General features: G+C 38.1%; 1 protein-coding gene, 1 non-coding gene and 1 pseudogene across 3 annotated transcripts; all 3 read left to right on the top strand.

Moving 5' to 3' along the window:
* Window positions 1-7,032: 7,032 nt before the first annotated feature.
* LOC140598212 (small ribosomal subunit protein uS2-like) lies at window positions 7,033-12,389 on the top strand (annotated as a pseudogene).
* Window positions 12,390-23,841: 11,452 nt separating this feature from the next.
* On the top strand, window positions 23,842-87,333 carry NMD3 (NMD3 ribosome export adaptor). 2 transcript variants are annotated; one of them, XM_072752319.1, is made up of 18 exons: window positions 48,633-48,691; window positions 49,291-49,344; window positions 55,343-55,718; window positions 55,970-56,129; window positions 57,661-57,795; window positions 59,507-59,603; window positions 66,337-66,417; window positions 67,159-67,287; window positions 67,564-67,654; window positions 74,971-75,049; window positions 75,738-75,834; window positions 77,778-77,895; window positions 79,193-79,338; window positions 82,056-82,168; window positions 82,881-82,953; window positions 84,168-84,274; window positions 85,422-85,492; window positions 85,930-87,333. In XM_072752319.1, exons 4-18 carry the CDS (start codon window positions 56,086-56,088, stop codon window positions 86,061-86,063), a joined length of 1,515 nt encoding a protein of 504 aa, XP_072608420.1. In that variant the 5' UTR covers window positions 48,633-48,691; window positions 49,291-49,344; window positions 55,343-55,718; window positions 55,970-56,085; the 3' UTR covers window positions 86,064-87,333. The 2 variants fall into 2 exon arrangements, with proteins under 2 accessions (XP_072608421.1, XP_072608420.1); XM_072752320.1 differs by lacking the exons at window positions 48,633-48,691; window positions 49,291-49,344 and adding an exon at window positions 23,842-23,918.
* Window positions 87,334-99,872: 12,539 nt separating this feature from the next.
* LOC140598412 (small nucleolar RNA U85) lies at window positions 99,873-100,008 on the top strand. The gene has a single exon (XR_012000844.1). It is a non-coding gene; the product is annotated as a small nucleolar RNA U85 (small nucleolar RNA).
* Window positions 100,009-144,179: the final 44,171 nt, after the last annotated feature.

The following is a 144,179-nucleotide window of genomic DNA, read 5'->3' as shown; positions in this document are numbered from 1 at the left end:
TCACACCTAGCATGGAGCCTGACACAGGGCTTCTTCTCAGGACCCTGAGATTATGACCTGAGATGAAATCAAGAGTTGAAAGCTTAACCAATTTAGCTACCCAAGCACGCCTCAACTGATCTTTTAATACCTATTATATTCCTTTAAAAAAAGAGGAAAAAGTAAAAATATATCTGTGAGATGTACATTAAAAAGAATAATTTTAATTACTTCTTATCCTATGTGTGATCTTTTCCCTGAATATATCTTGGCTTATTATGAATCAAGTTCAAATATTGGTCCAAAGCACTAATCTCTAAAAGTAAAGTGTCACATGTGTTAACAATGTAGAACTTGTCCTGCCAACCAGTTTTGACACAGATCAAATGGGGAAGCAAGAGTTAGCTGGTAAATGTGGGCAGTGTCTGTTCCCAGCTCACATCACCATGGATTTTTCTACCCTAGATTTGGTACCTTCTGAGTGAGAAAGCTGGATTTTTGCTCTGCTTTGGCTGTGCAAACCTGGCCAATTCTGTACTATAACCTTCCAGACTAACAAGCTCACAGGAACAGGAAATGTGTGAAAAGACTCAAGAACGCTGGAACACTGTCATTTTATTTCTTCTTTGTCATTTTAATGTACATGCAATCTACCCAAATTGCTTTTCAATGAATTTCATTGGAAATATGTATGCATACAGTTCCAAAGTATATGTATTTCCTTTTTTTAAAAGATTTTATTTATTCATGAGAGACACAGAGAGAGAGAGAGAGAGAGAGAGGCAGAGCATAGGTAGAGGGAGAAGCAGGCTCCATGCAGGGAGCCTGATGTGGGACTCAATCCCGGGATTCTGGGGTCACACCCTGAGCTGAAGGCTAACGCTCAACCGCTCAACCGCTGAGCCACCCAGAGAATCCCTAAAGTATATGTATTCCCAATATGAGTAGCATTTCTTAATTTCTTACTCAGTAGCACCTCCTTCAGTCTGCACTAGCATCAAATTTCCTGGCTGACTACTTTTCTCCTCCAGAGGTGAAGCCAAGTCAAAAAACAGTCAATTTTCCATTTCTTTGGCCCAAATGACCAGGATCCTGTGTTTTGCTCTATTCTGCATAACTAGCTACACAAATGAACATCTAAAAATAATATTGAATGAGGTAAGAGTAGGAACATACAAAACACGTCTTTCCTTTTACTTGATGAAGCAATCATATTATTCTCTAAATATTTCTCATTGTGGTGAAAAGAACCCATTATTGCATAGGCATTGTGGTATACTTCTGGTCCCACGTGTACATTTAACTGCACACACAAAAGGTAACAGTTACAAGGTGCAATAACATGTAAAATATATTCTTAAAATGTGTTCTAACAACATAGCCTCTATGTTGTATGCAAGCTAAATTTCATGTTTAAAGTGTTTCTTGTTTAAGCACTGACTAGTATATAATTCATTTATTCCAATTTAGGAAGGGATTTCAGAATAGAAATGTTTAAATAATGATTGAATTTTACCATAGGTCAATTCTGACCTAGTATGCAGGGTCCAATTATAGTGGAAGCTGTACTTTGGCTCTCTTATTAAGGTCAGCAAAGATAGAATTCTATACATCTTAATCATATCTCCTATGACTAATTCAGTCCATAGGATTATGCTTATGAATATTTTATATGTAGCTTCCAGTAATAGTGCTCATTCTATCAATCAATATCAAGTTAACCCCAAGATTACTGAAAATCTGGAATAAAATATAAAATATTGAATCATTCATTTTTAATAGCATAGGTCATAAATGTGTATTTCTCTGGAGAAATCACTCTTGATTTTTTAATGTAAAATTTATGAGACCATTTGGAACAGTGGAGAAAGTTCTTCCTTCTTTCCTCCATGTTGGAGGATCTACTCAGTGGGAATGACTAGCAGCCATCATACGTAAGATGTTGGTCGTCTTGTGTCTTATATTCCTGAAGCTGCCCAGAGCCGATTCAACTTGAGAAAATTCTATTTAATGCAATGTTGTCTAACACTTCAATTTAATAAACACTTAATAAGCAAAGCACAATGCTAGGTTGTATTAATAAGGTATCCCCTAGTTGTAAGGGAAGACCGTTTTAATTGAGGTTTGTTTACATAAAGGGTAAGGGTTCAGTTTCATAGAGCCCATGCTAGCAGGACAGGCTGGCCTCACTGAATCTAGAAAGCTGCCCAGACATCTTCTTCCCTTCCCCTGACTTCCACACCCTTTTCCTTTCTGTTTCCTTCTTTTGTTTTTTTATCCCACGCATGACATTTTATCCCTGCCATATATCTGCTTCATTCTGCCTTCTATCAGCCTCCTTTCTGCTCTCTGACCTGTTTATTCCATGACCCATAGGAGCTACCCTCAAATAATACTTTCAGGCTCCATGTCTACATGAGCTTCCAACTTGAGTTTATGTGTGTTCTGTTTCCAAATTCAGAAGGATAGAATCTGATTGGCATAGCCTAAAGCAAGTATCCATTTTGCTCCAATTAGCTGTTGCCGCAGGAAGAAGAGTTCAGAGGTCATGTGTGGTTAGTGATGCCCCTTTTATTTTATTTTTTTAAATATTTTATTTATTTATTCATGAGAGACACGGAGACAGAGAGAGAGGCAGAGACACAGGCAGACGGAGAAGCAGGCTCCATGCAGGGAGCCTGATGTGGGACTCGATCCGAACACTCCAGGATAATGCCCTGGGCCAAAGGCAGGCGCTAAACCGCTGAGCCATCCAGGGATCCCAGTGATGCCCCTTTTATACTTTTATACCACACAGGCAAATTATCAAAGAAGAAATGGGAGTGAGGAGGATGAATGAAATACCAGTTCTTGTCCCTGGGTTTCGGTCTTATGGAAGAAACCAATACATAGGTCATTTTAGCACAAGACAGATTGTTAAAAGAGGTTCAAAAAGCTCCTGGAGTATGGAGGAGGGTCTAGGAAAACTTCTATGGTGGCTGAACACTCAGTATCAGGAATACCTTAAACAACAGTGGAGAGGAGTGTGAAATGAAGCCCAAGTCAATGTGGGGTAATGGAGGTGGGCATGACTTGAGAGGCAGCTGGTGTTTATCTTCTACAACAGGGGATCAAGATTTTTGATCAGGAGAGTCACATGATCAAATCTGTGCTTCATGAAAATGTCAGAACAGAGCAGTTAGATAAATTGAAGGTAATGTAGAGCCTGGAACTTCTGTCCTCCTCCAGGAGCTAGACAGATCCATGAACCTGCATGAGGTGGATTAATGGTGTGAATTAGGAGAAAAGCCATGGAATAGAGTGCTCACAAATAAACATTATATTTAACAAAGACGATGTAACTTTCCTGTGGACTTTATAAGTAATAACTGGAGTTTAGAGTGATGGCAAGATGTTAAATATTCCCAGTAAAATCTGGCATGATTTTTATATAGTTAATTTTTCCTCCATTATTATTTTTTATTGAAGTATAATTAGCATACAGTATTTTTTTTTAAGATTTTATTTATTTACTCATGAGAGACCCAGAGAGAGAGAGGCAGAGACACAGGCAGAGGGAGAAGCAGGCTCCATGGAGGGAGCCCGATGTGGGAGTGGGACTTGATCCCGGGTCTCCAGGATTACGCCCTGGACTGAAGGCAGCTGCCCAACATACAGTATTATATTTGTTTTAGGTATACAACATAATGATTGAAAAATTCTTTTTTTTTAATTTAATTGATTTATTCATGAGACACATACAGAGAGAGAGACAGAGACACAGACAGACAAAGAAGCAGGCTCCTCACAGGGAGCCCCACGTGGGACTTGATCCCCAGACCCGGGATCACGCCCTGAGCCTATCAGGGCTGAGCTACCAAGGCATCCCCGATTCAACAATTCTATACATTACTCAGCACTCACAACAGTAAGTGTAGTCACCATCTGTCACAAAACAATGTAATTACAATCTAATTGTATTCCTGGGCTGTACTTTTCATCTCTGTGAGTACTTTGTAACTGCAAGTTTGTACCCCTTAATCCCCTTCACCTATTTCACCCACCCACCCCCACCTCCCCTCTGGCAGCCATCAGTTCTCTATCATTAAGAGTCTGTTTCTTACTGTGTGGAGGTTCCTCAAAGAGTTAAAAATAGAGCTACCCTATGACCCAGCAATTGCACTGCTGGGGGTTTACCCCAAAGATGCAGAGGCAGTGAAACGCCAGAACACCTGCACCCCAATGTTTGTAGCAGCAATGTCCACAATAGCCAAACTGTGGAAGGAGCCTCAGTGTCCATTGAAAGATGATGGATAAAGAAGCTGTGGTCTATGTATACAATGGAATATTACTCAGCCATTAGAAACGATGAATACCCACCATTTGCTTCAACATGGATGGAACTGGAGGGTATTATGCTGAGTGAAGCAAGTCAATCGGAGAAGGGCAAACATTATATGGTCTCATTCATTTGGGGAATATAAAAAATAGTGAAAGGGAATAAAGGGGAAAGGAGAGAAAATGAGTGGGAAATATCAGAGAGGGAGACAGAACATGAGAGGTTCCTAACTCTGGGAAAAGAACAAGGGGTAATGGAAGGGGGGGTGGGCGGGGTGGTTGGGATGACTGGGTGACGGGCACTGAGGGGGGCACTTGGCGGGATGAGCACTGGGTGTTATGCTATATGTTGGCAAATTGAACTCCAGTAAAATAAATTTTTAAAAAAGAGTCTGTTTCTTGATTTCTTCTATGTTGTTGTTCATTTGTTTCTTAAGTTACACATGTGAGCGAATCATACACTATTTGTCTTTCTCTGTCTGACTTATTTCACTTAACATTATACTCTCTAGTTCATCCACATTGTTGTGAATGGCAAGATTTCTTTTCTTTTTATGACTGAGGATTATTCTGTTGTATATATTTTTATATGTATATGGTATATATATATTTATGTATATGTTATATATATTTTATATATAACAAATATATTATATATTGTATGTATATGGTATATATATTTTTATATGCATATGGCATATATATACACATCTTTTTTATTTATCTATTGATGGACATTATTTATCTATTGATGGATATGAAGGTTGCTTCCATATCTTGACTATTGTAAATCACGCTGCAACAAACATAAGGATGCACAGACCTTTCTGCATTAGTGTTTTCATTTTCTTCGGGCAAATACCTAGTAGTGAAACTACTGGATTGTATTGTATTTCTATTTTTAATTTTTTTAAGATTTATTTATTTATTTATTCATGAGAAACACACAGAGAGAGAGAGAGAGAGAGAGGCAGAGACACAGGGAGAAGAGAGGGAGAAGCAGGCTCCATGCAAAGAGCCGGATGTGGGACTCGATCCCGGGTCTCCAGGATCACACCCTGGGCTGCAGGCAGTGCTAAACCACTGCCCTATTTTTAATTTTTTGAGGAAACTCCATACTGTTTTCCACAGTGGCTGTACCAGTGTGCATTCCCATCAACAGTGCACAAGGGTTTCTTTTTCTCCACATCCTGCCAATACTGGTTATTTCTTGTCTTGTTGATACTAAACATTCTGAGGGGTGTAAGGTAATATCTCATTATGCTTTTGATTTGCATTTCCCTGATGATTAGTGATGTTGAACATCTTTTGATCTATCTGTTGGCCATCCATATGTCTTCAGAAAAATATCTATCCAGGTCCTTTGCCCATTTTTCATTCAGATTATTTGTGGGTTTTTTTGGTGTGTGCTGAGTTATATGTATCTTTATATACTTTGAATATTAACCCCTTATCACATATATTATTTGCAAATATCTTCTCCCATTCAGTAGGTTGCCTTTTTATTTTGTTGATGCTTTTTCCTCTGTGCAAAAGCCTTTTATTTTGATGTAATCCAACTGTTTATTTTTTTATTTTAATTTTTTTAAAAGATTTTATTTATTTTTTCATGAGAGACAGAGAGAGGCAGAGACACAGGCAGAGGGAAAAGCAGGCTCCATGCAGGGAGCCTGACATGGGACTCAATCCTGGGTCTCCAGGATCAGGCCCTGGGCTGAAGGCGGCGCTAAACTGCTGAGCCACCCAGGCTGCCCCCAACTATTTATTTTTGCTTTTGTTTCCCTTGCCTGAGAAGAAATACCCTTTAGAAAAAATGTTTCTACAGCTGATGTCACAGACATTTCTGCCTATCTTTTCTTCTAGAAATTTTATGGTTTCAGGTCTCACATTTAGGTCTTCAATCCATTTTGATTTTTGTGTGTAGTGTAAGAAAGTGGTCCAGTTTCTTTTTTGTTTCTTTTTCTTCTTTCCTTTTTTTTACATATAGCTATTCAGTTTTCCAAGTGATGCAGGCAGGCCAGGTCTGAGAACCATGTTGAAGGAGGGAGTCAGTCTCATGGATCCAGCCAAGAGGGTCCTTGGCTTCACGCAGGATGGAAATCAAACATGAGCCAGAAGGAAGTGAAAGCAGGGTTTATTAAAGATATATAGAGAGCAGATACAGACATATCCTCTGGGAGTTTCAGAAAGAAAGAGAGAATGAGTCGCATTTTTGTTTGGGTGCCTGGGAGTTGCCACTGAAGATGGTGATCTAGTGCACATGTCCTCTCAGGCATCCAGGAACCAGTTAGACCAAAGATGAGGGCCCAGGTGTTGTTCCTTGGAGCCAGGGGAACTTGGCATCAAGATGTCTAATGCAGGTGGTCTAGAATATGTTTATGGTAGCTTCTTTGAGGCATTCTCCCCTAATTCTTCCTTAGATGTTTTCTATTCTAGAAAAATCATTAATTCCTTGTCCCTCACAAGGAGGACATATGATATTTATATTAAGAGGTATATGTAGAGTGGATGAAGGTGAAGGTCTTAGCAAGAATAGAAACTGAAAAGAAGCAAAGGAAAAAGAACTTTTTTTTTTCCTCATGGAGGTCTCCCTTTGGTTTCCCTGTTTCACCAGCACCATTTCTGGAAGACACTGTCTTTTCCCTGTTGTATAGATAGCTTTCTGCACACCAGAGGACTGGTGGCCCCAGGCCAGTGGTTAGGATGGATTCCTCTGCTTGGTCCAAGCCTGATGCCATGGCTGGTGTCTCCGTGGAGGACAAGGAGCAGCACAATTAGGGATAGCATTGGTGTGAGGGAGAGAGGCACTGTGAAACCACCAGCAAGTGACAGACAAATCTGAAGTACTGGATTAGAACATCAACAAGGAAAGAGATCCCATAGACTACAGGGTAGCGAGCTCCATAAAACAAGCAGATTCCTGCTCTCTCTGGAAGATAGTTGAGACAGAGAAATCAGCTCAGGAGATACTGGGCAAAGACTGTGATATAGAGAAAGCTAGGATTATAAATCTGAAAGGCATCTTGTGCAAATGTTATCTCCTAGGATGATCAATCTATGGCCACCTGTCCAATTCTCAGTCATCTAATATGTTCTTAGTGAACACTTAACAAATGCAAAGCATAGTATGGGTACCAAGGGGCCATCAAAGCCAGGGGGGCAGAAGGGACTAACATTTTTGAAGATCTATTGTATTCAAGGTACATTGCTGGAGACTTTGCAATGTCATTTAATTAATTTAATTTAATTTAATTTAATTTTCACTCCTAGACGTGTGAAAGTTTTATTGAAATCATAGGACTTTTTCTCTGTCCTATGCAATCTCCTTGCTTACTTTGTGCCATACTCTAGAATTTCCCCCAAACACACAAGGGTCAAGAGGGAACTACCTCGCTCCAGAAGTCAATAGTTGAGATGAGGATCTTACTTTGTCCCCACATCCTCTGAATTTCCCCAGCTCAGGCTTCTGACTCATCCTTCATAACCTCAGTGCCTCTTGTCAGCTCTAGGCTGTAAGGTTCACTCTGTTCCTCCTCAGGCAGCTGCTTCCTCCAACCACAGTGCACCATCTATTTCCAGAGCCTCACCTTCTGAAGCCTCCCCTTCCAATGCTTGGGTTTATTCTCTTAGACTCACTGCTTTGTATCTCTTTATTTGTTTATGCAAATAAGAAAAACAGTTTGCATTATTTCTTCTCTGTAATAATTGATTTCTAGGTTACAAAGATAAAAGTTCTTTGAAATTACAGATAGGTAAAGCATGTACACAGAAGGACAGGGAATAGAGGGATGAAAATCTTTTAAATTGGGACTCCTGGGTGGCTCAGCGGTTAAGTGTCTGCCTTCAGCTCAGAGTGTGATCCTGGGGTGCCAGGATCAAGTCCCCGGTCAGGCTCCCTGCATGGAGCCTGCTTCTCCCTCTGCCTGTGTCTCTGCCTCTGTGTGTGTGTGTGTGTGTGTCTCATGAATAAATAAATAAAATCTTTAAAAAAAGAAAATATTTTAAATTTAAAAATCATTGTAGGGTGCCTGGTGGGCTCAGGTGGAAGACCACATGACGCTTGATCTCGGGGTCATGTGTTAGAGCCCCACATACAGTGCAGAGATTACTTAAATAAATAAAATTGAAAAAATATTCACTTAAAAGAAATAAAAAAACAGTTGTATAGAGTAATTGAGGGTAAATTTTTGCCATTTTCAAGCTTTGATCTAATGTTACTATTTTAAAATAAACTAATTTGTGTATGATGTGCAAATATGGATTTTTTTTTTTCACTTGGGCTGGTGCTCGATTATCTTCAGCTAGTTTCTTAACTGCCTGGAAGTGAGTGAATGCCATAATAACAATCAAACCAGGTTTTTTTTCCCCTTAAGATTTATTTATTTATTTATTTATTTATTTGAGAGAAAGAGAGTCCACAGCGGGGAGGGGCAGAGGAAGAGGGAGAGAGTCTTAAGTAGACTCTATGCTCAGCATGAAGCCTGTTGCAGGGCTTGATCTTAGGACCCTGAGATCACGACCTGATCTGAAACCAACAGTCTACTCAACCTACTATGCCACGCAGGCACCCCAAACCAGTTTTTAATCTATTATACTAGAAGTATTTTCCACATATTTAGTATTTTAAATCAGACAATTTTCTCTATCTGGAATGCCCTTCCTCCACTCATTGTATACATAAATTCTTTATAAATTAAAAATCACACACTATATAAGTATATTCCTATTATAAAAATGGAAATAGTATGTGAGTACATATATAAAATATCTTTTCTCCTCTAATGTCAAAAAGTTCTGTTATGTTTGGGGGATTGATGTGCTGACTGATAAGCTAGGTTTTCCAGGTTTCTTGCCGCTGTGTGATCACATGGCATAGTTCTGCCAATGGGATGTAAGCTTACTGGGAATGACTTCTGGCAAAGCTGTTTTTTCCCCTGAGAAAGAGATAAATCTGGAACACATTTTCTTTTATCTTCTTCAGGACTAGAATTTGGAGGTAATGCCTGGAGTTAAAACAACAGTCTTGTGACTGTGAATATGAGACACACACCTGAAAGATGGTGGGTCTAAGCTTAGAAAGAGCTTAGACCCTGGATTTATGTGACCAAAATAAACTCCTTTTTTGTTTATATTCATATTCCTGTTCTAAGCAGCTACGTATTACATACTTCCAGCCCCCAATTCCAAACCCACCCCAGATATGGTATGTATTTTTTTTTTTTTTGGTATGTATTTTTTTAAGACCCATCTATATTCATAGCACATTAAATTTTTATTCAAGTTTTTTCCCCAAAATGTATGTATTATTCTGAACCTTCTCTTTTGACTGAAGAATATGGTCTAGAGGCACCTGGGTGGCTCAGTCAGTTAAGCAGCTACTCTTGATTTCAGCTCAGGTCACAATATCAGGGTCATGAGATGGAATCCCAATTTGGGTTCTGTGCGGAGTGTAGAACCTGCTTAAGATTCTCTTTCTCTCCTTCTCCATCTCTCTTTCTCCCACTTGCACTCTTTCTCTCCCTAAAAAGAAAGAAAAAAATCTTAAAAATATAAAATAGATTTTCTTTTTTCTTTTCTTTTAAAAGTGACACTTGTTCTAGAAATAGAGAAAAACTTTAAGTAAAAAGCAGCAAATGTCCCTAAATTCCACTATTTTAAAATAACTAGGATTATTATTGATAAGCATTCTGTCTATCAGCTCTCTCTGAAAATACTGGGAGTCATTCTTCCACTACCACCTTCATGTACATGTGTATACACATTCACACACATACGTACAGTCAAATAATAACAAATATAGACACAAATACACTTATACACAAATATGCACACAAATATACACAACACACAATCACACACATGCAAATATACACACCTACTCATGTGGGAAGGTGAGACAGAGAAACTTACAAAACCTATTAAAAAGTGTTCAATTCTGGGAGCACCTAGGTGGCTCAGTTGGTTAAACAGCTGTCTTCAGCTCAGATCGTGATCCCAGAGTCCTGGGATTGAGCTCTGCATAGGGCTCCCTGCTCAGTGCTTCTCCCAGTCCCTCTGCTATTCCCGCTGCTTGTGCTCTCTGGCATTCTCTGTTAAATAAATTAATAAAATCTTTAAATAAATAAATAAATGTAGAACTGAGTAATTGATTTAAATTTATGAATTTAAGAAGAAATTTTACTCTTTATATATAGTATTAGAACATTTAGTGGACCATAAGTTTCACCATATTTTTAAGTTTAACTAATTTAGTTCATAAGAATGATTTAATTACTTGGGAATGTTTGGCATTTAGACAATTGAAGGACTTAAAAGAAAGTCAATATATTAAATTTCTAAACCCTGTTTAAAACATTTAAAAGAGTTCAATTACCTACATTTGAGAATGTAACCAAGTATTAACTGAAGGCCATTAAAAGTGACAGTTCAAATCTGCTAGACTTATAAAGAAATGAGATTTGTAAGCTGAAGTTAAATGCTTAAGGAAGAATGAAATTAGAACCTGTAAATTAATAAATTGATTACTCAATTTAAAAACCAAAGTGACTTCTAAATTGCCTTTTCTGTGACCATAAAAATATCCTCACATTCATGAAGTGAAATTTAAAGAATTGTCAACTTTGGATAAATATTTCTTCACCATTCAGACATATTGTGTCTCCTATCTTCTAAATTTAAGACAAAAGATTATGAAAACCATTAAAGATTTGTAGTCATTATGTTTTCATCGTTAAGACTATGTGTTAATTTTAGCATTGAAAATTTTCCTAGTACAAAAAATAACAGGATTAACTCTGGGACATAGGGTGTCCAACCATCCCAGGGTGCCTGGGAATGAGGGGTGTATTGGACCTCAGGACTAACTGTGCTAAGCCCAGTAACTTTGGTCACCCTAATGAAAAGCATTGGGGCATATGTGCTAAGACTGTAGATTCTAACACCTACATTTGAGAATTGGCTCTTCAGCTTATTTTCTCTTTATCACGAGCAAATGGCTTTTTTTCCTCATCACTAAAATGGTGATAAAACACCTTTTCCGCACTACCCAGGGGAAGGAAACATAGGGCTTTGTTCTATATTCCCATTATAACTCAATGAGAAACTTTTACAATGTCTAGAGCCTTGACATCCTGCAAAGGGAGGAGGACGTCCTCAAATTCCTTGCAGCAGGAACCCACTTTAGGTGGCACCAATCTTGACTTCCAAATAGAACAGTCCATCTACAAAAGGAAAAGTGATGGCATCTACATCATAAGTCTGAAGAGAACCTGTTAGAAGCTTCTGCAGGCAGCTCAGGCCATTGTCACCATTGAAAACTCCAATGATGAGCGTCATATCTTCCAGGAGTACTGGCTCATGGGCTACGCTGAAGTTGGTTGCTGCCATTGGAACCTCTCCTATTACCAGTTGCTTCACTCTTAAAACCTCCACTAACCTCCAGATCCAGGCAGCCTTCCCAGTGTCTTTAGGAGGTTACTGATCCCAGGGCTGACCACCAGCCTCTCACGGAGATGTCTTATGTTAATCCACCTACCATCATCACTCTGTGTAACGCAGTCTCTCCTCTGCACTGTGTGGGCATTGCCATCCCATGCAACAGCAAGGGAGATCACTCAGTGGGCTGGAGGTGGTGGATGCTGGCCTGGGAAGTTCTGTACATGCCTGGCACCATCTCCTATGAACATTCATGGGAGGCCTCCCTGATCTCTCTTTCTGCAGAGAACCTGAAGAGCCTGAAAAGGAGGAGCAGGCCACTGTTGAAATGGCCATGACCAAGGAGGAATTTCAGGGTGAATGGACTGTTCCAGCTCCTGAGTTCACTGCTATACAACCTGGGGTTGCAGGCTGCCCAAAGGCATGAAGGTGTCCTCTGTGCCTATTCAGCAGTTCCTTACAAAGACAGGAGTGGTTAGCCGGCCACTGAAGACTGGTCTGCAGCTCCCACTGCTCAGGCCACTGAAAGGGTAGGAACAATTCCTGAGTGGTCTTAAGATGCTCTTCCTCAAAGGCAAAAAAATGGAAATGAGGTTGATGGAAAATAAGAAACAAACGGTGAATATATCTCTGCAAGGATTATTGTGAAAAATAAATGAGTTACCATATGAAAGCATCTATATTAATTATCTGCAATAATACTTAGAGTGTGGTAAGCACTAAAGATATACTAACTGCTATTGGGAGCTCCCCACAGGAACTTCAATTATTGGACAAGTCATGTTTGTTCTTCATTTTATTTTGTTCTCTAAAATTGTTTTAATTTCTTTGCCTTTCTCCTCTGCATTCATTGTGATATCCTCACATCTTTCTTTCATGTCAACTAGCAGACAATGGCAGTTGCCTGTCTGATAAAAGTTTCCCTCTTCTTCCTCACGAACAGAACTCTATTTTAGTTTTGGTGGCAATAGATATAGCTTAATTAGTTGATTTACAGGGCTTTCTTGAAGCAGGTTGGATGGATGACACACAACACAGTTCTGGCCAAGGTGATACTAAGTCTACCACGTGGGATATTTAAGAAAGGTCTCTGAAAGCCATCTAAGCTGGTGCATGTCTTATGTCTTTTGTCTTTTTTCCTCCTTATTTCCTTGTAGATGATAGATGTAAGGTGGAAGGAGAAGAGCTATCTTGAGATAACAGCTATACCTTAGAGATGCTAGAGCAGAAAGCTAATTGGATCTTTGATAGCTTCTTTGAAAAATCAAAAAATTACACCATTGTTTGTTTAAACATTTCTTAAGTTTCCTGTTACACACAATTGAAAACAATTCCAATTATTACAAACCATTCATTTAATTTTCGGCAATGTAAAAAGTGTGGAGTACTTCAATAGTTTTCGTGTCATTTTGAGATAGAGCCATGCTAATCTCATCTTTGAGATTCGCTCTAATTTTGATGTATGTGCTACTGAAAAGACCAGGATAGTGCTTCTTCTTTGATGGTGAAAAAAAGTTTAAGAGGAAAGTCAGGTCATCAAGGTCAAGCAAATCTTGTCATCCTTTTTTTTTTTTTTAATTTTTTTTTTTTTTTTTATGATAGTCACAGAGAGAGAGAGAGAGGCAGAGACACAGGCAGAGGGAGAAGCAGGCTCCATGCACCGGGAGCCTGATGCGGGATTCGATCCCGGGTCTCCAGGATCGCGCCCTGGGCCAAAGGCAAGTGCCAAACCACTGCGCCACCCAGGGATCCCCAAATCTTGTCATCCTTAATGATAATTACAGGAGTCAGTGGGGAGAGCCAAGGAAGGGGAGAGAGAAACTAGCAATGGGCTGTTCTCTGTAGAGAAATAAGCATTATATTTTGTCCCTTTCTGCCAGGCATTCAAATTACCGTTTCAAATTTTTGAGAATGAGAAGTTTCTAAGAATTATTTTCTGCCTTCCATAGTTTTCCACTGACCACTGTTTTTATAATATGTATATTGAAATAATAAATTTGATAACAGGTAATAAAAGCAAGAAAGCATAAAATAGGTTCAATTCCAGAAAAAAGACCATGGCTTGGGATTGTGAACAAAGCTGTACCTGTTGTTATTACTGAATTAGAGTTGCCTCGTAACTCTACCCAGCTGTTAATTAAGCACTTAGGCAGCCACAGTCATTAACTCTTTCAGGTCCCCAGGACACTACTTAGTTATTGCTTCAATTTACTGTACTAAGCTTACTAATAGGCAATGCCTTAAAACATTGAGAATATCTGACTCATAATATGTTTCATCTTCTTGATGATTAGTTGGAAAAAGCAATTCTAATTTAGTTCCTCCTTCATTTTAATTTGGGTTAGCAGATGTTCTATGTGTGCTGCAGTCAACTATTTAATTTACATTATAGAAGAGCCTATAATAGCAATTTATCAGGGTTTGTGTGTGTGTGTATGTGTGTGTGTGTATGTGTATGTGATGTTATAGTGTGGTTTTAATTTCCTCCAAAATGTTGGTATAAAAATAGGATATATTTTATTTTCTTAATTCACATAGAATATCCCAAGAGCAAAATTGGGTTCATAAAACTCAAGCAATATTTTAAAATTAGTTTTGTTTGAAGAGGGAATGAGACAAATAGAGGAAAAAAGTAAAGCAAAGAAAAGAAGGAAAGTGAAGAGAACAGTGAAGCTCTAGCCTGCCAAGGATGTGGATCCATTTTAAGAACAGCTTTGTGATGGGTGGGGGAAGTAGTTCACATGGAAAACATTCCTAATTGTGGTATGATATTAACTTTCGAAAACTTACCTTACCGGTATTTTTTTCATGGGTAGTGTATATTTTGGAGGACATTTGCATAAGCCAGCATCTGAACAAATCGAAGGGAATGTACATATCAATATTTTAGTTTGGTAATTATAGGTTTTCCCAAGTCTTATTTAGAGGTAGTCAAACAGTAACTGCTTGTTGTTTTAAGCTTCTAAGTTTTGGGGTAATTTTTTATGTGGTAATACATAACATCTACAATCTATTATCATAAGATTGTCTTGATGACTAAATGAGAGCAAGTGAATAATACAGATTATCATTTTTAGGTTGGTCTATCAGAACTGATCAGAAGTTACTCCTTTCATATAGTTTGTACCTATTCTCTTGACAAGCTGAACTTTTTGATGTTCTGATAACTTTCTGTTCTTGTTTTAAATTTCTCCAAATTCTCTCACCACTCTTAAATTAGAGATTACAGACATTTCTACTTTCATTTCATACTGGAAATATATGATTGGCAAATATAGCGAATTCCTACATCTTATAATAAAAATAAAATACTTTGAAAAAATATTCAACTATTCATTTGTATATAGGTGAATAAAAAAAATTACCATCTGCCTGGTATGCTGAAAAGTCACTTTAGCAAAGCCTACATATTCTCTGTAGGGGTTTGATTAAAGAGTGGTCACTCTATGATCTCCTATATTTTGGATTATTTCTCAAAGATCACTGGGCCTTATCTATAGCAACTTCATCTTTATATCCACTGGTGGATAATCTTTACAAGATAGTATTTCAATCACTTAAGGCCTAGATCTCAAACTCAATTCTTCTAGGGACCGAGCAGATCAGGAAAATGAATGAGGTGAGCTGAATGGGGAGCATAGGTCCTCTGGGAATTGCAAATACTCAGCTCAACTAGTGTTCTTCTGCAGGAATTTGAATTCTGTGTTGCCAGATTCTTCTGGTTTCAAGGGAAGATGGAAATCTGGGTTTGAATTTATGTGTTTTTGAAAAATTTTTAGAGAAAACTCTCCATATTTTAAAATATTGTTTTATTTGTTTTAAACATCTGCAGATTGGATAAGATATATCTCTGAACTATAGTCATTTCCCAGATACAAAGAGCTGAGAGAGAAGCTGAGTGTATAGACTGCAGTTACTATTTTGTGGACAAAACCTGTATGTACTGGAAGAAAGTTTCAGAAGCTTGTGTTTTCCAGGTGTTTGGATAAATAATGCATGGTTTCTAAAAGGAGGCCATCTCTGACACTGCATCATCAGACAAATATAGTGTTTAAAGTCTTCTCATCAAATGTTCTCATTCATACAGTCAAACTAGTTTAAATTTCAAAGAAAAACATTTCCCCCATGCCTATAATCACTTTCCTGTGGATTCACAGTGGCCTGTGTTACAACACTGCTGTTTAACCAGCTGCAAAAACAATAAATGGAAGCCAATATAGAAAAGGTCATCTGTCAGTTGGTTAGCACTGATTCATCATCACAAGGGCCAGGATTCTATCACCATCACCTCAAGTATGCCAGCAACCTGCAGGGTACTAAATAAACGTGCTCTGCTTTTGACCTTTACTCTTTTCACTTTCACAATGTTTGTTACTTTATTCAGCACGACTACTCATGTAAAATGCGAATCTTTTGTCATAATCTTAAGAATATTATTAATGCATAATTATATGGCAGGAACTACATTTTGAATTGCTGGGAAATGAGAAAAGATGATATCTTTAGCCTCTTCCAGGTAGGATCACATTCTGCTATTTCTACCATATGTATTGTTCTTATAGCTGTTCTCTTGAACCTATTGATTTCTGGCTACTGAAAAGAATAATATAGACTACTTTGTTTTTCTGAGAGGTCTGTTAGGTAAGATTTATTGCATCTTAAAGTTTGAACTGAAACTATACTTTCCCAATTTCCCAATTGCAGAGAGAATGGCTCCATTAATGGTAGACATTACTCATTGGATAAAGTATTTTAAAAATTTACTAAGTGGTCATACTTTCCCAGGCTGCTATTGATGATAAAATATTGAGCAAGACCCTAAATTAGTGAAGTCAATCCAAGTGGGAGACAATTGATCATTAACAATATTTACTTTATATATAAGAAAAATCAGTAGTTTTTTCTGCTTTACATATAGTAGACAAGGACATTTTTCATTAGCCTATTGGTAAAAATGAACACGTTCAATATTAGCAATTCTTTAAAGAATGAGGATATTTTGTAAAAAGGAAGATTAAGCAATTTCTATACAGATTTTGATCCTCTTTATATTATGTATTTAATAAGATTGAATACCTGAAAATGAATGGTGAGTCCATTGTTGTATTTCTTTTGTCTTTTGAAAGAGAAATATAAAGTAAGTGTGAACTAGCTTTTCCCAGTCCAATCCTCCTGCATATGACACCTATAAACTCTGAGCAAAAATAAACAACTACCTAGAGGCATTGGAGACCAAAAGCAGTTAGAAATTGGGTCGTCAACAGTCAGAAAAGGAAAATTGCACTGGGTGAGTTTCTCCATTTTTCAAAGACTTTTAGCTTGAGGAAAAGCCCTAGTCAGTGTGGCTAGAACCTCTTGCATTGAAATCCACAATTTTATTGGCTTGAGGAACCAGAGGATAGAGTTTGGAGGGACCACAACAGCCGGAGAATAAAAGGAAACATCCCAACAAGAAGAGAACCTGGGAGGGAACCTCACCTTCTGCATATGAGCTCTGTCCCAATTTTTTGGTGGGCCTAAACCATGCATACACGGGGAAGGCTCTAAGTAGCCTAGGTAAGGCTAAAAAAACTGAATGATTTCAGATATACACACATTATGGGGGAGACAAAGTTTGAAGTTTGGTTCCACCCAAGTAAGCTGCCTGCTAAAACAACAACAAAAATCAGTACTTTTCAGAGAAATGGGACCAGAATGGAGTGATATGTCCTTGTCCTAAGTGCAGTAGAGTCAGGGCAGTGATAGTTTGCCATTTTCAGTCTTTTTAGTAGGAAACAAACTCTGCTAGAAAAGATAAAGAAGATTGGAAAGCAGGTAGATAACCTAGAGGGTCTAAAACTTTACAAAATTGATAGAAACAAGTTGGAGCAACAGAAGCAATTCAGTTCTGTTGGATTGGACTAAGAAACTTTTTTATTATTTTAAAATTTTTATTTATCTCATTTTTTAAAGATTTATGTATTCATTTTAGAAAGAGAGAGAGCAAGAGAAAAAGAGAGAGCATGTGCACATTCATATTGAGTGGGGTGGAGGGCAGAGGGAGAAGAAGAGGGAGAGAATCCCAAGCAGACTCTCCACTGAGTGGAGCCCCATACCAGGCTCAATCTCATGTTTCTGAGATCATGACCTGAGCCTAATTCAAAAGCTGATTATTTAACCAAATGAGCCACCCAGGTGTGCTAGAAAAAAAATTTTTTTTAAACAGAAGAAAAGCATACAGATTTATTTAAGTTTTATGTGACATAGAAGCCTTCATAAGAAAATAAACACCCAAAGAAGTAGTTGGACCTTTGTACTTTTGTGCTAGGTTTGTTATGGCAGCCTGAGCAACTAATACAATTCATCGGCATAATTAACTCTCTTCTCTTCACTATTGTAACTGATATCTAAGTCCAGGACTTTCCCACATTTTTCAATATGCAGATTCCCTGCAGATCATTGTGGAGACATGATAATATCCAGAACATGCGCTTCTGAATTTCAGGGTTTTGACTATGTTATGTATTTGGTTAAACTCATACGCTTTGTTGCATTCCTTAACTGAATTCTATTTTGAAGGAAGATAAATAGCTCTCCTAAAAGTCAGCATGAGGCTTTTAACAGATTGATGGTCAACATCTTGCTGTGAGTCCTTCATGAAGCATGGATGAGTCACACCAACCTCCTCTAGCCTTGAAAATTCTATGATCTATTACAAAACTCTGATAATTTCTCTAATCTTTTGACAGCACTTTCTGGCATGTGACAGGCAGTTATTTTGCACCTGTATTAGTGACAATAAGAAAGACAGCTTTATCGATATGTGGTCATTCCTCAGTGGCTATTACTTACTTTATATGATTTATATTTTCTATAGCTCTATCTCTGTGCTCTTTGGATACACAATTTTTTATATATATTTTTAAAATTTTATTTATTTATTCGTGAGACACACACACACACACACAGAGAGAGAGAGAGAGAGGCAGAGACACAGGCAGAGGGAGAAGCAGGCTCCATGCAGGGAGCCCGACGTGGGACTTGATCCCGGGACTCCAGGATCACACCCTGGGCTGAAGGCAGAGGCGCTAAACCGCTGAGCCACCTGGGCTGCCCAGGATACACAATTTTTGAAGACAATTTAAGAGCATTAGGACTCCAAACTTAGGTTAAAATTGAGCCTTGAATACAGTTATCAGTCCCATTTTTTATTCAGCTAGGCATTGACAACATATTTCTTAACCCCGCTGGTCGTACAAAAATCTTTGCTAATTTCATATAAAAGTATCATCACTTGTTAGCAAATAAAAGATATATCTCAATTTTTATATATGAATAAAAATAGTATCTGAGAACAAAGAAATATGAAAAATCAAAGAAAAATAATAATTCAAAACTAAACACAAATATAGATATTTCTGCCTTCTGAGGGGGGATATGAAGGTGAAAGATTATGTTGGGGAGAAAGGAATTTTCCACTGTTCAAGGTTCTTTTAACCAGGAGCAGCTGGCTGGCTCTGTTGGTAGAGCATGCAGCTCTTGATCTCGGGGTTATGAGTTCGAGCCCTATGTTGGGTGTGGAGATTATTTAAAAATAAAATATTTTTTTAAAAAATATTCTTCTAACTGGACTAAGAATTAAATTAACTCGAAGCAGATTAACAGGAGAAAATCAAATTTAATTTTCTACATGAGGGGAATCCACACAGACATGAAATTCCAAAACCAGGCAAAATTAGGTATATATCTCATTCTGTACTAAGGAGAAAGAGGTAGGAGTCTGGGACTTCAAAGGGAAAGAATACAATTCACTGGAAGATGAAAAAGTCTAAATGGTAAATAAATGTTTGCTGGGTCATGCAGATATAATGGGATATAGGAATTTTAACAAACACACTTTGCTAAACTTCTCTACAATCCCTAATTCATATTATAATATAATTATCTATGGTGATGTTTCTCTTCTTGGAGCAAGTCTTCTATTCTTTCCAGGCAGTTTGAAGAGATATCAGAGTTTCTTCTTGAGCCTTCTGGGCCTTGATTGTTTTCAAATAATTGACATCCAAGGTAGCCTGTTTTGGGGCAACCTCTCCTTGGCTCCTACAATAGCATAACTCCTATTAGCAGCTGAGCAATGTATCTTTACTTCTCTCTTTCTTCAGATGCTAGTGAGAAAGGAAGAAGGAAAAAGACTGAAATTGCAAATCCTCTGTCCATTATTCTCTGCAGATAAAGAGTGGGACCTGCAGTCAATGCCCACAGCTGTTAAAGCATTTAGGAGTGGAAATATCTCATGTGCCAGAGCCTAGTTAGTGGTTGGGAAACAAAATTGCTCTGCATAATAATACAAGGGAAATTGAATTTACTAGGGAAATCTAGAGAAGGAAGGTGTCTAAAGAGGAGAAATAGGAAGTGTGAAAAGGGAATATAAAAATATGACAGGAGGCCATAGCCTTTGGAGATGGAGGTCATCTGTGCAGAATTTCAGTCATTGGTGTGGCCCACAGAATTTAACAAGGACATCTAAAATTCAACTTTAAGTTTTTTGCCAGGTGCCACTATCTTGAAGTCTCATCCTTCATACACAGCATTCCGGAATCTGTAAAGCTGCTGCATGTGTGTTAGGATAAATAAAATGGTTTTTCTCTGTTTGTAAAGGAGAAGAAAATTATTCCCTTCTCCTTCTTCCTTGAAAGGGTCTCTTTAAAACAAAGGAGTCCTTGATTCCCTACTCTAACATTTGGGAAGATAGATAAATCTCTCCAAGGCTAGATAAACCTCATCTCCTGTTTCCCTATGCAAAGATGTTTCCCAAATCTGGGCTTCATACTCCCTTGAAAGTTCCACACAAATTCTGAAGTTAATCTAGCAGACTATCTTGAGTAACTATTTGTCTCTGAAGTAGATAAGAGGAGTTTAATTATGCTTTCTTCTGCTTTATTCAATTAATTATGTGAAATTTTATTATAACTTCATACTCATAGGCTACCTATGTGCATGTACTACTCTATTGGCTTACTGAGTAGTAAATTAGATCCTTGGACTCAATTCCAATATGTGTATTTGGCAGTGAGAGCATGTCCCAACACCAAGCAATTCTCAGACACCAGCAAGATGTCTAAGAGTTTAACTCAATTCTGGCACTATTGTCCTGGAGGAGATAGTTTCAGATTCTACAGACTATAGGTTCAGTTCTACAAGACTGCTTGCTACCTATCCACTCCCCCTACTTAAGACACTAGCCAGTCATAAGTCCAGACTGTTACCCATGCTTCTAAACAACTAGCTATAAATCAGATTCCCATGACCTCCTACTTGGGTTTAATTTCCCACAGATGGAAGAAATGCTAAGGTAAGGTATGGGGAAAGGGGTTGGAGTTTCTATGCTTTCTCCAAGCTTGTCACCCTCTCCAATCTCCACATGTTCACAACCTGGAAACTCTCTAAACCCCATCCTTTTGAGTTTTAATGGAGCCTTTATTAAACATTTATGATTAATTGAATCATTGGCCATTGGTGATTGATTCAACCTCCAGCACCTACTCCCTCTCCCCACCCTACAGGAGGTAGTTGGAGTGGGATTGAAAGTTCCAAATCTATAATCACATCATTGGCTCCATTGGCCACCAGACTTCATCCTTCTGTGCTTTCAAAAGTCATCTCATTAACAAAGACACCTATATCACTCTCCACACTTAGGAAATTCCAAGGGTTTAGGGAGCTGTGTGAGCCAGGAACAGTGGACAAAGACCAAATATATATGAGAAATATATTTTGGTCATATATATTTCTTAGAAATCACAGTATCACAAGTACTAAATCAATTTTCTTTCTTTTCTGCATTGATGTGGAGGTGTCTCTTTTGTTCATAGGACTTTTATTTGCCTAACACATGTCTTTTAGGCTTTAGAAAGAAATTAAGAAAAAGGAGATGTGACTTCTATTGTGGACCATGCTCTAAAGAAGAGATATAGCATCTGCACACAAATAATTTATCAAAAGCAAAAGTTTGGAGCCAGAGAAGACAAGGAGAAATGTAGTACCTCCTCCTCCATACCCACTCCCACCTCAATACAGAGTATCTTCTTACCTTAGTTGACATCTGGGACAAACACAAAATAAACACAAAATAATAATGCAGATTACCCTGCATGGAATGTTTTGATGTAATTTTTTAAAAAGATTTTATTTGTTTACTCATGAGAGGCACAGAAAGAGAGAGAGAGAGAAAGAGAGAGAGGCAAAGACACAGGCAGCTCCATGCAGGGAGCCTGACGTGGGACTCTACCCGGGTCTCCTGGGTCACGCCCTGGGCTAAAGGCGGCACTAAACCGCTAAGCCACCAGGGCTGCCCTGATGTAATTTTTTTAAGTAATCTCTACACCCAATGTGGGGCTCAAACTCATGACCCCAAGATCAAGAGTTAGTTGTATGCTCCACTGACTGAGCCAGCAGGCACCCCTCTAATCTTTTTTAAGAAGGAACATTTGTGTAACATCTTCCATGTTATGGGACATTTTTTAAAACATCAACTTGATGATTGTATGATAACATTGAATGGATACATAAAAATTTATTTAATACATTTACCCTTTTTTGTTATAATATTTAGATGAGTAGCTCTGTTTTTTGTTTAGTTTGTATTTTCCTTATATTTTTATTTAGATATAATTTCCAACTTCCAGATATTTGCAAGAATAGTACAGAGAACACCTATATACACTATTCCTAAATTCACCTACCATTAACATCTTGCCTCACTTGCTCTATCATTTGCTTTTTGTTGGGGGAAAATTTTTCTCTACCAACTTGGGTCAGATTGGGGGTATGGTGACCTGTGAATTAACTGACAATTGCCAGTTTTACAGGGGAAAAGATTTACTCACATACATGTGGGAGCAGTCACAATAGTTTATCTAGCAGCTTAGTAGGGGGAAAAGGGTGTGGGTAGTTAAGAGCTTCAGTGGGAATGTATGCAAGATTCTACTGGGCTTTTTCATCCTGATATTAATAGGCCATCTCCTTCCTGGATGGAAACTCCCCTTGAGGGCAATTTTCGGCAGCTGAATTCTCAACTACTGGTGCTAAGAGTTTGTTTACTCACAAACAGGAAAATTCCCCAAAGGGGGGTTAATGTTAGCTGTACATTCCAGGTGCTCTGTTTTAGTTAGATAAGGAAATTTCAGAAAAGGTTTGTGCACCTTTTGTAGTTCAAATGTTTCTCATTTTAAATAATCTTTATGACTTTCTGGTGAGTTATTAGTATTCTCATCTTTCCTGCTCCATGTGTATGTATCTGCAGCATGCACACACATATATGTGTAAGTATATACATATATATATTTACATTTATAGAAAGGAAGCAAAATATGCCACCCCAAAATAGGCCTCTTTGGCATATTCAGTATTTTAAGCTGGTTATTTATTTTCTTTTTTAAGATTTTGTTTTTATATTTGATTGAGAGAGAGAGCATGCAAGCAGAGAGAGGGGCAAAGGGAGAGGGAGACTCTCTGCTGAGCCTGGAGATCCAGCTGGGGCTCAATCCTACAATTTGAGATCGTGACCTAAACCAAATGAAGAGTCATATGCTTAACTGACTGAGCGACCCTGGTGCCCCTAAGCTGGTTATTTTTAAGAAATTGCAGACACAAGAAACTCTGAAAACCCAGTGGAAGTAACTGTTTCTATTAGAGACATGTACATTTATAAGAAAAATCTATTTGTAAGGGTGTCTTCCTGGCTGTACCAGGAAGAGGAGGAAACTATGTGGTTTCTTAATCTCCAGTAACTCTTACCAATGGAGAAGGCCTGGAGTTACATCTGCATTACAATCTTACTCTTTTTTTTACTGTTTTATTCCTGGTAATCTCCCACAACTGACTTCCCTGCAACATCTTCTTTTGTCTTTAGCTGAGGATGGTGTTTAAGGTGATGCGTTTGGCCATTTGGGAGGGTTACTCAGTTTTCCTGGGTCTCTCCCAAGTATATAGAAGGTATACATGTTATCGAACTTTTTCTTGTTTTTGTCCTGTTGATCTGTCTTACATCAACTTAATTATTAGTTCAGCCAAAGAACCTAGACAAGAAGGGAAAAATCTCCCACCCCTGCAGATGGCGACCACGAAGGACAAACTTCACTGGCTTGATTTTGCTTGCTGTGAGGCTGCAGCAGCTGAAATCCTGGGATCTCTGACAGGGCCAGCCCAAGGTAAGAATTCTTACCATATTTGTCTCCCAGTTCTGTTTGCAGGGACTGGTTAAAACAAGAGTGATGAGTGAACTTTTCTTTTTCTGAATGTAGATTAGCAGGAGAAAATATCTGTGGAACTAGTTCCTTTGGTACAGTGACTCTGGTAAAGAATTGATTGTGGATAACCGATCAAAGAATTCACCCAAGGCAGAACAGAGGGAGATAGACATTTACTGAATTCACTGCAAGGGAGCAGTGGGCAGGACAGCAAAGGAGAGACTGCCCAGAGGCAGTGATAGGGGGTAATAATTAAGAGGGGGAGTAAGGAGGTATGGGAATGTATGGAATTTTCCTTATTTGGAGACTGTGCCTGGTTATAAGTAGCCTATTGGTCTGCTAGGACTTGCAGATATTTTGAGGTGGGTTGCCTAACTAATAAGCCTGTTCACATTCATTCCAGTGGTCACTGTGGACTCTTTTACCTTATTCAGGTTTCTATTACTCAAACCCTGCTCCGAAAAGTAGCCTCTACATTGGTAATGAGTACTTTTGTTTTTTATTGATCCTTTCCATCCCAGAGATAGTCACTATTTTTCTTTTTCTCTCTGTCTATTGTGTTGTTGTCTTGCTCTGTGTCCTGAGAGTGTGGCTTTGTGACCACTGAGAATATTCTGACTGGTCTCCCAGTCAGAAGGTGCATTTATTGGTGTGCATTTTGGTGGCCAGTTGACGGGGATTCTGAGATACAAAGTCACAAGCAGTATTCTCTTTGTCCAACTGTGCCAGCTCTCAGGGAGTTTGTGATAGGAGGTCCTGGTCCATAAGGGACTTTTGCCATCCCAACCTCCATTGTTTGGTTAGTGCTGAAAAAAATCCCATCACTGTGGCATCTTCCTGCTGTCACAGATTAGTGGGTCTGTATCTGGAGATATCTCATGTTCTTGTGGGAAACCAGAAATATATTCATCATACCCTTCTTACCACCTGTAAAAATGAAGGCCTTTGCTTTCTTAGAATGTCTTTGGGAGCAAGCTTTCTAGATCCTGAGAGGTCTGCAAATTTTGCACTGTCTTGTAGGATGGCTCTTTCATCTTTGGTTAAGCCATGAAAAGGCTTATTGATTTGAGTTACTAGTAAGATTAATATACCCTACTCAGTGATCCCTGGGTGGCTCAGTGGTTTAGCGCCTATCTTCAGTCCAGGGCGTAATCCTGCAGTCCCGGGATGGGATCGAGTCCTACATCAGGCTTCCTGTATGGAGCCTGCTTCTCCCTCTGCCTGTGTCTCTGTCTCTGTCTCTGTCTCTCTCATGAATAAATAAATAAAATCTTAAAAAATAGACCCTACTCATCAATGGCCATATGATGACTCCTTCGAAGTGGACAAACTTTTTTTTTTTAAGATTTTATTTATTTACTCATGAGAGACACACAGAGAAGCAAAGACCTAGGCAGAGGGAGAAGCAGGCTCCCCACAGAAAACCCAATGTGGGACTCGATCCCAGGACTTTGGGATCATGACCTGAGCCAAAGGCAGACACTCAACCACTAAGCCACCCAGGTGCCCCTGGACAAACTTTTATATTTGAATTTTTTAAAAAGAGAGTTCTCCTCCTAAACAATGGTCTTATTGGTACCTATGGAAATACCAGATTAAAAAGTGGACACCAAGGTATAATAGCTAGCCTTAAAGTCTCCCTCTACAGGATGAAAGAACAGAAATAAGACAAAAATTAATATCCACATCCAATGTAAATTCCCTTCCCCAAATCCTGGCCCCATCTGCCTGTTTTAACTTCTCTTTCCTTACAAGATTTATAAAGAACACTCTGGCTTAATCTCTAGGCCCAAAGTATACAGATTACTCATGTAAATGCTGAATGCCAGAAAGTAAATTTAGCAGAAGCATCTAGGACAGGTAATGGGGCTCACTTTGCTATTTCTTACCTCTCTGACTTTCCAGGGCTCTGAAATCAGCCAGCTTCAGATTTCCTATGCAATCTTCTTTGTGGAGGTATCCTAGACACCCCACCCAAAGAAGTCATGTCCCCTGGACAGCAACAGATCTTTTAAATTATAAAGCCCTTCTACCTCCACTTCAGCATATCTTTCCAAATTTACAGAGGAGTTACAAAGATTAGTGTCCATTTATAACCCATCTCACAGAGGAAACAAATGACCAAAATTCCTCCTAGGCCCCCTAAAGTGATCAGCTGCAGGCTAATGTTCAGGGGCTGATAAAAGCCAAAGTTGAATTCTATATATATATATATCAATTCTAATATATGGGGGATCCCTGGGTGGCTCAGCAGTTTAGCGCTTGCCTTCGGCCCAGGGCATGATCCTGAAGTCCTGGGACCAGGTCCCAGGTTGGGCTTCCTGTGTGGAGCCTGCTTCTCCTTCCGCCTGTGTCTCTGCTTCTCCCTCTGCCTGTGTCTCTGCCTTTCTCACACTCTGTGTCTCATGAATAAATAAATAAAATCTTAAAAAAAAAGAACTCTAATATATGTAATTAAAACTGCTAGAAATAATGAGGAACACATTTCTATATGCAAAGAAAATAGAATGTGTACTTTTAGTAAGAAAAAGTATGAGGAATGGACTTGCATTTTTGTTGAGGGAAAAGAAAGTAATTTTGTCCTAGAGCAATGCTGATATTTCACAGTAATCCATAATCCTATTTAGTCAAGTGTTCAAACATTTTGACATTTCTGACAAAGTTTCCAAAATCAAATTCTTTAAAAAAATTTTTTGTTTTTAATTTTAATCCCAGTATAGTTAACAGACAGTGTTATATTAGTTTCAAGTGTACAATATAGTGATCCAACAAGTCTATGCATTTAGTGCTCATCATTGTAAATATACCCTTTATCTCCTTTACCTATTTCACCCTCCCCCTACTCAGCTCCTCTCTGGTTACCATCTATAGTTAAGAGTCTTTTTATTGTTTTGTCTCTCTTTTCTTTTTCCTTCACTCATTTGTTTTATTTCTTAAATTACAAATATGGGTGAAATCGTATGATATTTGTCTTTCTCTGACTGACTTTGCTTGGCTTTATACTCTCTAGCTCTATCCATGTTGCAAATGGCAAGATTTCATTTTTTACATCTGAATAATATTCTAGTGTCTGTCGTGTGTGTGTGTGTGTGTGTGTGTGTTTTGGACCTTCACCCATTCATCTATTGATGGACATCACTTAGGCTGCTTTCATGATTTGGCTATTGTAAATAACCCTGTTATAAATATAGGGGTGCATATACCCTTTCAAATTAGTGTTTTTGTATTATTTGAGTAAGTACTCAGTAGTACGATTACTGGATAGTGGACTAGTTCTATTTTAGATTGTTTGGGGAACCTCCATACTGTTTTCTACAGTGGCTGTGCCAGTTTGCATTCCCACCAAAGTGCATAAGAGTTTCTTTTTCCCCACATCCTTGCCAAGAGTTATTGTTTCTTCAAAATTAAATTCTTAATGAAGTTATTTTTTGATCTGGAAGAAATTTTGGGATATTTTAGGAGGTCCCAGGAAGTTCTTAAAAGATTTGTTAAACTAATTAGGCTTATTTGGTATATTAAATTATGTGGGAATCATTGTCAAATAAGTGATGTTAAACCTTCTTAGATTATATTTGTGAAGATATATGTTATTAATAAGTGTTCTAAAAAATGTGTGAAGTTTTAAAAAGTCTTGTTTGTCTTGGTATAATGTTAGCACTTATAATTCTAGTTATTATCTTGAAGTGTTGTGTGTCACAGAAATAACCAAATTTCTTTGTCAATACATCACAGTGAACTTTCAGCAGATCTTTAATCATGGGCATTTTTAAGTCTTATAGATAGTTATTGTTTTACTCTGATAATTTTGCAGGTGTGTTTGTCTTCAGAGATTCATGGACAGGACTTTTGACAAATATGGCATTCTGATAACCTAAAGGTCACAAAACCGAATTGGGTAAGAATTTCTGGAACAGGTGGGAAAACTGGATTCAGCAAAAAAGAATTAATAGCATGGGACTGAATGAACTGAAGGGGATGATTTTTTTTTTTAAGATTTTATTTATTTACTCATGAGAGACACAGAGAGAAGCAGAGACACAGGCAGAGGGAGAAGCAGGCTCCATGCAGGGAGCCCGACTTTGGACTCGATCCCGGGTCTCTAGGATCAGGCCCTGGGCTGAAGGCGGCTCTAAACGGCTAAGCCACTGGGGCTGCCCTAAGAAACATTCCTGATTTTTAAGAATATTTTGTCTTTCCAAATTTAACGAAACTTTTTCTCTTAAGCTAACTATGATTTACAGCAATTTGATGAAATACACCTTTGTGAACAAACTCAAGCATTTCAATTTTTCTTCCCAATCCCTCCGGAATTCAGAAACTGTCAGTAAGCATTCTTATATTTTCATGATAATGTATTTATTTGCATAAATTCAATAATCATCTGTTCTCCTGGTAAAGGACAAAATTATAAACATTGGTTATATACCAAGGCTTTGACTGGCATGCCATATTTGAGAGAGACATTCATAGACTCAGATATAAACAGACAGCCTTAAGAAACTAAAGTTGACTTTATGGAGCTAATAAAGCCCCTCGGAAAAACAGCCCAGTACCTTGTTTACAGAGTGTCCAGTTAGGTGAGTAAGAAGGTCAATTTCTGGCAGATGCAGGAACCTCAGGATATTTTGGGAACCTTGAGAAGAGGAATTTACCCAAATCTATAGGTATTACAGGTAAATCTGATGGCAAATCTTTGGCTTGGCTTTCTGGCCTGGAGAAACTTTTTAACGTTCGATATGAGACTCCTTATGCAAGGTTCCAGCAGAGAAAATTTAAAAAGAGCCTACTTGATCAGTCACTATTCTTGCCACACTTACGTGAATAATCAGGCCAAGTTTATTGGAACTAGATTTATTTTGCAAAATATTAGTCCTAATTTGGCTCTCTTTGGTAGAAATGAGGATGATTTTAGAGAGAAAAAGTATGCTTCAATAACATACATTCTAGTTCGGATTAATTGGCTTTGAGGATTTATTGTTTGCTTACAAATTGGACTGGATCCTAAATTATTCTGGTTTCCTCAAATATCTGTCTATGACTCTCCAAATTAATGTTTCCAATTTCCTCACATCCTTTTGATTTGGAATCATTGAGAACTAAAACTGTTCTTTTTTTCTGAAGCCCTGCAGACTGAAGCTGGTCAACTTGATATCAACTTCAGAAAATTGCTACTATAGCCCATGTTTAAATAGTGTTCATGCCTGTTTTCATGTGGGCCACTCAGAAAGATCACCAGAGACATTCAAACTACAAACCAAGAAAATCTTTCAGATTTCCACTGCCTGCCCTCACTTTATCTGCAGATGCTTTGATCCTAACATGTAGAAATCTTGACTGGCTCCCACCTAGGCTCAGAAACTGGTTTTTAATCTGCTCCGGTCATTAACCTTTGTTTTTCTTTTGTTTCCATAAAAAGGCCTCTTATTAATTACCTGATTGCTTGTACAATATAGACCGGAATTTGGGAGTCCCTTGCATGATCACCCCCTGAAATGAGACACAAATGTTCAACTAAACTGACATATTCTCAAGACAGAGACTGGTTCAATGAGATATAGAGCAGTCTATCGACTTAGCTTCTGGATTTTGAAACTTTTTTAAAGCTTCAAAGATGAAACTGAAGGGGAACAAAAGATACCAACCCTAAATATGCCTCTATGGCATATTGATTATTTTAAGCTGGTTAATTTTAAGAAACTGCCAACACAAGAGAAGCTCTGAAAACCCAATGGATGTTACATTTATAGGAAAAATCTCCATTTGTAAGGGTGTCTCCTTCTCTATACCAGGAAGAGGAGGATATCTAAATCTAGAAACTCTTATTAGTGCAGAAGGCAAGGACTTCTATCTGCATTACAATCTTACTCTTGTTTACTCTGCTTTTCCTGGTAACCTCCCACAACTGACTCCAACCCTCAACATCTCCTTTTCCGTTTAGCAGAGGATGGTGCTTAAACTGATGCCTTCGGCCATTCAGGGGGTTACTCAGTTTTCCTGGGTCGCTCCCACAGAAACAGGAAGTATACATGTTATTAAACTTTTGTTTTTCTTCTGTTAATCTGTCTTATATCAATTTAATTATTAGACCAACCAAAGAATCTAGAAGGATAAAAAGGAAAATTTTCTGCCCCTATAATCTATGTATCTATCTAGATGGATATATAGACTTAAACTCAGAGAATAGTATCTTTTTGTGAACATTTCTTCCTACTATATTTAACCCTAATACTCCAGTCTGTATGAATGGTTAAAAGATAACTAAGGGATATTTTTTTTAAGATTTTATTCATTTATTTGAGGGAGAGAGAGTGCACATGCACATGAGTTGGGAGGAGGGGCAGAGGGAAAGAGGGAGGGAGAAGCAGACTCCCTGCTGAGCAAGGTGTCCAATGCGGAGCTCCATCTCAGGACCGTGGGATCAGGACCTGAGCCTAAGGCAGACGCTTAGTGGACTAAGACACCCAGGTGCCCCCTGAAGCATAGATATCATTTTTAGTTTATTTGAGCAAAAGCTGACTAGAATCAAGTAGATCCACACCAGAAGTGGTCAGAGCTGCTCCACTGACAGAAGCAGGTCGAGATTTATATAGGGAAAGTGTGGAAACAAAGTAAGGAAATTATTTGATTGACTATAACTTAGATTTATTTAAGTTTAAATCTTCAGTTTAAAATTGCCTTATTTGTAAAAACCTAGCTGGCTGAGTATTATTGGTTGTCCTTTGGTTTTGATTTCTTAATGTTAAGTATTTTGTCTTGGGTTTTAGTTTGCTTATGTAGAATGCTAAGGTATTAAAACCACCTCAGTCTAATGGCCTCCTTGTTTACTTAATATAACATTGCTAAGAATGGGTAGATCTCTTGTATAACCACAGTGCAGTTATCAACTTTAGCATGTTTAACATTGATATAATTATATTTCCTAATCTACCATCCACCATCCAATTTTGTCAATTGGCCCAATAATGTATTTTGTAGCAATTTTTTCCCCTTCAGCACGGGATTCAATCTAGGATCAGAGATTATATTTAGTTGTCACATCTTTTTAGTCTATTTTTTAAAGATATCCCATGTATGAAATAAACATGTTATTATACTTCTGTTTGCTTTTTCTTGTGTTAATCTGTCTTTTATTATGGGGGGATCTTAGCCACAAACCCTGAAAGGTAAAGGGACAATTGTTTCCCTCTTTACAGTGGGAAGATACCATAAGACCCTGCAAATACTCTCACCTCTTCATCAAAAATTTCCCTCTCAGGGTGCTTTGGTGGTGCAGTCAGTTAAGTCACCAACTCTTTTTCAGCCAGGTCATGATCTTAGCGTCATGAGATTGAGCCCCATGTCAGGTTCTGTGCTCAGTGCAGGGTGATTCTCTCTTCTCTCTCTATCCCTCTCATTCATGCTCTTTCTCTCTCTCTCTCAAATGAATACATCTAAAAAAAAATTCCCTGTAGATTTAATATTTATTGATGATTTGTACCTGAGGCAATCTTTACTATTTTGGCTGAAAAACAAAGATTTTCCCATTCAACTACTCTTTTCATATCAATGAGTTAGCACTTTCTTATACCTGCAGTGCATGAAATTGTGCTTCTCTCTCCACCCTCATTAACATTTATTATCTTTTGCTTAACTTTGTAGGTTAGAAAGTACATCATAATTTTTGTGTTTCTATGTTATTAATAAGGCTTATTAATTTTAACTTTGTTCATTAAATTATCTATTCATATTATATCTACTTTTATTAGGAGCTTCGTGTTTTATATATTTGTATGAGGTATGTATATATTTTAATGCTGTTAACTCATTCTCATATTTGTGACAGTTATTTTTCTAGTTTGTTATTTGCATTTCATATTGCTTATACCTTTGCTTATACCTTGATCTTATATCTAATTATTTTTTACATTGGGGGCACATGGGTGACTTGGTCAGTTAAGCATCAGACTCTTGATTTCAGCTCGGGTCATGGCGTCAGGGTCATGAGATCCAGCCCTGCATCCGGCTCTGCTCTGGGTGTGGAGCCTGCTTGAGATTCTCTCCTTCTCCCCCCTCTACTTGTGGGCTCTCTCTCTAAAAAATAAAATAAATAATTTTTAATAAGATTTTATTTATTTATTCATGAGAGACACACAGAGAGAGAGAGGCAGAGATCCAGGCAGAGGGAGAAGTAGGCTCCATGCAGGGAGCCTGATGTGGGACTTGATCCTGGGACTCCAGGATCACACCCTGGGCCAAAGGCAGGCACTAAACCACTGAGCCATCAGGGATCCCCATAAATAAACATTTTTTGAGTCAAATTTATCCATGTTTTCCTTTGTGATTTTTTCATTATATAATAATTAGAAAGTCTGTTTTATATAGTACATAATAAATTACATAATATTTTAGTGTTGATTATATTCATGCTGCCTATATGAAAGGGGCTTCGTGTGTGTGTGTGTGTGTGTGTGTGTGTGTATGTGTGTGTGTGCAGAAGAACAGATAAAGAATTATGGTGATTAGTTCCAAAGATAATTTCATAATAGTAACAGCTATTAATACTGGAACTGTTAGTGAGGAAGATTGTGTGTGTGTTTATAAGATCTCTTTTAACACCAAGATCATTCACAATTTTCTCCTTAGGGTCAGATATAGTTAAAAGGTATGTGGAACTTAAGAAACAAAACAGATGAACACAGGCGAAGGGAGGGAAAAGTGAAATAAAACCAAGTCATAGAGGGAGACAATCTGTAAGAGACTCCTAACTATAGGAAAAAAAACAGGGTTGCTAGAGGGGAGGTGAGTAGGGGAATGGGGTAACTGGGTTATAAGCATTAAGGAGGACAAGTGATATAATGAACACTGGGTGTTACATACAATGGATGAATAACTGAACTCTACATCTGAAACTAATGATACACTGTATGTTAACTCATTGAATTTAAATTAAATAAAAATTTTTAAGAAAGGTTAATAAGACAACATGAAGCAAAAGATTTGTTGCTGTTATTTTTTTACAAAAGACCAAATAGGGTAAAGATGCCCTCTAGTGGAAAGTTAGGTCCTCTCTACAATCAAACTGAAAGCATGAAAAAAATCTGCTATCCATCGTTTTACTTTAAACTGCTCTACATATGCAATTGAGATGTAGGGTTTTTGCTTTCTTTCTGAACAATAGAATCAATAAAGAATTAAGAAATTAATTTTCTTACATATTAAATTATATTCCCATTCATATGCTCTTCTTGGATGGATTTTATTTATTCTAATTACTTCCATGGCACATTATCTTATAAATAGGGAAAACAAAATTATCATGGTCAACAGACTGTTTTCTTTTTTGAAAAAAGAATTGGTCACTCTTTATTGACAAGTATATCTACTCTTATAAGTTTATGTAAGTGAATATTGACTTGTTCAATAGACAATCTGAATGTGTTATCAGAATTTGCTTTAATTTTATGAAAGAAACTATTTTAATATTATGAAAGTAAATAGTTTGTAAAGTTATCAAAAGAGATAATGATAAATATTAGAAAAGAAAGATGTTGACAGAAATGCTTATTATATGACTTCCAGTGTTGATAATGGTTGAAAAGGAGATAAAATGATAAAGGAAATTGAATGTGTAGAATTAATTTTGTGGTCTTTTAAAAAAAATTCTAGGCCAATTGGATATCTGTCAGGACAAAAAAATATGAATCTTAACTTCCCCCTCACATCATAGAGAAAAATTGATTCCAGGTGGATTGTAGATCTAAATGTAAAAGGTAAAAAAGGAGCTTCTAGAAGAAAACATAGGCATCTTTGGGATAGCAAATATTTCTCAAACTGTATACAAATAATGCCTACAAAGGAAATTTTTGATATTGTAGTAAACAAAAATTAAGAGCTTCTTTAAATAAAAAAGACTCTAAAAGGAGTGGAAAGGCAAATCACATGCTGGGAGAAGACATTTGCAATACATGTATTCAATAAAGGACTCATCAAGAATATGTAAGGAATTCTTATAAATCAATAAGAAAAAGAATATAGTAGAAAAATGGACAACAATTTAATAGGAATTTTGCGAAAAAATTCTAAGGACCAATAAACTTATGAAAATGTGTTTGACTTCCTTAGTCATCAGGGAAAGTAAACTTAAATCACAGTGTGATAGGTAGCACTATAATAACCAGAACTGTAGTGGTAAATGTTGGACAATGGGCTTTCCAGTAGGGGAAAAAAAGTATATCACAAATTGACATATAATAAAAAAATACAATATAATATAAATTCTTCTAAATTCCATTTAGCCAATTGATGTTTATAGAATGAATGCTTTTATTGGTTTTTGCTGAACTCTTGTTTTTTTTTTTTTTAAGATTTTATGTACTTATTCATGAAAGACACAGAGAGAGAGGCAGAGACATAGAGGGAGAAGCAGGCCCCTCATAAGGAACCTATGTGGGACTTGATCCCGGACATGAGATCATGCCCTGAGCCAAAGGCAGACGTTCAACCCCTGAGCCACCCAGGCATCACTTTGCTGAACTCTTGTAATCCATATCTGTAATTCAACCATGCTTTGATGATTTTTTTTAGCTATTCACAACATATCAGCTACAAATATGACACTTTTGAGTTTAACCTGCATTATTAACATTTCTCCATCACTTTCTTAAGTCTATATAAATCAACAGTACAATAAATCAAGCCCTGATAAGTAACATTTCTCAATTTCTATGGTATAAACACTGAGCTGTAGTCAATTTCATATTACCCACAAGATTCTGCTGAAGTGATGCATGGCGGTGCACCATTATATAGTTCTTTCCACCATACAAATACAATTGGTGTAAATAGCCTTGATAGCATTGATGATCATCAGATGTAGTAAAATAGAAGGTAATGAAATTTGAATACTTATTACCTTGCTTTAATATAACCTACTTAAGTTTATATATAATTTAATTTTTAATAATGATTGTGTTTAACAAATAGCTCTCAAAATAATAGAAAATTTAACCATTGGCTCCTGACAGCTGGTATGAGCCAACTTTAGCATACTCTTCAACCTAGAGAAGGAAAAAAATAGCCAATACCAAGTGTGGCTCTATGACCTGACAATTCAATTTCCAGACATATGACAGAAATGCACACATATATTCATCAAAGATATATACAAGAATGTTCACAGCAGTGCTATTTATGATAGCCCTGAACCAAAACAACCCAAAGTCCATCAGTAATAGAATAGATAAATAAATCAGGAACCCTGGGTGGCACAGCGGTTTGGCGCCTGCCTTTGGCCCAGGGCGCGATCCTGGAGACCCAGGATCGAATCCCACATCGGGCTCCTGGTGCATGGAGCCTGCTTCTCCCTCTGCCTGTGTCTCTGCCTCTCTCTCTCTCTCTCTCTCTGTGTGACTATCATAAAAAAAAAAAAGAATAGATAAATAAATCACAGTGTATTCAGCGATTATAAACCAACTATTATTTCATGGTACCAATATGGATGAATCTCATAGATGTAATGTTGAGTGAAAGAAGCCAGACCAAAGCATACATGTTGTATGTTTACACATATATAAAATTCAGAAATAGGCAAAATTAATCTACAGTATAAAGGTGAGGAGAATGAATACCTTTTAGGGTTTAGGGCTCAAAGTTTAGGGCCCTGGTTATGTTCTTTTTCTTAACCTAATCCTTTTTAAAAAAAATAATCCTTACCCCTAATTTGGGGTTTAGACTCATGAACCCAAGATCAAGAGACACATGCTCTATCAACTGAGCCAGCCAAGCACCCAATGTTCTTTTTCTTATCTGGCATTGTGTATACAGATGTGTCCAGTTTATGAATATTCATCAAAATATACAACTGGAGACCTGTGTGTTTTTCCATGGTTGCTGCACTTCAAAAATATATTTACTTTAAAACATGTTTAAATGCACCCTCTCAATTTCAAAAAACTAAAACTGACCTGTTAATTTCAAATAAATTGGTTGATTTTATTATATCTGAAGGAGTAGAAGAGTAGAAACCGGAAGACTAGGTAATGGAGTCACATTATCTAACCATGAGACTATGTGAAAGGAATTTTATTCCTTTTGTGACTCAATCTTTTCTACTATAAGACAGTAGTATTGGTGAATTACACAAATCAGAAAACTGCTGAAAGAAGAAGCTTATCAAATATCTGTATTTTTTTAAGATTTATTTATTTATTTATTTATTTATTTATTTATTTATTTATTTATTTATTCATGAGAGACACACACACACAGAGAGAGAGAGGCAGAGACACAGGCAGAGGGAGAAGCAGGCTCCATGCAAGGAGTCCAATGTGGGACTTGATCTGGGGTCTTCAGGGTCACACACTGAGCTGCAGGCGGCGCTAAACCGCTGCGCCACCGGGGCTGCCCCAAATATCTGTATTAACCTTAAAAATATCTAAATGTTTTATGAAGCAAAATTATGTCAGAGAAAAAAATGCTATGTTTTCCCTAAAAATATGGCTTTCATGATAAGAATGAAGTAGCCATTTTAAAAGTCTTCAAAGGCATAATAACCTTGTTCATTTTTGCCTTTGGCTTGGATCCACAGAAGGGAAACAGCTGCAGGCCAATAAAATAAAAAAGGAGTGCTTCCTAGTGAAAGATATGGATAAATGGTTAAATGAATATTGGAAATGGAGTGAAGGTTCCATCAGCTATAAACATGGGGAAAGGCAAGAAGCAGCTTTCTGCTGAATGGAAGTTAATTTAGCAATGTATATTGCAGATAAAAAATACTTTCCAGAGATTATTAATTCCTATAAATCTATACCTACATTTTCAAATTAGTATCAAATTAATTTTGAAGGTTTTCTCCTCCCATATATAGCATATCAAAATATTATGTAAAAAAGACATTAGATTCTGTTGCTACACAAAGACCCTCCTAGAAGTTTTACTGCTACAGCACATTTCACATTTCATAAATTTTTATGCCTGCTTTGACCTAGACTTTCCTTTCTGTGTGAGTTGCTTAGCAGAACTTAGCTAAAGAATATGTGATATGTCTAAAAGAGTATTCATTTTAGGTTAATGTGATGGAAAGAAATCCTTTCTTGAAGATTCCTGTGAGCTTTATGTTTTGGTCAAGAACGAACACCACCACTGAGCACCAGTTTGGCAATAATGCTACATATCTCTGAAAAGAGGCTTTAATCAACAATCAAAGATCTTGGAATTCTTTTACACATTTGGCTCTGCACATATAACCAAATTAATAAATGTGAATAGGCTCAGATCAACAGAACATCCGGATGCAGATACCACTTGGTTAAGTCAAACAAGGTTTATATATTTAGAAGTACAGCATGAAGTTGGAACATGTAGGATATACAGTAAAGAGATCAGTTCTCACTTCCTTAAATATCCCTCAAAAAGGCCACACCAGCAGACACACAGTTGCAGATGGTAAATCTGAGCAAATGAAGTTCACATTATACCTTTCAAAGCTCAGATGCCACTTCAGACCTAGTCTTACACACTTGGCACTAAAGTAGTCTAGGACGTGGTCTCGCTTGGGTACATGCTGGAGACAGCTGTCCTATGGCCAGGTATACGTCATCTATCTCAGAGGCATATGATACATATAAGGCTTGTAGGTGTGCAGTAAATAGTACTTGTACTCGTAAACAAACATTTCATTCATTAGTCTAACCCCCCCAAGCTAAAATACCTTGGGCCAGATGTAAGCCTGATTTCCATGTTGTGGAGCAGAACAAGAATCCTTTACCCTGATGGCCTGGAAGTCACGTTAATGCACCATTGGGCCAGCTCTAGGGCCTATTCTACAAGTCCGGATTTACTTAGGTTGACAAGGAATCATAAGACTTGAAGGAAGGAAAAGAGACTGCAAAATATCTGCCCCAGCCAATAGTCTGTCTAATTATGTAGTCACTAGCCATTATAAGACAATTTCTCTACATCATTATTTTTTACATGATTTTATTTTGTTCATTTGTTTTTGCCTTCTAAACCTCTTCATTGAATTATGAAGAGTATTATATCTAGTTATCCTTTAATTGGGTGAAATAACCATTTGGTTGGGACATGTCCTTCCTTTCAACCCAGTTTTACATGATGGGATGTATGAAAGGGACTATAAGGGAGAGGAGGAAAACTGAGTGGGGAAAAATTAGAGAGGAAGACAAATGATGAAAGACCCCTAACTCTGGGAAACAAACAAAGAATGGAGGAAGGGGATGGGAGAGATGGGGTGACTGAGTCATGGGCACTAAGGAGGGCACTTGATGGACTGAGCACTGGATGTTATACTATATGTTGGCAAATTGAATTTAAATTAAAATTTTAAAAAAATAAATAAGTGATAGGATGTAAAGTTGCAGTGTCTACGTGTAATCCCAGCAATTCAGGTTCATCATTGGATTAATCCATTATGTGTTAATTGGGGAAGAATTGCTAGATGTTACATGTCTCTGCCTAAAGCATAGCCTACTTTCACTACTTTTTCATGCTGAAACTCTTATTCGTCCTGGGTCATTCTGCTAAGGCAGAGAACTGGTTAGAATCAGAAGCCAGATTCACACCCTGACTTTACCACCTCTGGTTCTATAATGTTTGTTAGGGTCGTAGACCTTGAGTAAGGTGGGATTAAATCTACCTCGTGGATTTGAAATGACAGTTAAGATAATGTTTGTAACCTTGACTAGAACAGTGACTGATTCATAGTCTATGTTTGGTAAATAAATAAATTAAGTCTAAATCTGACAGTTTGGTCTTTTAGAATATGTAGCATATGCCAAAATTCTTTATTGTCCACAATTTCTACTGCCAGGGATGGGTTTTATTGAAAACCTTTAAACTTCAGCAATAAATTAATTGCCAGAAGTTAAGTTTGTTATGTTCTGAACAGAAATAAAAATGCTTGCAGCTAAAAGCATTTCCTTGTACATGAAACTAAGGCTCATGACTACATGCCAAGTGAGTCACAAATACATATCATATTCTGGGCCACCACTTACTTTCTTGGAAGCTTTTTGAGAAAATTAATGAGTGTAGCCAAGAGTTTGTTGAACTCAAGTAAATTTTCACTGAGCTGTTTGTTTGCCCACTTTGTTAGATGAGAGAGGGGCATAGTTGACAGGGCAGCTGATGGACTAGGAAAGAGTGAGCCTGCACAACAATGCAGGCAAGGAAAATGACGCTACGTAGGGATTACAGTTTTAATTGGTTTCTCAAGGCACTTGCAGACTATTCAGGAGCTAATTCTGAATTTTAAAGGGATACTGGAAGATTGCAGTCATGACCATTTAGGGCTTTCTATTTTACATTTATAAATATTAATTGAACACATTACCACTGTCTAAAAATGGTCTAATAAATATTTACCAAGATCATCCGGCTATTAGACTTCTTAACTTTGTGCTCCCAACTGTGTTAATTTGGGCAATGAATGTGCAAATTGCTAAGCTCGTTTAAGGATTCTAAACTTGGAAGGGGCAGAGATGGGGATATAGAGGGAGTTCTTTGAAAATTAGCAAGAAAGGGACAGGACAGTAGCAGGCAATGGCTCAACTCTCTTTCCATCTCTGGTTACTGCCCAGTCTCCATCCACTCACATGAACTAGGCTCACCTGATTACAGATGCCGGCCCTGAACTTCTGTGTTAACTTATGCAAAGAAGCAGGGCCTGCAGGAAGCCCCTCAGGTGTTACCAAGCCAAGTTCCCAGGGAAGCAGGGACCACAGCGTTAACAGGAATAGCTGTGTCCGAGGTGCAGACTGCTGTGTGCATCCTGCGAGAGTGATGTCTGTGTGGGTTTGACTGGGTGAGTTGGCTCTAATGTGTGATGTTGGGTGATGTTCCTGGCTGCATGGCCCAAGTCTGGTCCTCCACCTTCCTTTGTGTTCTGGGACCTACCAAAAGCATGTTCACAAATTCCTTTCTGCTAAATAAGCCAGAGTCAGTTTCTCTTGCTCGTAACTAGGATTATTATGTGATGGAGCTATTAATTCAATTTTTTAAAAGCCAGTGTTAGGCTGTCAAAATTTCCATGGATTGGGTGGATTTGGTGTGGCCAATTTGAGACCTCCCTGACAAGTGATAAGCTCCTTTATCAATGAAGGGGGAAAATAGAAAAATACGAACAGAATCCATACAAGTTAGGCTTCTTCATTTTTTCCCTCCTCATTTAAAAATATTAAAACGGTGTTTTTAACGGAGGAATAATTATATAATAATTCTTTAACAGGTTGTTGTAGGTTCAAAGAAAAGGCAAGGATCCAGGTAGAATGGCTGATAGGGCATAGGGCATACCTAGGTGCCACAGCTCTTTTTTTTTTTTAATTTTTATTTTATTTATGTATGATAGTCACAGAAAGAGAGAGAGAGAGAGAGAGAGAGAGGCAGAGGGAGAAGCAGGCTCCATACACCGGGAGCCCGATGTGGGATTCGATCCCGGATCTCCAGGATCGTGCCCTGGGCCAAAGGCAGGCGCTAAACCGCTGCACCACCCAGGGATCCCACATAGCTCTTGGCACACTGTGGAAGCATACTTCCTAATACCTGGAAAAATAGTGTAGCCTGGTGAGAAAAACAATGGAGACTTTTCCCTTTCTTTCTTTTAACATTCATGCCAATCAGTAAATGTTGTCTATTTTAAGCAAAACATTATGCTAGCAATCTGGAAAAACTCAAAGAATTGTGAGTCCCCTGAATACCCTTGAAGGAAACACATTCATTCATTCATCTTTCAAATGTTTATTACATGCTATTTTATGAGATACAATGGATACAAAGGTATGCAAATTACAGCTCTTGTCCTCTGAAGCTTATGCTTAGTGAGTACCATTATTCCAAAGCCTAGATACCTGTGTGGCCTGATGGTACACAGGAGCGTATTAGATATATTTATTTACTTACTAGGTTATTTATTTTCAGCTAACATTTTAGACATGTACAACCAATTACCAGAGCCTATAATGTTTAAAAAAAAAAAAAAGATGTTTGTTGCAGTAGCTCCAATTTACAGATTTAAGTATTTTATAACCAGCAAGTTATAAAATTCCCATGTTCCCAAAGGTGACATGTACAGGTACATTAACTAAAAGCGTGCATCTAAAATTATGACTAATCTCATGGGATGCCTGGGTGGCTCAGTTGGTTAAGTCTCTGATTCTTGATTTCAGTTCAGATCATGACCTCAAGGTTGTGAGAGTGAGTCCAAGCCCGAGCCCAAGCTCCAGCCTGGGAGTGTGACTCTCCCTCTCCCTCTGCCCCTGCTCAAACACATATGTGTTCTCTTTCTTTCTCTAAAAAAATAAAATAAAATAAAATTATGACAAACCTCTTTTGAAAATGCAGAGATATAAAGTTACACTTCCTTTTAAGTGAATAGATTATCTATATACTTCAAAAATCAAATTTGGCTTATATCAGAGATGGATATCAGCTACAGGACTGTACTCTTCAAAGCCAATTACATAATTTTTTTTTTATATATAAGCAATAGCAATGGCATTAAAAAGGAAATTACCCCCGCATTTTAATTGTCAATCTAGCATTTAAAAACATTCTGCAAAAAGATAGTGCAATTGAAAGGCTTTTCAAACTGCAAATTAAAACCTGCTAGGCTCGGATTAAAATTGGGAATGTTGCAGATGAAAAAAGAAAGATACAGTTGGTTTATTGGATAGAATCAAAAGTCGTTGACATTTCTTTGAATCTTGAACTATTAAGTTTCATTTCTCTAAATATTTCTATTAGTTTTTCTTAGTGGTACAAGTTATCTCGATTAGCTTACAAAGTTATTCTCTACAAAGCACTTTTATTTGCTGTAGAACAAAAACTGTTCTGCATTAACAGTATATGTATTTTTGCTATAAAATTTTATCATGGCAAACATCTAACAATTTTTCCACTAAAACAAATATAATATTTTTGTACTATCAGCATTGCATTTAAAAAACGTTAATGTTGAACCTAAAGAATAGGGGCAGCCCCTGTGGCTCAGCGGTTTAGCGCTGCCTTCTGCCCAGGGTGTGATCCTGGAGACCCAGGATCGAGTCCCATTTTGGGCTCCCTGCGTGGACCCTGCTTCTCCCTCTGCCTGTGTCTGTACCTCTCCCTCTTTGTGTCTCTCATGAACAAATAAATAAAATCTTTAAAAAAATAAACACAACCATTTTCTTATTTGGCTATTAGATACTGAGTTGGAAAAACCTATGGTTCTTTCGTGTTTCCCCTTGAGTCTCACGCTTCTGCCACACTCATAGCACTTTTGATACTTCTGGTCACCAAATGTGTAGAGGTTTTCCCATATCAAGCAATTCTCCAGCATACCTGGTAGGTGTCCTACAATTCTGACATTGTCTACCTGGAGACAGTGATAGTGTCAGATCCTACAGGTTAAAGGCTCAGTCCCACAATACTGCTCTCACCTCATTTCAGATGTCAGTCTCAAGTAACAGGTCCTTAGCCTACCTACAATTTCTGTCTGACATGGGTACAAATCAGTGGTTCCCACCATCCACTCCCTAGATTCGCAGAACTGGGCAGCTTGCAGAACTCAGGGAAATGCTTAGTAATGTTACCAATTTATTAAAGGATATGATTGAGGATACAGGTAAACATTCATATGAAAAGATACATACAGCTATGTCTATCAGGGTCCTGAGCACAGGAGCTTCTGTCCCCCATGAAATTGGGGTGTATCACCCTCCCAGTACATGGATGTGTTCACCTACTTGGAAGCTCTCTGAAACCCTTACTGTTGGGATTTTATGGAGGCTTCGCTTACGTAAACAGATGAATTATTAATTTCATTTCCAGCCCATTTCCCCCTCTGGAGGATGGGGGTCGGTGAAGCTAACAATTTCAAGCTTCTAAAAATGACTTGGTCTTTCTGATAACCAACGCTCACCCAGGAACCAAAGAGGATCCCGCCCAGAGTCACCTCAATAAAACAAAAAACACTCTTAGTGCTCTTATCACCTAGGAATTTACAAGGGTTTTAGGAGCCCTTTGTCAGGGATTCAGGATAAAGACCAAATATATATTTCTTATTATGCTTCCCAATGTCACAGATAGAATTTAAATCTCTTACTAAGAAAGAAAGCCTATAAACAGAATGTAGAATTTCTTGAAGCTTAGAGTTTGAAGAACCACAAAAGGCAAAATCCAATTAAGTGGCCTAGCACTTGGAAGGAGGTTAAAGGCATTTATGTATTTTAAGACCTGAGTCAAAATCTCTGGGCTTCCATTCTTTCTAGGTACCATACCTTAGCTGAGTAACAACTTCCCTGAGCTTCAGTTCCTTTACCTGTTAAATGGGGATCACTACACATTTCTTGGGATTGTTATGAAAATTAAATTAAATAGTGAGCGTAAGGTGTCTGGCTTGTCATAGGTAATTTAACAAATATGTGTTCTGTATCTTTTCTAAGAGCTTAAGATCCAGTTGGGACTATAATGCCATAAACACCCAGGAGGGGGTAAAGAAAAATCCAGGAGTTAAGCCACAACTCACAGGCACTGAGGTGGCTGGAGAAGATGATCTTTAATGTCCCTTCCAGCTCTGAACATCGATTATTCTATGACAGCTGTATAAGAAGTGTCATGGGGCAGTGCATGATGAATCGGCGATTGGGAAGTGCAGACAGTAAGTGCTGTGAGGTCGAAGAAGAGAGCATCTGCCCTGGGCTGGAATGGTTTTGGAAGACCATTAAAAAATTCTGAGCGTCTGAGCTACAACAAAAGCCCAATTCAATTAGGAGAGCAACTGGCAAGAGTCTGATTATAATACAAATTCAGGCCTAGCTGAGGAGAATAAGAAACATAAAATACTGTAGAGAAAGAAGAAAGGAAAATGCAGTGTCAGCAATTTGGTTTCTGAAACACACAAAGAATATTAAGTAGCTATCATGCTTTTCATCCTTACAATAGTCTTTTAAGGTAGGGAAAATATATCAGCCCTGCGGAGAATCTCCCATGAGTGAGGAATTTGTTAGAAATATGTTTGATTACAAATAATAGAAAACCTGCCCAACACTGGCTTAAAGAAAAAAAAATTATTTTTCTTAAATAGAAAGAACTCTAAAGGTAGGCAGCCGAGTTGGTGCCACCTCATAAGAACACGGCCAGGACACAGTTTTTCCTAGTTCTCTTCCTCACCATCCTTAACATGATGGCATCAGCCTTTACTGCTTGTTGCCTTGGTCAGGAAATGGCATCACATTTGCATTCCAGACAGGAAGCCGACAGAAAGGCAAAGGAGCAAAGAGCGAGGGCAAAATGGCATATCCATTGAGTCTGTGCCTTTTTATTAAGAAAGCTGAAATTTACCTGGAAAATTGCCCAGTAGACTTCTCCTACTAAACTGCGGGCCAAAATTGTATCTCGTGGTTGTTTCAAGTGGTACAACTGGATACTGGGGAGCAGGGGTTAGGCAGCCAACCAAGGGAGTAGACAAAAGTATGGAAGCCTTGTGAAAAAAAATTACTACAAGAGATGAAAGCAGGGGGTTGTTTTCCTTAACAGAAAATTTTACCCTATTTTTAAAATTAATCTAACAATTTCAAATTATTGTAGATTCACATGCACTTGTCAGAAACAATACAGAGTGATCTCCTGAACCCTTTAACCTGTCCCCACAAAGGGTCACATCGTGCAAAACTGTAAGTAATAATATCACAGCTAGGATATTGACTTGGATATAATCAAAATACAGATCACTTCCATCACCACAAGGATCCATTATGTTGTCCTTTTATAGCTTCATCTACTTCCCTCCTGCCCTTTCCTTCATTCTTAATTTCTGGCAACCACTCATCTGTTCTCCAGCTCTCTAATTTTGTCATTTCGAGAATGTTACATAAGTGGAATCAGATGGTGTATAACCTTTTGGAAATGGCTTTTTGACTCAGCATAATTCTCTGGAGAATCAGGAGATTCATCCAGGTTGTTGTTTGTACAATAGTTTATTTCTTCTTATTTCTGAATGGCATTTCATGGTATGGATATAACACAGTTTATTTACCTGTTGAAAGATATCTGCATTGTTTTGGCTTTGCCAAAAAAAAAAAAAAAAAAGGTCTGCTATAAATATTTGTGTACAAGTCTTTATGTGAACGTAAGTTTTAATTTCATCAGGAGAACTACGTAGGAGTACAATTGCTAGATTGCATAGTAGTTGCATTTTTGACTTTTTAAGAAACTGCTAAGTTGTTTCCTAGAGTGGCTATACCATTTTGCATTCCTACCAGTAGTGTATGAGTAATCCAAGTTCTTTGCATCCTTACCAGCATATGGTATTATCACTATTTTTTATTTTAGCCATTCTGATACATGGGTAGTAATATATCATTGTGTTTTTAATTTGCACACTCCTAATGGCTAATGAATGATGTTAAACATCTTCATATTTGCTTGTTTGACTATTGGATATCCTCTTCAGTGAAATGTCTATGTTTTTTTGTTCATTTTCTAATTGAATCTTTTTTTTCACTTGTAAGTGTTGAGAGTTTTTTATTTTACTATTTTTAAAGTTTATTTTTTTAAAAAATCCACAACCAATGTGGGGCTCAAATTCATAACCCAGAAATCAAGAATTCCATGCTCTTACAACTGAGCCAACAAGGCACCCCAAGAGTTTTTTATATGTTCAAGAGCTAGTCTTTACTAGTTAAATATGATTTGAACATATTTTCTCCTACTCTGTAGTTTGTTTTAATCCTCTCAATAGGGTCTTTCACAGAGCAACTTTTAATTTTTTTTTAAGATTTTATTTATTTATTCATGAGAGACACACAGAGAGGCACAGAAACAGGCAGAGGGAGAAGCCAGGCTCCATGCAGAGAGCCCGACGTGGGACTCGATCCTGGGTTTCCAGGATCATGCCCTGGGCCGAAGGCAGGTGCCAAACCGCTGAGCCACCCAGGGATCCCCCAACTTTTTAATTTTGATGATGTCCAACTTAACCAATTGTTTTTATTTTATGGATCATGCTTTTGGAGTCAAATGTAAGAATTATTTGCCTAATCTTAGATCCCAAAGATTTTTTCCTAATTTTTTGCAAAAATTTCATAGTTTTACATTTCATCTTAAATCTGTGATCCATTTTGAGTTAACTTTTATAGAAGATGTGATACTTAAGTTGAGGTTTATTTATTACTTTTTGCTACTGGATGGATATCACTTTATCCCTTGTTCTAGCACCATTGTTGAGAAGATGATCTTTCCTCTATTGAATTTCTTTTATATTTTTTCAAAAATCATTTGGGCATATTTGTGGGAGTCCATTTCTGGTTTCTTTATTTTGTTCCAATGACCTGTGTATCTATCTCTCCACCAATACCATGTGATCTCGAATACTGTAGTTCCATAATAAATCTTGGAATCTGTTAGAAAGATTCTTATCATTTTACTTATTTTTTAAAATTGTTTTAGCTATTTCATTTCCTTTGACTTTCCATATATGTTTTATTTTTTAAAAAGATTTTATTTATTTATTCATGAGAGACAGAGAAAGAGAGAGAGAGGCAGAAACATAGGCAGAGGGAGAAGCAGTCTTCCTTGAGCCTGATGTGGAACTTGATTCCAGGACTCCAGGATCACAACCTGAGCCAAAGGCAGACGCTCAACCACAGAGCCACCCAGGCATCCCTCCATATAGGTTTAAGAATAACGTTGTCTACATCTACAAAAAAATACCTTATCAGAATTTTGCCAGCAGCTGAATTAAGTTTATATGTTAATTTGAGAAGGATTGACATCTTTACTGTGATGAGTCTTTGAGTCCATGAACAGAGCATGTCTCTGCACTGGTCTAGATGTTTGTTTTCTTTCATTAGCATTTTGTAGTATTCAGCATACAAATTTTGTGCATATTTTCTTAGATTTACCTATGTTTTCCTTTTTTCCCATTGTAAATAGTATTGTATTTTTAGTTTGGGAGTTGCATGTTCATTGCTAGTATGTATAAATGCATTTGATTTTTCTTCTTTTTTTAAGTAGGCTCCACACTCAGCATGGAGCCCAATGTGGGGCTTGAATGCACAACCCTGAGATTGAGACCTGAGCTGATATCAAGAGTTGGGTGCTTGCTTAATCAACTGAGCAACCCGAGCACCCCATATTTTCCTTTATCATACGTGTGCTTATATCCTTTTCTTACCTTATTGCACTGAATAGAACTTCCAACACTATACTATACAGGAGTGGTAAGAGTGAGCATGGTTGCCTTGTTCCTAATCTTCAGGGGAAGTATTCAATCTTTTACCATTGAATATAATGTTACCTGTAAGGTTTTTGTTGATGTTCTCTATCAAGTTGAACAGGTTCTGCTCTATTTCTATTTTACTAGGAATTTTTATCATGAATGGTTGTTGAATTTTTTAAATGTTTCTTCTGCAGCAGTTGATATAATTATGTGATTTTCCTTTTTTACCCTGTTAATATAGTGGACTACATTGATTTTCTAGTATTGAACCAGGCTTGCATCCTGGATATAAACTCCACTTAGTCATGGTGTATAATTTTTTGTAAATATTCCTAAACTCTTCTTGCTGATATTTTGTTAAAGATTTTTGCATCTATATTTATGAGGTTATTGGTCTTTAGTTTTCTTTTCTTCTTTCTTTCTTTCTTTCTTTCTTTCTTTCTTTCTTTCTTTCTTTCTTAATTTCTTTCTTAATTTCTTAATTTCTTTCTTTCATTTCTTTCTAATTTCTTTCTTTCTTTCATCTGGTTTTGGTATCAAGGTGATAAAAGTTTCATAAAATGAATTGGAAAGTGTTCCCTTCTCTTCTATTTTCTGTAAGAGATTTTGTAGAATTAATGCTAATTCTTCTTTAAACATCTGGTGGAATTCTCCAGGGAAGTATCTGGAAGGTTTTTTGGGGGGAGTTGGGATTTTTAAATTACAAATTCAGTTTCCTTACTAATTATTGGGTTATTCAAATCATCTACTAAATTTGGTGTGAGCTGTAGTGGTTTGTGCCTTTTTAGGACTAGATCTATTCATCTAAGTTTTCAAATTTTTGCATGTAGATTTGTTTGTAGTATTTCCTTATCAGTCTCTGACTCTTTACTAGCAATCTAAATCTTCAAGATATTCATAAACATTGTATATATCATCAATTTTTAGTTCCTTGTAGAAATCTCTCTCAGATCCCTCTTATTGCTCCAATATGGAGCCATCTTATTTATGTATTTATTGTTAGAGAGTATGAGTAGGGGAGGGGCAAGGGAGAGGGAGAGAGGGAATCCCAAGCAGGCTCTATGCTGGTTGCTCAACCCCATGACCCTGAGATCATGACCCAAGCAGATATCAAGAGTCAGGTGCTCAACTGACTGAGCTACTGAAGCATCCCTGGAGCCATCTTATTGCACCCTCTGTGTACCATCAAGCTGTCACCTTAATTTTGCTTAACTTCTCTCCTGTTTCCTGAGTCCTATGCCATCCTTTTTCTTGGTCTATATCTATCAGTAACTTCCTCAGGAGGGTGAGACTAAAAATATTTTTATTATACACTCATACTTTATTGATAATTTTGGCTTAGAATACAATTGAAGTTTGGAAATAATTTTACTTCAGAGTTTTCAAAGTATTTCTTCTTTGTTTTCTTGTTTCTGGCATTGCTTTTGAAAATTCAAAGTTATTCTGATTTTGATCCTCTATATGTGACTTGTTTTTTTTCTTCCCAGAAGTTTCCAGGATCTTTCTTTTATCATCAGTGTTCTAAATCTCATGACAATGATCTCTGGTATGTACCTATTAATACTCATTTTGATAAGAATATGGCAGATGCTTTCAATTTGTAAATTCATGTCCATACATTTTGGAAAATATTTCTTGGATTAGTTTTTCAATAATAATTTTTATAATAATTTGGGAGGTTAATTGGGACACCATAGGCAACTAACTGAAAAGCGTCCTAAAACAAATCAGCTACATACCCAGGTATTTATTTTATTTAAAGATTTTTAAAATTATTCATGAGAGACACAAAGAGGCAGAGACATAGGCAGAGGGAGAAGCAGGCTCCCTGCAAGGAGCCTGATATAGGACTTGATCCTAGACCCTGGAGTCATGCCCTGTACCGAAGCCAGACACTACCGAAGCCAGGCATCCTTATCCAGACATTTTAGAAAGTTCTTTTTCTGGCACCTAAATTTGCTTACTTATACTCCATGTACATCTTTGGGATGTGTCCTTAAATGCAACTTCAGATGCCATAGAATACCAACATAATAGAAGTAAGTTCACTTCTAAAGAGTCTTGAAAGGCACATTTTCTCCATCATCTCCAGACTTGCTGGTCACTGCAAGTACAGTTTTGATGTCTTCTCCATTCTTGCTACAGGAGTGAAATGAGAGAACAGCACTGGCAATCTTTGAGATCACCTGAGAGGAATAGGTGAGGAGGATCTCAGCATGAATGGGTCAATGACATGGTAGCAATTACTGAAAAGAAGGATTAGAGCAAAACTGTCAGTTTCATATCTCCAGATTCTCAGCTCTTTGGGACCCAGTACATCCAAAGTTTTATTGTTGAAATTTATTTTGGTATTTCTAAATTTGTTCATCTTCTCTTTTATGAAACCTGTAAAACGTATTATTATAAAATATCTCTTCATCTATTATTATAGTAGTAATTCTCTTCCATAGTTAACATCTTAAAGCTAGAGGTCATTCAGTGATTACATCTTTTTAAAACTATAGTAGGGGCACCTGGGTGGCTAAGTTGATTGAGCATCTGACTCTTGATTTTGGCTACAGTTGTGATCTCAGAGTTATGGATTGCCCTACATAGGGCTCCATGCTCAGCAGGGAATCTGCTCCTTTCCCTCTCCCTCTGCCCCTCCCCCTGCTTGCATGTACACACACTCTCTCTCAAATAAGTAAATATATAAATCTTAAAAAAAAAAAAAACTACAGTAAAACATTACAAATTCAATCAATATGAATTTTGGAATTTGCAAAAATGAAGAGATTTCTTGAGTATTATTGTAATTTTATTTTCTGTTTTTTCTTAAGATTTTATTTACTTATTCATGACAGAGAGACAGAGAGAGAGGAAGAGACATAGGCAGAGGGAGAAACAGGCTCCATACAAGGAGCCCGACTCAGGACTCAATCCTGGGACTCTGGGATCACACTCTAGGCCAAAGGCAAATGCTCAACTGCTGAGTCACCCAGGCATCCTTATTTTTTCTGATTTATTTACTGGGATATTATGTGATTTATTTTTTTTTTGTATTTTTAAAGCTTTCATTGAAGTATAATATATATGCATGGATCCTATTTTTTAAATATTTTATTTATTTATTCACGAGAAACACAGAGAGAGAGGCAGAGACGCAGGCAGAGGGAGAAGCAGGCTCCACACAGGGAGCCCAATGTGGGACTCAATCCAGGGACTCCAGGATCACACCCTGGGCCAAAGGCAGGTGCTAAACTACTGAGCCACCCAGGCGTCCCTGCATGGATCATATTATGGATAAATGAATTTTACAAACTGAACATTGAAATTTCAGTATTTATAATCTCTTTATTTTCCTTTTCTTCTTTTTTCTTTTTTCTTTTCTTTTCTTTTCTTTCTTTTTTTTTTAGAGAGAGAGAGAGAGAGAGAACATGGGGAAGAAGGGCAGAGGGAGTAGAAGAGGGAGAATCTTAAGCAGACTCCACACCTAGAGCAGAGCCCAATGTGGGGCTGGATCTAATGACTCTGAGATCATGGCCTGAGCTGAAATTAAGAGTCAGATGCCTAACTCACTGAGCCACCCCCGTGCCCCAGGAATTCCATTTTAATGCCATGGTCAAACACATAGAACTTAAGTTTGTAAAGACACACTAAAGCAAATATTTGAATAAGCACAGAGATCCTTAATATACAGAGTATGGAACAAGAGAACCCATTTCTCCAAGATGAGATTTGAGGATTTTTTTTTTTTTTTTTGATTTGAGGATTAAATTAACTGTGCAAACCAAATTTCTCTCTGGTGGAATTTGCCTGTATTACCTCATTTTGAGATGAATCTTACTTAGCAAGTTCACACTGTGCTTGTGGCAGAGACATTTGACACCAAGCACTTACTTCTGATATCTGGAGATCTTATCTGGAGGGGAGAGAGGTGTGAGAAGAGATAAAGGTTCTTTCTGCCATGTAAGTATTTCATTTGTCAAAAGCCTACGGCCTTTCTGTGCTAACAAGAGAGGGGTCCATTTGAAGGTCCATACCATTTTGGGTTCCCACGTAACTTAAAGGGAAACTTTCACAGTGTCTAGAGCCCTTGACATCCCGCAAAGGGGAGGAGGATGTCCTCTAATTCCTTGTGGCAGGAACCCACTTACATGGCACCAACCCTGACTTCCAAGTCCATCTACAAAAGGGGAAATTCATGGCGTATTACAAATCTGGAGCGATTCTATGAGAAGTAGAAGCTTCTCCAAGCTTGTACCATTGTTGATGTCAAACACTGGGCTGATGTTGGTGTCATATCCTCCTGGAACAGTGACCAGTGGGATGTGCTTCAGCTTTGGCTGCTGCCACTGGAGCCTCTCCTACTGTGGGCTGCTTCACTTCTGGAACCTTCACTAGCTAGGTACAGGCAGTGTGCAGGGAGCTGTGTCTTCTGGTGATTAGTAATCCTGGAGCTGACCAACAGCTTTTCAAGGAGGCATATTATGTTAACTTGCTGACCATCACTCTGTGTAAACCAGACTCTCCTCTGCACTATATGGGCATTGCCATCCCACACAACCGCAGGAACTCATGCAGCAGGTTGGAGATGGTGGATGCTGGCCTGGGAAGTTCTGCACGTGTGTGGCACTATCCATGGGAGGCCACTCCCAGTCTCTCCTGAAAAGAACATGACCAAGGAGGAATTTCCAGGTGAATGGACTGCCCCAGGTCCCAAATTTACTGCTACTCAACCTCAGGTCTCAGATGGTGTGAAGGTGTGCAGGGGTCCCTGTGTCTGCCCAGTAGTTCCCTACTGAAAACTGGTACACTCAGCTGCTGGTCAGAACTGGTCTACAGCTCCCACTGCTCAGGCCTCTCAATGGCTAAGAACAACCCCCGAGTGTTCCTAAGCTGCTCTTCCATAGACTCTTTTTTGTTTTTTTTTTAAAGATTTTATTTATTTATTTATTTGAAAGAGAGAGAGTGTGTGTGTGCACAAGTTGAGGGTGGGACAGAGGCAGAGGGAGAGAATCTCAAGCTGACTCTGCACTGAGCCCGGAGCCTCATGTGGGGCTCAATCTCACAACCCTGAGATCATGACCTGAGCCAAAATCAAGAGTCAGATGCTTAACCAACTGAGCCACTCAGGTGTTCCTCTTCCGTAGACTCTTAAACAGAAGATGGAAATAAGGTTGATGGAAAATAAAGTGTCTTAAAAAAAAGAAGAAAGCCTGTGAATAATAGGTGCCTTGAGCCTCAGGAAGGCATGCAGCCTGGTGTGGTGGGGAGGGCATGGGTACAGTTAGATTAACTATAGTTCAGGTCCCATTTCTGCCACTTACTTGCTCTAGAACTCTCAGCAAGTTACCTAAGCTTCTGGAATATTACCCTCATCTGTAAAATGTAAGCTCCACAAGGTCTGTGTTGTTCACTGTTGTATATCCAGTGTCTGACAAGCCTGGCACTGTGGCACTTGGTGTCAAATCAAATAGGGTATTAAGGGACTATGTTGAGAAAGAAAAGAACAGCCACTGACATTCAGAAGCTGGCCTGTACTCCCAGGTAGCCCACATTGTTCTCCTGTTAGACAAAAACAATTTCACAGAATATCCATCTCTGACAAGGTTACTCTGACGCCATACTAAAATGAGACAAAGCAAGGCCACTGCATAATTTTGTATAACCACAGATAAATACAAGGTCACTGCATTACCCACAAAATACCAAATACTCCCTCTCTTGGCTAAAATGAGTAACTGCTGCTTCTTTACTAACTGCAGTTTTAACTTTTGCCTCTCTTCCTATGCATAAGATTTGTTGAGAGATATCCATTCATAGAATTACCCCTACTTTCCGACAGCATCCAATCTAGGGCAGACCCCTGCTTTTTTTTTTCTTTTTTTAAAAGATTTTATTAATGTATTCATGAGAGAGAGAGAGAGAGAGAGAGAGAGAGAGAAAGAGAGAGAGAGAGAGAGAGGCAGAGACCTAGGCAAAAGGAGAATCAGGCTCCATGCAGGGAGCCCAATGTGGGACTTGATCCTGGGACTCTGGGATCATGCCCTGAGCCAAAGGCAGACACTCAACCACTGAGCTACCCAGGCGTCCCAGACCCCTGCTTTCTTAGACTCTCTCTCAAGTTACCCAAGAAAGCCCAAATTCTATGATAGGTCTTTCTTTCTTTCATTTTCTTTCTTTCATTTTCTTTCTTTCTTTCATTTTCTTTCTTTCTTTCATTTTCTTTCTTTCTCATTTATTTATGAAACAGACTGAGTGAGAGCATGAAGGGGAGGGGCAGGAGGGGAGGGGCAGAGGGAAAAGCAGACCTCCCAGCTGAGCAGAGAGCCTGACAGGGGGTTTGATCCGGGGACCCTGGGATCATGACCTGAGGGCAGATGCTTAACTGACTGAGCCACCCAGGGGCCCCAATTTATTTATTTGAGAGAGAGTGAGCACACAAACATTAGTGGAGGGAGGGGCAGTGAGGGAGCAGGGAAAGAACCTCAAGTAGACTTCCCACTGAGCTGGGCTCATCTCAAGACCCTGAGACCATGACCTGAGCCAAAACCAAGGTCAGATACTTAACCCACTGAGTCACCCAGGTGCCCCTATGATAGGTTTTACTTAACACCCTCTTATTGAGACATTCCATGATTCCTCACAATATGTTTGCATTCACTTTAATGAATAATAAACACATTCTGTTTAACTACAGTTGTGTTCTTAGTGATACTTGGCTTAAAGAAAATGACAATATGAATGGGAAAAGTAGGAAGATAAGCTATTTCCTCAGAGTTGTTCTATCAAATAGATAATTAATTCACCACTATTTATTGAGGATCTGTTTTGCACCAGGTACTGTGCTAGGTGCAGGGAATATGGAGAAGAGACTTGGACTGCTCTCCAGCAATTAGACCTGTGGAACATGCAGAGTAGAAAATTTATGATCCAATTTAATGTTGTTGGCACCATTACAGAGGCATATACCTTCTATAAAGATGTAGGACCACACACAAAGGAGGAACATCTTTTTTAGACTTACCACCTCTAGAAGTGTAAGATAATAAATTTGTGTTATTTTAAGCCATAAAATTTGTAATTTGTTGCAGCAGCAATAGGAAACTAATATATGGTACTTGAGCTTAATCTTTATGGCAGACTGTCCCAAGCATAAGCAAACATAGACTAGCTCCTGTAGGACTTTTCAGTGGGTCTGTTTGGCTGCGTGCTTGGGAACGTGACAGGATATGTCAGGATTAGATCCTAAAGTGTCTTCCTCCCATGCAGAGAAATTGGAAATACTCTGTAGGTTGTCAGAGGCCACTGAAGGATTAAAAGCAGGACAGTGAGACAAAATCAGATTTGCATTTTAGAAGGATAGATTGGAGTCTAGAAGTAAGAGGAAGGAATGGGAGATTAGGTACCCTAGGCAAGAGAAACGAGGAGGCCTATTTTTGATCACCTTCTCTAACATGACCTTGCTTATTCCTTGAAATTTGGGGTCAGAGGACAAAAAATGATTGTGCTCTTTAAATATTTGAAATTCTGTCATGAGAAAGAGTGGTTAGGCATGGTCTGTGCCGTTCTAAGATGAAGGCATAAAGTCATAAGGAAATATTAAATGCATTATCGGGAAGCACATCCTTTTTAAAATTTTTATTATTTTATTTTATTTTTTAAAAAGATTTTATTTACTTATCCATGAGAGACACAGAGAGAGAGGCAGAGGCAAAGGCAGAGGGAGAAGCAGGCTTCCTGCGGGGAGCCCCTTGTGGGACTGGATCCCAGGGCCCCCATCACAACCTGCCCAGGCGCCTGGGGGAGCACGTCCTAATCATCAGTGGGCTAAAAACATACAGACCTGGGATCCCTGGGTGGTGCAGCGGTTTGGCGCCTGCCTTTGGCCCAGGGCGCCATCCTGGAGACCCGGGATTGAATCCCACGTCGGGCTCCCGGTGCATGGAGCCTGCTTCTCCCTCTGCCTGTGTCTCTGCCTCTCTCTCCCTCTGTGTGACTATCATAAATAAATAAAAATTTAAAAACAAAAAAAAAAATACAGACCTCCCATAGAACTGGGACTCCTCTTTCTTTCCTGCATCTATTCAACAAATATGCATTTGACTAGGGCGCAGCGGGCATCGGGCAAATGATAGGAACAAAAGAGACAAAGACACCGCCCTTGACGGAGTTTAATTTCTTTGCATGTTGTGTCTTTGCATATTGTGTTTAGAGACAACTTTCATATAATCGCTCAACCAAGAAGCACGCAAGCCCCCCATCAGGATGTCCGAGCAGCGATTTACACACCCGGGTGAGGTTAGCTTGGGGTGACCCCTCCCCGCCCCCCCAGGAAAGCCTGCGCAAGGCGGAGGCAGGCCACGCCCCTCCCGCGCTCGCCCCGCCCCCGGGCCGCAGCCCCGCCCCTCGCAGCGCGCCTCCGCCCCCACCCGCCCCCTCAACGTCCAGCTCTCGGCCCGCGGGAGTGCGGGCTCTTCTCTCGCGAGATCTTCGCTGCCGCGGAGCCGGCTGTGGTGGCCGCGTTGGGGACCGCGGGGGCTGTCGGTCGCGGCGGCCCCGCCGGTCCGGGTCTGCCTCAGGAGCGCTCGGTAGGTTACGCGGCCGAGATCCGGCTGCTGGCGCGCGGGGGGCCTGGAGGGAGAGAGCAGGGCGGAACCCCCTGGCTCGGGCAGGCCTGGGGCCGCGTGCGTGCGGCGTGGGCCGGAGTGGGCGGGAGGCCGCAGCCGCCGGGCGCGGGTCCCGGGTCGCTGAGGGGGCGCGGGCCGCGGCGGCGTCTGGGGAAGCGCGCGGTGCCCTGGGCTGCAAGGAGCTGCCGCGTGCGACTGGCTCTCGTTGGCAGCTCCGCGACGCGTGGCCGCCGTGTCCGCAGACGGGAGGTTTGCGCGGAGGTGGACAGCCTCAAGGACTTAAACCCCACAAGCCGTTCTTGGTCTCTGCATCAAGGTGTGCGGAGACATGGAGTACATGACGGACTCCGCCGACCGCACCCCCGGACACATGTGAGTCGTACCCCCCCACCCCCACCCCCACCCCGGTCCTTGAAATGTAAAAATATTAAAGTGAGTCTTTGAAACTTGCTGCCTGTGAGGAAAGCCTTTTTTTTTTTTTTTTTTTGAGGAGAATTCTTAAGTGGAAAGCTTTATTTCCTGAGACAGTCGGGATCGTTTTTAGTTGGAAAGTTTGTTGTAGTAAACACCTGCTGATTTAAGAGCGTTAAAATATTCGCTTTACGTCGTTCTCCACATGGCACTGTGCCATGTGATAGTTAATTAGCCATGTGGGGCTATTTAAATGTAAAGAAATTTAAATTAAGAAATTAAAATTTTAATTAAAATTAAAATTAATTTTATCTTAATGAGATAAAATTAAATATAAGCTCTTCGGTCCTAGCGGCCAGGTTTCAGGTGCCCAGTGGCCCCATGGGCCCGGCGACTACCCTACAGAACGTCATGGATCATAGAACATTTCTATACCTGCGGGTCTATACCTGGGTGGCTCAGCGGTTGAGCACCTGCCTTCGGCCCAGGGCCTGATCCTGGAGACCTGGGATCGAGTCCCGCGTCGGGCTCCCTGCGTGGAGCCTGCTTCTCCCTCTGCCTCTCTCTGTGTGTCTCTCATGAACAAATAAAATCTTAAAACATTTCTTTGGGACAACATCAGTGATCGCTAAACCTCTTCTGTCCCAGTACACACCTAGAGTTATGACACCAGTCCATTATACAGAATCACGCTAGCCCTGGTACTCTTCCCATCCTTTGACAATTTTTCTACTCTGTTTATTTGTTTTCTAAAAGACTTATTTATTTAATTATTCATGAGAAACATGCAGACAGAGGGAGAGAAAGAGAGGCACAGACACAGGCAGAGGGAGAAGCAGGCTCCATACAGGGAGCCCGACGCGGGACTCGATCCTGGGTCTCCAGGATCATGCCCTGGGCTGAAGGCGGCGCTAAACCCCTGAGCCACCCCGGCTGCCCTCTACTCTGTTTGAATGTTTACGTTTTGGCAGTTCTATACTGGCTCCCTAAAGAAAAATGTCTTCGGACTATAGAACTGTGATTACTCTAACAGATCTATTAGACTCTCTCTTGACCCTTTGGACAACACCATACTTTGAGGATTTTTGGAATTATAGCCATCCTTGGATTTTTTGCTGCAGTATTCCAAGGTGCTGCTTTATCTACAGCATCTTTGAAGATTACTTTGCCAGGTGTTTTTTTGTTTTCGTGTGTGTGTGTGTTTTTTTTAAAGATTGTATTTATTTCTTCATGAGAGACATACACAGAGAGGCAGAGACACAGGCAGAGGAAGAAGCAGGCTCCATGCAGGGAGCCCGATGTGGAACTCGATCCCGGGTCTCCAGGATCATGCCCTGGGCTGAAGGCAGCGTTAAACCGTTGAGCCACCTGGGCTGCCCTGTTTTTGTGTTTTTTAAGCAAAGATATGGCCTCCCCTGAAGGCTTTTGTTTGTTTAACAACCAGTGCATTTATGAAACCTAATTTGAAAAATTTATGCTCTGTTTATTTAAGCTTGTGCTGTGAGTGTGGTGTCCCAATCAGTCCAAATCCTGCCAATATTTGTGTGGCCTGTTTGCGAAGTAAAGTAGACATCAGCCAAGGAATTCCGAAACAGGTCTCTATATCTTTCTGCAAGCAATGTCAAAGGTATGATGCGGTACTATTTTATGTTACTTAAAGTTGAGTTTTATATCTATATATGCTGAGGTGACATAGAGGTACATAGACTAAAGCACACATAATCGAGATTTAACTTTTATTTATGTTGGTGTTGCCAGACATTTTAGGATTTGCAATTTTGTAGTGTACTTCTGTAGTTTGAACCCTGATAATCTGGTAAAGTTAGTGTAAATGTATTTGAATCTACTTTCTTTTAGTCTTATAAGGGTTTAATAGGTTTGGTGTATACAGTTAATAGATATTGAGTTGGGTTTTTAAGGGTAAATGAAAGCAGATTACTAAGGACATAATATTGTTATGAGGTTTTTTTTTTTTTTTCATTTTAGTCACCAGAAGCTCTGTATGATAAACAGCCTCTTATGTTTTAATGTTTTAAATAATTTAGCAAGGTGTTTTAAAAATCTTGGTAAAATTCCAATGTAACTAAATGATTATAGTTAGCTGTTGAGTAACACAACCTGCCTAGTGACAGTGACCATATAAAGCTAATTGCCTGTGATTTCCCAGATGGGTTAGGACTCTAGTGGTTCTTAATTTTTTTGAGGGGTAGGGGGAATGGTTCGTGAATCCTTTTGGGAATTTGAAACTACCTTTTCAGAAAACATACTTAAAACGTCTTTAAAGCATGGTGGAGTAGAAATAAAAAGCACTGGACAAAGAATCAGGAGACTTAGTTTGTGTTGGATTTCTCACAAACTTTTTGAAACTCTGCCAGTTAACCTTTCTAACTAAGCCTTAATTTAATTTCCCCATCAGAATGAAAGAACTGTATTAGAAGGCAGATAAAACCCTTTCTGACTCCAAAAGCATCCTTATAATAAAAGGACCTGTATAAGGTTTTTGAATTAACCTTTAAAAGTGAGAATCCGGTCCTTGGCTGGCTGAGTAGGTAGAACTTGCAACTCTGGATCTTGGGGTTGTGGATTTGAGCCCCATGTTGGGTGTAAAGATTACATAAAAATAAATTCACAAATAAAAGTGAAAGAACATTCACTTAACTAGTATAGCAAAAACAAGCACTCGTATAGTGTATTTAGAAGTATTATGTATTTAACAAACGTTTGTTGAGCACTTCCTATGCTTTGCACTGTCCTGAGTCTTGAGCAGGCTGGATTAAAAATCTTAAAAGCATTTGTCCAGGGATTGAAAATTTAATGTAATTAGGTTTTATGTAAGATTTAAAAACAAGTTTTACAATTTAAAATTTGGGAAGAGACTTGGAATAGATGAACAGTCTGAACTACTGTTGATACTTGGTATGAGGTACTAATATACCTTTTTTGTGTGTGAGAAATCAATTCTTAAACATTTTAGATGTTTACTATAAACCATTTTAATGCCATTTTAAGATGATTTCTTACCTTTCAGAGTATAGCTTCAAGGAACTCTTAAGCATTTTGTCAGAACTTACTGGAATTCTTTGCTGGTGTTTGAAGTAATAAGTCCTTTGTAATACATCATTTCAGATTGGCTTTCTCAAATATACCTAGGATTTCACTTTTTAATTAAGCCAATTGAAAGTTTTTTTGGAACTATTAAATATACTTGGGTTAAATGCTGCATGTCAGTCTTGGGAATTACTATATCTGATTAATCATCAGTGTTATATCCACAGATTCACAGTGAAATTTTTGTTTTTCCTGGGAGATGGTGGTTTTCAGTATATTTTTTTTCTTAGATACTTCCAGCCGCCTGCAACTTGGGTACCGTGTGCATTAGAATCCAGGGAACTTCTTGCTTTGTGTTTGAAAAGAATCAAAGCCCCTCTGAGTAAGGTAGGTCAGTCAGTTTTAAAATAAGTTTTTTGTGGATATGTGTTTTTATATTTTATTCTCTTGTATGAAAATCCTGTATAGAAAATCCTATATTCCAAAAATAAATGTTAACATTGGTAAGCATCCTACTACAAACTGCTCATTTTTAAAGTTATGTATATTATTTTTTTATGGAAATGAAAATCTTTTTTGCTTTAAAAGATTTAATGTAGAATAACTTTTTTCATTGTTTATAGAGTCTCATATGCAATAATTTTTTTCTGAAAATATTTATATAAAACCATCACTAAACATAATTTAGAAGATGATAATATTAGGGCTATGATATTCAGTTTCTTTTTATTTTCAGTATTGCTCTAGAAAGAAAATACTTGTGCCTGTTGCTTAAAGTCAGTGCATCAGGGTCTCCAAAAAACAAATAGAATTTTAGCCTGTTTTACCTCTCTGCATAACACTTTCAGTTTTCTTTGTGTTAAAATTTTTTTAAGATTTTATTTATTTATTCATGAGAGACAGAGAGAAAGAGAGAGAGAGAGAGGCAGAGACATAGGCAGAGGGAGAAGCAGGCTCCATGCAGGGAGCCTGACACGGGACTCGATCCCAGGTCTCCAGGATCATACCCTGGGCTGAAGGCGGCGCTAAACCACTGAGCCACCGGGGCTGTCCCCACCATGTATGTTTTTAATTGAAATGGACTCTTGGTTTGAAAGTCTTCAGATTCTTTTTTAAGCTCTGATAAAATTTCATGTAATAGTTCTTGGAAATTTTTTCCTTTATTATTTTTTTTTTTCTCCCTGGAATTTCTGTTAGTCAAATGTTGGCCCTTTTGACTGAAAACTTTGTCTTTTGCCCCTTATATTGTTTTTAATCTTTCAGTCTTTCTTTCTGTGTTCTTGGTGATTTACTTTGTCTTCTGGTCTCAATATTGGTTGTTTTTTTTGTTCCAGCAGTGACATATTTATGTTCCAGAGTCTTTACTACAGTCTTTTTTTTTTTTTTTAAGATTTTATTTATTTATTCATGAGAGGCCCGGAGAGGCAGAGACACAGGCAGAGGGAGAAGCAGGCTCCATGCAAGGAGCCCAATGTGGGACTCTATCCTGGATGCCAGGATCACGCCCTGAGCCAGAAGCAGATACCCAACCACTGAGCCACTCAGGCGTCCAACTTTGTCACAGTCTTAATGTTTTTGATGCATTCATTTTCTTTCTTTTTTTTTTTTTATTTGAGTGTAGTTGACACAGTGTTAAATTAGTTTCAGGCATACAATGTAGTGATTTGACATCTTATGCTGTGCATACAAGTATAGCTACCATCTGTTACCATACAACACTATTACATGACTATAATGTCTGTGCTTACCTTTCATCCCTGTGACTTACTCATTCCAAAACTGGAAGCTGTATTTCCCACTCCATTTACCCATTTTGCCTATCTCCACAATCTACTTCCCTCTGGTAATCATCAGTTTGTTCTCTGTATTTATAAGTCTTACTCTGCTTTTTGTTTATTCATTTGTTTTTTAGAGTCCACATATGAATGATATCATATGATATATGTCTTCCTCAGTCTGATTTATTTCACTTAGCTTAATATCCTCTAGATCCATTCATGTTGTTGCAGATGGCAAGGTCTCATCCTTTTTATGGCCGTGTAATATTCCATTCTCTGTATACCACATCTTTATCCATTCATCTATCGATGAACATTTAAATTACTTCCGTATCTTGGTTGTGGTAAATCATGCTGCAGTGAACATAGGGGTGCATATATCTTTTTGAGTTAGGGTTTTGTTTTCTTGTGGGTAAATATCTAGTAATGGCATTTTTGGATCATATGGTATTTCTATATCTAACTTTTTGAAGAACCTCCATACTGTTTTCCATAGTGGCTATACCACTTTACATCCCTACAATAGCAATGCATTCTGTTGAATTTTTCTGAAGGTATGATAATAGGTTTTTAAAAAATTTCCTTCTGTTTCCTACTTTGTCTCTGGAGTCAGTTTTTTGTGTAACTTGGTCTCATTTTCATACTTCTGGCTTTCAGACTTTTGTCAAATGTCTGGTGAGCCTTAATAGTTCATTAGTTCATTCAGCAGTGTTATATTAAGTGTCAGCTCTGTGCCAGTCTGCTTTTGGTGTTGGGGATATAGTAGTGAATGACAGAGTCAAAAATGTCTGTCTAGGTAACTTATTCTAGTTGGAGGAGTAGTCACTGAAATGTCTAAATTCTGTAGAAGAATAAACCAGGAAGGGGATAAGAACTGCATAGGGAAGAGTTTGATTTAAAATAGAGGGGAAATAAACAAACAAATAAGAGGGGTTAGCATTATATGTCAGGTGTACTCAAATAAGTGAAATAGAGTGGTTAGGTAAGGCCTCATTGATAAGGTGACATTTGAGTAAACATTAAAGGCAGTATGGGAAGAAACTGTGCAGAAATCTGTAAGAGAGAATTATGGGTAGAGAAAACAAGTGTTAGGCTAGAGGCAGGAGCATAGCTGTGAGGTTAGCCTGGAGTGGGGAGGGAAAAAGTAGTGGGGGTTGAAAACAGCAATTGTGGAAAGTCACAGAGGTTGGGTTTTTACTCCAAGTGTAATGGGTATAGAGGGTATAGGGTAGAGTAGTAAAATGATGAAAGATTTATGATTTATCAGGATCCCTTGCAGCTATGTTTAGAGTACGTATGAGGGAAATGGGGGGTGAGGGTAGAAGTGGGGACCTTTAGGAAGTGATTGTAGTAATCATGAGAAATGATGCTATTTGGATCAGTAGTGGATGTGGTGAGAAGTGGACAGTCTGGATCTACTTTGAAGGTAGTCAGTAGTATTTACCGATGAAGCTGAATGTATGTATATGACAGATGAGTAGAAGGATTATTTGATTTCATGTTTTTGACTCGATCAACACAATTGTTGAGAAGGAGGGAGGGAAGTTAGTAAGGAGGGAGTTGCTGTTAGTAAGGTAGGGAAGACTTCAAGAGGAAGCAGGTCAGTGTGAGAGAGATTAGAGCTATCTCATAGTGGTACTTAGATGTCCATTAAACATAGAAGTAGACATTGTAGGCAGCTTATGAATAAACATTGATCCAGACTGGAGATGATGAATTTGGAATATAGATGGTTTTTAAAGCTGTGAAATTGAATGAAATTTCCAAGACAGTTTAGATACAGAAGGGAAGAAATTTGAGGACTAAATCCTGGGGTCTTTTACTCTTAAAAGCTTGAGAAGATGGTAAACCAAAGGAGACTTGAAAAGGAGTTGCTAGTGAGGTAGATGAAAAATTAGATGAGTGTAGTGTTTACATTCCAAGGGAATGTAAAGGAAGTATTTTACAAAGGAAGTGACTAGCTATGTAATTTGCAGCTAATAGGTCAAATTCTGTAGATGTAGCAATGTGAAAATCGTTAATGACTTTGATGAGCAATTTCTGTTTAGTGGTGGAAATAAAGACCTAATTTGAATGAAAATGAGAGAATAGGAGAACAGAAATTGGAGATAACAAGTATAGATAATTTTTTTGAGTAAAGGGAAAGAAATAGGATAGTGGGTAGAGGGGGATAAAAGGGAAGGGACCCATTTCTCAAGGTATGAGGTTAAGGGCGCCTGGGTGGCTCAGTTGGTTAAGTGTCTGCCTTCTGCTCAGGTCAGGATCCCAGGGTCCTGGGGTCAAGCTCTGCATTGGGTTCCCTGCTCTGCCTCTGCCTCTGTCACTCCTCTGCTTGTGCTCTCACTCTTTTTCTGTCAAATAAATAAATAAAACATTTTTAAAAAGGATATGAGATGTTAGAGTATATTTATAAGCTATCTGGGAGTTGAGTACAGAGGGAAAAATCTGTGAAACTGCACAGAGACAGAATACTTGACTGTGAGATGACCTTGAGGAGTGGAAAAGAGAAGATAGAGCATACTAGTGGAAGAATATCAACAAGTATTTGGTACTTACTCTCTCCCAGGCACCATTTGGGACCCTGGAGTATTTTGTGGAACAAAATAAAGGTCTTTGCTCTCTAATGGGGCATTCTTAAGTTTGGTCTTAATAGGAGCTAGGACAGGTTATCTGTAGTAATAGAGAAATGTTTGTAAGTAGGAGCTTCTGGGAAATCTTCTGATTACTTTTTCTAATTGAGAAAACAAAAGCCTGGGGAGGAGTTATGAAGGAAAAACTATTAGATACTTGAGGAGAGAAGGGAAGGTATGAAATACTCCTCCAGAGTGGGGGAGAGAATGTACTAGAATGATGTATGATTGTTCCAAAGGTTAGTGTTAGAAATTTAAAGACTAGCATGGTGTGTATTTATTCCTTTAGCCTCATTGGCTGCACAGGTAAGGCATAGAATAGGTAGGGCACTGGATTTAACAAAGTGATTTAGCAATGACAAGGTGAAATGAGAGTGGGACCAAGGGAATTGAGTGTATGCATGAGAATGATTTTGATGATCTTGACATTTAAGCTAGCATATGATGGAAGTGAGTAGAAAAAGGAGGTAGGAGGGATAGTGAAAAGTGGTAGGATGAATAGATTGTAGGTTGCAGTAGGTTGAAGAATTTTTGGTGCTCAGGAACTAGTAAAGTGAGCTGGAAGGTTAAGAGGTGGGAGTCAAGAAGTGGGATATTTGGAGTTGAGATTTTGGAGGGATTTCAGTTATTGATAAAACTTATTGGTAAAAGATATGAGTAGCTAAGATAGAAGGAGGACAAGATCTTGGGGAAAGAGGACTCAAAGAATGGAGATGCTAGGGTTTTGTGGGGATTATCTATGAGGATATTGAAATCACCAAGTATTAATATTGTTGGAAAGAGCAACAGTGAGCCAGGAGCCTAAAGTCTTTGAGAAATGAGAACATGTGACCTTGCAAGAGTTAACATATGATTATAACAAAGAAGGGGTAGCATAGCCTTCAGATTCAAGACTGGGTGTATTTAAGGAGGAGGCAGGGAGAATGGTTTGGAATTAGCAGTTAAGAGCAAAGAGGACACCTCTGGCTCTTGGTCCAGTGATAGGAATGAGAAAAAAAAAAACATTCATTAGTTTAATTATCTGCAGGGGAACAATATATATAATCAGGAGATTAGAAGGTGAAGGGGGGATGCCTGGGTGGCGCAGTGGTTAAGCATCTGCCTTTGGTTCAGGTCATGGTCCTGGGGTCCGGGATTGAGTCCCACATCAAGCTCCCCATGGGGAGCCTGCTTCTCCCTGCCTGTGTTTCTGCCTCTCTGTGTATCTCTCATGAAAAATAAAGTCTAAAAAAGAGAGAAAGTGAAGGGAATGTTCAGCAAATAGACTGAGGTTTTGTTGTTAGTGAATGTTGCATTCCAGAGGGCACAGTAAAAGGGTTTCAGAATTTTGGGAGAGGTGTTAGATGGGACAGAATGGGAAGTGTGTGGAACCATATAGAGATTAGAGTGTGGGGAATGAGAGGTAATAAGTGTCTGGGACTGTTACAAAGAATAAAGGGTCCAATAAAGTTGATCAGTTCTGATTGTCTGAGGTTGTGTTGGTCAGTGTTAAAGGGTCTTCTCTCCATTTCTGTAGATGAGGTTGGAAGCTGAGAGAAGGGCAGTCTTAGAGCCCTTGGGCCTTGACCCTTGTGGGTGGATAGAGGCTGAAGGAGTAAGAAACTACTGTCACTCTGTGTACCTGGTGTGGTTTTAGTGGAACCAGTCACATTAAAAGGGTTTTACTCTATAGAGAGTGCTGCGTCTATAACAGCTAGTCTAGTTCTCACCATACAGGAGCTGATAAAAAATTATCATCTGCCCACTGATGTCTCCGAAATCTGTTATCTACAACAGTTCAAGTTTCTCCATAGAATTCCAAACTGACTACGTTAACATCCACTGAACAACTTCATTTTAGGGATCTCATAGATAAATCCTCTTAAACTCAAATATCTGAAACCAAATGTAACATCTTTTCTCCTCATCAAATCTGTTCTCTATTTGTTTCAGAAAAATAGTTATTACCTATATGCCCAAGCTGGATATTTGAGTGTCATTCTAAAATCTGTTCTTTTCCTCCTTCCCGTATCCAGTTGTCATATAGTCTTGTAATTCTTCTTTCCTAAATAACTCTTGGGTCTTTCTACTTTTTTTACTTCCAGCACCTTTCAGTTCAACTCACCTGCAACTCCTGCCCAAATTAATGAAATAACCTCCATTTTTGTTCCTCTTCCCTCTTCCTCAAAACACCCATTTTAGCTATATTGAGCTACATTGATGTCCTCACGTATAGCAAACTTTGACCTCTGCTGATATATCAGTGAGTTACCTACCATTGTGGATTCAGTGTTCAGCATGAGACCCCCTCTGATAAGCCTTTTTTTTTTAAAAGCCAAATACTTAATATAGATAGAATAATCCAAGTAGAAACTTTTGTTTATGAGATTTCTAGTAGATGATTAAACACCAGATCTTTGCTTTCTTCTAAAAACTATAATTTCCATTAAAAAAAATTATTTTTTTTAGGGAAAAGGATTTCTTCCTATGCAGACACTTATATTTTTGCTTGAATTATACCAGTTGCATTAATGTAGTCCTTAGATGGTTCTTTTATTGCTCTTTTTGTTGCCATACTTCTGATGATAAATTTTTTTTTTTGACTGCTGTTGTAGAGTAATGATGCTAACCACAGATTCCTTAAACATCTTCTGAACTCTGCTAATGAGTTGTTTTTTCATCTTTTTTCTCAAGTGGGAACTTAAGTTTCTTTTTGGTTGTGTTCTTTTGAAGGTACGGCTTGTAGATGCAGGTTTCGTCTGGACTGAGCCCCACTCTAAGAGACTTAAAGTTAAACTGACAATTCAGAAAGAGGTAAGCTGTATACAGTTTTCTCAGCATGTCTGAAGTGTAGGTAGTGAAAATGAGGGGATATTGGTAAGTTATCTTAGGGCTTGAATAGCTTAGGAGGAGAGATTACACTCTTAATTTTAATCTGAGGTTTTTTGTTTTTTTTTTTTTTTTGGTCATCTGCCAGATGATCCAAAGCAGCCATTGCTCATGATTAGTGGGTAAGGTAATCTTTTTCAGAGTTATTTTTATTAGGAAAAAAGATGGAAGTAAAAGCATGAGCTAAGGCAGTGTTTCTCAAACTTGGTTGATCATCATAATAATTCACAGTAACTGAATCGAACTGGATCCATCTGGACGTGACACCCAGGAATCTGTTAAAAGGCTGCCTAGATGGTTTCTGATGATTGGCTATGTTTGGGAACAATTAAGGAATGTCTTCTATTTTTAGAATTTTCTTTGTCTTGTATTTTTATATATACACACACATATAGATATAAAAATTCTTCAAAGACTATTCTTCACAACCACTTTAACTAGAGGTAAATATGAAATGTTAATTTTATCCTACAAATCAAACTTGTTTTTTTCTTGAAATAGGATTAACTTATTCTTATGACCTTTAATTTAATTGATTTATTGTTGATGTCCTCAAAACATTCATGGAAAAAGACTTTAAAGTTAACTTTAAATATTAAATATTTATTAAAACAAAGAAGAAAGGAATGTGATTTTTTTTTTTTTTTTCCTTTTCCCCCATATCAGGTGATGAATGGTGCTATCCTTCAGCAGGTGTTTGTGGTAGATTATATTGTTCAGCCTCAGATGTGTGGAGATTGCCACAGAGTAGAAGCTAAGGATTTCTGGAAGGCTGTGGTTCAAGTAAGGCAAAAGGTATTGAGAGAAGGATGATAAGTGAATCCTTCATCTTGTATTTCATCTTTGTCAGTTATAAACAGTAAAACCTCCTCCTTTCCCTTTTCACATCCTTGAGGAACCAGGGATAGTCCAGGTTTCTGCAACATTTACTTTTAAAAATAGATCACTATCATATTTTAGATAATCTTTAAAGATTGTTTTTGTTTTAAAAATCAATGTGCTATAGCAATAGCTGGCCTTTTCTTCTTTTTTACATTTCACCTATTAATCTAATAATGCATTTATGTTTAGACTTTGCACAAAAAAACTTTCTACTATCTGGAACAGTTGATTTTGAAATATGGAATGCATCAGAATACACTTCGTATCAAAGAGATTCATGGTGAGTTAAAATTTGAAAGCATTTGAATTTAAGGCAGAATTAGTCCATCTAAATAAGAGGTCTTATCTTTATTGATAATATCTAGAATAGTACTGTCCAAAAGAACAGTTTCTTTTGTTAGGAAGAAAAAAATCTTGGTTCTTTATCTGCACTGTCCAGTATGGTAGCCACCAGCCACATACGGCTATTGAATACTTGAAATGTTTTTAGTCCAATGGAGGAACTGAATTCTTAATTTTTTTCTGTTTTAACTTACATTTACACTAAGTAACTACTAGAGGAGTAAACCAGTAACTGCATTAATAAAATGTAAAGTGTTATGATGGAAAATTCATCAAAAACTTGTTTTATGCAGAGATCAGTTTCTCATTGGAAGAAAATTATTTTTGAGATTTGTAGGTTCTTTTGTAATATTTTTGGTTTTGACATACAAATGATATAGTTAGATTTCTTAAAGGTGGAATTTAAAACTTGCATGATATCGTATCTTACTGTTGATATCATATACATATTAGATGATGGATGTATATTTCTCTAATAGTAGAAAACAAATATTCTTAAGCAGACTCTTAAGTTTCTTGTTAAAGGTTATTATTTTGAGATGGTACTTGCTGCTGGTGAACATGTACATACGTTGTTTTCCTAGTCTCTTAAAGTATAGGTTTAAAGATATCTGTTCTTGAAGGAATGACTAAATTCTTAGGTCGACTCCTCATTTTAAAACTGGTTATTCCACTGTTAACTGATCTGTTACATCTTGTATGTCTTGGGAAAGTACTTAGAAAAGTCTGGTCTTGGGTCTTTAAATGGGGGGAGATGTATGTAGTGATGTCACCTAAAGAAAATCTCTTAAGCTTTGTATTGACCTGAGTGCCTTGCCAGTAGACATAAGGTTAATAATCTAAATCGGTGAAACACAATTTATTTTTTTCTAAATTTTATTTATTTGAGAGAGATAGAGTGTGAGCAGGAGGTGGTGGGGGATAGCCGCAGAGGCAGAGGGAGAACAAGACTCCCTTCTGAGCAGGGAGCCCACCAGCACTCAATCCCAGGACTCTGAGAACATGACCTGAGCCAAAGGCAGACACTTAACCAACTGAGCCACCCAGGAGCCCTTAAATTGGTGAAACACAATTTAATGAATAATCTTAGTGGGTAAGGTACCTTGCTGCCTTGTCAACATAGTGCCTTGGCTATTTGCGGCTAGCCACCAGGCAAAAATACATCTTTGTTTTGAGTAATTCTGTTTTGAGTAACTCTTTCAAGGATAAGTAGATCCAAATATTCTAGCTAAGAAAGCAAACCACTATTACTCTGTTTCATCACCTGGCAGAAATATACTCAAAGAAGTTTTTTGTAGCAAAAGACTTGGATACATTCTGGGACATGCTTTTGTAATCATTTTCAAAACCAAAAATATTGTGAGTTTAACAGCCCTTTTTTAATCCAGAGAATTTAATCTATATTTTTTTCCCTACTAGTTCTTGATTTGATTTAGATGAATTGTTTGTTTGTGGTTTATTTGTAAATTTGTTTTTTGAAATTGTTAAAATTTTACTATTTACTTTTACTAGTAATAGTAATAGTAAAAATATTCATATACACATAGATGTATATGAATAAAAGACCTCTACATTCCTTTTATCTATTTGTTGTCCCCAGAGGTAACCCCTTAAAACAAGATAGTATATATTTACTCTTTTGTGGGGCAGGGACAGAGGGAAAGAGAGAATCTTAAGCAGGCTCCACACATTGCAGAGCCCAACATGGAGCTCAGTCTCAAAACCCTGAAATCATGACCTGAGCCAAAATCAAGAGTTGATGCTTAACCACCTGAGCCACTCAGGCACCGCTATAATATGTATTCTGTATAAAAATAGTGATAGCAAAAAAAAAAAAAAAATTAATAACATACAAAATAAAAATTGTGATAGCATTGGTTTCCCTTATATGTGGGAATTATTTTTTAGTTATATAACTATGGCTTATAACTTTTGTGTCTTACATTGGAAGGCTTTCTGTGCTCCCACTATTGTTATTTTTAAAAGTAAATTATTTTCGAATTTTTAAGCTTACCAGTTGGAGTTTTTCTGAGGTCAGTCTATCCTTTCCCACTGATGTGAAATATCTCCTTTCTTACATACACTAAATTCTTTTATATACATGACTCCCTTCTGATTTATTTTGTCCCCCTGCTTCTACCACAGTATGTAAACTATATAATAATGTTCTCCCTTATTAATTTTTTTGGAAGATTTGAGTGATAGTTAATAAGAACATGGATTCTGGAACCAGATTTTGTGGATTTGAACTCTGTCCCACCAGTTTTTTCGCTGTGTGATCTTAGGCAAATTATTTAACTTCTCTGAGCCTCAGTTTTCTCATCAATAAACTAAAAAGGATGGTAATAGCACCTACCTCAGGATTATTGCGAAGATTAAATTATCTATGCAGATAGAACCCTGCTTAGTGCATAATCTTTATTCACTTCTTTTCTCTACTTCAGTGAAACATTTTATAGTTTCCTCATAAAGATTTTTAAATGTTTCTAGTTATTTTTTTTGGCTGTTCTACACTATTATTGCGGATTGCAACTTCGTTGCATTTTTATTTTTCATTTTATTTTTTTTTAAGAGATTTTATTTATTTGTTTGAGACAGAGAGTGCTTGACCTGGGGGGTGGGTAGAGGGCACCGGAAAAGGGAGAAGAGATTCCCTACTGAGCAGGGAAGCCTAATGCGGTCCTGACCCCAGAACCCCAAGATCAGGACCTGAACTGAAGGCAGATACCCAACCGACTGAGCCACCTAGACCTCATGCATTGCTAAATTTTCAATTAATTCAAAGACTTTATTTATTATTTATTAATTGGAAGCTTCCTTTATTTTCAGTTTCTAATAAATATCCTGAAGTTTATAAATTTTCATGAATATGTATTGGTTTTATAGCTACCTTATCCTATTATACATTGCATATTTTATTTTCAGCAAACATCTCAGCTCTTTTATTCTCTTAGGTATATACTTAGGTGTAGAATAGCTGAGTCATATGGCAAATTTATGTTTATCATCTTTCTTTTATATTTATCTTTTTAAGAAACTGGCAGACTGTTTCCAAAGTGGCTGTATCACTTTACGCTCCTATCAGCAGTGTTTGAGGGTTAGTTTCTACATCTCACCAACATTGTCTCTTTTTGTTCAGAGTCATTCTAGAGAGTAGTATGAAGTGGTACCTCATTTTGTGGTTTTAATTTGCATTTCCTAATGACTAATGATGTTGATCATTTTTTCATGAGGTTATTAGCCATTTCTGTAAATTTTTTGTTGAGATAACTATTCAGATCTTTTGTCCATTTTTTATTTTTTGTTTTTTTAAAGATTTATTTATTTATTTATGATGGGGAGGGACAGAGACACAGGAGGGGGCGTGCAGAGACACAGAAGGAGGGAGAAGCAGGCTCCATGCCAGGAGCCTGACGTGAGACTTGATCCTGGGACTCCAGGATCATGCCCTGGGCCAAAGGCAGGTGCTAAACCACTGAGCCACCCAGGGATCCCCATCTGTCCATTTTTTTTTGGATTTTCTGTCTTACTAAATTTTAAGAAATTTTTTTTTTATTCTGGATACTAGTTCCTCATTATATATATGACTTGCAGATATTTTCTCCTAGCCCATACATAGCTTGTTTTTTCATTTTCTTAATGTTGTCCTTTTTTTTTTTACTGTGATATGAACACTTAACATGAGATCTTCCCTCTTAAAATTGTAAGTGTATAATACATTATTGTTGACTAGAAATACAGTGTACCAGCAGTTCTCTAGAGCCTATTCATCTTGCTTATCTGAAACTTTATGCTCATTAATTGGTAACTTCCTGTTTCCTCTCTCCTCTGTGGGCAGTCATCATTCCATTGTTTGATTCTACAAATTTGAGTATTTTAGATACCTCTTATAAATGGGATCATGTAGTATTTGTGTTTCTGTGAGTGGCTTATTTTCGTTTAGTATAATGTCCTGAAGGTTCACCCATGTTGTTGGCATATTGCAGAATTTCCTGTTGTTTTAATGCTGAATAGTATTCCACTGCATGTACGTACCACATTTTATCCATTCCTTTGTGGTAGGAACAACCTCAAATGTCCATCATCTTGGCCACTGTGAGCAGTGCTGCAATAACCATGAGAGTGCTAATACCTCTTTGAGATTCTGATTTCAGTTCTGGATAAATACTGAGAAGTGGGATTAATGGAACATGATAGTTCTATTTTAGTTTTTTGAAGAACCTCCATACTATTTTTCATAGTGGCTGCACTATTTCACATTTCCACTGGTGTGTACAAAGTTCCAGGTTTTACATTTCCTCAATGCTTGTTTACTTTTTAATAATAGCCACCCTAATGAGTATGAAGTGATACCTCATTGTAGTTTTGATTTGCATTTGCCTGATGATTTTGACCTTGAGCATTTTTCATATACTTTTCGGCCATTTATAGGTCTTATTTAGAGAAATGTCTGTTCAGTTCCTCTGCCCGTTTTTAAAACAAAAATATTTTAACTAATCAGGTTATTTTTTTTTCTGTTGAATTATAGGAGTTCCTGATATATTTTGGAAATTAACTCCCTGTCAGATATATGTGGTTCACAAATATTTTCTCCCATTTTGTAGGTTTCCTTTCCACTGTGTTGTTTCTTTTGCTGTGCAGAAACTTTTTAGTTTGATGTAGTCCCAGTTGTTTTTATTGCCTGTACTTTTGGTATCGTATCCATGAAATGATCACCTAGACCATTGTCATGAAGCTTTTCCCCCTCTGTTTTCTTTCCCCCTCTGTTTTCTTCTAGAGGTTTTATAGTGTCAGGTCTTATATTTGATTCCTTAATCCATTTTGAGTTGGTTTCTGTGAATGGTGTAAAACAAAGGCCCAACTTTGTTCTTTTGTATTAAGTGGAAACCAGCTTTCCCAATACCATTTTTGAAGAGATTATCTTTTCCCCAGTGTGTATTTTTAGCACCCTGTTAGAGATCAGTTGACCCTAGATAAATGGATGGATTGGTTTCTGGGTTCTCTCTTTTGTTCCATTGGTTATTACGACTGTCTTTATGTCATTATCAAACTGTTTTGATTATAGTAGCTTTGTATTTTGAAGCCAGGAAGTGTGATGTCTTTGGAATTGCAAAAGTTTAAAATTTTAAAGTAATACGTAAATTTTTTTCTTTTATCCATTAGGGTTTTGTTGTCATGTTTAAGAACTCTTGTTTATCAGTGTCAGAGATTTTCTTCTGCATTTCTTCATATGTTTCATAGTTTTAGCTCTTTTTTTTTTTTTTAAAGATTTTATTTATTTATGAGACAGAGAGAGAGAGAGAGAGAGAAAGGCAGAGACACAGGCAGAGGGAAAAGCAGGCTCCATGCCGGGAGCCCGACATGGGACTCGATCCCGGGTCTTCAGGATCAGGCCCTGGGCTGAAGGCGGCACTAAACCGATGAACCACCCAGGCTGCCCTATAGTTTTAGCTCTTAAATTTGGATCTAAACCTTTGTGTTAATTTTTGTGCATGGTGTGAGATAAGTGTCTAAATTCATCTTTCTCCCTGTAGATATCCTGTTTTCCCAGTGAAAAGCCTATCCTTTTCTCAATGAATTCCTTGGATCCTCTGTCAAAGATGTATTGACTATAAATGTCACGGTTTACTTCTGGATTCTCAAGTTTGTTCTATAGATCGGTATATCTATCCTATGCTAATACCACACTGTCTTGACTAAAGTTATCAAGTTTTGAAACTGGGAAGTAAAAGTTCCCAACAACTCTGTTCATCTTCAGAATTTGGTTTTGGTTATTCTGAGTTATTTTACTAGTTAGCGGAGTTGTTTGGAAAGAGTATCTCTATAAGCATTTCTGTAAGTATCTTTAAAAGCAGGTAGGTGTGCTTTTAATTTTCCCTTTGTTACTGATTTTTGATGCCACTGCATTGTGATCAGATAATATTAATAATTTATACTGTTTAGAATTTATTGAAATTTAAAAAATCTTTGTATGTGATTGTTTTATGAATGTTCTATGAATTTTTAAAAATAAGTATTCTTGGGACATCTGGGTGGCTCAGCGGTTGAGCATCTGCCTTTGGCTCAGGCATGATCCCAGGTCCAGGGAAAATCGAGTCCCACATTGGGCTCCCTGTTAGGAGCCTACTTCTCCCGCTGCCTATATCTCTGCCTCTCTCTGTGTGTGTCTCATGAATAAAAAAATAAAATGAAAAAAAAAAAGTATTATTGGGACCATGTTCTATAATCTCAGTTAAATCAACCATGAGAGTTATTCAGGTTTTATGTGTCCTTCCTATTTTTAATCAGTTTGGTTATTTTTTTTTGGTGTTTTTTTAAAATTATTTTTTAAAATTTTATTTTATTTAATTCATTAACATATAGAGTATTATTAGTTTCAGTGGTATAGTTCAGCAATTCATCAGTTGCATATAACACCCAGCTCTCATTACATCATTTGGTCTCCTTAATGCCCATCACCCCATCCCCCATCCCCCATCCCCCCCCACCTCCTCTCCTCCACCTCCCCTCCAGCTACCCTCAGTTTGTTTCCTATAGTTAAAAGAGTCTCTTATGGTTTATCTTCCTCTTGTTTTATTTTTCCCTCCCTTACCCTATGATCCTCTGTTTTGTTTCTTAAAATTCCATGTGAGTAAAATCATATGATAATTGTCTTTCTCTGATTATTTCACTTAGCATAATATCCTCTTGGTCATTTTGTTTTTGATAGTCTCATATTAGTCTGCCACAGTGATTGTGCATGTGTTAACATTAATTAACTTCTATTTCTTTTTAATAGTTTTTGTTTTCTGCATCTTAGTGCTGTGTTAGTAGATGCATTCATACTATCTTCTTGGTAGATTAATATATAAAATATGCTTCTTTGCATGGTTTTTCTCTTCCCTCATCTTTTTTTTTAAGTAGGATACATGTCCAGTGTGGAGCCCAGTTTGGGCTCTCCTAATCCTAAGATCAAGACCTGAACTAAGATCACAAGTTAGATGTTTACCTGACTGAACCAACCAGACGCCCCATTTCACTCCCCCTTTGACCTTGAATTTTATTTTATCTGAAATTAAAATTGTGAATCTTGTTTTCTTTTGTTATTATTTGCCTTGTTTGTCTTTTTGTTAAATCTTAATTGATATATTTTTATGTTTCCTAATAATTTGTTTACTACACATTTAATTTGTGATATAGTTATGTTAGTAGAGGGGAATCTTATTCTGCAGAATTATTTTCATGTGGCTTTTCTTTCTTTCTTTTTTTTTAAAGATGGTTTGGATTTCTATTATTCTTCAAAACAGCATGCTCAGAAAATGGTAGAATTTCTTCAGTGTACAGTTCCCTGCAGGTATGTTCTGAACCTAAATGTGATTAAGTCCAAGGAGCTGGGAATGGATATAGATTATATCCATCCCTCAGGCTTAGATGACTACTCTTATGTTAAAATATTTAAAATTGTAGTAGGAATACTTACATAATTAGTAAGCATCTATTGGATTAGCTACTTTATGGGAATTATTAGCCAAAGAATATAGAAGAATCTCTTTGGGGAGCTAGATCCCACCCTATGATAAGTACTATACTGCTAAACTTTTGATTGAATGTATTTAAATAAGACACAAGAAAGATGGAGGTAGAGGGCTTTGGGGAGAAGCTTCATGGAAAAAGGGCTTAAGCTCCTAAAATGGGAAGTTTTAAGATAGGGTTTATAGTGAAAGGTGAGATAAGTGTGACAAAGACTTGTGGTGGACATTAGTGTGGCTTTCAGTGGATGCTGTATATAGACTACCTTGGTCTGAGCCAAGTGCATGTTTTAGAGGTTTTGAGTAGACAAATTGAAAAGAGGTAGGATGCGATTGGATTGGCAGAGGTTTTAAAATGTAAGTAGATGAAATTAGGCTTTGCCATAGTGGGCATCAGGAAGCTGTTTCAGACCTTGGACAGTGATGATTTGATTTGATAAAAATTTATATTCTCTAGACTATATAAGTAGAAACCTTCGTCTTTTTATTACTATAAACTTTTTTTCTTAACAGACACAAAGCCTCACAGAGACTGATCTCTCAAGATATCCACAGTAACACATACAATTACAAAAGCACTTTTTCTGTGGAAATTGTTCCAATATGCAAGGTACTTTTTCTCGTTTAATTAATCCATGTCTATAAAAGAGTCCAGGTAATTAATTGGTTTATATGTAATTATTAGCTCCTGAGTTCTTCTGGGATTGGTTAAAAATTTAGAGTAACTTCTTAAAGAATTCCTTTCTGACATATTCACCCATGTTAAAAAGATACTGAAAAATAATAATGCTTAAAATTACAAATTGGCATACCTTTCATTTTGATCCTGGTGGACACATGAAAAGTTTGAATACAGGAAATGACATTAAAATAAATATCAGTGAACCACTTTGAAGCATGTATGTAAAATGAAGTTGGGCATGATGAAATTAAACAGTATTGTGGAAATAAGATCATGGAATCATTTTTGTGATTTAAAAACATCAAATACTTAAAAGTAGGTTATCATTTCCTTGTATTAAGGTAAAATCCTGCTTCAAAAATATAAATGAATTAAAATGCAATGAATAGTTAATGAGCACCTACTATATAGAAGGCAGTGTATTAAGGATATTATTTAGAGGTCTCTACCATATAGGAACTTGTGTGTCAATATCTAATAATAATGATAAATGCCATAGTTTATTAGAAGCATTCCATATAAAGTTAATATCTAAGTATTTGAGTCTATTTCACTTCTTCATATCTCATTATAAGGGGTAAATCATTTCATCATTTTGAACATGAGAAAGTTGAAGCCTGGGGAGGTTAGATGACTTGCCCAAAGTTACGCGATTACAAAATGAAGAAGCTAGGATTTGTGCCTAGGTCTTGACTCTAAAGCTTTAAAGATACTATTGCTAATTTACGGTGGAGTGTATAATAACAAGGGTAAAATGATAGCTTAATACTGGGTCAGCAGAGGCTCCTGGCTAGCTCAATTGGTAGAGCATGGGACTCTTGATCTCAGGGTCATGAGTTCAAGTGCCACATTGGGCATGGAGCCTACTTTAAAAAGGGGGGAGTTGGCAAATTTTACGTTCTGTAAAGGACCATATGATGAATATTTTTGCTTTTAGGCCATATAATCTGTTTTGTATTCAGGTCTGCTGTTGCACATAAGTAGCCATAGGTAATAGGTAAATGAATAGCCAAAGCTATGTTTTAGAAAAACTTTATTTACAGAAATGGGTGGTGGGCCAAATTTAGCCTGAGCTTAAAACAGTGAACATTTTCCTGATACAAAGCCTGGGAAATGTGAATCTAGATATGATGCCATCTTTAGGCCAGGGGTTAAGTACTTGGATTGATTAATGCAAGTAACTGAATAAATGTACAATGTAAAAGTATTTTCATTAATCCATGGAGACTCTTACTAAGTTAGAAACAAGGTATTAGACTGGGTGCTATTTGAGATACACAGAAAGCCCATTTAGTGGAGGAGCCTATGATTGTGAATAGATACAGCTTAAAATATAACAAAGATTTTTTTTTTTTTGTATTTTAATACAGTTTTAAAACAGGTAATTACATTGCTGGTAATATCTCCTAATGTACACATGGACACATGCTTTCTGGCATTAAATTTTGATTGCGTATTCGTGCATGTAGCCATGAAGGAGAAACGTGGCTCTTTTGAAATTTATTTTTTATTGAAAGGCACAGGGAGATTTAGAAAATCATTCTCCTTCATGTTTATAATACTTTTCTTAGAATGTACACTGTATTACCATAGAGCAGTAAGCATTCACACTTCAATAAAATTGAAGTAAACTTAATAGCTTGGTAAGTGAGATCTGGAAAAATACTTTTAAAGCATTTTTATTAAGACAGATACTCTCATCTTTAGAAGGAATAGCTTTTTTTCTGTTTCTCTAAGATTTGATTTAGGCCCTTTGTTAATAGAATTAATGTTTTGGTTTGGGCACATACACTTGGTTTATATTGATGAGTGTTTATTGGAGATGGTTATTTAGGACTTGCTTCACTCTAAATGTTAGTTCTTATGCCTAGGATAATGTTGTTTGTCTATCTCCAAAACTGGCACAAAGCCTGGGAAATATGAACCAGATTTGTGTGTGTATTCGAGTAACTAGCGCCATACATCTCATAGATCCAAATACACTACAAGGTAAGTCTTAGAAAATATTTGTCTTGACAGTTTTATCCAGCAAGCATTAATAGTTTATATTGTTAATTTTATCAGATATTCTCAGTAATATTGTTATGCAAAACTAGTTCAGATTTTTACTGCTGTTTACTTCTTTAAAAACACTGGAATTTTTAAAGCTTTTGATAAGTAACTCCTGTATTTTTTATTTGGAGAAACTATTCTGTGAACTTCAAAAAATTTTCTAGGTTTAGTCCATTTATTTTTATTGAAATTGACTTATTCACCTAATTTTAATTTTTGTGAATAATTAAGTTGATTGCCAAGTTTAGTGTATAGCAGCTATTTAAGATTTGGAACATTTCACTTGTAATGCAGTAAAACAGTTTAAATATGAATTTTAACTAATTTTATCATTTTTACACATAATTTTTAACATTCCCTTTATAAAACTTTTTTTAAAGAAGATTTCATATAGATAGGTATATCTCCTATTTCTTGATCTTTTTCATGTTTTTCCTGTAATGTAAGTTTTCTGTTATACAAAAAAATCAAGTTTATATTTTTTAGAAAGTCATTTATTATCCTTGTCAATTAGAATTTGTAAGTCAAAGGTCTTTTGTGGTTTTGGGTTGAATATCTGTCAGGTAGAACTTTATTTCCTATTAAGCAGCTAAGATGACTGATAACCTTTCTAAAGGGCTAGCACATGAAACAACTATACAACTGAGTGGATCTGATCTTATTTATTTTTTGTTATTTTTTAAGTAGACTCTGCGCCCAGCGTGGAGCCCAACATAGGGCTTGAACTCGTGACCTTGAGATCAAGGCCTAAGCTGAGATCAAGGGTCAGTCACCCAACAGAGCTACCCAGGAACCCTGATCTTATTTTAAAGGCACTCAGCTCTGTGGGGAACGTTCTGATGATAGTAACTACTTAAGATATTATTGTCACTTGAGGGCACCTAGGTGGCTCAGTGGTTGAGCATCTGCCTTTGGCTTGGTTCGTGATCCCACGGTTCTGGGATCGAGTTCCACATCAGGCTCCCCACAGGGAGCCTGCTTCTTCTGCCTTTGTCTCTGCCTCTCATCAATAAATAAATAAAATCTTAAAAATAGTATATTACTGTCACTTGAAATTTTTCTTGTGCTATGAGAAGTTTGGGGCTGATTTATAGGAATAAATGGTACTCCAGAGAGTTGCCACTGTGGTCTCGACCTCATGCTTGCCAGTTCATACATATCAACATCTTCCTAATTGACACGTTTGATGGCTTTTGAAATACTTCATTTTTTGGTGTTCCATGTTTATACTTAGTTGCGGATATTGATGGAAGCACCTTCTGGAGTCACCCTTTCAATAGTTTATGCCATCCCAAACAACTAGAGGAGTTTATTGTGATGGAGTGCAGCATAGTCCGAGATTTAAAACGCAGTGCAGGTGCTGGAATGATATCCAAAAAGGTAAGTTCCATCCTGCCCATCTTTTTGCCCCCCAGTTTAATTGTTTTGGCCCCTCTTTTGTATTTTTCAGTTTCATAGTTTGTTAGGTAATTCCAAAATTTGGTTCCACAGAAAGCTAACACTTCATTAGGTTTCAAATGCATACCATATTTGTATGTTACTTGTTTTTACACATGGCCATTGTTACGAAATTTATTAGACATACACTGGTAAGTTTTTTTTCTCTTTAATGTTGAAAACATTTTTAAAAATGTTTATTGTGAAAAAAGCATTTCTTTACTTTTGTATAGGAGAACGAAATAAGTAAACCTTTTTTTTTTTTCAAACATTTTGAATATAAGTGTATCTTATATTATCAGTAATTACTGAATACTGCAATATGTATCCCTAAAACATTGGAACATTTTTCTAATCAAAGTATTATCATTCATATAAACTTAAGTAATTTATATTCAAATTTCCTCTTGTCCCAAAATGCCTTTTATGGTTTGTTCAAATTAGTATCCAGTTAGGGACCATATATTGAATGTGAATGTTCTACCTCCTAAATCTTTTACTCCCCCTTCCCTCTTGTTTTCCTTTAGGATATCAACTTCCTAAGGCAACTGGGGCATTTATCTTATGAATCTCTTACTGTTTTCTCATGATATTATTTAGCTTTCTTAATTTCTTGTATTTCTTTTAAATGAAGAGTGGATCTAAAAAGGCTTGCTTAAACTTCAGTGATTTTTGGCCAGAACATTTTAGAAGTGTCACTATGTGATTTTATGCTATTTTGAGTGATAGGCGTCTTTGGCTGTTTCACTGATAGCCAGATCTCTTCCTTGTAATGTTATGGTTTTTCTCTCTTTCCTATTAACTTGCTTGTCTTCTTTCTTTCCGTTGGGACATTCAGATTGTCCCAAATTTAGCCAGTGGGAGCTCCTGTGCCTTAAATTTTTTTTTTTTTTAACAACTTGTGCTTTTTAAAGAGCAGTTTTAGCTTAATAGCAAAATTAAGAGGAGATAAGAAATTTCCCATATACCTCTTGTCTCCACATATGCCATAGCCTCCTCCATTATCATTTGTTAAAATTGATGAATCTACATTGATACTTGATACTTAACCTAAGTCCACAGTTTACATTGTTTCACTCTTAGTGTTGTACATCCTATGGCTTTGGACAAATGTATAGTGATGTTTCCATTATAATGTTATACAAGTTTTTTCCTGCTCTAAAAATCCTCTGTGCTTTGCCTGTTTATCCCTCTTTCTCTCTCCTGACCCCTGGCAATCATTGATCTTTTTACTGTCTGTAGTTTTGCTTTTCTCAGAATATTACATAGTTTAGATTAGAACATATAATCTTTAAATGCCAAGTAACATTTCATTGTGTGGATTTACTGCAGTTTGCCCATTCACCTAGTAAAGGACAAATATAATTGCCTCAAAGTTTTGGCAATTATGTATAGACTTGCTATAAACATCCTTGTGTTTTTAGCTTTTGTGGAGACCTAAGTTTTCAACTCCTTTGGGTAAGTAAATACCGAGGAGCATGTTTATTGTATCATTTGGTAAGATGTTTAGTTTTGAAGAAACTAGTAATTCACCTATTTTCCTTTTTTCTTTCCTAAATCTGGGAACTATCATTTATTTCAGTTTCTCTATCTCTTCTTTTCACCTCTTTGAGATTTGTTAATTCCTCAATCTATAACTCTTAGTATTTTGCTCTTGATCCCATTTTGTAGGTCTGTTTTTGTTACTAAAAAGTATTGGCAAGTGCTGCATTTAATTTAGCCTGGAAATTTGAAATGTCAGTTACAGTTGCTTGTAAAATCCTATGTTGGAAAGAGACTTTAATGATTTTCCAAATTAAAATTTCAAACTTAGGGGGCACCTGGGTGGCTCAATTAGTTAAGCATCTGACACTTGATCTCAGCTTAGGGTTTTGATCTCCGGGTTGGGAGTTCAGACCGTGCATTGAGCCTACTTAAAAAAAATAATTTCAAACTTGGGATATTGTTTCTGCAACAGATATTAAGGACAAAAAAGATTATACTTCACATAATAGACATCCAAAAAATTAATTTTATAAAAATTTGGGTTTTCTAGTAGTAGTAGTGCCACTGGGATTGCTAGATTGCTTTGTCTCAACCTTGGTTTTTTGAACCTTATGTGTAAAACAAGGGGTTGTTATATTTTCTAGAGTTAAGATCTTTCAGTTATTTTTGCTCAGTCTATATTACCCATCTCCCTGTGTTTTGTACATTCTATATATATCTGTATTTAGATGATAGTGTTTATGTTTTATACAGTCTTAAATAAAATCTTAATAAAGATATTTATTTTATGTATTCCTTATTTTATTACTCTATAGTAATTTGTTAATTTTTATAGTGTTTCAGAGAACTGTAAAATTAAAACAGTTGCTATCTTTGAAGTAAAAATTAGTGGGTCGCCTGGGTGGCTCAGCAGTTGAGTGTCTGTCTGCCTTTGGCTCAGGGTGTGGTGCCAGGGTCCTGGAATCGAGTCCCACATCAGGCTCCTCACAGGGAGCCTGCTTCTCCCTCGGCCTGTGTCTCTGCCTTTCTCTGTGTCTCTCTCGTGAATGAATGAATGAATGAATGAATGAATAAAATAAAATTAGAAAACCGAAATCAACATTGTATATAATTTCTGTGAGATACATTTGAGTTATGCTTGGATTATTGAAGAGTGCATTTTCTTTCTTGTCAAGCATATCCTCGGGGAAGTCTGGGTACAGAAAACATCTGAAATGAATACAGATAAACAGTATTTTTGTCGCACTCATTTGGGACATCTTCTAAATCCTGGAGACCTGGTGTTGGGGTTTGTATTATTTTACAGTGTTTTAAACTGGCAACTATCATTGCAAATTTTCTTTAGGAGCCAGCAGACTAAACTGCTAACCATGTGTATTCCATAAAGAATTTAAGAGTTCTTAGGAGCATTACAGTTCACTTTATTGAATACTAAACTAGATTAGACAAAAGCCCATAGTTACTCCATTTTGACCATCATTTTAAAGAATTATTTAATCTAAGATTTTGAGTAACTGAGACGTGTATATAGTTAGATCATATTTGTAGCTTTTTGGGGAAGTGGGTAGTTTTTTATTTTGCATATTCTATTGCTCAGGTATTTCACTTTTAAAATATGGAAGCAAGAAATGTAACAGTTCTTTTCAGGCATAGGGCAGTCTATTCTAATACAGAGTTTATGAGCATGCCTTAAGCATTACTTTTGCTCTTATGCAATCTTTTTTTACTAAAGAGTGAGTTTTTTTTTTAACTAAATGGAACTGAATTCTAAGGATATATGTTTGTTTCATTTCTTTTACAAGTATATGGTAAGATGGACAGTGAAACTATGAAACTCAGATATGATCTGTAGAGGCATGTTATTGTACAGTAAATTGCAAAAATTTTAATGTGGGAAATATAAATGTTAATCTTAGAACTTTCAGGTGAACATATATTAAATAAAAAGTAATGTGGAAAGAATAAATGTTTATGTCATTAAGTGTTTATTTTTATTTCAGGTTTGATTTGGCCAACTGTAATTTAAATGATGAGCATGTCAACAAAATGAACTCAGATAGAGTCCCAGATGTGGTAAGCCTTCAGAGTTTTTCCTTTTAACCTGTGTTATAAAGAGAATTGATATAATAACTTTTATGGGTAAGATGTGTGAGTTCACATTTATGAAAATAACAAATCAGTTTGGAGATTCTTTTGAAATTTCAGCTAAGGTATAATAGGGCAAGCCTTCACATTTAATCATGTGTCTTTGTAGGGAAAATCCATGATTTGAGGTTTTTGTTGCTCTTAATAATTAAAGTTCCCTTCTCTGTCAAAATGCTTGATACCATCTGTAGAGCAAAAATAAATTTGCAGCTAAAAACGATGACCATTAGAACTTAATTTAGCTTCATTCTTTTAGGCTCAGCTTATTTCACATATTGCTCAGTTTAAGCATTTTAGAATGAAAACTTAGATTTTTCAGGTTTGAATATAATTGCAGTTGAAAATAGTCTTTACAGTGTTGAGTTTTAGAGAAAGAATGTTTGTTCGTGGAAAAGCCTGTTAAATTCTAACATGAGTTTTTTATAAGCAAAAATGAATGTGAAATGTGAAAGACCTTAATTCCTGGATTGTTTAATCTTCACTAATCTCTTTAGATGTGGGCAAAAAAAGTCATGGTATAAGAAGGACTCGCCTTCTTACCACCCAGTTGTGTTTTTATTAATAAATTAGGATATAGAAACATAATTTTTTAAAAAGATTTTATTTACTTGAGAGGGAATGTGTGTGAGAAAGAAATAACCTGCAGAGGGAGAAATAGACTCCTTGTTGAGCAGGGAGCTGGATACAGGATTTGATCCCAGGCCCTTGGGATCATGACCTGAGCTGAAGGCAGACACTTAACCGACCAAGCCACCTGGGCACCCAGAAGTATAACTTAGATAAAAGTCTAACAGGGTCAGTAGAGGAGATCAGGACAGTCATTCAAGATTTTGTATTGTGTAAAATTATTTTCATTTATTCCACAATTTCTTAAACTGTCCTAGAACATATATTTGTAAAAGATATATATAGTTCTATGAGTGCCTATTAGTAGTAATAAAAGGGAGGGGAAAATGTCTGCCTGTAATATTTCAGGATGATTATGTGAATGGTAGGTGAAATTTGAACTTTGATATAAAACAAAGACACAGAGGGGTTCCTGGGTGGCTCAGTTGGTTAAACAGCTGCCTCAGTTGGTTAAGAGGCCCCATTACTTAGTCACCATTTTTTTGTAACTTTGCAAATATTTCTATTACTTTTAGGTATTAATCAAGAAGAACTATGACCGTACAAAACGTCAGCGTCGTAGAAACTGGAAACTAAAAGAGCTTGCAAGAGATAAAGAAAACATGGATACAGATGATGAAAGGTCCTACTTTTCTTTAAACCTTATATATTGTCTCAGGTGAAATCCTTATAATAAAAATAAATCTGTATACTTTTTACATTTAATCATCACCAGATTGTTGCATTCAGTATTACTTTTGTATTCATATGGTGTTAATTGAATCAGCATAAGAGGATACTGTGTTAATTGAACAATTGTTAATTGTTAGTGTGAGGATATAATGATATTTAACAGATTGAATTATTATTTCCTGGGTTTTAGCCTGAGAATTGTAGCGTTATTGTAAACAATACATTTGAAAAGCTAAAATAAGTAAGTACCTTGTGGATATCACAAAGAGCAAGTGAGTACTTGTGACTTGGAATAAAAAGAAACTAGCCTATTGATATCAAATACACTCTTTTTTTTTTAAATTTTTTATATATATGATAGTCACACAGAGAGAGAGAGAGAGGCAGAGACATAGGCAGAGGGAGAAGCAGGCTCCATGCACCGGGAGCCTGACATGGGATTCGATCCCTGGTTTCCAGGATCGCGCCCTGGGCCAAAGGCAGGCACTAAACCGCTGCGCCACCCAGGGATCCCTCAAATACACTCTTTTCAAACAATTTAAGGAGAAATGAAGATGTGTTTTAGAAAAGTATATTGGATCAAAAGTGGCCATAATGAAGGTGAAGACGCTGATATCTAAGAAAATGAAGGTTTTAAAATAAAATTGAGTCGTGAAATTTGAGTGGGCAATAGCAGTATTTCCAAAATATAATCTCCTAATGTAATTTAAAATAATTTTTCATAAATATATGTTAAATTGATTAGATATTGCAAGTACATATTTATTTCATGTATAGTCTTAAAAGTATATGTATTTTAATTTGGCCATAAGACTTTAGGGGAGGGATGGTAAAGTAGCAGGATATTTTCTCACTGTCTTATATTTAATATCACATTATATTCAGTGTGTTTATTTTAATCATCTAATCTTGAAAAAAAATTTTTTTAATGTGTCAGAGTATTTCATTAACCATTCATATGTGACCTTCAGATATTATTTTTAAAGATACTAATACTTGGAACACATTTATCTTATAGTGCTGAAAATGAAGGACACATAACTTCATACTTTGTTGGTAAAGATGAAATATTTAAATGTTTCTTTATCCTTCCATAGGCAATACCAAGATTTCCTTGAAGATCTTGAAGAAGATGAGGCAATTAGAAAAAATGTTAACATTTATAGAGGTTAGTGTTTTAGGAATGTTTGATTTAGGTTATATCTTTTGCTTTTGTGTAGATATATTGCCCCAATATAAGTATCTTTATTTTTGGTATCTTAAATTCCATAAGTGACTTCTGTGTATTTTTAAAACTTGACTAAACATTTATAAAAAATAAAAATACTGTTGCAGAACAGTAAGATTTACTAATGTTGTTTTACCATATTTGATATCATTTGTAACCTACTATGATCCCTCAAATTTCTGATCCCTATAGTAATGGATAATTATTCATACATTTATATCATTCATTCATTTAGTATAAATGCCTGCTCTAGGTGTGATAAAAGAACTGCAGATACAATATGGTTAAATAATAGTAATGATGGTGGGGGCAGGCATTTTGCATATTTCCATGTTTGTATTTGAAATCCTCCTTGTATTTTTTTTTTTTTTTTTTAGATTCAACCATTCCTGTGGAAAGTGACACAGATGATGAAGGAGCACCTCGAATTAGTCTTGCTGAAATGCTTGAAGACCTCCACATTTCCCAAGATGCTACCGGGGAAGAAGGTGAATCGATGATGACACAATGAGCTTGTACTATAGATGATTTCCATATCTGTAGGCTCAGGATGTTGGACAAAAATAACTTTTATTGTCTATTCCATCTATGCTTCCGTATTGAGAAGGAGAAATTTAGTTTTAATCTTGAATAAATAGGACTATTTTGATTGCTCACTCAGAGCACTGAAAGAGATTGATAGCTTTGAAGTTTTGGATAAAAGATTATGGAAAATGTAATTATTAATGATACTTAGGTCATTTTATGTGTGGAGTTTTTTAAGTTTGCCTTTTTAAGAGACCCTAGTATTTTTGCATACTGTAGCACTGTATTTGAAATCAAATCTCAAAAGTTGTGATACTTTGGAAATTACCTAACTCTTCAATTATAAAACAAGCTTTTACATCATTTTACATTGATTGCTTTAGTAAAAGAGCATATGAAGGATCATTTTTTATATGAATTTGTTACTTTGATCCACATTAGATCATCTTTATGTTGTTGGAGTAGGTAAGTTGGTGTTCAATTTATTACTGGACATATGGGGGAAGTTAACCTATTGTATCCATAATAGTAACACCTTCAAAAGCTGTTAAATTAGGGATTATCTTAAATTTTATTGCAGAAGGAAATATATTTAAAGTATTTATGGATTTGTAGCAAATATAGGCTATTTAAAGGTTAAATAATTTGTACTTCTGTTATTTTTGTTCATGCCAGCACCTTAGAGCAGTAGCTTGCTTGTGCATAAAAATGTCTTCCTGTCACTTCAAGCATTTTTGCTTTTAAAATTTTGGTTTATAAATTGAGAAGGAATTATCTTTAAGTTTCTGTCATTGAATACATCGCCATAAAAAAAATTAGAATCTTGCATATATAGATAATGAAAGAAATAATAAAAATGATCTTTATGCTTTATAAAACCATGAATCAGACTTGAATGAGGAACACCTTCCACATCCTTGAAAGAAAAGCATTAGCTTGAGTTTTAAAGTGTTTTGAGAATGAAGTATTAAGATCCTATTTCTGTAGTAAAGTCAGACTTAATAAATATGTCAGAACTATAAGCTAATTCATGAATTCTAGATACACCCCTACATAAGGAAACTAAGTGCTGAATGGAGCATTTCCTTTTTTTAAGATTAGAATCCCCAATTCTGAAGTTACAAAGACCTGAACTTTCTATAGTGACTCCTGCTCTGTCTGCATATTTAGTTAAAATTTTCACTTGTGGTTTGTGTTTACCTCTTCTTCTATGTCAAGACTTTAAAAAGCATGAAAATAAAAATATTCTCCCCTTTCTTGTGTGTCCTTGGAGTGATTGTATTAGTGTCATTTAAATGACAGCGTTATCTTATGCTGTTGTTCTAGGTGGAATTATTTAAGTACTTGTCATACGATTTTCTCAGTGAAAAATAGTTTTCTGCCAAATTTAGTCTTACCCTTTTTGATGTCATCTTTATGAGTAGTGAAACCTGTTTGTTGAAACAGAGCTGTGACAAAGTAAAGGAATGTAGCTAATAGAAAAAGCTAATAGGGGATCCCTGGGTGGCTCAGCGGTTTAGCGCCTGCCTTCAGCCCAGGGCATGATCCTGGAGACCCAGGATTGAGTCCCGCGTCGGGCTCCTTGCATGGAGCCTGCTTCTCCCTTTGCCTGTGTCTCTGCCTCTCTCTCTCTCTCTCTCTCTCTGTGTCTGTGTCTCTCATGAATAAATAAATAAAATATTTAAAAAAAAAAAACAAAAGAAAAAGCTAATAAGCCAAGAGTTCTCAGAGGAACATAGCCTTGATAAACCTACATTCATGCATGCATGTATTTATTTATTTATTTATTTATGTTTTTATTTATTTATTCATAAGAGACACAGAGGACAGGCAGAGACATAGGCAGAGGGAGAAGCAGGCTCCCTGTGGGGAGCACAATGTGGGACTCAACTCGATGACACGCCCTGAGCCAAAGGCAGACGCTCAACCACTGAGCCACACAGGGATCCCCTTATTAGCTTTTTAGAGTATAGTTCCCAGGCTGTGGGTTCCCAAATACTCTTGTTGATGTCCCAGAGTTGATACAATTTGGGAAGGCTGGTATTAATCGAATTCTCAAGAAGCTGATTTATAATCTAGTTTATAAATAGGAGTACTTTCTAAGTCAATATGATCAGTTAGCTTCTTTTGTAGTCAGTCTTCACTTGAAGGTGTTTTATAGGCAAAAGTTATTCTGTGAACAAACAGTTGAGGGAGAGAGTTGCTTGTATAATTTAGATATTTCAACAGCATCAAGCTAATCCTTGCCATAATAGAATTTAGAACTCCAGGCTGAGTGCCAGGACTAGACATTCCTCTATAGTCAATACTGAGCAAGTGCCAGAGCTTTCCCTAGACTATTTTAGTGAATGTGTTCATATTGATTCTGTCCTTTAGGTTACTTGATCTGTTATTTTTAGCCCAAGGGATGTTACTTTTTTTAAATAATTTAATTTTGATATAATATCAGACTAAGTTGAAAGAATAGTACAGAGAATTCCTGGATAGAGTTCAAATCCTTGGATTTATCAAATGCAGGCACTCTCATTTGCTTTTATTTTTCTTGAACCATTTAAAAGTAGCCCCCCAAATATTTCCGTCCTCCCCCCACCCAAGAGTTTTCTTACATAACCATAGTGCAGTGATCAAAATCATAAAATTAATGTTGACATAATACACGTATTTTTATTTTTAAAGGTTTTATTTATTTATTCATGAGAGAGTCAGAGACAGGCAGAGGGAGAAGCAGGCTGCCTGTGGGGAACCTGTTATAGGACCTGATCCCAGGATTCTGGGATTACGACCTGAGCCAAAGGCAGATACTCAACCATTGAGCCACCCAGGCATCCCATGATACTGGTATTTAATCAATGGTCCATTTTGAAATTTTGTCAGTCGTCCCAACTATAAAGTCTTTTATAGAAAAAATAAATCTAGGGCATCTGGGTGGCTCAGGTCAGGCTGCATTGAGTTCCCTGCTCAGGGGGGAGTCTCTTCCTTCTCGCCCTGCTAATGCATGCACATATGTGGTCTCTGGAGCATTCTTTCTCTCTGGCTTGCTTACTTTCTGAAATAAATTTTTTTTTTTTTAAATCTAGGATTGTGCATTGCACTGAGTTCTCATCTCTTTAGACTTCTTTCATCTGGACCTGTTCTTGAGTTTTTTATGTTCAATGTAATTGGCATTTTTGAAGAGTACAAGCCAGTTATTTTGTAGAATGACCTCAATTTGGGCTTGTTTGATATTTCCTGATTATTAGATTTAGGGTAAACCCTTTTAGCAGGACTAGAAGTGGTATCAAATTCCTAGATGTAATACCGAATTCTCAGTGCATTTCTATCAGGAGACTCATGCTGTGGATTAGTTCAGATGTCCCTAAGCTTCCTTGGGTTCCTTAGTTGGTTTTTTTGTTTTAAAGGATTAGAAGATTTATTCCTTGAAGATTTATTCCTTGAGTTGCCTGGATGACTCAGTTGTTGAGCGTCTGCCTTTGGCTCAGGGTGTGATCCCAGGATCTCGGATCAAGTACTATGTCAGGCTCCTTGTGGGGAGTCTGCTTCTCCCTCTGCTTATGTCTCTGCCTCTCTCTCTCTCATGAATAAATAAAATCTTTAAAAAAAGAAAGATTTATTCCTTTATAATTTTTGCTTGATTTTTTCTTTTTAAATTTAATTTTACCTTCTAGACAGTGAAATTCAGTCTCGTGATTTACAGTTCTCCATGAATTTCATCACAGGTAGATAATCACGCAATTCCCACCAAAACCAAAATACAGAGTAATTTTATCATTCCTCCAATCCCCCACAAATTCCCCTTTGTACTAATGTTTTAATGTAACTCTTTGGGCAGGTTTTGGGTTTTCCTTGTTCAGGCCCCACTCTGCTCTTGGCTTATTTTCATGATACAGATCAATTTACCTAAAAATAGACCAGCCTCAGTTGAGTCACCCTATGAATTAAAGAATCATGAAATGGCATCATAAAAAGCACAGATGTAGGCTATTCATTCTGTTTATCAATTTTGTCACATATTGAAATAACTTGAGCAGTGGGGTGGTAAGCCTTGATGAAGGCAAGAAGTCAGTCTCAGTCTCTTTTTGAACTTCCAAAGTAATGTGAGGAGAATATTCAATTTTTGGTTTTTGACTTGACACATTTTGAAAGAACTGCTTTATTATTTAGGGATAAGGTATGATTCATGATACCTTCTGGTAAAACAAGATCTCTGTAATACTTAAAAGTTACTAGATGTAAGTTTGGCAGCTGGTGTTTCTTGGTGTTTCTTTTGTAGCAGTGCAGCTTGTATTGTTATCTGATGGAGATTTTGTTTTTTTTTTTGGTGGAGTTAGCACTGCAGTGATGCCTGTCACATATTTTCTTGTGACACAGTTTCACTCAAATATGTCTCTTTATAATTCACTCTATAGCACTATTATGAAGTACTTTAAGATAATATATATACTAGCATTAGTTTATGAAGTACTGAACAAATAATTCTGGGGAAGCTATATTATATAGAAATAAAAAGGTGTTTTGGGGTCATTTTACCTGCCACCTATTGGTTACAGGACTTAAACATTCTAATGCTTTATTTCCTCACATTTTAAAAAGCAGTAACACTGTTCACTACACAGAGTATTGCTAAAATTCTTAGCATACAATTCATAGTAAATTGTAATTATTCAATAAATATCTGCTTTTAAAATTTATAATGACAGTTTCAGTGTTTATTTAAACAAGTTGAAAAAAAAAAAACACTTTTACTACACTTTTTAGAGCAGCCTAGAGCTTGTTCTAGAAAATGTGTGTAGCACAGAGAACTAAAGACAAAAAGCATAAACTACCCATATTTCCAGTATAAGAGGATTATCACTGTTAAGTTTTGTTTTTTTAAATAGACTTTATTTTTTATAGTTTTAGATCTTCAGAAAAATCAAGAAGATACAAAGTTTCCATATATGCCACACCAGCTTCTCCCTTTATTACTTAATTACCCAGTGTTGTCGCATTATTATTAACTAATATCTGTAGTTTATTTAGATTTCTTTAGTTCTTATTTAATGTAGTTTCTTTTTTTCCCCCAAGATCCCATTAAGGATACCAAGATCCCAAGATCCCATTAAGGATACCACGTTACATTTAGTCATCATGTTTTCTTAGTCTCCCCTTGTCAGTGGCAGTTTCTCTGAGTTCGCTTGCTTTTGATGACATTAACCATTTTGAGCAGTACTCATCACTATTTTGTAGGATACTCCACTATTGGAATTTGATGTTTTTGTTTTAGGACTGAGGTTAAGGATTATGGGGAGGAAAACCACAGGCAAAGTGATACTTTCATGACATTATATCAAGGCACATACTATCAATATGATTTATCATTGTTGTTGGTCTTGACCTGACAGAGGTAGTATTTGTCGGGTTTCTCCACTGTAAAGTTAACTCTTTTTTTCCCCTTTCCATAATGTACACTTTAGAAGAAAGTCATGCATAGATTATACTTAAGAAGTAGTGAGTCCTATTGCTCCTCGAGGGTGGGATATCTATATAAATTATTTAGAATTTTTCTTCATGGAAGATTTATTTTCTCCCATGTACTAATTTATTCAGTCATTTATTTATAGCAGTGTGGATCCATGAATACTTATTTTATATTTTGGATTATTATCTAATGCTACTTTATTTTTTTCCCCAGATTTTTATTTATTAGAGAGAGAGAGTGCACTAGCAGGGGGAAGGGCAGAGGGAGATGGATAAGCAGACTGAGCAGGGAGCCCGATGTGGGGCCCAATCCCAGGACCCTGAGAGCATGACTTGACCTGAAGGCAGATGCTTAACCGATGAGCCACCCAGGCACTCCTAATGCTACTTTATTTTGTTTGAATTATTCTAACTTTGGCCATTGTTCTCATCTTCTGGCATCTATTACTTAATTGTTCAATTCTGGTATACAGAATTGTTAATCTGTATCCCATGAAAAACAGCCTGATGCTTATGTGCAGTTCCTTTTGCCTTACTTAGTCTTACAGACCGCATTCATTTCTAGAATTACTTAGATCAGCACCTTCAGTGTGATCAGATCTGCTTCAGTGACTTTGTTTCTTATATTTGTAATGCAGTTAATCTGTCACACGAGAGACACCTAACTCTGGGAATCGAACAAGGCGGTAGTGGAAAGGGAGGTGGGCGGGGGGTTGAGGTGACTGGGTGATGGGCACTGAGGGGGGCACTTGGCAGGATGAGCACTGGGTGTTATGCTATATGTTGGCAAATTGAACTCCAATGGAAAAAAAGAAAAGAATCTCCTGTCACAGCCTTCATTCAATTCCTTGATCTAAATGTTTCTTTTAAATTTGCATACATGAAGGTTCATCATTTGTACTATGAAGTTTTATGGGCTTTGACAGATTCACGTTTTGCATCCACCATTATGATATAACGAATAGTTTGTCATTCACCAATTCATCCTGAATCCCAAACCCTTGGCAACCATAGATCATTTTACTATCTCTATAGTTTTGCCTTTTCCAGCGTGTCATATAATTGGAATCCTAAATATATATCCTTTGGTACTGGCTTCTTTTCACTTAGCAATATGCCTTTAATGTTCTTTTTGTGCTTTGTTAGCTTGTTCTTTTTATTGCTGAATGATATCCCATAGTATAAGTGTACCCTACTTTGTTTATTCACCTATCCATTCATCTTGGTTACTTCCAGCTTTTGGTGATTATGAATAAACCTTCAGTGAACTTCCATGTGCAGGGTTTTGTGTGAACATAGGTTTTCAAATTAACTGAATAATATCTAGGAGCAAGATTGCTGGAGCTTGTGAAAACAGTATGTTCGATTTTGGGAGAGGCTGCTAAACTGTCTTCCATAATAGTTACACCATTCTGCATTCCCACCAACAAGGTATAAGAGTCCCTGTTGCTCTGCATCCTTAGCAGCATTTGGTATCATCAGTTTTTTAAATTTTATTCTATTAGGTGGGTAGTGAGTAGTTAATCTAATAGGTGGGTAGTAGTATCTCATTGTAATTTACAGTTCCTTGATGACAAATGTGATCATCTTTTATATGCTTATTTGCCATCTGTGTATCTTCTTTGATGAGGTATCTGTGCAGATATTTGGCCTATTTTTAAACTGGACTGTTTTCTTATTGAGTTTTAAGAGTTCTTTGGTATTTCAGATATAGGTCCTTTTTATCAGATATGTATCTTGCAAATATTTTCTCCTAGTCTGTGGCTTACCTTTAAAAATATATATGAAAATAATATATGTACGTGAATTAAATATAATACATGTACTTTACTTATGCATGATTCTGTAGAGGGGAGATCATACTGTCTGTACAGTTTGTTTGTTTTTTACCTTCTTTGACTTTTTAGCATTATTTTATAAGTCTTTTCTAAGCCATTAAAAAGTCTTAACTATGTATAATAATAAACCAACACCCCACTGGTAGATTGCAGAAATAGTCTTAATTCTTCACTTTTCCCTGTGTCTCATTCCCTTTATCCTATTGCCTAGGAGCAAATAATAAACATTTATTTAAGATTTTGCAGGTCATACAGTGTCTGTTGTAACTATTCTGTTAATGTAGCATGAATGAGAGCCATAGCCAATATGTAAATGAAAGGGAAAGGCTATATTCTTTTATTTATTTTTTAAGATTTTATTTATTTATTCATGAGAGACACAGAGAGGCAGAGACAGGCAGAGGGAGAAGCAGGCTCCCCACAAGGAGCCGGATGTGGGACTCAGTCCCGGAACTCCAGGATCACGCCCTGAGCTGAAGGCAGATGCTCAACCGCCGAGCTACTCAGGTGTCCAGGGAAAGGCTATATTCTAATAAAACTTAAAAAAAAATAGGCAGTGGGCCACATTTTGCCTGTGGTCTGTAGTTTGCTGACCCCTGATATAACTTTGTAGTGTCCTTCTACTCTTACACTGGGCTTTGGCGGTTAGAAGGAGGTGGAAATTCTGAGCTTAGGTTTCCAAATGGCTTGGGACCTGTATCAGAGCTCTGAGAACTTGCCTGGTTGAGTGTTGGAAGAAGAGATAGAGGTCGCACAGACCAAGTCGCCCCAGTTGCTCTAGAGAAAGCCAGCCAGCCCTCAAACATGTGAGTAAGCCTAGCTAAGATAAGCAGAGCCTTCGAGCCAATCCCCCAGCTGACCGCAGACATGAGCAATACCCCTTGAAAACCGCTGAGGGTTTGTGGTCATTGTACAGCATTGTTGTGGTGTTAAGACAATTGATAGACTATATATCAACATTTTATTAGCTGGTCTCTGAAGTTGGGCCTTTCCAGGTTGGTTCCCACCCCTCCTGCCCCATAAAAATCTGTATTTTGTTCATAATTTTCTTCCAAAGGAAGTAACTATGTCAAAGAATATATAAGAATCCCAGGACGTATTACAAAATCCTTTCTAGATAGATAACTACCATGTGGTACAGTTTATGAGAGTGTCTCTTTTATATTCTGCTATTCTGATGTTTGACATGTTCTCTCTCTTCACTGAATGTTTTCTAGCTTAACTCAGGTGAGGCCCAGTCCACAGTGATCTGTTTGTTGAACTTCTGTAGCAGTTACTACCCATCCTCCTTTGTTAGTTTTTACATGCTTCCTGAGTTGTTATTACCATTTTATATATATTTGTCTTTCTCTCTAACTAGACTATACATTTCTTTAGGGCATTGCAGATACAGCACAATGCATAGGTCCTCAAATATGTAGTTAGTAATACTATCTGGTTTATGTGAATAGTTTGAAATAAAGGGCAGAAATTTTTGTTGGGTATAGTTTGGCTTTAACCAATTCCTTTACAAGTCTATTCATAAAATAAGAAACCAAGCAGATCTTAATGGCATTGGAGAGATGGTGAATGGGATTTGTAGGGAGAGTTGTTCATGATGTTCAAGCTCTCATTTTATTTATAGAAATAGAACCTGCATTTAATTCTAAACTTTGGTAAATTTTATGCGAGGGGTGCTAATTAACCACAGAGGTTTGATGTAGTGTTAACATAAGACTGTTCAGTTTAACACAGTAAGTTGTTTTCTTCCTCCAAGGTACTTTATTGTATATAATAGCACAAGTGGTGTTTACAGATAATCACATGGACAGAGGACCTGTACAGAGAAGGTAGTCTCTTCAATCAGAAGGGAATTTTTTGAGTGGTATCCAAGAAGTACAAAATACGTGTTTTTCTGTGTTTTCCTTTATACATTTGGATCAGAATAATGTTGAAGGGCTGACAACTTGAGAAAGGCTGAGATAAAATCAGTGTTCATCTGCATTCAGGAGTGACAGTGTAAACAAGTGGTTATGCAAGTCTCCATGGACTGTTACCAGATAGATTTCTGCAGTGGTAATAACTCGAATGATCTGGAATGTAGAATTCTGTCTTCAAAGAGGATCTTAAAAAATTTGTATTTTGATTGTAGAGTTCCATTGTGGTATTTGTCTTTTCTCTTGTGAGAATAGAGAGATTCTGATCCTAGGTAAATTTGTAAGTTAGCAAACAGTTTGTTTGGGGTTGGCCCCCCAATCTCTTACTCTTTGCCTTCCCTAGTCTTGTTTGCCCTTTCTTTCTTATCATAAGAAATACTTTGATACTAAGGGACAAATAAATAGGTATGGAGTAAAGTGTCACCCCTGACAGTATTTCCATTTTTGTCAGAGACCAAAGGCTTAAGCAAAGGCATATTCATATTCAGATGGAGAAAATATTTGGGGAAATAGCAGGTCTCCTGTGTGTGGTATTTGCCCTATCTTCATGCTGGTAGAAGGCATTTCTTTGCCTCTTAACTTTGGATTTGGCTGTGTGACTTGCTTTGACAATGAGATGTTAGCAGATATGGTAAGAGGGTAGGATTAAAATGCTTATTTGCACTTGTGTTCTTGTCTCTCTTTCATCACCGTGAGAAGAATATCCCTGGGTAGTAGTCACTGCCTTCCCCAACTTGGCTCAGAGTGGAACAGTTAGTGTCCTCCTAAACAGCTGAGAAACCCATGAATGTGACAGTAAGTGATTATTGTTAAGCTGTTGAGTTTTGGAGTGGTTTCTTATGCAGCATTATTGGCAATAACTAACTGATAGTCTTTGCATCTTTAAAATTTATTTCATTAAGCAATTGTTAGTGGATAATACTTTTTCTTATTATAGAAATAGGCAACCTCCCTTTTTCCTACTTGCTTAATTCAGGTTAAAGTTCAGGTGACAGTAAATGTACTCCTATAGATTCCCTTAGAGCAGCTTGATGGTCACTCTTACTTTCACTGTTATTCTGAGTGGGCACAAAAATTATTTTTGGTTTCATGCCCATATATTCTTCTTTCTGTATAATAGGTTCTAATGGTTTAAATAATGCTCTGGAAGGTGCCCTAGGGGGTGAGTTAAAATGACCTAGCTCCAGGTTTTCCTGACTCTTGTGTTGGGCTGACCAGCTTCATTTTCATTTAGATATTTGGTTTTCATGTAAGATTTTGTTAGGAAAAGCATTTTTAGAGAATTAGATATTGTTGCTATAAATATACTTGTACATTTGTACCATAGGATATTATTCATCAATATAAAAGAATGAACTCTTGATAACAATCCTGATGGATCTCAGGGGAATTATGCTGAATGGAAAAAAACAATTTCAAAAGGTTACATACTGTATGGTTCTGCTTAGATAACACTCTTGAAACAACAAATTTACAGAGATGAGGAACAGCTTAGTGATGGCCAGAGTTTAGGGATGAGGTGTGTGTGGAGGTTGGGTGTGGCTGTGACAGGATAGCATAAGGGAGCTTCTTGGTGATGAAACAGTTCTTTTAAAAAAAAAAAAATCCTCTTTTAAAGATTTTATTTATTTGAGAGAGAAAGAGCGTGAGCCCTAAGGGGCAAAGGGAGAGAAGGGATCTCAGACTCTGCACTGAGCACAGAGCCTAACCTGGGGCTCCATCTCACGAACCTGAAATCATGACCTGAGCTGAAATCGAGAGTCTGGCACTTAACCAACTGAGCCAACCCAGGTGCCCCGGTGATGAAACATTTCTTGATTGTGGTGATGGTCACGTGAAACTATCCAGGTGATAAAATTGTATACACGTGAATGCGTGCACTTATGTACACACACACACATACACACAAATGCTTGTAACACTTAGACAATCTGAGTAAGTTCTGTGGGTTGTTGTCAGTATCAGTTTCCCGGTTTTGATACTATACTATAATTATGTCATATTATCTTGGTGGGAGGCTGGGTGAGAAATGCACAGGATCTTCCTGTATGTTATTTTTGTTTTTGTTTTTCCTGTGAGTATATAATTATTTCAGAATTCAAAGTTAAGGATCAGGGGTGCCTGGGTGGCTCAGTGGTTGAATGTCTGCCTTTGGCTCAGGGTGTGATCCTGGGATCCTAGGAGCTAATAGAGGAAAAGAAAGAATTCTTTGCTGTTATCAATTGATTTGAAAGAAATGAATGAATATTGACATTTTATTGCATAATTTATTCATCTTTGATAATCAGATATTCCTTAGAGAAAAGTGAAAGTGACTAAAGTGTGTGTTTATTCAGTTATATCTAATACAATTTATTTATTTTTATTTTTTAAGATTTTATTTATTATTAAAGACAGAGAGAGAGAGAGAGGCAGAGACACAGGCAGAGGGAAAAGCAGGCTCCATGCAGGAAGCCTGCCTGACGTGTGACTCGATCCTGGGTCTCCGGGATCACACCCTGGGCTGTAGGTGGCGCTAAACTGCTGAGCCCTCTGGGCTGCCCTACTGCAATTCATTTAGAAGAGTCTCAAAAAAGAGCCCATTTTTTTCTTTTAATGTAATTGCTGATATGAACAAAAGAAAAGAGGATATTAAGTAGGGAAAAGAGAAGAGAGAGTCCTCAATTTATGAGAGATTATTAGGGAGAAGGCAACTAACAGAGAACTAATAATTTTCAGTTTCGGCAACCCAGAACTAATAATTTTCAGTTTCGGCAACCCAGAGGAACTTCTGTGTCAGGAAATTAAAAGCAATTTCCTTCTGATAGGAGTGTTCAGAGCCATGGATGTGCTCATATTCATGGTAGCATTTTCTTTTGCTGTCAGATATTTGGGAATAAACTGAAGCTCACAGGATTTGAGTGGAGTCTTACCAGTTTCAGGAATAAAATCATCTATTAACCCCTGGCTTTGGCCTCTGATCTAGTTAAGTGATGATAAATAACATCACCAATGTCCTATACTTTCCCCCTTGTCTGTGGTTTTAGAATTTCCTGTGCAAGCAAGAATACTAGAAATTTTTTAAAGAGAATTTTGAAGATTGTGGTATGATTTGCCTTCGTATTTCTTTTAATTATTTTTTTAAAGATTTATTTGTGAGAGAGAGAGCGCGTGGGGCTGGGAGGTGGAGGACAGAGGGGAAAGGGGAGGGAGTCCCAAGAAGACTCTTCACTGAGTGTGGAGCCCGACGCAGGGCTTGATCTCTCAATCCTGAGATCATGACCTGAGCCAAAACCAAGAGTCAGATGCTTAACTGACTGAGCCACCCTGGTGCCCCTCTTTTAATTAAAAAACAAAACAAAACAAAACAGTGTTTGATGCAAAACAATCTAATATGGGTTGTAGGGCTGTTACTGTCTTTACTTGATCTGGCACTTGCCACTGACTCAACCGTGGAAAGTTGAGCATTAGATCTGTAGGATGATGTATGGAACCATACTCAGTTTTTTCTCCAAGCATATGAATGGATCTATCAAGAAGGAAGAGGCCAGTGATGTCTTTTATCATATAACTGTTTTCATTACACTTTTTTTCCCCCAAGACATGGTGATACAAAATAAATGTTTACTTAAAAGGCCCACAGGCATTATTTAGTTGTCTTTACCAGTCTCATTTCTTTCTTTCATGTGGAAATGTAGTTTTACTCTACTTTGAAGTGTTTGACAGCAAGTATAGAAACTATATAGTTAAGTACACAGGCTCAGGAGCCAGAAATCCTAGGTTCATTTGCCAGCTGTGGCTCTCAGGCAAGGAGGTACTTTTTCTGACTCACGTTTCTCATTTGTAAAATGGGAATTCAGGTATTTAAAATTGTGGGGTCCTATTATGAGGTTAATAGGAAACCAGTATATTTCAGATGGTTTGTACTGTGCACTGACATAAAGGAGAAGTGCAGAAAGGAACACAGATGGGCCTGGAGTGAAAAAGGAAGATCAGGAGCTGCGGATGTTGCAGACCTCTGACCTGTTGCTGTACTCAGAGGCAGGCCTGGATCTACCGAAGAGGTCACTTTACCAACCAATGGGTGCTGTGTCTGCCCCGGTTTCTTATCTGGAATCATGCCATCCTCAGAGCAGCACAGGTATCTGCCAGCAACTGTTACACATCGGGAGCCCGAGCCTTTCTTTTTCCTCAGCTTCCTTGGTTCCCTTCACTGCCTAACAGGAAACCACCTGGCAAAAGAGCTTAGAAATACAGTTTGATGTCCCCTGCCCCAAGATGTTCAGAATAGCGTATAGAAGGGTAGGTGAAGTGAATTTATAATCAGTAACTGGTTATCTTTAGGAAGGAGAACTGGGAGGCTTGAGCACCACCACAGAGGGATGCATTCGTTTTACTCCTGTCTTCTTTGCTTTGTTTTTAATGCCTTTAAAACCACAGAATTCAATTGGTTGTACTTATTTTGTGGCATGTTGATTTTGGTCCATGGAAATCATTGTGCCCAATTTTTTTCTTCTTTGTCACCCTTAGCATATGTGTCTATCTTCCACACTGCTTTATAGATACTTAGAAATTCTTGAAAGATACCTAATGTTATTCATGGGTTAAATTTAAATAAAGGCTGTTGTGCATTACTTTATTACACTCAGCCCTATGGGGTTTTTTTTCCAACCCCTCAGAGAAGAGAGAATGAGAAATGGTGAGCAAGACAAAAGTCACAGATCTTTGGTAAACTATTTAGAAGTGACATCTCATCACATTTTCCCTATTCAATTCATTATAAAAGAATTGAATTCAATTCAATTTGCCAACATGGAGTTAACACCCAGTGCTCATCTACTCACATGCCCTCCTTAGTGCTCATCACCCAGTTACTCCACCCTCAACCCCCTTCTGCAACCCTTTGTTTCCCAGAGTTAGGAGACTCTCATGGTTTGTCTTCCTCTCTAATTTTTCTCCACCTAGTTTCCCTACTTTCTCTTATGGTCCCTTTCACCATTTCTTATGTTCCACATAGGAGTGGGACCACATGATAATTGTCTTTTTCCGATTGACTTGTTTCACTCAGCATAATACCCTCTAGTTCCATCGACGTTGATGTAAATGGTAGGTATTTGTCCTTCCTGATGGCTGAGTAATATTCCATTGTGTATATACACCACATCTTCTTTAACCATTTCATCCTTATGTTTTTAAAGTGGATCCATGTGGTTGTGTATAAATTTGGTTCACTGTTTCTGATTGCATAGTATCCTTCCATATGCTTATATCACATTTTGTCTTCTCATCTATTTCCCCATTGATGGGCATCTTAAGTTGCCTGCAGCTACCCTTCACACAATACTGCAATGAACAGCTTCATGCCTTTTTTATTGTTGATCTTTTGAGAGTTTCTGGGATATATAGCTATTGTGGTCAGCAGCCTTTAAAATGGTTCCCGATGATTCTTGCCTCCCTATATTCATGCCCTCATTTAAATTCCTCCCCTTTAATATGGTCCGGACCAACTGATTCTTTTATAATGAATTGAATAGGGAAAATGTGATGAGATGTCACTTCTAAATAGTTTACCAAAGATCTGTGACTTTTGTCTTGCTCACCATTTCTCATTCTCTCTTCTCTGAGGGAGACAAGCTGTTATGTTGTAAACTGCCCTGTGAGAGGTTTATGTGGTAGGGAACTTATATCTCTGACCAACAGCTGTGAGAGTAAACCAGCAAGCAGATAGTTTCCACTTCTACCCTTGAGATAATTGTAGCCCCAGCTGACCCTTGACTGAATCTTCTGAGAAACCTGAACTCAGAGGTGCCTAACCAAGCCACATTTGGATTCCTGACCCACAGAAACTTTGAGATAATACACATTTGTCATTTTAAGCCTCTAAACCTTGGGTTAATTTGTTACACAGTGATAAGTAACTAATACACATAGGAACAGGATTGTTGGGTTGTAGAATACATGCATACTTAACTAAGTACTGACCAGATTTCTTTCCAACAGAAATACTTGAGGCTCATTTCCTCATTTTTTCACTAGCACTTGCTAATACCCTTTATAAGTCATTTTTTGCCAACCTAAGAGGTGTAAAGTGGTATCTCACTTTAATTATATTTATGAGATTTATGCTGAGTATCTTTTCATTTCTGTTTTTGGTCCATGCTTATTCATTTTCTTTCCTCCTCTTTGGTTTTTCTTGGATTGAAAAAATGTCTTGTAAATAACCCTCGGCTTCAGACATCACTATCTTCACTCATTTTATTACTTGTTAAATTTGCAAATAATGTCCTTTATTAAATAGAAATATTTAACCGATGTCGTTATAATAATTTATTTCTCCTTAAGGTTTGTGCTTCTCTGCATCTTATTTAAGTAGGGCCATTGATATCCATAATTTAGTTTTAAGTAAGTCTTTTCACTAAAAACTCTTGGATGAATTGAAGCGGGTTTTAAAATGGGAAAAACCCTGCTCCTTTGTTGTCCATTTCATTTGAATTTCCTTTGCAACACCACTGTCAAACACTTACTTTACATATACTGCAATAACTTAACCCATTCACAAATCTGAATGAAGATGAGGTGTAACCATGTAGTAAGTGACCTGAGTTAGGAAACCTAGAAGTGAATTGATACATTGGTCTCCAAGTTACAGAAACTAGAAGATAAACTATGTTGCAAAATAATAAAAACGTGTTTTTCTGCTTGCTTTTTTTTTTAAAGCCCCAAATTCTTTACGTTAGCTTTATTTAAAAATGTCCACCAGATGGCACCAATGCACACTAAGTACTTTTAAAATCAGATCTACTTTTCTCACACTTCTCTTAAATCTGATAAAAATGTATTGACCATGTCATTAAGGAGATGATGTTGGCCCCCTACTAATTAGTTTTTAAGAAACTTTTTCTGAGCGTCCAGGTTGGGTGAGGTATTTTCCTCTGTGGTCCTGCAGCTCATAGCATTCACCTGATTGCTCTGTAATTACTTATTGGAGTCTCTTTCTTCCACTTCAGGTAGAGATTGGGACATTTTTAGTTTCACCAGGCCCTGAGTAGTGAGGCTGTCAGTTATTTTTCTAGTAGTCATTAGGTTATGAATTAAAGCCTTATTTGGGAGAAGTAAAATCTAAAAATACAGATTTTATAAGACAAGATAAGAGAGAGAGGCAAACCAGAAGATACTCTTAATCATAGGAAACAAACAGGGTCGCTGGAGGGGAGGGGGTGAAGAGATGAGGTGACTGGGTGATGGGCATTAAGGAGGGCACATGATTTAAGGAACACTGATATAGATATCAGACTGAATCACTGACCTCTGCCTCTGAAACTAATACATACTGTATGTTAACAATTTAAATCTAAAAATTCAAAGGAAATTTTAAAAAAGAAAATGAAGATTTTTACGATTTAAACATATCTTTCAATGCTTATAAAATCTGCAGGTTTGGAGAAACCATGGAAATAAATATTTTAATTTTGTCTGTTGAATTGATAATTAAAAAATAGTTATTATCTGCCTCATTCACTGGACTGGTCTAGAAATCCCATTTACCTTTGGGAAATGAACATAAGAGAAATGTATAAGCCTTGAAAAATAAATGTGTGTGTTAATATGTCCAAGGACCATAAAGTTATTTCCAAGCAATAGCCTGGACTCCAAATATCAAACTTTCTTACCATTTCTTCTAAATGGCACTAATAAAATTCAGGCTGTGTGTGTGATGTCTGAGTGTCCGACAAAAGTTTCCATGAACTTCTTACTTGTGTTTGGAGAGATGATATTTTTTTCTGTATTATTGACACATTTGAGATAGAGCAGGGAGAGGAGTCCGGTCTCCTCAATCTTGATTGCAAAACCGGGGTTCCTAGGTAGCAGAAACACTACTCCCCTTTTAGTAGCATAACTTGTAGGAATGTGGAAGCAGTAGGAGAGACTTGATTAGGAAGACTGGTGCAGACCAAGCCAGTCTATGCCAAATTGGACCCCAGTGCTGATCTTTCACCAACTTTTTCCCTCATTATAATACTAAAAATCATGCCCAGGAGTGGAGATTTAACATGCTAATGAGACATGAGATGCAGAGCACAGCATGCAAGCCTGTGCTGTCCACTGCACCTGTGCATCCAACTTTTGGATCTCTCCTTGCCCCTGCATGATTAGCCAGCACTCCTTTTCCTGCCGTAGCCTCGTTAAAAACTCTCCCCAGCCTTTGTTTGGGGAGTCAACTGAAGAACCCTCTCCATCATGCTTGAGCATAAACCCCAGTAAAAGTCTTCCCTGAAATTCCTGCTTGGCCCCAAGTTCAATTGCTTGGAGAGCCCGAGGACCCCAGTTGGTAACACACATGGAGAGGTACAGCTGATGCAGTTTTTGAATATATATAAGGTTCTTTGGGGTCCGGAGCCAATGGCCAAAAAAATTCTTGAGACCTGCTTCAGCAAAATGAAAGAACTGCTGCTGCTGCCTGCTGCTCCCTACTGCTCTGGAATTGTGAGGGGCAACCCATTATATGCTTTGGGGCTGGGGGGAGGAGTTAAGGGAAGTGTCAAAACATTCTTCATATGCTAAAGAAGACTCTTAGGATATCAGAGGCCTTATTATAGTCAAACCAATGTTTTTCCCTTCCAGCAAGGCAATAATACTAAGCTTCCTGGAGGAAGGTTACACTGCCTGCCTCAAGTATTTGTCAATGGCGTGCATGTTATAAGGACATTTTATTTTGTGTTTCCTTCTTTGTTTCCCAATTCATAGCCAAGCATCAGACTTCCCAGGAAAACATATCTCCAGAACCTTCTTATTGCTGTTCACTTGTGGCGGGTTACTTAATATGCTTTTTTAAAATTAAATATTTAAAAAAATAATAATATCAGTATTTCCCAAGTGTGATTAGTGAAACGATAGTCTTCTTAGAAGCTACTTGGGAGAGAAAAGTGTTCTGTTGTAAAGTGTTCTAATGTTTTCCTCTTCTAGGTCACATTGTCATGTTAAAGACTCTTTGAACAAAGCCTTATATCAGTGATTCTCAGTGGAGTGGTACAGTCCCCTAGGGAATGTTTTCTAAATTATAAACTTGTGGGAGTGTTTTATTGTCATACTGACTGGCCTAGAGGTTATGGACACTAGCTAGCTTATAGTGCGCCGAGAGTCCCACATAAAGCAAGAGTTATCTCTGGTCCTCAAGGACTTACCCTTGTCATTATGGTCATATAGCTGAAAAATCTGTTTATAATTAAGCTTAGGACCCAACTCTGTTTTACACATAAATACAAAGTAGTTGTGATTTTATAATGGACACTGATTGTCTTAGTACAGTGACCATGCAAATCAAGGGAACATTGTATTTTGTTTGGAGCTTTGCCAAGAATTATTTACTATTGCAGAAAAGCACACTTGTGCAAACCCCACTGGTTGTATTTAAGTCACTGATACAGTGGAACTTTGTAGCCTTGTTTGAGCTGTCATATTCACCATGATTCTTCATACAAGTGTCTGACTACTTATGTCTTTTGGTTTAGTTATTCCCAAGCATTTGTGTATTAAAATAAGTATTTTGTTGGTGGTGTTTCTTTTGGAAATTGTTTATATAGGCTGTGTCTGTGAATTTTGTTTCAGGGTAGGAAGGGAGATGCTACGGAGTTAATTTGTTTACAACAAAGGCACATTGGATCTAATAGGGTTGGGGGGTCACTATCCTAAGTAGAGAAATCTGGAAAATTTTCTTAACCCATCATCTGCTAAGTTAATTTGATAATAGAACCTTTTTTGTGTATAACATCTGTTAACAGTAGGGAAAAAGCTATACTAATGCAAATCCTGTCACTAATGAAACTTTTTATAGTACTTTGTATTTCTCAAAATGCTTTTACATGCCTTATTTCAACTTAATTCCACATTTTATAAGGTACATAGCATAGGTGTTCTCATTCTGTAGATGAAATAGAACAGAATTCAGGTGAGTCACCCTAGGACACTCAAAGAGGTGTGTGACAAGCCACAGATAAGAGGCCCGATTTGCTGATTCATGCCCTTTTTCCTACATCTTATGGCTCTGAAAGTTTGCCAATCCTAGCATAGACTTCTCTCCATTCCTCCATGCGTCTGTAGCCAGGAAGTAGGCAGGAAAGAGATGGAACTGTGTCAGAGCAGCACTGGGGCAGGTGAGGCATTACATGCTAACAGGCGGACTGTCCAGTCTGAAGCCCACCAGCTTATTTCCTGATTCCTACTTCTTGTTGTTTGCCTTTCAAGTTCATCACCTTTCTTGTATCTCTAGATCGAAAGGGTGATCAAAGGAAAGGAGAGAAAGCAAAACTGCAGCTCACTGGTTGAAGCTAGCAGATGGAATGTGGAATTTGTGTGATTCAGCATGGCTTTGTATTTGTTTTCTCATTTTCTGTACTTCCTGGGGCTTATGGTTGGAATTTGCATAACCAACTCTAGTTGAGATAACAGGCCTAGAGGATGTCTGTTCTTTTTTTTTTTTTTTTTTTTTTTTTTTAATTTTTTTTATTTATGATAGTCACAGAGAGATAGAGAGAGAGGCAGAGACACAGGCAGAGGGAGAAGCAGGCTCCATGCACCGGGAGCCTGATGTGGGATTCGATCCTGGGTCTCCAGGATCGCGCCCTGGGCCAAAGGCAGGCACCAAACCGCTGCGCCACCCAGGGATCCCGAGGATGTCTGTTCTTAAGAGGAAATTATAATGGCAAACAGCTTTTACTGCATGTCGGACATCATTCTAGGTTCCTTACGTACATTAATTCATGTAAACCTTTCAAAAACTTTGAGGTGGGTAATACTGTCTTCATTCAGATGAGGAAACTGAGGTGAAAGAAGGTTAAATCACACTCACTTATTCGAGATTATACTGCTAGGAAGTGGTAAAAAATGGCTCAGTACTTTACCCCAAGTTGTTCAGCTATGTCGGCAGAACCGACATTGGAATCTGTGCTGTCTGGCATCAGAGGAAAGCTCATGGATTCCCAAAGATGATTGGACTGTGGTATAGTCAGAACATGACAGGCGGAGTCTTGTGATTTTCATTTAGGATGAGTGTTATAAGGGGTGCCTGGCTGGCTCAGTAGAGCATATCACTCTTGATCCTGGGGTCATGAGTTCGAGTACCACATTGAGGGCAGAGTTTGCTTTTTAAAAATGTAATAAAGAGATATATAAATATATAAAATAGCATGAGTGTTGCAAAAACTTTTATTGAAAATTTTTAATCAAGTTTGAGCTTTGTTTTTAAGTCTAAAAAGAGTGTCATGGTATAAGAGGTCTTACAAGCAACTTCCTACCTCCAAGTTTCTTTATTTAAGTGTCACAGTCTCTTAAATTCTATTAATATATCAAACCTTTTGAGTTTTCTTTGGGTTCAACTGTTAAATATTCCTAAAAGACTAATGTAGTAAACTAAGTGACAGATGAGACTTAGTAGTTTTGAACAAGACTAATGGAGCGAGACTAGAACCTCCTTGGCCAGCTAACTTCTTTCTTTCCTTCCCTATTCCTTTCCTCTGCTCTTCTTTGCCTTGCTATTGCTGCCCTCCAAATAATAGCAGCAGCAAGGTCCCCGGAAAACAGATTTAAAAAGAGGAGCAGGACATTTTTATTCGATGCTTGCTGTGCCAAGTTTCATTAAGCTGTTTTGCTGGGGTTTCCATTTTTCCCTCTGTGATTTTGGTGTAAATTTATTACGCTTCCAACATGTGGGCCAATGCTTCTTTTCAGTATAATGCTAATTGATTACAGAGACCAGAGCTGCAAATGGAACGCCAGGTGGGTAAGGGGGCACATATCCTGTCTTGGAGATGATGCTGAACATGCTGGTGAGTCAGGTGCAGTGGGTGGGACCAGCCAAAAAAACACTGGAGACAACTGGGCATGCACTGAGAGCCTTGCTTACTCAGGGTTGGGCACTGGGCACTTTCCATACAATGGTAAACAGTTAAAGACTTCACTGGCATCCTTCCTAATTCCTGAATTCAGATTTTAAAATAAGGCAATATATGGAATTTTTTAAAAGTCTGAATTGTGATGCATTATTCCTCAAAACTCCCTAACAAGCATGTCTTACCTACCCTTAATGTACACTTATCCAAATTGTGATTTCAGACAAGCCTGAGATGAAGATCGTTTGTTTAACATTCCTCTTACCACATACAAAAGGGAACACACAGAAGAAAGATGAGTATTATTTGTTTCAAACACTACCACGAAACATTTTCATAAAGTATATAGTAGATATTAGGAAGTTAGGTGCTTTGGAATGCTAGGCAAAGGGATTTGTCACCAAAGAAACTCACATGGAAAGCACCTCACAGATGAAATCGGGAAATGGCTAAATAAAATGAGTGGATCACAGTGGTTTTCTCGGTGGCCACACAGCGAGGGTAAAGAAACCACAGAATTGGGAATTCTTGGGCTTGACTCTTGATTGGCTGTGAAACAGTGGCAAGTCCAGGTAGCCTGTTAGTGTCTTACCCACCCCACCTCCTTACCAGGGCTAATCATATACAATGATGAATGGGAAATTGTCTTGAAAACTGAAACTTAGGTACTTTTAAAGAGGCTGTTGTTACTCATTAATTCTAGTTCATAATAAAGATAATTTAAATGAGGCTTGTTTCTCCTTTGCAAATGTAATCTTTCCTCAGTTATGATAATACTATTGATAATATTTATTTATGTATTTTAAAGATTTTATTTTTTTTTGAGTAACCTCTACACTCAACGTGGGGCTCCACTCACAGCCCCAAGATCGAGAGTTGCACACCCCACTGACTGAGTCAGGTAGGCGCCTCCCCCCTTTTTAAAGATTTTTATCTTTTTAAGTAGACAATACTTATTAACAGAAACATGATTTATCCATAGGCAAACAGTAAGTAACTGTGCTGCCTCTAGAGTCCTGATGAAGGTTGGGGAGAGATACAAATAATCCTGATTCATAGCCTGGGTGCTTTCCTAGGGCCTCCAGGTCACCTGTATTCAGTGCTGCTTAGGGTCTCACTTCCTCTTTAATTATGTATAACTAGCTTCTTGCTTGGTGGACTTGCTATTTTCTAACTAGTCAAACGAGAGAACCTTCTGGCTTTAATATACCCCCATCACATTCTTACTGGTCGTGGACTTTTTCTTCCCATATGGGCATCAGTATCTGGGTCGCAGCCTATATCCTATCTATTGTATAAGTGCTACAGGTAAGAGGGTATCCCCTAGTTTATGTCTACATCAATATGTACAGACCAACTTGGGTCTCCAGGGAAGCTATTTTCTGGTGGTCTCAAGAGCTGAGGAATTACTACAGGAGATCCTTTTTCTGGAGTGAACACAGAGAGCTAGCCGTGTTCTGGAAGCTCAGTTGGTTCCAGGCCCTCTCTGAGGAACCAGACTTGTCCTCATCTGACTTAGATCCCCATGGCCTGTTTAGAGTATCTCAGAAACCACTGAGAGAGCCTTAGAACTGATCAGTGTCCTGAGTCATTTTCCAGGCTGAGCTACATGGATCATTAGTCAGCCTTGGGAGGTTTGGGGGGAGTTGCAGTTGTCATAAACCTTGTGCTCCCCACAGTTCTCCTAGAACATCTCAAGTGTGTCCTGGACTCTCTGTGATAGAGACTGCTGTCAGCAATTAGCTCTGTCGGCCAGAGGGATGCTAGCATACCTGAACCTCACTCTGCTGTCAGGCTGGGGCTATCCTAATGTGGTCACTTTCATCCCCATCATTATGTTTCTTTGAAACACTGCTTCATATTTCAAGGCCCAACTCAAATGTCACTTTTTTTTCCCTGCAGGCTCTCATTTGAATAGAATAAAATACTATACAAACATATACATACATACTGTACAGTACAGTGCCATCTGTGTGCCCATAGTACTTTATCATACACCTCTAGTGAAATTCTTCACACACACAGTATCTAAAATGTGTCTGGCTTTGTGCTTAAAGGGAGCCTGTAAACTGCCCGAGGGGAAGGACTACATGTAACTCATTTGATCTATATGTATATTTGCAGGGCCCACATCCTGATTGGAATGTACATGTTTATTAAATTATTTTAAAGGACAATGAGATGGAGATCAAAGATAGTATCACTCTTTTCCTGATTAATTATTTCCACAAATTTATCAATAACCTAACATGTTAGACACTGGTATGTGCTGAAAAAGCAATTATGAGTAAGACACATAGGGCACATGCCTTGTTGCCCTTGATGGTGGTGAGCTCAGCCATACTGTTCCTTCTCACTCACCCAGGATGTGGAAAGGTGCTGCTGTTGCTGGTGGTAGGAGTAGCAAGCAGCAAGCAGAATTGTACCTTCCCCACCTGACTGTGTTTATGATAATTGTAGCATGTCCAACCATTGTCTGTTGTTGCCAGCTGTCCCCAAGGGGAACTCTAGATGAGCTTAATAGCAGTGGAAAATGACATGTTGGGTCCTGGAAGCCTAGGCTTGACATCCTGCAGGATGAATGGAGCCAGGGAATAAGGAGGGGATAAATCAGAGAGGCCAAGTCCATTTCAAATCCAAAGAGCAAGCATAGGATAGAAAACAGGACAAAGTTCAAAGTTTAGAAGCAAAGCTGGACAGAGATGAAGCTGAAAGTTGAAGAAATAGAGCTAGAGGTTAGGAGTTAGGTGGTTGATGGATCCAAGGGTTTTGTGGTAAAGAAAGCTGGGATGTCTAAAGTTTTCTGTTCTTGAATTTGCTCAGCTTGCTGAGAGGGGCTGCTCTGTTTGGGGAGTGATGTCAGCTTTATGACTGAATAAGATACCCCTTATTTGTGTCTCTTTCCCAGTAACAATTTAGCCTCCATCAGAGTGCCTTTCTAGGAGCTTTGGGATCCAGTACATTATGCCACAGGATCTGGGAAGAGTCTTGCCCATCCATGCACAGGTAATAGGCCATATGGATGTTGGTCCCAGCTGTGGACTCTGCAGTGGCCTGTGAACTGGTTCTAGTCCCTTTGGCTGCAGTCCAGAAGCCCCTGGAAAACACTGTCTTTGACAATCACCCACAAACAAAAGTACCAAAAGAACCAAGTTTCCAGTGGAAAAGTTCTAATATGCCACTGAAACAACAACAACAAAAAATCTATGTATGCGTTTGGATGCATTGGCAGGGGTAAGAGAAACAGTTTGGCTTTACCTGTATCACTCTTAACCCAAGGCAACACAGCTTAAGGCCAAGATCTTCTTGGCCTGTGATCTTTCCTTTGGAAGAAAAGGAGTGTTGTGAGTGAGCATCCGGTTTCCCCAGCGGTGTGGGACCCTGCCAAAGAGGCTCATTTCTCTCTCACCCTATCCAGACTGGTGAGTCATGAACTCCATGACTGGGGGGGGCGGGGGAGGAAACAAGAAAAAGCTGAGAGGACAGCAAATTGAACTCTTGAAGGGCATTAATGGGATGTGGATGATAGTGAATCCCGTCATTTGGTCCATAGGCACCCCCAGTGCTCTGCATGCCTCGTCCCCCACCATGAGTGTATTTCTCAACATAAACCTTATAGGCCAGGAATGAGTGGGATAATATACTCAAAGTGCTGAAGGAAGAAAACCTGACCATCAAGAATACTGTATCTGGCAAAGTTACCCTTCAGAAAGGAAGAAGCTATAGAGACTAACAGACAGACAAAGCTGAAGGAGTTCATCACCACTAGACCTGCCTTACAAGAACTGCTGAAAGTTCTTCCAGCTGAAGCAAAGGGATGCTAATTAGTAAGATGTAGGTAGACAACATACTGGTAAAGCTAAGTATATAGTCAAATTCAGATTACTCTTAATACTGTAGAATGGTGGTTGTATTAACCATTTTAGTGTAAGATCAAAGGACAAGATAACTAAAAATAACTATGACTACCGTAATTTGTTAGTGAAGACACAATATAAAAAGGTAAATTATAGGGGCACCTGAATGGCTCAGTGGTTGAGTCTCTGCCTTTGGCTCAGGTCCTGATCCCGGGGTCCTGGGATGGCATTCTGCATCAGGCTCCCCACAGAGAGCCTGCTTCTCCCTCTGCCTATGTCTCTGCCTCTCTGTCTCTCATGAATAAATAAATAAAATCTGAAAAAAAAATTATAACATCAAAAACAAAAGGGGAGGGGTAAAGGGGTCGATTTTTTGTATGCAATTGAAGTTAAGTTGCTATCAGCTTAAAATGGACTATTGTAGTTACAAGATATTTTATGTAAGCCTCATGGTAACCACAAAACAAAAACCTATAGTTGATTCACAAAAGATAAAAAGAGGGGAATCAGCATAGTACCATAGAAAAATAATGCACAGAGGTAGGAGAAAAGAAAGGAAAAAAAGAACAATGGAACTATAAAACAACCAAAAAGCAATAAACAAGATGGCGTTAGTAAGTTCTTACCTACCAATAATTACTCTAAATGTAAATGAATTGAATTCATCAATCAAAAGACAGAGAGAGGCTGAGTGGATAAAAAGACAAGACCCAACTATATGCTGCCTATAAGAGACATCAGCTTTAAGGACACACATAGGTTTAAAGTGAAGAGATAGAAAAAGCTATTTAATGAAGGTAGAAACCAAAAAAAGAACAGGAACAGCTGTACTTACATCATACAAAATAGACTTTAAGCCAAAAATGGTAACAAGAAACAAAAGTCCATTATATAATTATAAAGGGGTCATTTCATCAACATATTACAATTCTCTGTACCCTCATCATTGGAGCACCTAAATATATTAAGCAAATACAGATCTGAAGAGAGAAATAGACAATGATATAATAATAGTAGGGGACTTCAGTTTGCCACTTCCAACAATGGATACAGAGAGAAAATCAGTAAGGAAACTGAACCTGAACTATACTTTAAACCAAACGGATCCAACAGACATATACAGAATGTTTCACCCAACAGAAGCACGATATACATTCTTGTCAAGTGCACATGAAACATTCTCCAGGATAGATAATATGATAAGTCACTAAGCAAATCTTAGCAAACTTAAGAATATTGAAATCTTAAGTATCTTTCCTGACTACAGTGGTATGAAACTAGAAATCAATAACAATAGGAGGAAATATGGAAAATTAACAGATATGTGGAAATTAACATGTCTGTGGACAACCAATGGATGAAAGAAATCAGAAGCAAAATAAAAAAGAAATCATCAAACAAAAATGGAAATAAACCAAAACCTATGGGATGTGGTAAAAGCATTTCTGAGAGGGAAGTTTATCACAATAAAGACCTACATTAAGGAAAAATGTTTATCTAATGTTATACCTCAAGCAACTACAGAAAGAACAAACCAAAGCCCAAAGTTAGCAAAAGGGAGGAAATAACAACAGAGGGAAATAAATAGAGACTAGAAAAACAATAGAGAAAGTCAATGAAACTGAATATTTTTTTAAAAAAAGATAAAAGTGATGGAGGTGTTAACTAATGCTACTGTAGTAATCACAGTATATAGGTGCATCAAATCAACATGCTGTATACCTTAAACTTACACAATGTTATATGTTTTTTTTTTTTAATTTTTATTTATTAATGATAGTCACAGAGAGAGACAGAGGCAGAGACACAGGCAGAGGGAGAAGCAGGTTCCATGCACCGGGAGCCCGATGTGGGACTCGATCCCTGGTCTCCAGGATCGCGCCCTGGGCCAAAGGCAGGCGCCAAACCGCTGCGCCACCCAGGGATCCCACAATGTTATATGTTAATTCAGTAGTGCCCAGTTTTTTGGGTGCAAGAGAATTGTAAAATGTAGTCCTGTTCCTTAAGGAACCTACAGCTTAGCTGTGAGAAAAGAATCACACTTGGGGGGAAAAAAAGAATAGAGTAAGATGAGGTTGAATTTAATTAAAGATCAGAACACTAGATCTAGTCGAGGCCCAAGTGGAAACAGGTTGGGCTGGTGTGAGCTACGGGCGATGGCTTTATAGGCTGAAGCATAGGCTTGTTCACAGCCATCAAGTCACACAGTTCTCTCTCATGTCAGGAACCTTGGTGTGGTCTGTGCTCAGGCCATAATTACATGAGTGAAGATAAGGACAATCTCAGAATGCTCAGAATGCAGCCTTAGTCAGTTCAACTTTCTTTTTCTGAATACTTTAAAAGGAAATCTCATTTATCATGGAGATACTCTTAACTCTCATACTTCAGCCACGGGAAAGCCAAAACCTCCCCAAACCTTTTTGTTTGGCTAAAAAGTGGCGTACAGAAATGGCAACTGCTTTGAGTTTGGCGGATCACTGCAAGTGGATGACGAGGGGTCAGTCTGCCTTTGGGACTGGGAGAGTTTCCCAGCTCCACCTGGACCTTGACTCACCTCGTTGATCTGTTGACTTCTGTTATTTTCTTTGTGGCATGTTTTCTGTTCTGCTAGATTGCCTTTTACTGATTGCAAAGATGGCTGCTCACCACGGAGGCCTGTGTAGGCACGTACCTGTTAGTCCTAAGCAAGAGCATTACGTGTCCTGGTGTCTCTCCCCAAGTTCTGCACATTTAACACTTGCCTTTGTGTTAGGAAGCATAGAATTTTGAGTTCCTTTGATGCATAAAATAAGATGCTCTCATTAATAACTGGCTTTCCTGTCCTTGCTTTGCTGTCAGGAGAAAACTGGATAATAAAATCTATGATTTATTTCGACTGGCTCCATTAAGGACCGAAGAGTGATGATGTGATTCCAGTAATAATGCTTAATTTTTACTCTGCAGTTTGACTATTGCATCTGGCTGTGCCCCTGCTGAAAGTGACTCTTAATCGCTAATTCTGAACTGATCTAAGCATATAAAATAGGACATGTCACCTAAAATCTCAGTGCTATTACCGTTGTTACCAAAAAATTTCATAAGACTTTTGAAGTCTTTCTCAAATTATTACCAGATCATTGAAAAGTCCAGACAGCTTACAGGTTCACTTTTTGGCTGATTTACCCTTGTAGGGTGTTTCAAAGGGACCCTTATAATTGACTATACAGTTTTAAATTTGTTCATTGATTCGTTCAACACATGTTTATTGGGAGTTTACGTGTCATGCTCTATTCTAGGTCTTGGGAATAGAGCAGTGCATTGAACAGAAACCTGCCTTCATTTAGGGGAGGAAAATAGACAAAATAGAAAGGAAATAATGTGATTGGTTATTTGAGCATGAGAAGGAGAAAAATGAATTAGAGCAGATCTAGGCTGCTAGTTTGCAGGAGACAAGTAGGAAAAGCAGCTCAGTTTATTTTAAATATGGTTGTTTGGAAACTCACTGAGAAAGTGATACGAAGAGCAAAAGCTTGAAGAAGGATTGGAGTGAGCCACATGTGTGATAGTGGGAAGAGTGTGCCAGGCAGAGGAAGCAGTGGGTACAGGGGTGCGAAGGTGGGAAGTATCTGCTGTGTTTCAAACCAGGCTGATGGTAGCGTTAGCGCACACAGGCACTTTACCTGCTGGGCACTGCTTTAAAGGCTTTGAGTCCATGATCTCATTTAATCCTCCATGTTTTTCCCAGTCTACGTTTCTAAATGAAGAAACTGAGGCACAGACTTGCCCAACGTTACCCAGCTGGAAAGTGGTAGAACCCAAGTAGTCTGCTTCTAGAATCTGTGTGCTCAACCACACTGTTCTGCTGCGTAATATACAATCCTTTGCAGATGTGAGGACGCTGCTCATCGCATTGCACTGTGCCACTTTGCTTTCAGGAGAAGATATTTTCTTGAGCTTAATATTGGCAATAGTTGTGCTGGCCTTGAGTTGCTGGTTATTTTCAATCTAATGAACACTGTGATCTGTGACAATTGCTGGTTATGATTTTATATTGGCCATTGAATATTTAGAGGTCCACTCATTTTTCTTGCTTCATGTTATATTTTGTCTATCATTATGGACTCCCTTATCTCCTAGATAGAGGGGAAAGGTGAATGAATAGAAATACACTTTATTTTTTATTTTATTTAGATTTTATTTATTCCACACACACACACACACACACACACACACACACACAGAGGCAGAGACACAGGCAGAGGGAGAAGCAGGCTCCTCGCAGGGAGCCTGATGCAGGACTTGATCCCTGGAGCCAGGACCACGCCCTGAGCCGAAGGCAGATGCTCAACCACTGAGCCACCCGGGTGTCCCATAGAAATACATTTTAGAAGAAGGCTCAAGGTACTTAGCACTTTGCTATGGGAAGCAAGCAACCCTGGCTATGGGAAAAGCCACCATCCAGCCTGGACTTGCACAACTGGGATTCTCATTTCTCCATCTCCCAGTCATGGTCTTTCTCCCATTGCTCATACTCAGGGTTCCTTCTGGAGCTGATGGAAGAAGAAGGAAGCAGGGTTCTCTCTGAAACCCCAGCCCTGACTGATGCAGTCTATGCGGCAGTTGGAAGCAGGGACTGAGATCAGACCATTCATACCTTGACTACCACCTGTCCAGTGCATCTTCATCTGTAAAACAAAGATCAAAATTAGTGTGTACATCTTAGAGTTGTCAGGATTAAATAGGATAATGTTCACACATAAAGTTCATGGTATAGAGCTGATGTATATAAATACCATTGAAATCTTAGCTGTTGTTACTATTAGTTACTCTTCCTTAAAAAACAGAAAACCAGGGATGCCTGGGTGGCTCAGTCAATTAAGCATCCAACTCTTGATGTCAGGTGAGGTCTAATCTCAGGATTGTGAGAGGAAGCCCCGTGTCAGTCTCCACACTGAGTGTGGAGCCTGCCTAAGATTCTCTCTCCGTCTCCCTTGCCCTTCCCTGCCAACCCTATGCTCCCTTGTTCTCTCCTTATAAAAAAAAAAAAAAAAAAAAGCACTGGGCTTGGTTGACATTTGTCTCCATTTTATCGTGTCAAATGCCCTGTGGGGCCCCTCTGTGGTAGTGATTCCTCACATCTTGGATCCCAAAATGAATATGGCCTATTGGAAACTAAATAAAATAAATATGAATAGCAAATAAAACCAACAAGCATGGCCAGGTTCCAGCTTACTAAAAGCCTCAGCCATGCTAAAGATAGGGCTTTGAAGAGATTCCACAGGAGAGAGGACAAGGAGGACAGGAGCTGTGTTGTAAGTACTTCTGCTATGTAAGCTGGTCTTCCTCCCCCCAAACCCCTTTCAATTGCTCAAGAAAAGTCTTGGCTTCTCACAAAATTGCCTTTGACTGTTTTAGGATTGCTTCAAGTTCTGCAAGAAGAAAGTGATCCCACTAAAGAGGCTTAAAAAGTCCAAATAAATATTTCATTAATTGTGTTAGAATAAAAGAAAGTCTTTTTCAAACAGCCTTGCATGCTTGGTAGATTTTTGTTTCATCTCATAAAATTGTTGAACCCTGACCTTTGTGGAGTGGTGTGGTGCTATGGGAAGGACATACGCTCTGGGCCTGACTCCCAACAGCAAACTGCGCAGTTGCAGCTGTGAGAACTTTGGCCAAGCCCCAGGATCCTCTTCTGTAAAATGGGACTAGTACCTGACCACACAAGGCTGTTGACAGGATCAAGTGATGCGGCCGTGAAAAAGCTCCTGGCTGGTAACAGACTTTTCGTGATGTTAGTCTGATTTTTTGGGAAGATTTTCCTTCATTATTTTACTTTCGTGTCACATCATTAGAGCTGCTTAACTATTCAAGATTTTTTACATCTAGTTTATGGATTATCAAAGCTAATAGGACCTCACAGCTAATAGTCTCTTTGCCAATAGGACTATTTCCTGCTGACTTTTATAAAATTAAAATGTAACTGCCTATTGGCTTGTTAATTATGAGAAATAGCAGATGATTCAACATCAGTATTGCCAAATACCTTAATAAAATGGTCATGAAAAACTTTGAAACTGTAGTAAATGGAACTTTATTTTAATAAAGATTGTATTTATTTATTCATTCAACAGAGACCCAGAGAGAGAGAGACAGGCTCCATGCAGGGAACCCAATGTGGGACTCGGTCTGGGACTTGATGTGGGACTCAATGCAAGACTCAATCCTGGGACTCCAGGATCACGCCCTGGGCTGAAGGCAGGCACTAAACCACTGAGCCACCCAGGGATCCTGGAACTTTATTTTTTAAAATTTATTTTATCTATGGATATATTTTGCAAGTTGATAGTTTTCTTATTTTTTAAATGTATTTTTTTCGATGATGCAATTATCACAAAAATGTGAAGATAGAATAAAATCACTCATAATTCTTTTGCCCCGAAAAAAAACCATTATTAATTTATTCCTTTTTATATGCATAGTTCTTTATATGACATTTTCTGCCTAAAAGTGTATCATAATTACTCTCCTATATTGCTAACATTTAAATGACTTTCATAACAGCTATACTATGAGGTACATAATCATTTTCCTAATTTAGACATTAAAGGTCTCTGAAACTACTCTGCAAGAAATGTTCAGGAACGTAAGCCTTTGTCTGCATTCCTGATTAGTGCCTGAGGATAAATTTCTAGAAGTAAAATTATTGGGTTAATCTTAAGATATTTATTGCTATGTAACATGTTCTCAAAACTTATAACCCAGTCACTTAAATAAAAAAAAACAAAACAAAACCCAGTCACTTAAAACAGTAACAATCATTCATTTGCATACAGTTTTGCCACAGGGGGAGCAATTAGTCTCGCTCCACATGATGTTACCCGGCTGGGGTTGCTTGACTGGGACTGGAGGACCTACTGCCTGGGAAACTGTCTCCCATGACTGACAACTTGGTGCGGCTGTTGGCCGGGGCCCTTGTTCTGCTCCAGGTGGGCTACTCAGCTGGATTCCAGAGGGACGAAGTGGAAGCTGCCAGTCCATTTAAAGGCTGGGCCTGAAACTGGGAGAGTCACTTCCAACATGCTCTCTTGGTCAAAGCAGTCACAGGTCAGTTTCCACAAGGTGGTAAAATAGGCCGCATCTCTTTTTGAGGAAGTGACAAAGAATTTTTGGTCATATTTTTAGTCAATGTAAATTTTACTTATCTAACTTGTCAACAGGAATCTAGGAAAATATGATTTATTAATTATCTTCATTTTGGAAGGACTATGCCAAAAGAGAGTTAAAAGTTTTACTTGTATTGCACTTGACAGTTTTCACAGGAATTACATGTGATTTGTCTCCTTTGATTTTCACAGCTATCCTTAAAGACCTGTAGGTCAGGTCGTATTATTTCCCTTTTATACATGAGGAAGTCAAGGCTTGGAGCTGTTATGACTTATCCAAAGTTACAAAGCTAGTAAGTGCCAGGCCCAGTACTGGACAGCCCTTATAGGCCTCATCCAGAATTTTCCCATTGGATAGTATGCTGCCTAATTCTCCACCAAGGACATTTTTCAGGTGTCTCTAAGATGAGAGGTACACAATGGATTTTCTTTTTCCCTGTCTTCCATTAAATGGGTGGGAGACTTTCATAATCAATATGGACTCTAGAGTCATTGTATACGTTTGCATCCTGGTTCCGTCTCTTGTTAATTGTGTCATTGGAAGTTACTTAATCACTCTGTGACCGTTTCTTCATATATTTTTTTAAAAGATTTATTTATTTATTCATGAGAGATATAGAGAGAGGCAGAGACATAGGCAGAGGGAGAAACAGGCTTCCCACAGATCCCAGGATCATGCCCTGAGCCGAAGGCTGATGCTAAACTGCTGAGCCACCCAAGCATCCCTGTTTCTACATATATAAAATGAGAACAGTACTGATAACTAACTCATAGGAGTATTGGAGATTTATTATTTTTTAGAAGATTTTATTTATTAGAGAGAAAGCATGGGGGCGGGGGCAGAGGGAAACTCCCCATTGAGCAGGAAGCCTGACACAGGGCTGCATCTCAGGATCCCAGGACCCGGAGATCATGACTGAGCCAAAGGTGGACCCTTAACCAACCCAGGCTCCCCAGGAGTAGTGGATATTTAAATGAGACCATTTGTGATAAATGCTAGCACAAAGCCTGGCACCCAAGTAAATATTAAAGCCCTTGTTCTTACTTGGTGTGATCAGAGAAAGTAAGCTTCCCTTCCATCAGGGTATCTGCACTGCTGGCCTTTCACTGTGCCTTGCACTTCAGGCATTGGTTTCAGCAGGGCTCTGTTGTAAAGAACTGTCTTTCATAGGCATCAACACTGCACTGCCCTGCACTGAGCATCCTTGACCACATTATCACAGTTTATCAGATTGGCCCCAAGGCGATGGAGCCCAAGACAGGTGAGTATTGTTTCCGAAAAACTAAAACTAAAACTAAAAAATAAGCCATTAACCCCTGTTAACATTTTGGTGTATTCCGTACCAATCCTGTATAGTATTTAATAAACTAGAATTGAAGGAGAGCAGAATATCCCACTCCCAAAAAATACCCCTTTGGCATACTAATTATTTTGAATTAAAGTTATTTAAAAGACAGCTGATTCAAGAAAAGCACTGATCCTCCTTTGTCTCCCTGAAGGCAGGACATAAATCTCCCATGTGATAGGTACTCTCCCTGTATCCAAAGGGTAGAAAGCACTCTTGTCACTAGAGATAGGAATTTAGGGCCAAGAAAACTATATTAACAAAATTTGTTATTTTTTCGCCAATTTAATACCCCAAGTCCAAACCCCTTTATCTTGTCAATTCTTCACAAAGTTATTATTTCCTTGTCTGAAAGGTGAAAAAGTCTCATACTTTTTATGGGGCTCTCATCTGTACAAAATTAAATTTGTTTTCTCCTGTTAATCTGTCTTACGTCAATTTAATTATTAGGCCAGCCAAAGAACCTAGAAGGGAAGAAAGGAAAAGTTTTTCACTCCTGTAGTTTTGGTGCCTAATGTGGAGCTCTCCACTGGCTGCAGCAGCTGAGAGATCCTGGAATCTCTGACAGGGCCCAGCAGAAGGTAAGAATTCTTACCATATCCGCTTCCCGGTTCTCTGCCTGCCAGGTCTGGTGGAAATGAGAGTGATGAGAATTCTTTCCTTTTTCTAAATTTAGATTAGCAGGAGAAAATATTTGTGGGAACTAGTTCTTTGGGTATAGCAACTCTGATAAAGGTTTATTTTATTTTATTTTTTTAATTTATTTTAAGAGAGAGAAAGAGAGCACAAGCTGGGGGGAGAAGCAGAGGGAGAGGGAGAAGCATGCTCTCCACTGAGGAGGGAGCTCAATGCAGGCCTCAATCCCAGAGCCCTGGGATCATGACCTGAGCCAAAGGCAGACACTTGACCAACTGAACCACCCAGGTGCTCTGGTACAGATTTGTTATGAGTACTCTTGTTTTCTATTGATCCTTTTCCTCCCAGAGATGGTTATCGTTTTCTTTTGTCTCTGTCTTTTGTGTCATTTGTCATAACAAAGAAAACCGTAGAGTACAACACAGGCATGGGTCCTATAAACCTGTTGCTTGAGCCCCCCTCACAGACTGGTAAGTTCATAGTTCTCACAGACCAGCATCTGTTTAGACAAGTTTTGCTGTGGGGTCCCCCATGTAAAAACTGGATGAAGTTTTTCTTTCATCATCTTCTATGTTTTGAGAGTTTGGTTTTATAACTCTGGTTTCTGCCAGCCAGAAGATGCACACATCAGCTTGCATTTGGTGTCCAGTTGAATAGAATAGGGTTCAGAGAAACACAGAAGCAGCTCGTTCTTTGTCTGGCCATGCAAGTTCTTAGGGGAGTTGGTCATAAGAGGTTCCAGCCCATAAAGGACTTTTATTGTCTCAACCTTTGTTGTCTCAGTGCTGGAAAAGTCCCATTTGGTTAGCACCTGGCTAGGTCTGTAGCTGGAGGCATCTCATGTTCTCATGGAAAACTGGAGATGCCATTTTCATTATACCATTCTTACTGCCTGTGATCATAAGTCTTTGCTTTCCTAGGCTAACTCTGGAAGTGAACTCTCTGGGTCTGGTGAGCCCTGCACCTTTTGTACTCTCTTTTGAGACACCTCTTATGTCTCATGTGCCATAAAAGGGTTATTGGTTTGAGTCACCATTGAGAATAGTATGAGATCCTACTTATCAATGTTGGGTCCTTTGAATTGGAAAAACTTATATATTTGAAAAAAATTTTTAGAGAGCTGTTATTCTGAACAGGTGTCCTATTGGTACCTATGGAAAGATCAAATTAAAAAGTGGATAAAAAGAAGCACAATGGGTAGCTTTAGGGACTTCCTTAACAAGATGAAAGAACAGAAATTAGACTTAGAAAAAAATTAAAATCCACATTCAACATAAATTCCCCTTCTAAAGTCTAGCTCCATTTTCTCAACAAATTCCCTTAGCTTCCCAAAGTCCTCCACCTTCCCAAGAAAATCCCTTAAACACCTACCTGCCTGTTTTAACCTCCCTTTCCCTGCAAGATTTTACATACAGCATTCCAGCCTAGTCTCTGGGCCCAAGGTATAAGGTTACTCATGTACATGCTGAAAGCCAAGAAGTATATTTAGCAGAAGTACCAGGAAGTGAATTTAGCAGAAGACTTGTCTTGCTGTCCCCTCAGACTGCTTCCACTTTCCCGTCTTAGGCCTTTCTAAGCAATATCCTTTGCAGATGTAATCCAGAATCCTCCAGCCCTACCTGAAGAATTCATGTTCTGTGGACAGCAACAGATCTTTTAAACTATAAATCCCTTTTACCTCCACTTTCAGAAGACACTACCAAATTTAGAAAGAAATTAGAAAGATCAGTGGTGAGGGGTGCCTGGGTGGCTCAGTCGGTTGAGTGTCAGACTCTTGGTTTTGGCTCAGGTCATGATGATCTTAGGGTTGTGGCATTAAGTCCCACATCTGCTCCGGCTCAACAGGGAGTCTGTTTCCCCTCTCCCTCACCCTCTCCCTCTGACAGCTATCTCATGTACGTGTGTTCTCTCTCTCTCTCTCTCTCAGATGAATAGATAAATCTTACAAAGAAAGAAAGGGAGGAAGGGAGGAAGAAAGGAAGATGAGTAGCCATTTACAACCTCACTCACAAGGACCTTGATTAGCTGCTAGGGTGTTCTTCCCACCCATGATTTTATGGAGTTAACAGACAAGTCGGGTGGCCCCCTGCAGAAAACCCCCTCAAAGAGGAAACACATGATCAGAATTTCTCTCAGGCCCTCCTACAAATGATCAAGAAAATGGAACAGCTGGAGGCTGATGTTCAGGGGCTGATAGAAGCAGTCATAGAACTTTCCCCCCTAAGGTGAACTGGTCTAAGTTTGAATTGTACATTCAGAAAGAAGGAGAGCATCCAAAGGCCTTTGTTGAATGCTTTATACAGATTTTTCAAAGGCATACTGCACTGCCCTCTGCAGCTCTGGAACACAGAAATCTTTTAGTTTCTGCCTTGGTAGGAAAATTTCTCCCTGATATGAAAAGGAAAATTCAAAATAGTGTGATTGGGTGGGCTAGTCAACCTCTAAGCACTATCATGGGAGAAACTATCCAGTTCTTTGAAGAAAGCTATCAGGAACACAGGAGAAAAAAAAGGAGTTGAAATTGACAATTTTTGATTTGCAACTTGAATCTTTAAAGAAACAAAAGCATAACTCTGAGAATAACTTAAAGTCTACTGAAAGCCTTTCCTATTTGCCTCCAGACATTTTCAAATGTAAAAAATCAGGACCTTGGAAGCACAATTGTCCTGTACTTAAAAAAAAGAAAAATTTAAATAACCAATTACCTTAGACTTCAGATAATAGACAATCATATCCCAAAACTCCTGGGAGAGAACTTGCATTCTTTTTCTATCCCTTGAGATGTAAATCTTAGCATGTCTTTGAAATATAAACACCAGAGGAGATAACTAAAATACAGTCCACAATCACATGAGACTGAAAGAAAAAAAAATGTGCAGGGGGAAGCTTTTAAAAATATAAAATATGCTAGGAAATCTCCCTTGTTCAAGCTCTAGTCTACAGCTTTCATAAGATTACTTAGCAAGGGCAAATACAAATCTTAAAAGTCTTCACAAATAGTAAAAAAAATTTAGTCGTATGAGTGGGTAAATGTAACTTATTCTAACTGCCAGAAACACAATTTGGATCCAACTGTTACTTGTAAACTAGTGAGTTTTATATTATTATACCTGGTTCATGGTTAACATTTTAGAATGAAAGCTCTAAAATCTCAGTTTGTATCTGCCTGTGTGTTTATGTATATTTATTGATGTATGTTATAAATGTATGGTCTATTTTTCCTACCTCCAGATGGTATTACCAAAATTAATTTGTAGTAAAGCTCTATTTAATTGAGTTAAAGAAAGATAAGCACTTATCAAACTAAATGTTTCTAAACTCTCAGAAGTAAAATAGAAATCAAACCAAGTGCTTTCAAGTTCATGTCATCTAGGATAACCTCTTAAATAAAGGCTAGTTTAAGTTTGTTGGTTTAATTAAAATAGGAATGTCTCTAGAGTTATTGGCATTTAAAAACAGCTAGTGGCATTCTATCTAGGTTTACTAAAAGTCAAATAAGTTCATTTTATCTCTGTTACAACATTTGTCAGCAGGAAAAATAGCTAAAGGTGATGGCTAGCTGCTTTAATATCTCATGAAATTTTGAGTTATCTAATATGATTATTAAGAACAAATGAATTAGGGGCACCTGGATGGCTCAGTCAGTTGAGTGTTTGACTCTTGATTTTGGTCAGATCATGATCTTGGGGTCGTGAGGTCAAGCCCCACGTAGGGCTCCATGCTTAGCATGGAGTCTGCTTAGGATTCTCTCTTTCCCTCTGCCCCTTCTCCGACTCACATACTCTCAAATAAAATCTAAAAAAAAAAAAAAAAAAAGTGAATTAAGTAAATGTAAGCAAGATAAAATTTTTTTAAGTGAACTTTTCAACAATAATTATTTTTTTATGACATGCCTACTTAAAATTTCCCAAATCTCTTTGGTAATTTATACCCTCAGAGTTTTGCTAAGTGATGGAAAGTCATTGAATATCTAGGTCATTTCCAAGTAAGATAAAATACAGAAACATTAATTATTGAACATAGGTTTATTGACTTTTGACTTCTTATAGCAGAGAAACTAAACATATTTGGATTTCAGTAAACATATCTGTGCCACATTAAAAAAATTGTACTGTGAGAAAACATATGTTTCTAGAGGTTATGAAATGCATTAATGGGTTTGCCAATGTATAGAATACTGGTATAATAGTTCCAGTTGCTTAGTAGAAATTAAGATTTCTAATAGTTACAAATTCTAATTAATAAATGAAATAGTAAAGGAAACAACACTGCAAGCAAAGTAAAATGTGTTTGGGCTCAGAAAAAGTATGAAATATAGAGATGTATTTTTTTTAAAGGGAAAGTAGTATAATGGCTGGTTATTTAAGAAAGAAATACAGAAAGAATTTTTCATGTGTGGTCATGCTAGCTAAAAGAGAATAACATTTTTGTAAGCATTTTAAAAAATAAAGTTTAATATCAATAGTGCACCTATGTAAGCAAAAACATATTTTTCTTTCATCTGCTAAAAGGACAGTTTTCTTGGACTATTGGTCTGTTCTTGATAAGATTGTGGAAGACTTTTCTTTACTTTTTAAGTAATCTGTCTTGAGGGCAAAGATTTTGTGCTTTGTCAAAATAATTCCCTGTGCTTCATGTTCCCTTTATCAGGTCTTTGATTACTTAAGAAAACAGAATCTTCTCTATTAAAAGGACTACATTTTTTCCCTGCTATGTAACTTTCTATCTTCCTGCAAAGTCTTTAGTTGTCACTTTGGTTAAGTGGGCAACTAAGTACTGTTTCACAGTAACTCACAGTAACCCATGAGTCATTAATCAAGTGCTTAAAACCTATTGATATTTTTGACAAACATTCTCCAAATAAAATTCTAGCTGAAGTCTTTTTGACCTCAAACTAACTTTGGGATTTAGTAGAGGGTCCCCTGAACCATCTTGAAAGATTTATTCTCTCTCCTTGTGAAAAGAGAGATGATAAACTAATTAGGCCTATTTGATATGTTAAATTACGCAGGAAAGCATTATTAAGTCAGAAGTGATGCTAAATCATTTCTAGGTTGTATTTGTATGGATATATATCATTAATACATGTTCTAGAAATTGTATGAAATTCCTAAAATCTGATATGTAATGTAATTAGTCATAAATCCATATCATCTTAAAAAGTGTGTCACAGAAAGAATCAAATCTCCTTGTTGGTTGCATCATAAAGAATTCTCATCAGATCTTTCACTGTGACCTTGGTGAAGTCTTCTGTCATTTATAGACAGTTATTATTTTAGTCAGATGCTTTTGCAAAAGTGTTCCTGCAAAAGTGCTTCATCTTCAAGGAGATTCATGGAAAGGACACTAACAAGTATAGGTTTTGGATTACTTTTGTATACTACTACTGAACTGAGTAAGAACTTACAAAACTCCAGTGGAGAAAGTATAGGCTTCATAAAACTGCTAACAAAACATTGAAATCAACAAAATTCATTATAATTTTTTATGACTTTTGTTTGAAACATTTCCAGATTTAAAGAAACTTTTTTCTCTTTTAAGTAGTCAGCAATTTGGTAAGTATACTTTGTGACAGAGATGAAACGATTACTTTTCCTTCCTACCTGATCCCTCCATAATTTGAAAACTCTTAGTGAGTATTTTTATTTTTATGGCAATATAGTTATTGCCATAGTTCAGTAAGAATCCAATCTCTGATAACACAATTGGAAACACTGGTTATATTATACAGGCTTTGACTAGAGTGTCACGTTTGAGGGAGATGTGCATAGACCAGGCAGCTTTAAAGAACTAAAGGCAGCTTTAAGGAACGAATCATATTATTCCTCAACGATATGGTTAATGAACCATATTAACTTTATGGGGTAAATTAAGGCCTCTTGGAAAAGCAGCCTGGTACCTTCCTCATGGGATACCCAGCAGCCCTACCAGGTGAGTGAGAAAGGTCATAGCTCAAAATATTTTGGAGACTTTGAGAAGAGAGGAGTTCACCCAAATCTATAGGCATTGCAGGTAAAAATCTGATTACAATTCTTGGTTTGACCTCTTAGGTTAAGAGGCTTTTAAAAATGCAATCTGAGATTTTTTTATGAAAAGTTCCAGCAAAGCAGACTTTAAAAGAGTCACTATAGTTAATCACTAGTCTTGCTGCACTTATGTAATCAGGCCAAGTTTATTAATACTAGACTTATTTGCAAACAAATTAATCTTAATTTGATTATTCTAATACAAATGAGGTTGCCTATCAAGAGAAAGATGGTATTTCAATGGAAAACTATTGTACACACTTGTGGACATCAGATTCTAGTTCTATTAATTGTCTTGAGCTTTCGTTGTCTACCTGTAAACTGAAATGGATCCTGAATATGTCTAGTTTCCTCCAATGTATAACTCTTGAAACTAACATTTCTAATTTTCTCCTACTCTTTTGACTTGTAATCATTGAGAACTAAAACTGCCCTTTTCCCAAAGCCATGAATCCTAAAGTTGGACAGCTTGTTATAAACTTCAGGGAAATCACCATAATAGCTCATGTATGGACAATCTTTTTTTTTTAAAGATTTTATTTATTTATTCGTGAGAGACACAGAGAGAGAGAGGCACAGACACAGGCAGAGGGAGAAGCAGGCTCCATGCAGGGAGCCCGACATGGGACTCGATCCCAGGTTTCCAGGATCACGCCCTGGGCTGAAGGCAGTGCTAAACCGCTGAGCCACCCGGGCTGCCCATGTATGGACAATCTTTATGACTGTTGCTGTGTGATCACTCAGATCACCAGAGATGTTCAAACTGTAAACTAGGAAAATCTGTCAGAACGCCACTGCCTGTCCTTACTCTTTTTTTTTTTTTTTTGTATATTTTTTTTATTGGAGTTTGATTTGCCAACATATAGCATAACACCAGTGCTCATCCTGTCAAGTGCCCTCCTCAATGCCCGTCATCCAGTCACCCCAATCCCCCACCCACCTCCCTTTCTACCACCCCTTGTTCATTTCCCAGAGTTAGGAGTCTCTCATGTTTTGTCTCCCTCTCTAATTTTTCCCACTCATTTTCCCTCCTTTCCCTTATAATCCCTTTCACTATTTCTTATATTTCCCATATGAGTGAAATCATATGATGCTTGTCCTCCGATTGACTTACTTCACTCAGCATAATACCCTTCAGTTCCATCCACATCGAAGCAAATGGTGGGTATTCATCATTTCTAATGGCTGAGGAATATTCCATTGTATACATAAACCACATCTTCTTTATCCATTCATCTTTTGATGGACACCGAGGCTCCCTCCACAGTTTGGCTATTGTGAACATTGCTGCTAGAAACATTGGGGTGCAGGTGTCTTGGTTTTTCACTGTATCTGTATCTTTGGGGTAAATCCCCAGTTGTCCTTACTCCTTTTGAAGATGTTTTGAACCTGACTTTTAAAAATCTTCTTGACTAGCTGTCTTCAGAACTCAGAAACTGGGATTATAGTCTACTCCAATCATTAACTATTGTTTTTATTTTATTTCCATAGAACTGTCTCCTATTAAATACCTGATGCAGATACTCACACCATGTAGGCCTAACTTTGGGAGCCTACCTGCAACACTGCCTCCTGAAATGAGACACAACTGTTTAATCAAACTGACCTATTTTCAAAGACTAAGATATTAGTTAAATGAGATAGTGGAGCATTTTGCAGTCAGCTCCTGAATTGTGAAACTTCTTAGAATTTTCAAAGTGGGGCAGAAGGAGAACAGAATATGGTACCCCAAAATAGGTCCCTCTGGCCTATTGATTATTTAAAGTTACTTAAGAAATAGCCAGTACAAGAAGAACACTCTGACCTTCCTCTGTCCTCCTGAAAGCAGAAAATAAGTCTCCCATATGAAATTTTCTCATCCTGTACCAGAAAGTATCCTTATCACTGGAGATAGGGAATTTAGAGTCAAGAAGGCTGTGTCAACAGAACATGTTACTTCTTCACTAATTTACTACCCCAAGCCCAAATCCCTTTATCTTGTCAATTCCTCGCAAATCTATTATTTCCTTGTCTGAAAGGTATAAAAGCTTTCTGCTTTGTTTCCTTCTTGGAGTCTCATATTTTTTATACAGCTCCTGTACGTATGAAATTAAATTTGGTTTCTCCTGTTAATCTGTCTTATGTCATTTTAATTATCAGGCCGGCCAAAGAACCTAGAAGCATAAAAGGGAAAAGATTTCCACCCCTACAGACTCATATTGTATAAAGACTTTTTGTGACTTGCTTTCTTTTCTTTTCATAGCAGCTTTATTTGTAATAGCCCAAAACTGGAAAGAAACCTCATGTTCATCAATGAGCAAATGGTTAAATAAACATGATATGTTCATACCATGGATTTCTACTTAGTATTAAAAATGAACAAACTATTAATATATACAATAACTTGATTAAGCCTCAAGGATATTATGTTGAATGAAAAAACCTATCTAGAAAAGTCACAGATGTCATGGTTTTATTGAAATAACATTCTTGTGGTGATGGAACTGTTCCACAGATATATTTTTTCTAATTGAATTATAGTCGACACACAATATTACATTAGTTTTAGGTGTTGTGATTTGCTTTCTTCACTTCATATTTACATTGTCTTTCCATATCTTTAGTAATGCTGAAAAATATGCTCTCGTGGTTGCATTGGGGATTCCATATGTGGAGATGCTATTATTTATTACCAGTTTGGTATGTGGGATAGTTAATTTTATTTTCTATTATAAGTAACACTGTAGTAAATATTCTTTTACACAAATCTTTGAGATCTTGTCTGATTCTATCAATTCTTACATAAATAAATTACTTAAATTCCTAGAAATGGAATACATTTTAAAGAATAAATTCCTAGAAGTGAGATTGCTAAGTCAAAAGGACTGTGCCTTTGAGAAATGTTGCTGACCTGCCCCCTAGAAAGTTGTGTCAATTTACGACTCCTACCAATAGTGTTTGTGTTAGTGAGCAAATCATTCAAGGCCTTCCATAATTTCTCCTAACAGATTTTTCTCTCCACCCTTTCTTCCCAATACATTCCTGTAGGAAGCCTCTACTTCAGATCTTCCTTCAGCTCTAGTTACATTGTTTTGTTCAGTGTCTCTCTGATATCTTCCATAGGTCCCATCTCTGGGCCTTAGCCACTCCTTAGAAGTGTCTTCCTCTTCTTCTGTATTTCTGAATCCTGTTTCCTTAATTCAAGTCCTAACCCCTCTGCAAAGCCTTGCCTCATTGTTCAATTAATTTTTTTATTTTTTAAAGATTTTATTTATTTATTTATGAGAGATGCAGAGAGTCAGAGACACAGGCAGAGGGAGAAGCAGGCTCCATGCAGGGAGCCTGATGTGGGACTGGATCCTGGGACTCCGAGATCACACCCTGGGCTGAAGGCAGGTGCTAAATTGCTGAGCCACCCAGGTGTCCCTCATTGTTCAATTTAGTAAACAAATCTCCTATTGTCTGTGCTACTCATTTGTCATTTGTCACATGCCACATGTGATTTGTCTTTTTATATATGTCTGCATTGTTTCCTGAAGGACCCATATAATACAAAATTACACTTAAAAACCCCTTCTGGGATACCTGGGTGGCTCAGCGGTTGAACGCCTGCTTTTAGCCCAGGGCGTGATCCCTGGGTCTTGGGATTGAGCCCCACCCTGCAGGGAGCCTGCTTCTCCCTCTGCCTGTGTCTCTGCCTCTGTCTCTCTCTGTGTCTCCCATGAATAAATAAATAAAATATTTTTAAAAATCCCTTCTGTTACCCATAGCATACACAAATGTAGCTTCACATATGTAACTATATTGTGATTCATATAATGCATATAATGTTATATAGTATAAAACTCCAATGAGAGATCATAATGAACTCTTCCCCTTATTCCAGTCACTACCACCACCAACAAAAAGCAGCTATCCCTGTCAGAGCTGTCCCAGACTCTAAGGGACTCAGACCTGAGAGCTTTCTTGAACTTAAACTTCCTTTGTGCTATGTTTATCTAAACTATCTAAAAATGACAGGGGCTTTTTTTTTTTTTTCCACATAGCACTTAGGAATAGCTAAATTCAATTTTAAGTCATAAAATTATGATAAGAATAATCTGACCAGGAGTGCCTGGGTGGCTCAGTTGGTTAAGCATCTGCCTTTGGCTTGGGTTGTGATCCTGGAGTCCTGGGATTGGGCCCCACGTTGGGCTCCTCAAATCTGCTTTCCCCTCTGACCCTCATCCCACTCATGCTCTCACTATCTCAAATAAATATATAAACATCTAAAAAAGGGATGCCTGGGTGGCTCAGTGGTTGAGAGTCAGCCTTTGGCTCAGGGCATGATCCCAGGGTTCTGGGATCGAGTCCTGCAACAGGATCCCCACAAGGAGCTGCTTCTCCCTCGGCCTGTGTCTCTCTTCCTCTCTTTCTCTCTCTCTGTCTCTCATGAATAAATAAATAAAATATTTTTTTGAAAAATGTGATAGCTCTTTCAAGAAATACTGAGATCAAAACATGTCACATTATATAAATAACCACGTAATGCAAATATACCATAAGAAGCTGAAAATTCAAAAAAAAAAAGCTGAAAATTCTGTAATTTTATGTAGTATTTAGATGTAACAAGTGCTGCTTCATCATAACTAAATCATTATAACTCGATCATCAAACTATCTAGTTAACACTCCTGGCAATCTTAGGATATAAAGTATATGAGAAAGTAGTTAAAATTGATGTTTATAATCCTTTAAGTTTATAGAAGCCATCATCCTGCTGAAGTAGCATGAGCACACTTTCCGGCAGACATTGATTATACAAACAAAAAACTGGAGACCTGAGGAGATTAAAGCTTGGTTAAAGCCACACAACCAGTAGGTAGGGTCCCGGACTCTCACATCCAGCCCTATCTGGTTTTCAGTCTAGTTTACTCTCAGCCATAACTTGCACATCTACTGTATATGAGGAGCAGGTTTCAGGTTTAGAGGCCTCATCCCTGCCTCAGGATATTTGCACTTTCCATTCTGTCTGGACTGTTCATCTCACAGACATCCCTTTGGCTTATTCCCTCATCTCCTTCAGTTTCCTGCTCTGATGCTATTTTCTTTATGAGTTCTTCCCTGATTATTTAAAATACCAGTTACCCTCACCCCCAAACACTTCTTTGAAGAACACTTTCAAGAACACTTTCAAGAACTTCTTTGCCTTCTTCTTGCTTTATTTTTCTCCAAGCACTTATTAGCCTCTGATGTGTTATATATTTACTTGCTGACACTTGCATGTAAGCTCCACAAGAATAGGAATAAAAGTTCCTAATAAACATTGTTCTGCTCTCTGTGGTATCCTAGACCTATAACAAAGGATGGTATCTAGAAGACAATAAATATTTGTAGGATGTATACAAATAAAAAAATAAATCCGTGTAATTTCCAGTTTAAATTTATAATAGTACAGTTGGCTTCTGTGACAGTAGTCTGAACAGCCTGATTTCTAGCTTGGAGGTTTTCATTCATTCACTCATTCATTCACTCTGTTTGCCTTTTCTTCACACACTTTATCACAGCCTGAAACTTTATTATGTATTTATCCATGTACTTATTTATTGTCTGTCTCTTTACCTTATTATTGTATAAGCTCTAAGAAGGCAAGGGCTTTGCCTGTTTGGCAAAGGGCTATATCCCCTCACAGAAAACAGTGTCTGGCACATAACAGATGTTCAAGAAATAGCTCTGATAAGATAATAAATTACTAAGTATATTCATTTAAGAAATATTTATTGAGGGCAGCCTGGGTGGCTCAGCGGTTTAGCACCACCTTCAGCCCAGGGCCTGATCCTGGCGACCCAGGATCGAGTCCCATGTCTGGCTCCCTGCATGGAGCCCGCTTCTCCCTCTGCCTGTGTCTCTGCCTCTCTCTCTCTCTCTTTCTGTTTCTCTCATGAATAAATAAATAAAATCTTAAAAAAATATTTATTGAACATCTACTAAACACCTAGCATGACCTGTCTTTAGTTTTTTGAGGGAGAAAAACAAGTCAACAGGGAATTGCAACACAGGTAGGATTTACCATGGGAGGGGGGGAAATGTGGAGATACCCCTAACCTGATTGTGAGATACCCCTAATCAATCCCAGGTGGGATTGTCCTGAGCTAACCTTGATGGGTGACAGCATATGCAAAGGTCCTGGGTCAAGCAAGAACATGACAGAGTGTTAGAAGTACAATTCTTTGATATTAGACTGGGACTTGGGGGAGGAGAAGGGATCAGGGGAAGCTGGGGAGCCAAGGAGCTTGGATGACATACCAGCACATGCTGGACTTTATTCTGAGATAGTGGAAAACTGCATAAGCAGGAATTTGACATGAGTAGATTCTCTTTATCATCTCACTGTGGCATTTGAAAGGAAGGACAAGGCAGCAAAAATCACTGCTCTTATCAGATCCACAAAGTCAGCACCTGTAGGCATGAGATGGGACTATACAGTCCAATTAGCCTCCCCGCTGGCCGGTGGGTGCAGAAACCCAATCACGGGCACAGCTGTCTGCAAGTGGGCAGGGTGGAGTGTCCCATGGCTCTGTGGGGACATTCAAACCCCACCACAGTGATTGGTGGCAGCTTATGGGTGTTTCTGAAATGCCTGCCAGGAGCTTTCTCACTAGTGTAAAACCTGGAAATAAGTAAAGCTATAAAAATTTAAGTATCTTGATAAGCTAGTAATTCACATTCTAAATAACTCTAGAGAGTAACAGATTAAAAATTCTCCTTTCCCCAAGTCAATCATGCGTACAATTTTATTTGTTATTATTATTATTATTATTATTATTATTTTAATCATGCATACAATTTTAAATAATACATTTACTACTTGGAGAAGATTTTTCTAAATAATTAGCTGACTATGCAGAAGGTAAAAGTGATAATATGAATCAACTTTGCTGTCCAGTTTCTTGAGACCCTATGATAGTTTGTGTCAGCAAAACCAACCTCCGCCTGCATGTAATAGGGAGAGAAATAACAGGGGGCCTGTAAATGTATGTTGGGGCAGAGGGATCTGTGCCTCTGGGGAAAACTTCTGCACAGTTAGGGAAAAGCCTTAGTGAAGAGCATGTGTCTATTCATTAAGCTCACCTGTAGTTTTAACCTGCTCTTTGCTAAGGCTTTATTTCTATAAAGTGATCAAGGCTGCATGATCACTTTATAGAAATGATCAAGGCTGTGATCAAGGCTGCATGTTAATAAATAGACCCACACAAACACACTCAACTGGTCTTTTAAAGAAATTGAGGTCAAATTCACATAACATAAAATTACCCGTTTTAAAATGACATCGAGTACATTCTCAATATTGTGCAACCATCACCTCTATCAAGTTCCAAAACACTTTTATCACCCCAGAAGGAAACCCCGTAGCTGTTTGGTAGTTGCTTCCCATTGTGTCTTCTCCCCTGCCCCTGGAGACCACGAGTCTACATTCTACCTCTATGAATTCACTTATTCAGGATATTTCATATACATGGAATCACACAGTCCGTGACCTTTTGTGTCTCGTATGTTTCACTTAGCATAATGTTTCAAGGTTCATCCACCTTGTAGCACGTATCAGGACTTCCTTTCTTTTTATGGCTGAATAATATTCCACTCTGTGGGTAAGCAATATGTTGTTTATCCATTCATCAGTTGACAGACATTTGGACTATTTCCACCTTTTGGCCATTGTGAATCATGTTGCTATGAATATATATATACTTATTTGACTACCTGTTTTCACTTCTTTTCAGCATATATTACTAACTGATTTTTGGCAAAGAGGCAAATCAATTCAAAGAGGAAAGATAGACTTTTCAACAAATGGTACTGGAGCGATTGGGCATCCATAGTCAAAAAAATAAGCCACGACATACCTTATACAAATATTAATCCAAAACGGGTCATAGATTTAAATATAAGATGTAAAGCTATAAAAACTTCTAAAAGGAAACTGGTACAGTCACTCTGGAAAATGCTATGGAATTTTCTCAAAAAGTTAAAAACAGAGCTACCCTACAACCCAGCAATTGTAGTACTAGGTATTTCCACAAAGGATACGACCATAGTGATTCAGAGGGGCACACGCACCCCAGTGTTTATAGCAGCAATTTCCACAATAGCCAAAATATAGAAAGAGCTCAAATGTCCATTGATAGATGAATGGATTAAGAAGAGGTGGTATACATATACAATGGAATATTACTCAGCCATCAAAAAGAATGAAATCTAGCCATTTGCAACAATGTGGTTGGACCTAGAGGATATTATGCAAAGCAAAATAAGTCAGTCAGAGAAAGACAAATATCAGATGATTTCATTCATATGTGGAGTTTAAGAAACAAAACAGGAACATAGAGGAAGGGAAGGAAAAATAAAATTAAATGAAATCAGAGAGGGAGGCAAACAATAAGAGACTCTTAATCATTGGAAACAAACTGAGGGTCACTGGAGGGTAAGGAGGTGAAGGGATGGGATAATTGGGTGATGGGTATTAAGGAGGGTGTGGGATGTAATGAACACTGGGTATTATATACAACTGATGAATCACTAAATTCTACCCCTGAAACTAATAATACACTATATGTTAATTAAATTGAATTTAAATAAAAAATTTTTTAAAAGACAAAACAACAGGGCAGCCCCAGTGGCCCAGTGGTTTAGCGCCACCTGCAGCCCAGGGCATGATCCTGGAGACCCGGGATTGAGTCCCACATCGGTCTCCCTTGCATGGAGCCTGCTTCTCCCTCTGCCTGTGTCTCTGCCTCTCTCTCTCTCTCTGTCTCTCTCTGTCTCTCATGAATAAATAAATAAAATCTTAAAAAAAAAGACAAAACAACAAACAAGCAAACAAAAAACTTCTAAAAGCAAGTTTTACAGGAGAAAATCTTTCAGGCCTATGGCCAAGCGAAGGGTTCTGAGACGGGACACCAAAAGTGTCCTACCACCCACAAAAGAGAAAGTTTATAAATTGGACTGCTTCAAAATGAAAAACTTTTCGGTGCCAAAGACCTTGTTAAGGGCATGAAAAGATAAGCTAGAGGCTGGGAGAAAACCTTTTAAACCACATGTTTGACAAAAGTCTTATATTTGGAATAAACAACAACAACAACAAAATCCTCACACTCAACAGTAAGAAAACAACCCTATTTGAACATGGTCAAAAGAGTGGAAGAGATATTTCACCCAAAAGGAGATATAGATGGTGACCAAGCACACAAAATATCCAAAATATCAATATCATTATCCATTAGGAAAATGCATATTATAATCACAGCAAGCTACCACTGCTCACTTATCAGATGAGCTAAAATAAAAAATAGTAATAATACCAAATGCTGGAGAGAATGCAGAGAAACTGGATGTCTCAATACTTTGGTGGTGGGGATGACATAGCCACTCTGGAAAGATAGTTTGGCAGTTTCTTTTAAAACCAAACATGCATTTACCATAATAACCTGGTGATCACACTCTTGGGTATTTATACCAGAGAAACGAGAACTTTTATTCACACAAACAGCTGTACATGTTTTATAGCAGCTTTGTTTGTAATCACTCCAAACTGAAAACAGCCAAAATCTGGTACATTCATACCATAGACTACTACTCAGCAATAAAAAGTAATGAATTGGGGATCCCTGGGTGGCTCAGCAGTTTAGTGCCTCCTTCAGCCCGGGTTGTGATCCTGGAGTCCTGGGGTCAAGTCCCACATCAGGTTCCCTGCATGGAGCCTGCTTCTCCCTCTGCCTGTGTCTCTGCCTCTCTCTCTCTCTCTCTCTCTCTCTCTCTCTCTCTCTGTGTCTCTCATGAATAAATAAATAAAATCTTTTTTAAAGAAAGTAATGAACTATTGATACATGCAACAGCATTAATGTACCTCAAGGGCATCATACTCAGTGAAAAAAGTCAATCTCAAAACGTTAAAACCTTATAATCTTATTTATATAACATTTTCAAAATGACAAAACTATAGTGATGGAAAACAGAGTAGAGGTTACCGTGGGGGCAGGGACAGGTGTTAAAAGGGGACGTAAATATATATGAAGATTATGAGAGGATTCTTTTGTGATGATGGAACAGTCTGGTATCTGGATTGTGGTGGTGGCTACATAAATATACATACTTGGGATTGTATAGGAACACAAACACACACAGATGAGCACATGTAAAAATTGGTGGAAATTGAACATGATCTGTAGTCTAGTTAACAGCATTGCACGAATGCGGATTTCCTGTTTTGATATTATATATAAGATGTCACCTTTGGGGGGAACTGGATGAAGGGTACTACAAGTATTTCAAAATGCAAACTTAAAAAAGGAAAATTAAGTAGTGAGTAAAAATGCTTGTTAAAAAAAATCCCTCGAAATACCTGTATTTTAAACATACAAATGAAAGTGTGATTTTAGGCCTTGCTGAATATTCCAGGCAAGTTAGAGAGAGTCCATACCTTCTAGGTGCTTAGGCAGTGGGGAAGATAGTTCAGTGAATGGCACAATGTCGAATAGGAGGTGAGCATGTACATGGCCACCTATAATCTCTGAATCAAACACACTGATTAATTCTAAGCAAAGTGTGGCAGGAATTGAGAGGAAAGAGATTTTAAAGTGGCCCAAGAGGCTGGGAAAAATGTCCTGATGGAGGTGATTTCTGATATGAACCTGATATGAACCTTGAAGGAGGGGTCTGATTCTGAAGGTACATAAGAGAGAAAGGAAATTTTTTATGTGCATTTTAGATTTTTTTTTTTTGGTTAGTATTTTTAAAATCAAATTTCCACTTTTCCCCCAAACTTATTCTTTCGTGCCTTGAGCCTATGAAACTAGATGAGTTTATTTATGGTAAAAATGCACCACAGGGACTGGCTTGAAATGTGCCTATTTTGAGGCTCAAAGAGTGTTTAACATCACTTTATATAGTTCTTCAAAGAGAAGCACTTTGCGAGAGAACTTAAAGTGCTGAGTCCTGTAGCCCTATGCCTAGAGGTACCAAGCTGCAGTCATGTAACTGGGAACCCCGCCAAAATAAGCGTATTTCCTCCAATCTCGTAGTTTTTCTTTTATCAAGAAGAACTTAAAAAATGAATCAAAATTAAAAACCAAGTGCTGCTGACAATAAATATTGCCCCAGGTAGGGACACAACAGACCTTTTGCAGTTTATAGAGTCTTGATTCTGTATTTTCTTGCATTTACTTAAATTTGGGCTCCAGCCCAGAGAAGCCCAATTGCAAAGGAAAGCTATGTGCCAGGTATAAATAGACCCAGAGCACATAAGGCAATTTATTCTATCATTTGTTGTAATGAGGATTTCACTTGGCCCTGCCTTACCTTATTGGCAAAGTTTAACTGTATTATTTGCCTAGTGAAGTTTTACTCTATTTTTGCAAACGTGAATTTGTATTCTAGAAAGATGATTGAGAGTCCTTTCCACTATCTGTACAGAGCCAACCGCTGGGATACACCTGCAATTACAGACAGAACTTGGATGTTTAGCTGAATGGAGCCCTGGAGATTACCTTGTTAAACAGCCTCATTTTGTAGGTGAGGAAACCGAGACCAGAAGAAAACGCTTCTTTGTTGCAGATTAAGTGGTTTTCAAACTGTTCATTCACACATTTGTTCGTTCAATACATTCTGAGCACCTGTGGGCCAGATACTGTTCTGGGTATGGGGACTAGGGGTTCCTGCTCCCAGGGAGCTTACGTAAGTGCTTGCAAAGGAGGGACTAGAGAATTAAAAAGTAAACAAGCGAACTTCCAACTTCATCACAGTATGAAGTGGTGTAAAGAGAGAGGTCCTAGGAGAGCAACTCTGATGCGGTGGGAGGAGCTCAGAGAGGGCCCTTTGGAAGAGGTGACATTTAAGATGACCCCTGAATGATGAGAAAGAGCCATTTGTGTTAAGACATTGGGGGAGATTGTTACTCATAGAGGAAGAGCAGAAGCCCTGAGGCAGGAAGGTGCCTGGCAATTTCAAAGAGCAGAAGGCATTTGAGTTCATAAGGAGAGAGATGTGCTGGTAGGTGGAGAGCGGGAGGGTTGAGACCCTACAGGCCTTGCAGGCCTAGGAGAAGACTTTTAAGATGTTGCAGGTTTAGGCCAAAGAGTTGCAGGATCTGATTTACATTTTTAAAATAGATCATTGAGTGTGATGAGGAATGAATGGTAGGGAAGCAAGAGCTGAAGCAAGGAGACTAGTACTTGTCAGCCAGGCGAGAAGGTTATGGCCTAGAATAGGGTGGTGGCAGAGGCGAGCGAGAGAGGTGATTGCATTTAGGATATATTCTGGAGACAGAACTGTTGGGACTACAGTTGGACTAAATATGCATGTGAGGCCAAATGAGAGTAATCAGAGGGACTGAGGTATTTGGCTTGAGTAATTGGTCAGGACCATTTCCTGAGATGATGAAGTCTGGAGAGATGTTGGGGGAGAGTCTGGGTGGGGGGAGGAATCATTTTTTCAGAAAAAAAGCAGTGTTGAGAATGGGGAAAGCAGGAGTAGATCCATTTTGGTAGAGCAATAAATGAAGGCCTCACTCAGAAGTTGACACTTTAGGTGAAATCTGAAAGGCGCAAAGGGCCAGCTGAGAGAATATTCCAGATAGAGGGAACCACAAGTGCAAAGGCACAAGGGAAGAAATGGCTTAGCAAGTCAGAGGTAAGTGAAAGGAGCTATTGTGACTGCAGAGCAGGGAGTGAGATAATCAAAAGAGTGGTTTCTATTTTTCGTACTGCTCAGGAACAAGTTTAACACTGTAACTTAGATGTGCAAAAAGAAATCCTGCTTTTCCCCCCTCTATCACTGACCTGATTTTCTACACAGCTGCTACCCTGAATAGGAGTGGAGACCGAAAGAAGGGACCAGAAATTTTAACCTGCCAATTTGTAGTATATTCATTGCTTTCAGATAACTCCGTTGCCTTTGCAAGGTGCTGGGGTGGGGTGTGGGGGTGAGGAGACTTTGGGTCCGCACATCAGTTGTGTCCTGCCTTCTAGCTCCCCTTGTCTCCATCTGGACAGGAGCCAGAACTCCTGTCTTGTATTTGTCCATCCAGTCAGGTGACACGTCTCTGGAGAACTATTAGTCTGTTCTCTGCGCTCAGGGAGCCTGGAGGTCTTTCCAACAGACTCAACCCTATTTCCATTTGCTCTGATGCCACAGTTCCTTCTCCCTGAGGTTTGAGAACACCCGTGACTCCCAACTTAAGGCACTTCTGAGTCACCTCGTCATCGTTCTGTGGCATCTCAACAGCAGCAACATGATCTCACATCCTTCATGAGGCTGGTGGGAACCTCTGGGGCTCTACTGTGCCATATGGCAGCCAAGGAAGTCTCGGGGTAATTAAGTGTTCTCACTACCCAACTGGGCTCTGCTGCCATTTTTGCTTTGTTGTGGTCTTTCATTGTTGGTGCTCTCTGTGGTGATATCCTCTCAGAGTTGTCAATGGGAAGTGGCAGCAGCTCCTGCACTCTTGACTTTCTTCTTGACCCTCGTCCTGTCTGATACCTGCCACACAGATGTTATGGTCCAGGGAGGGGTGGTGATGGTGATCCATAACACATATGCATCTGACAACCTGCTTTCTCCACCTCTCTTCTTTTTCTAGCAAATTCTGACTTGAAGAGGTAGGTATCCTTTTCCTTTTTATGGTCGTTTTAAAACATATCTGCAAATTCTTTGATGCTCTTTCCATCAAGAGGTGGAGTCTACGTCACTTCCCTTGAAACTGGGTAGACGTTTGGGTCTTCCTTAATGAAAAGAACATGGTAGAAGTGACTCAGTATGACGCAGGCTGGATTAGAAAAGGCTGTGCTGCTTCTGCCAGAGGCTCTTGAGACTCACTCTGGGAGAAGCCCAGCTGCCCTGAGGCCACCATTTTGGGAGCTTATATATAGAGAGATGAAAGAGAGAGGGAGAGGGGAGGAGGAGAGATCTGAGGAGCTTGGGCTGTTAGCTGTTCAAGTATCAGGCCAGGGACCAACGTGCTAGTTAAGAAGGCTGCAAGATGATGTCAGTTTTGACCACTGTCTGATGGCAAACTCAAGGGACAATCTGAGCAGGAAGCACCTGGCTGAGCTCATTCATTGCTCAGACTTATGAGCAAAATAAATGATTACTCTTGTTTTAAGTCATTCTTTTGGGGTAGTTCGTTGATAGATGATTGGAGTACTCCTCCTGGAGCTCACATTCTTACCAGTATTTTTCTTCTACCTTAAGTAACCTGTACACTATGGCTCAGAATTGAGCCAGAGGTCCAGACCTTGAAGTAGAATGGACCAATTACCCTGATATGGCTGGGGTCAAGCGGGTTCCTAACACGCAGGGCTTTCAGTCCTACAACTGGGAATGTCCTGGACAAATCGAGATGAGTTGGTCACCCTACTTCAAGGTTTGCTTTGAGGCTGAAGAAATTTAGAGGTTTGTTTTGAATTATTACATCACTATGATTTTAAAAAGAAGCTGCTTTGGGCTTGGATGCTGACCCATTGTTCTAGAGGATAGCTGTCCTCCCAAAGGGAGTCGATGAATAGGCTAATGCAGGCAAAGGTAATTCTAGGATCGGAAAATATTTCAAAAATATCTTGTACAGATGGGGAAACTGGCTCCAGACAAGGTCACTGACTTTTCCAAGGGCAAATAGTGACAAGGCCATAATTTGGGATACAGATATTTGGATTTCAATCAAGGGCTCTCATCTCCATATTATGTCTTTCCAATCCTCGTCAATATTTACCCTGTGAGTATGGTATAATAGTGAACCCTGGATAATATTTAGGCTGAAGGAGAGATGTCCTTGCCAGGAAGATAGTTCACCATCTTCAGCTGTAGGCAGTGCACAGATTAGATGAAAATCTAATCTGAGTCATACCTGGACAAAGAACCAGAAAACACATCTCGCTTGAAACAAAACCCTCCACCAACTTCAGGTCTGTTTTGAAATGGAGTTTTATCAATTGCACCAGAAATGATAGTGAAAAATTGTAGGGCCTGGCAACTGCCGTCCCAGAAGAAGCCAGTTCACTTTGGGTCCAGATTTTAGGCCTTTTCTTGAAAGTGAAGGTTGAGGCAGCTTTCAGCTGGCAGCAGGGCAGGTGTAACTAGGTATGGGCCAACAAGTGTTTCTGGGTGTGTCTTTTGGCAATGAAACCCAGTCGGCTTTAGCAAATAGGAGGCTGGTAGCTATCTGCTCTGCGTAGAGCTGAAGATGGAGGACCAGGTGGGAGGAAGGGTGGAGAAGGAGAACATTACTTGAGGTCTGACTTGGCAGGAATCTACCATTACAGCGCTTGCCCCACCTCTGTTTAGAAAGTGTGTGTGGTATGTATGCTTGGGTGTGGGCTGTGGGTGTACCTAACAACTAGAGTAGAGCTTTTATCAAAGAAAGCAAATTGCTCACTGATATGACTCCAATGACAAGGCCACCCAAAAGCCAGCCCCATCCCATCCTAGGGATCCAGGAGGAAGCTCTGTTTTTGACCAGCAACGTGGTGAGGAGGCTGTGAATCATACATGGTGAGATTCAGGTGGCATGTGAGCAGGTGTGACTTGCATTTCATTCAATGATTATAAGATAAAGCCCTATAATTTTGCGCAACCCTAGAATTCATTCAGGAGCAACTGAAATTCGTTTAAAAAGAAAGTGTCAAAGCTCTTGGCGGGGGTGGGAGGGTACTGTTTCAGGATTTTTAACCTTTGCTCTTCTTTTCTTATTTCCTCTTTGCTCCTTATTTGCTCTTCTTTCTTTATTCTTTTTTTCCTCCTTCTGTTGAAGCAAGTAGTTAAGTCTGTTCTTTGCTTCCATGGGGTGGAGGTGGGGGGTTATGGTGGAAAGAAGAAGAGCAAGCCTGGTCTGCTTGTCTTCCTGGCTTTGGGAGCAGAAGTGGGGAGGGTGTGGGTCAAAAAGCACAGGAACAACATATTGGCCAGAAAACCAAAAGAAAAAAAAGATTTTTTTCCAAGACAAGAGAGAGAGAGTTCCCAGGACTGGAAAGAGAGAACACAAGAAGAACAGAGAGCTCTAAAGTCCTGGGACAGGGAAAAAAAACATGCCGTGAATCTTTCAACGGTCACTCAATTCCTGTATATGCCATGCCCTGTTCTGAGAGCACTGAACAAATACCTAAGGACCCTTGCCCTCGTAGAGTTTACATTTTATGACTATCAAAACATACGGGATTCTGATATTCTAGACACTATTCTAGGGGCACTGGTGTATTTACTTCTCAGGACCCATTGAATTAGATTCTATAGTCCCAGCTGACTAGTGAAGACATTGCAACATAGAAAGGTTACATAATTTGCTGATCTCATAGGTAGTGAGTATCAGAGCTGAATATTGAACCCAGACAAGCTGGCTTCATTTCTCTTAACTGCTTGCTTAATTTCTGGGCAGGGCTTGGGGAGGGTGGCAAGACACTAGAGTTGAGAAACCTGCTTGGAGCAGTTTCACGGAGACTCCCATGCCCCAGGTAGGTTAGGGAAGCAGCGAAACGACCCTGAAATTCTAGGGGCTGCCTCCTGTGATGATGGGTGTCTCGGAGTCAGTCTTCCCCTGACTGTGCTCCACTGCCCCAAATTCGGGGATGCCAGCGCGACCAGAGGGGAGGAGCCCTGGTCCAAGGCTGCCTTGCCTCCTTGTCCAGGAGGACGGAAGCCCAAAACAGAAATTAAGCTGAGTTACAAGAATACAAATAAAAAATAAATGACAGAAAATAATAAGAGAAAGAGAATAAATGTTTTTGTAATCCTGAGTCTGTAGCCTAAGATCCAGCCATGCATTCCGGGAAGTGTGGGAATTAGAGGAAGCTATGTGCTTCTCATGGGAGGAGTTAAAAATCCCAATCCTTTCACACATCCCCCCCACCCTGGAATTGGGGCACTGTACAAGGGGACCTAGGATTTCATGACTGCTGAGATGGAAGCCCAATCAAGTCAGAATTTTCACTAATTTACTTAAGAGAAAAGGGTTGTTAGAATTCCACGTGCCACCAAAAAAATGCACAGTGTGCAATATTGTGCAATATTACTCTCTAATCAGTACAAATATATCTATCAGATTATTTGGTTCTGTCACCAACCACAAGTCAGGATCTTCAGTACAGTGTAAATCCTGCAATTAGCAGGTTAGAATTGAATGGCGTGGAGTTAGTGCCCTCAGCAACCCACGCTGAAAAGAGATTTTCAAATCAACCCTACTTGTTATACTCCAGAGACTTGGTAGTTGCATAAACAGATGTAGGTCTTGTCCACACAGGTGACAATTTCTGTTAATTAATTCTGTTCAATTTCTCTCAAAAAAAAAAAATTAGAAGTCACTACTAAGTGTTGGTTTTAGAAGCCAACTTTTCTTAAGGCATGAGGCCATTTCCGTTGAATCATTGTTGGTCCTTCATCCACATGCTCTAAACTCTCTGCATTTTTTTTATCAAGTTGGATTGCCACAAATAATATATTCTGACTCAATTTATGTTGCTTCTATAAAATTTGCTTCCCCTGGGCTGTAATTGAAGGGTATATTCTTGTTTTCTTGAGGTTTTAAGAACATCATTATAAATCTGCTGCTTGGGGGATCCCTGGGTGGCTCAGCGGTTTAGCACCTGACTTTGGCCCAGGCTGTGGTTCTGGGGTCCCAGGATAGAGTTCCGCTTCAGGCTCCCGGGTTGGAGCCTGCGTCTCCATCTGCTTGTGTCTCTGCCCACCCCCCTCTCTATGTCTATCATGAATAAATAAATAAAATTTTTAAAAATAAATAAAATAAATAAATGCATCTGCTGCTTGAAGACATTACCTGTTATATTATAAATTTCCATTTATATAAGAATCCAATGCAGGGCACCTGGGTTCCTCAGGTGTCCCACTCTTGATCTCAGCTCAGGTCTTAATCTTGGGGTGGTGAGTTCAAGCCTACTCACAAACGAACAAACAAAAGAATTCAATGCTTTGTTGCTTGTAAAATTTTTCTATAAATTAGTTTCCTTTCATAACAAGCAGTGTGAACACATGGTCCGCACTCGCTCCCAGTCTGATTTCCTTATT

This window comes from Vulpes vulpes, chromosome 3, assembly GCF_048418805.1.
Source record: "Vulpes vulpes isolate BD-2025 chromosome 3, VulVul3, whole genome shotgun sequence".
NCBI lineage: Eukaryota > Metazoa > Chordata > Mammalia > Carnivora > Canidae > Vulpes > Vulpes vulpes.
Note: the sequence above shows the minus strand (reverse complement) of the source record. Positions and strands in the feature narration are given on the sequence as shown.

Coding starts and splice junctions, on each gene's coding strand:
- NMD3 (XM_072752320.1), top strand. CDS start 56,086: ATGGAGTACATGACGGACTCCGCCGACCGCACCCCCGGACACAT. Junction 59,604..66,336: donor TCAAAGCCCCTCTGAGTAAG/GTAGGTCAGTCA, acceptor GTTCTTTTGAAG/GTACGGCTTGTAGATGCAGG. Junction 75,050..75,737: donor CAGTGTACAGTTCCCTGCAG/GTATGTTCTGAA, acceptor TTTTCTTAACAG/ACACAAAGCCTCACAGAGAC.